A 142,733-nucleotide genomic window follows, 5' to 3' on the forward strand; every position below is an offset into this window, starting at 1 on the left:
CCGTCATACTTATAGTGGTTGCAGGAATATAAACATTTCAACTCCTATAAAGCTCGCGAGTGACAGGGGATCACTCGACTTCTACCGGTCATATTAGCTTAGCAACTAGTCGGACTTAGGTTCTAGTATTCAATACATAGGTTCCTAGGAATATGCAATTAAGGTTTCAATACAACTCCTGGAAACTTAAATGCACAAGTAGATATACATGAATATATAAATTGAAGTGTAGTAAAAAAATAGCGGTTTATGTCCGGGCTTGCCTTCGCTGGTGGGGCTGGGGTCAGAGATATCAACACTAAAAGTTTCCGAACTGGGGTTCGGGGCTTCAGTTAAATCTCCGATAACGTTCCCGAGTCCTTAGAAATATCCCCTTCTGGTTCCGGGATCAGCTGGTAGTCTCCGTCAGCGAGAGTTGTCGAGTCTATATGATATGCAAACATCACAGTTGAGGAAATGCATACACTTCCATTTCATTTCATGATAAAGTTGCAATCTAACAAATTAATTAAACTTATTTTATGGGCAGTCATTTATCGAGTATTAAATTACATTACCTAATTTCATCAGATAACCTACCTAGTTACTCTAAACAATCAAACTAATGACACTAAACATATGGAAAAGACTCTAAGCTATTCATTAAACATCATTAGTTGATTTAATTAACTAAATTATTCATTCAATAAGAGTTGGGGTTATTATTTTAATTCTTGGTCAAATAATAAAACCCTAAGTTAGGAGTGATTACTAATGCTATAAAAATTAGTACAAATAGATCTAATTGAAATAAGCTTATCATAAAATTTTTTAGAACATTTCATGCAGCATAGCAATCAAAATAATTAATTCAATCAAACAATATTTAGATCATGAACTATTTTTCTAGTTTGATCTACTGCAAACCTAAGGATAGAAATTTTACTGGAAAAAAAGTTGATCTGAATCTAAGCTACTGTGATTTTATCAAGATTTTTATCCTTTTAGCAATTATGCTATAAAATAGACAAAAACAGCATTGTGATATTAAGATCAATTTATATCAGAAATTCTACATAAGATCTTGTGCTGAAATTTGGTGAACATATTAATCTACTTAAAAGTAACACTCTAATTTAATTTCATAAATTTTCATAAACTAGAACTATTATTCATGATTTATCTTTGAATCTAAGCTTAAATTTATATCTTAGTCTAACCTATGCTACTGGTATCCAAAATGTTATCATAGATTACACATGCTGAAAGAAAGTTAGAATAAAATTTTCAGCTACAAACACTAACAGATTCACCCTTGAATAAATCCTAAAGCTTTCATCAATATAAAATGAAGACACTTAAACATCATAGCTAGGGAACAGTTCTGAGTCTACAAATTTTACATAAAGCTATACATGAGACACACATCCTAGGTTTCAAATTTCAGCAACAGCATAGCTATGGATCAAAAGATCTAATTAGCACACCCATTTCCTAGTATTTATTATAATTCAAAATATTCACTTATTCAGCTCAAGGTTATAACACCAAAGTTGTAGAGTTTATTTTAAGTATTCAAACAAAACTGGTTTGACATTTTTCTAAATTTCCTATGAATTCTTACACATTTCTAAAGATCACTGATTTGAATTGAAGGGAGGGACTGAAATCTTGCAGTCAGACCCTCAGAAAGATTTAAATCATTGCAATCGAGTCCTTGGCTCGCCGGAGAAGAAAAGCCGAGTCTTGCTAGCCAAATACCGGCGACAGTGGTCACCGGCGGCGAGGGGAAACCGGCCAGGAAGGACCAGGTGCTAGCGCGGACCTTGCTGGGGGTGATGTGATGGTCGGGGTTGACCGGAGGGGGTGGAACGACGGCGACCTGAGGCGGCGGCGAAGTGGGAGCTCGTCGGCGAGGTGGATGTGGTGCTCAAGGGCGGCGATGGAGGGGCTGGCGAGCTTCACGGGATCACGGCGAAGCTGCTGGAGGTGATTGTGTGGCTTGAGAAGGGGCGAGGCGGGCTGTCCACGGCACGGTGGTCGACGGTAGACGGCGAGTGCGGCGGTGATCAAGTGGAGAAGAAGTCGAGAAAGCGAACTGTGGCCGTGCGAGCGGATAGAAGTAGTCGAAGAGGGCTCCTGGTCATGCTGTGGGACTAAGAAAAGGCACGCGAGCCGGAGCAGCTGCTGTCGACCGGCGGAGCGACGTGGCGGCCGGGCGGTGCTCGGGCAGAGGCGGGACGGCGTGGCGTGCGCGGAAGAAGGCCAGAGGAGAAGAGCTAGGGCGGCGGCCGTCGTGGGAGCTGCCCGAGCAGGAGGTGGCACCGACAGAGCTGCAGCGACGGTGAGCGGTGGCGGCCTGCGACGGCAAGGTGGCGGCTCGGTCGGGCGGTGGAGTGGCGTGGCGCGCTCGGGGAAGGCCAGCAGGAAGGGGTTAAGGCGGTGGACGAGCTTGGGGGCGACGCGTGGAGGCCAGGAGAGGCGGGAGGGGCCTCGGGCGGCGTGGCACGGCGGCCAGCGGCGGCGCTGCTGCGTGGCAGAGGAGGAGCAGAGGAAGAAGAGGGGGGCCAGGGGCTGAGGCGTAAACTTCAAAAACTCCAGGGACCTCAATGTAAAACTAGATTTTCTCACTGTTTTATATCTCAAATGAGAAAATGGTCAAAACAAGTGTTGTAGATAGATTTTCTAAGATGGCACAATTTTTGTGGTTGTGGATAGATTTTCTAGGATGGCACAATTTATTCCATGTCATAAAACTGATGATGCTACACATGTTGCTGATTTGTTCTTTCGAGAAATTGTTCGTTTGCATGGTGTACCAAACACAATTGTTTCTGATCGTGATACCAAATTTCTTAGCCACTTTTGGAGAACTTTATGGGCACAATTGGAAACTAAGCTTCTATTTTCTACCACTTGTCATCCCCAAACTAATGGTCAAACTGAAGTTGTTAATCGAACCTTGTCTACCATGTTAAGGGCTGTTTTAAAGAAGAATATTAAGTTGTGGGAAGAATGTTTGCCTCATGTTGAGTTTGCTTATAATCGTTCCATGCATTCTATTACAAAGATTGCCCTTTTGAGATTGTTTATGGCTTGATACCTCGTGCTCCTATTGATTTAATGCCTTTGCCCACTTCTGAAAAATTGAACTTTGATGCTAAGCAACCTGCTGAACTAACATGCTGAACTGATGTTAAAACTAACATGCTGAACTGATGTTAAAACTGCATGAAACAACTAAAGAAAACATAGAGCGTATGAATTCTAAGTATAAGCTTGCGGGTGATAAAGGTAGAAAGCATTTGATTTTTGAACCTGGTGAATTGGTTTGGTTGCACTTGAGAAAGGATAGGTTTACTGCTTTGAGAAAATCTAAATTGATGCCTCGGGTTGATGGACCGTTTAAAGTGCTAGAATGAATTAATGATAATGCATATAAGCTAGACCTGCCTATGGATTTTTGGGTTAGTCCCACATTTAATATTGCAGATTTGAAGCCATATTTGGGAGAGGATGATGAGCTTGAGTCGAGGATGACTCAAATGCAAGAAAAGGAGGATGATGAGGACATCGCCACCAACGATACATCCACACCTACACCAGTATCTACTTCGACAACACCTCTTGGTCCTATTACTCGCGTTCGTGCTCGTCGGCTTACATATCAAGTAAGTTTACTCTTAAGCTCAGGTTCATCATATTTAGACAATGGAGACTCGTGCACTCTTGTTTTACTTAGGAACAATGGATTGGATCAAAAGGGAAGAGGCATCGCGCAGGCTGGATTCGAACTGCAGGACAAACACGACTTGTGATGGCTGCCACGACTTCATCCGGACTCCATTTTGGATGTTCAAGTAATTCCCAGAAAGCTTATCAAATCTACTTTCCAAAGAACCCAGAATCACCTCCATATCTATTCGGAGCCAACCGCAATTGTCGATTTATTATAGAGTCCTTTTCAGCCACGGTGCTGCGTCACCCTATTTTGGCCCAACGGGCCGTGTATCAAATTGAGTCCAATTCGGACGTGTCCTAGGGTTGGAACACGACCCCAGCACCCTTATGGTCATTCTCCCTCTTCTTTATAACCTTTAGCCGCCGTCAAGAACACTCGGATTTTGTTAGATGCAAGTTTAGCTTTTGCTACTTTCTCGTAGACACGCGTGCTGATCCAGCCGCCCGTCCACTTATTTTCAGAACCCCACCATAATTGAGATTCGGTTTGAAACCTTCAGTTACATCTTGTTCTTTCTAGTTCTTCGATTGCTTGCAGGATGAGAGCCCTAGTGGCCAGGTGTTGCGCTCCACAGGATCGCGGCAACCATAGGAGGTGGTGTATCGGTTGCTAAGGTGTAGCATCCTTGGAAGGCCGTAGTCGGACCGTGAACGTCGTCTCCTCCATTAATCAAGTTATCCCACGCCTCTTATCGAAAGATCAAGAACAAACCCTAGCGGGTTCACATCATTTTAGAGAGTTTCGCACCGTTTCGTTAGTGCACGAAAGTCGGTGCGAAACGTGTCGGTATTTTACCGGATGCCCACCGAGGGGTATACCCAAAGTGGTAAGTTTAGGTGAGGAGACGCCAAAATTAGGAACTCGAAGGTGCAAGGAACACAAGACTTTAGATAGGTTCAGGCCACGAGGCGCGTAATACCCTACATCCTGTATGGTAGTTTCTATTCCCTCGGGTGTAGAATGATCTGTTTGGAGGGGGTCCCTACCCCCCCTTATATATCCGGGAGGTCAGGGTTACATGAATCCTAACCAACACTAGCCGGGGAATCGTAACCGAATACAACTCGAGTAGATTCCTTCTGTACCAACTAGCTTTATCTCCTACTCAAACGAGTAGAAAATAACTTAAATAAGAGATAAGACAGGCTTTATCTCTTAATCCTGTTTAAACTACGTTATGAACACCGGGTCTGACAAGCCCCCTAGCCCCGGGTCTGACAAGCCCCCAAGCTCTTCGTAGCTGAGTACTGCAGGCTTCTTGAGTACTTTCGAAGTAGTCTCCGGCTTCTCCTGGAGCTCCGTCTTGAAGTTCTTCTTCGAGTACTGTCTTGGCTGCATCGAAGCTATGAGGTGCTCATGCCTCGAATTACTTCTTTGGCATGGTGTGTGATTGAAAAATCGAACTCCATATGGAGTAGCCCCCGAGCCTTAGGTTGAATCGGAGAATCAGGCTGAGGGTCGCATTAGTCTTAAATCTTCCTTACTTACTCTTCGAATAAATTCGAAAAAATAAGTAGTCGATGCCACGTATCCCGCAACCCCCGAGCCTTGAATCCAAATCTCTCAGGTTTGGAAATAAGGATCCAAAAGTCATGGCATGCAGTGTAAAAATATCCCCATGATAAATAACTGGAGTGATGGTACAAATGATGGAAGTGAGATCTAGAATTTGAAAAACCTCTTTTTTCGGGACAGTTAACCCTGAAAAATGATTAATTGAATATTTTATCTAAACAATCCACCAAATGACCCCTCATCTTCCCAATATTCCCTGAAATGACTCTTCAACTTTGAAACAGTAAAACTGTATCCAGCCGCTGGTTATTTAACCCCGCGGCAACGCCAAGTTAAAACTGTGCTTCCAATCTGCAATCCGCCAAGAACTTTCCAAAACTCCCAAACAGAGCCGCACTCCGCCTTCAGCCTCTTGGAGAGCCCCAATCCAACCAAAATCTTCCCGCCTCTTTCCCCGCAGCCCCCGTGCAACTCGCAGCGAGCGGATCTAGAGATGGCGCCCAAGAGATCTGAAAAGGATGGGAAGAAGAAGGAGGTGCAACCGCCGTCTGGGGAGTGGACACACAGTAAGTGCTCCCTCAACGACCTCAATAAGCTTGTTTCCGAGGGATTGCTCCAAGACAAGAGTCTTGTCAACTGGCGCCCCTCTTTTCGCGAACCTTTTCCCATGGAAAATGTAGACGAAATCATCACATTTTACCATTTTGCCGAACAGGGTCTGGCCCTCCCCTCTTGCTCTTTTTTCCGTGGCCTTCTTTATTTCTACGGGCTTGAGCTCCATCATCTCAACCCGTATTCCATTTGCCATATTGCAATCTTCATCCATTTCTGTGAAGCCTTCCTTGGAATCGAACCCCATTGGGATCTTTTCCGCTTCCTTTTCTGGGTAAAACCACAACCCACATCCAAAAACCTATCCATTGTAGGGGGCGCCGGCATCCAGCTTAGACAGCAAAGCCGGCGATAGGTACCTCTCCTATAAATTCCCCTCCAACATTCCTGGATGGAAGAACCACTGGTTCTACATCGAAAACCATGCCCCCCAGCTTCCTGACAAATCCAGCAAACCCCCAGTCGTGAGGCCAGAGTGGAACACCGAGCTCCCCAGAGAAGACCTGGACCAAGTCTATGAGTTGCTGGCCATCATAGCAGCTCACAAAGAAATAGGGGTGACCGGAGCATCTGTAATGTTCTCTTTCTTCAAGCGCTGGATCCAGCCACTCCAACAACGCCACACCTTAGGCTTCGAGTACATAGGCGTTGAAGATTCCTCTCGGATGTGCGCAGAAGAACTGACTGATGACACCGCACTCACCCGGGTCAGGCGAGTGCTGCTGGACGTGGATGCGGTTCCCTACGTCCCGCAGCTATTTTCTGCGCAAAATCCTCTAAAGCCAGTAATTATTCGACTACTTTTTGTTGAAAACAAGTTCTGCTGCTCTGCCACTGCTAACTAAAATCCTTCTGCAGGGACACACAGAATTGTACCGACGCTACCCTCCACAACCCGACATCCCTCGACCGGACCACCTTCTCCCAAGCGCCGTAGCCGAAGCGAAGAGGGCTCGAGTGGCCGAGACTCTACCCGGCAGCGAGTCCACTGAAGGCGGGAGCCCCTTGGCGGAAAGGGAAGCCGAGGGGGAGGTGAGAAGGGACAACTTCCCCGGACCCTCCGTGGAGTTGACCGAAACTCTGCCTTGGGTCCCGCAGGGTCGTCGGGTTGTGCACAAACAGAAAGCACAAGTAATGGAGTCCTCCAGGTATGAATATCCTGCCTTGTTGTCATATATCGGTATTGTTGCATGCTAACATTATCCTTTTGCAGTCTGCCTACTTCTCCTCCCGAGCCCGAGCGCGAAGAGGTGGGAACGGATCCATCAGCTTCTGCGATAGGAGCAGTTACCGTTGCCGTGGTGGGAACGGATCCATCAGCTTCTGTGACAGGAGCGGTTACCGTTGCCGTGGCGGGCACCACGCCACCAGCTGGTGTGACCCCGCCACCAGCAACGAGTACCGTGGTTGAGACGACCCGGGCTCTGAGAGTGAAGAAGGCTATCATGAAGAAGTCTTCGCTGTAAGTATAGATCTTTTCTTGCACAATGAACATCCTGCTCTTCTTGACTTGTGCAATAACATAACTGAGTCTACTTCATTAGGTCTGCAAGCGAGATGTGGCACAAGTCAAAACCTGCCACAGCTACCCCAGCCCCCGAGCCACTAGCCTCAGAGGAGCCCACGCCCAAGGAGCCAGCCCCCAAGGCAGACACAACACTGCCCGACCTGCCACCCCCCGAGCCCCAGCAAGCCGAAGCCAGGGCTAGTGGTGAGGAACAAGTCGAGGCCCCTGAAGCCACTCCTTCTGAAGAAGCTGTAGGGACCTCAAGGAGCCCCGGAGACCTGCTGATGGCCGGACGTGGATACCAGAACATCATCACCACAGATTTGGTGGATGATCCAATGCTAACGGACGACAACATAAAAACCTTCAAGAAGGCCTACAAAGAGTTGTACGACTTTGCCCTGGTAAGACATGATTACTCTTCTGCCAGTTTACATTGTCGAGTTGCTTGTCTTAATCCCCCTCCTCCTACACAATGTGATCAAGCACTCATAAAAGAAGACCGAGAAACTGAAAGCAGTGGTGAGTGGCCACCAGGAGCTCGCTGCCAAGGAAAAATGCCTATCCGAAGAGCGGACGAAGAACTGCTATCTTTAGAGAGAACTTGACCAGCTGAAGCAAGAGTGGACTCGAGAGACGTGGCTCCTCAAGAATGATCTGCGCAATCTCGAGGAATAACTCAAGGAACAAAAGAAGGCACACCAAGGCAAGCCCTTACTTCCCTCGAGTACTTCCACTTAACAATTTATCTTGGATTCTGAAAATATCTTCACCGTAGAGCTTAGGAAAATCTTAACATATAAAGAAGAGCTGCTTACTGACGTGAAGAATATGCTGTATCGCCGTACAGATGACGTTGAGCGGCTGCAGAAGTTCATCACCGACACCGAACAACAGTTCGCCGGCAGCCTTCAGCAGATCAAGACGCTGGGCGAAGAGAAGGAGCAGCGGAAAAAGGAGCTGGAGGACCTTAGGGGAGCCGCCAAGAAGCTTGTGGACATTGTGGACCCACAAGACGATGGCGAAGCAGGCGAGCGGCCCTTGCTAGAGTGACTTCTCATAGCACCGCAGAAGGTCGTCAAGTTCCTTACTGAAGCCCCAGTCGCGTATGTCAGCCACGCTCTTGCCTTTGTGAAATCCTTTTGGCTAGAAGCTCAACTAGAAATGTTTGCGCAGGGAGTGGCTGCGGAGTGTACTGAAGAACAATTCAACGAGTACCTCCAAGAAGCCCAACCTGTAGCAGAACAAATAGTAAAAAGTGTACTGCAGGATTAACATGTAAAAACAAGTACCCATTTCCTTGTATATATATATATATATTCTTATTTGATGTCTCTAGTTGTATGTGCCTCAACTGAATTGTCATCCAGATTTAAAGGCTAAGTAGTAGACACTACCCCGGGTGCAGCGACCCTGGAAGTAGCCGTAGCAGCTCCGGGTAGGAACCCATCCAACAAGTTAGATACAACCCGATCGAGCAGGTCTAACGAGTTAGGAAAGAACGCGAGCATCATCGCGAGACTGCTGTGCTTATGGCAAGAAAAATGAATCTACCTCGAGTGCAACGACTCTGGGTATAGTCGAAATCGCTCCTCATGTGAGCGCGTCCAACAAGTTAGGTATAAATGAATCGAACGGATCGAACTCGTTGGGAAAGAATGCGACCGTCGTCGCGTGACTGCCGTGCTTATGGCAAGAAATCGAAACTACGCCGAGTGCAACGACTCTGGGCGTAGTCGAAATAGCTCCTCGTGTGAGCCCACCCAACAAGGTAGGTATAAACCAATCGAACGGATCAAACTTGTTGGGAAAAATGCGATCATCGTCGCAAGCGACCATCAAAGGTCACGGCGAAAGTCGACTCATATAAAGCATGAACGTGGCCGAAGCCTCCATCAAAACTGGTAACATGAAGTCGATAGAACACGAACGTGGCCGCAACCTCCGTCACAACTCATGACAAGAAGTCAATTTATAAAACATGAATGTGGCCGGAGCCTCCATCTGTCGGCAGAAAAATTTACATTCCGAATTTTGGGACACGAAGCCTCCAAATTGATTCGGAAGAAACAGGCCGCCTAGGCGCCCGGAGAACAGCTATCCACGCGTGCTTCCTCATGAGTAGAACTTGCACAGGTTCTGAATGTTCCAAGAATTCAGGACATCTTGGCCCTCGGGGTATTGTAGTCGATACAACCCCGGTCTTATAACCTGCTTGACGATGAACGGACCTTCCCACCTTGAGTTGAGCTTGTGTAAGCCGAACTCGTCTTAGATGCGGCGTAGGACCAGATCGCCTATAGTGAACGATCGTTCCCTCACGTTGCGATCGTCATATCGCTAGATCCCCTGCAGGTATCGAGCTGACTGAACAAGAGCGGTGCAGCGAGCCTCTTTGACAGAATCGAGCTCTAACTGCCTTGCTTCGTCCGCCTCGCCTTCATTGTACATTTCAACCCTTGGGGATTTCCACATGATGTCGGCTAGCAAGATACCTTCAGAGCCGTAGAAAAGGAAGAATGGTGTTTGTCCTGTGGCTTTGGATGGCTGAGTCCGGAGCCCCCAGACGACATGTGGCAATTCATGTATCCACTTTCCTCCTTTCTTGCTGTTTTCGTCATAGAGTCATTTCTTGAGGCCATTGATTATCATGCTGTTCGCCCTTTCGACTTGACCATTGGCCCTTGGGTGTGCAACAGAGACATATTTGATCTCGATGCACGCATTTTCACAGAACTCCCAGAACTAGTTGGCCGTGAAGTTTGATCCCAAGTCCATGATGATGGTATTCGGGAAGCCGAAGCGATGCAAGATATCGGAGATGAAATCAACAACTCGATCTGGTGTGAGCTTGGCTATCGGCTTGTACTCGATCCACTTGGTAAACTTGTCGATAGCCACCAATACATGGGTGAAACCACCTGGCGCCGTTATGAAGGGCCCAATCATATCAAGGCTCCAGCAAGCAAACGGCCAAGATGGCGGTATGGTGATGAGGCTGTGAGCTGGGACGTGAGATTACTTGCCAAAGAATTGGCAGTTTTGGCATCTCCGCACAAGGTCCTCAGCATCAGACACTGCGGTGGGCCACCAGAAACCAGCTCTGTATGCCTTCCCCACCAGCGTTCTTGAAGCTACGTGGTTGCCGCAAACTCTCTCATGTACCTCCTGCAGTATGTCGTAGCCGTCTTCTTTCGTGACGCACTTCATGAGAACACCTGAACGTGCGCCACGCCGGTAAAGCTTGCTGTCGACTAGGACGAACCCCTTACTTCTGTGCATGATACGAGCTGCCTCTGCACTTCTTGCGTCCATCCCCATTGGTAGTCTTTGATTCCGGATCAAATCGATATAAGCCTCTCTCCAGTCCTCACCAAGCATCATAACCTCCCGATCAGGTTGTTGAAGGCCTGCATCGGCGGTTACCTGTGGTGAGGACTTGATGGATGGCTGCTTTAACTCCTGGACGAAGACTCCCGCTGGAACCTGTGCACGAGTAGACCCTAACTTGGATAGTATATCTGTGCCAACATTATGCTCCCGTACCACATGATGAACCTCCAATCCAGAAAACTTATTTTCCAGCTTGCGCACTTCTTGTACATAAGCGTCCATCGTCTCCTTGTTGCAGTCCCACTCTTTGTTGACTTGCTGAACGACTAGAAGTGAATCACCATATACAAGAAGTCGCTTGATGCCTAGTGATATCACCAAACGTAGCCCGTGAAGGAGTGCTTCATACTCGGCTTCATTATTGGATACCTCCTAAAGGATCTGGAGGACATACTTCAATTGCTCGCCTCTTGGAGAAATAAATAGAACTCCAGCACCACCGCCATCGAGCTTGAGAGACCCATCAAAGTACATGGTCCAGTGCTCTGGCTTGTCGACTGGAGTTAGGATTTGATTCTCCCTCCATTCAGCCATAAAATCGACTAGAGCTTGAGGCTTGATTGCAGTGCGTGGCTTGAAGTCGATTGACAAAGCCCCCAGTTCCACTGCCCACTTTGATATACGCCCCGTGGCATCTTGATTATGGAGAATATCCGCCAACGGAAAATCCGTAATCACAGTGATCTTGTACTCGTCGAAATAGTAGCACAACTTTCTTGATGTAATCAGAATTGTATATAAAAGTTTCTGAACTGCCAGGTATCGTATCTTGGATTCGGAGAGTACCTCGCTGACAAAGTACACAGGCCTCTGCACCCCAAATGCATGGCCTTCCTCGTTGCACTCGACTACAATAGCACTGCTGACAACATGAGTTGTTGCCGCAATGTAGAGTAGTAGATCTTCTCCCGGCAATGGTGCTGTAAGGACTAGAGGAGACTGAAGGTGATGCTTCAGGTCTTGCAAGGCTCGTTCAGCCTCCTCTGTCCACTGGAACTTGTCTTGGCGCCTCATGAGCTTGAAGAAGGGTAGTCCTCTCTCCCCAAGCTGGGAGATGAACCTGTTCAAGGCTGCCATACAGCCTGTTAGCTTCTACACATCTTTGATTGTGGTCGGAGACCCCATATCAGTGATGGTAGAAATCTTCACAGGGTTGGCTTCAATTCCCCGGTTGCTGACGATGAACCCGAGCAATTTCCCTGATGGTACTCCGAAAATGCATTTAGTTGGGTTGAGCTTCCATCAGAACCTGCATAGGCTGCTGAACATCTCTTCCAGTTCTGCAATCAGGCCATCGGGATTCCTGGTCTTGATGACCACGTCATCCACGTAGGCTTCAACGTTTCGATGCAGCTGATCGGCGAAGCACATCTGAATAGCGTGCTGATAGGTTGCTCCTACATTTTTCAAACCGAAAGATAGTTTTGTAGACGTAAGTCTCGAACGGGGTGATGAACGCGGTCTTGATTTGATCCTCCTCCTTGAGCGCAATATGGTGATATCCTGAATAACAATCAAGGAAATAAAGGAGTACACAACCCGCCGGCGAGTCGACGACTTGATCAATGCGCGGTAGCCCGAAGTGATCCTTTGGGCAATGCTTGTTGAGATCGGTGTAGTCAACACATATTCTCCATTCATTATTCTTTTTCCTTACAAGGACGGGATTAGCTACCCACTCTGGATGAATCACTTCTTTGATGAAGCCAGCCGCGAGGAGTTTAGCTATTTCCCGTTTAATTGCCTCACGCTTGTCGTGAGCAAATCTTCAAAGGCGTTGCTTTTTGGGCACAGCCTGTGGGTGTACATTCAGACTATGCTCGATCAGTTCCCTGGGCACCCCTGGCATATCCACTGGTTTCCACTCGAATATATCTCGGTTAGCCCGAAGGAAACTGATGAGCGCAAGTTCCTATTTCTCGTCCAAGCCCGCGCCAATGACGGCGGTCTTAGATGAGTCACCCTCTTGGAGCTGGATCGACTTGAGGGCCACATCGCCAGTCAACTAGATGCTCGACTTGCTGGCCTTTCTCGAAGGGATCTCCAGCCTGGCTTGAGAGAGCTGCTGTGCGGCCGCGAGTACTTCCCCTGAAGCATCTGGCACACGAGTAGTCGAAGCATACTGGATCGCCTCCTGATTGCAATCATATGACTTCTTCAAGTCACCTCGGAGAGTGAGTACTCCACTTTGTCCTGGCATCTTGAGAAGCAGATAAACATAATGCGGCACTGCCATGAATTTGGCGAGTGCCGGATGGCCCAGTATGGCATGACAAGAAGATTCAAAGTTAGCCACTTTGAATTTAACGAACTCGGTGCGGTAGTTCTCCCTCGTGCCGAAGGTGACTGAAAGAACTACAGTACCAAGTGGGTGCGCCGCATTACCTAGGACGATGCCGTAGAAAGGGGACTTGCTCGGAACCAGCTTGTCCGTGAAGTCCAGGCCCATCTTTCTTAGAGTGCTGGCGAAGATGAGGTTGAGACCGCTCCCGCCATCGATGAGCACCTTGGTGAGCCTGACTTCAGCCACCACCGGATCCAAGACCAGGGGGAACTTTCCGGGCTTCGAGAAGCTCGTGGGAAAACGAGATGGGAACCTCCGACCAACGGAGTGGTCGTGGTGCCGCCTGCTCGACGGACATGATCTCCCGGAGAAGCAATTTTTGTTCCCGCCTGGAACGGAAGTCTCCATCTCCCCCGAAGATGATGTTGACGGTCTTTGAAGCATCATGGAACTTCGTGTTGCACCCTTGGTCCTCTTGGTCGTCGTCTTCGGGTTCTTTGTCCATTGGCTTCTTGTTCTTCTTGCCACCACTGAAATTGCTGAATGTCCTCCGGAGGTGGTAACAATCGATTGCCGCGTGATTGGCACCTGGATGCCATGGGCATTTCTTCTGCAGGAGCTTCTCGAACTCCTCCTGCGTCGTTGACTTCTTGCCTCGTGAGGGATGATCCACAGCCGCGATGAGATCATCTGGCTTGCATTTTCGGGACGGACCCAAATAGTCCCGCTGGCTTTTGTCGTTGCTGTTGTCATTTGGACGCCTCAGAGTGCTGTCTTGGCGCCTCGGGAACCACTCCCGCATCTTCTCTTTCTGCTCGAACCAGTCATGCATCATGTCGTGAAGCCCCACAACAGTTTTCGGCCTGTTCCACCCGAATTCTCTGTAGATGCCTGGGTCGGTGATGCCGTTGTAGAAGCAGTCGATGATGTCTTCCTCCAAGATGTTCGCAATGGTGGCGCGGACATTGAAGAAACAACATGTGTAGGACTGTAGGAGCTCGTTACGTGCCTGTTTACATTGAGCAAGATCGTGACGAGTACCTGCGTGAGCGATTGCCCCCTGGAAATTGTCGATGAAGACCTTCTTGAGCCGCTCCCAGGAGTCGATCGAGTTTTTGCCGAGGCTCTCCAACCACGTGAGCGGTGCAGGGTCCAAGGCCATCAGGAAGTAGACGACCTTGGTGATGTTGGAACCCCCTGCGACTTCAATGGCGTTGGAGTAGCAACGTAGCCATTGCTGAGGTGCTTGCTTGCCATCGTACTTGGTGATGCCGATCGGCTTGAAGCCCTCCAGGTATTTGTAACTGCTGAACCATGCGGAGAAAGCTGGGAAACGGTCGCTGCAGTCAGTACCTTCAGTCTCGACTTCCTCGCGCACTTTGCGCCTGGAATCAATCACGGACCGCGCATCGCGGCCTTCATTGATTCGCTGGTGCAGGTCTTCTGGAGGAGGCCGGTGAATGGCCTATCGCGGGTTACCCCCTGGAGGTGGCTGCTGCCTCCCGCCAGGGGCCTGACTCCCACGAGCGTTGTCGTTGTTGCTTCGCTAAGGTCGAGGACAGCCTCCTTCCGTTCGGCGGTGATCCTGGCTTCGGCTTTCACCCACGCGCTCCTCCCTGAGGGTAGACGCCGGTTTTTGCTGATCAAGCTGGATCCAGGCTCTCTATGCATAACGAAGTGCTTGACGCATGTTCGGATCGTTACTGCGCTCGAGTATGGCCGTGACCCTGGCGATGTTGGCCACCAGAGTCCTGAAGCCCCGCTCGCTTACGGCAGCGAATTCAGTGTCAAGCTCGCAATGATGGATCGAATGCGCTCATTGACCCTCCTTTGGCGAGCTACGCGAGCGCTGTTCCGGGTCCTCCCTGCCTCACAATCGGCATCATTCTCATCGCCGGTGTTGGCTGTGGCCTCATCTTTAGAGACCGCATCAAATTCGATGATGGGCAAGTCGCCATCGTCCTCGCCTTCTTCCGTCATCAGCACCTTGCGTGAGATGAGCTCCTCAGAGCTCTCGTCGACTAGTTCAGTCGACTCCTCAACCACGGTGGCTAACGGCCTGCCCTCCTAAAAAGGCAAAGGCTCGAGGTGGGCCACAAGTCGATCCTCAGCCTCGAGTAGATCAGAAGGTTTCATGCCCTTCCAATGCATGAAATGCCCCTCTGGGGTGGAGGTGATCATCAGATCACTGGCACCAAAACAACCCGAAGCCCCCCGACGTGTGGTGGCTTCGAGCCCTCCAAGTTGGAGCAGAGAGTACAAGTCCTTCTCTAATGCGGAGAGGGACTCGGAGATGTCGGCCTCCTGGAGATTAGTGGCCAAATTGCGTAGACCGAGTCATGATTGGCTACATGAGTCCTTAGATTGGAACGAGTCCAACCCCGGAAAGTTGTTGCAGCACCGGATGAAGTCACGCCGGAAGCAGACTCCACCTCGGTCCTTGCAGCGGATGCATGGATTGACAAGTCGTCGAGATCCTCAACGAACTTGTCAAGGTCGCCGCGAGGACCCGCCATGGGAGTTTTCGGCTTCATGTCGATGACGAATTGATGGAAACTGCCCGCATCATTTGCGATGCAGACCCACAAGCCAAAAACAAATATCGTGCCCTGAGAGGGAACTGACCTGGTGAACTGGAAAGATGCCATCGAGTTCGCCGGTGGATCTTTGATGCACTCCCCTATCTAGCGCGCCAGCTGTCGGTATTTTATCGGCTGCCCACCGAGGGGTATACCCAAGGTGGTAAGTTTAGGTGAGGAGACGCCGAGATCAGGAACTCGAAGGTGCAAGGAACACAAGACTTCAGACAGGTTTGGGCCGCGAGGCGCGTAATACCCTACGTCCTGTATGGTGATTTGTATTCCCTCGGGTGTAGAATGATCTGTTTTGAGGGGGTCCCTGCCCCCCTTATATATCCGGGAGGTCAGGGTTACATGAATCCTAACCAACACTAGCCGGGAAATCGTAACCGAATACAACTCGAGTAGATTCCTTCTGTACCGACTAGCTTTATCTCCTACTCAAACGAGTAGAAAATAACTTAAATAAGAGATAAGATAGGCTTTATCTCTTAATCCTGTTTAAACTACATTATGAACACAGCCCCATAGCCCCGGGTCTGACAAAACGGGCCTTGGCAGCATTAACGCACAAGTTCGTGAAATGATATTGCGTCGGAATTTTTCACAACGAAGGCACCTGATCCACTCCATTGGACCCAAAACTCATGTTTTGGGCGTGTTTCACACCGTTTTGTAACTGCACAAAAGTCGGTGCTAAACGGGACGAACTGGTGCCATTAACACACAAGTTACGTCAGAATTTTTCGCAACAAACGCACCCGATTCACTCCACTGGACCCAAAACTCATGTTTTGGGGCGTTTCGTACCGTTTCGTTACCGCACGAAAGTCGGTGCAAAACGCGACGAACCGGTGCCATTAGCGCATAAGTTCGCTAAATGATGTCGCGTCGGAAGTTTTCTCAATGATCGCACCCGATCCACTACATTGGACCCAAAACTCATGTTTTGGGGCGTTTCGCACCGTTTCGTTACTGCATAAAAGTCGGTGCTAGACGGGACGAAGTGCTAGACGGCACCAGTTCGCTAAATGAACTTGCGTCCGAATTTTTCGCAACGAACGTACCCGATCCAATCCATTGGACCTAAAACTCATGTTTTGGGACGTTTTGCACCGTTTCGTTACTGCATGAAAGTCGACGCAAAAAGGGCCAAACTGGAGCCATTAACGCACAAGTTCGCTAAACGAACTTGTGTCGTAATTTTTTGCAACGAACGCACCTGATCCACTCCATTGGATCGAACACTCATATTTTGGGGCGTTTCGCACCGTTTCGTTACTGCACGAAAGTCATCGCAAAAAGGGTCGAACTGGTGCTATTAACGCACAAGTTCACGAAATGATGTTGCGTCAGAATTTTTCGCATCTAACGCACACGATCCACTCCATTCGACCCAAAACTCATATTTTGGGGGCGTTTCTCACCGTTTTGTTACCGCACGAAAGTCGGTGCCAAACGCGCCGAATCGGTGCCATTAACGCACCCGTTCGCTAAAGGAACTTGCATTGGAATTTTTCGCAACGAAGGCACCCGATCCAATCCATTGGACCCAAGACACTCATGTGTTGGGTGTTTCGAACCGTTTCATTACTCTATGAAAGTCGGTGCAAAACGGGCTGAACTGGTGCCATGAACGCACAAGTTCGCAAAATGATGTTGCTTTGGAATTTTTTGCAACGAACGCACCCGATCCACTCCATTGGAACCAAAACTCATGTTTTGGGACGTTTCGCACCATTTCGTTACTGCACGAAAGTCATCGCAAAAAGGGCCAAACTTGTGCCATTAACGCACAAGTTCGCTAAACGAACTTGCGCCGGAAGTTTTCACAACGAACACACCTGATCCACTCCATTTGACCCAAAACTCATGTTTTGGGGCGTTTCGCACCGTTTCGTTACTACACGAAAGTCGGTGCAAAATGGGCCGAACTGGTGCCATTAACGCACAAGTTCGCGAAATGATCCCGATCCACTCCATTGGACCCAAAACTCATATTTTGCGGGCGTTTCGCACCATTTCGTTACTGCACGAAAGTCCGTGCAAAACGCGCCGAACCGGTGCCATTAACGCACCAGTTTGCTAAAGGAACTTGCATCAAAATTTTTTGGAATGAACGCACCCGATCCACTCCATTGGACCATAACACTCATGTTTTGGGTGTTTCGCACCGTTTCGTTACTCCATGAAAGCTAGAGCAAAACGGGCCGAGCTGGTGCCATTAACGCACAAGTTCGCTAAACGATGTTGTGTCGGAATTTTTCGCAACGAACGCAGCCGATCCACTCCATTGGACCCAAAACTCATGTTTTGGTACGTTTTGCACCGTTTTGTTAGTGCACGAAAGTCGTCGCCAAAAGGGCAAAACTGGTGCCATTAACGCACAAGTTCGCTAAATGAAGTTGCGTTGGCTTTTTTCGCAACGAGCGCACCCAATCCACTCCATTAGACCCAAAACTCATGTTTCGGGGCATTTTGGGCTGTTTCGTTACTACACGAAAGTAGATGCAAAACTGGCCAAACTGGTGCCATTAGCGCACAAGTTCGCAAAATGATGTTGCGTCAGAAATTTTCTCAACGATCGCACCCGATCCAATCCATTGGACCCAAAACTCATGTTTTGGGGTGTTTCGGACCGTTTTGTTACTGCACAAAAGTTGATGCAAAACTGGCCAAACTAGCGCCATTAACGCACAAGTTCGCTAAACGAAGTTGCGTCCAAATTTTTCGCAACGAACGCAACCGACCCACTCCGTTGGACCCAAAACTCATGTTTTGGGGCGTTTCGGACCGTTTCGTTACTGCACAAAAGTCGATGCAAAACTGGCCGAACTGGTGCCATTAACGTACAAGTTCGCTAAAAAAAGTCGTGTCTGAATTTTTCGCAACGAACGCACCCGATCCACTCCATTGGACCTAAAATTCATGTTTTGGGGCGTTTCGGAATGTTTCCTTACTGCATGAAAGTCGATACAAAACTGGCCGAACTAGCGCCATTAACGCACAAGTTTGCTAAAAAAAATTACGTTGGCTTTTTTCACAACGAACGCACCTGATCCACTCCATTGGACCCAAAACTCATGTTTTGGGGTATTTCGGACCGTTTCGTTACTGCACGAAAGTCGATGCAAAACTGGTTGAACTGGTGCAATTAACGTACGAATTCACTAAATAAAGACGTGTCTGAATTTTTCGCAACGAACGCACCCGATCCACTCCATTTGACCCAAAACTCATGTTTTGGGATATTTCGGACCGTATCATTACTGCACGAAAGTCTATGCAAAACTTGCCGAACTAGCGCCATTAACGCACAAGTTCGCTAAACGTAGTTGCGTCCAAATTTTTCGCAACTAACGCAACTAACCCACTCCATTGGACGCAAAACTCATATTTTGGTGCGTTTCGGACCGTTTCGTTACTACACGAACGTCGATGCAAAACTCGCCGAACTGGTGCCATTAACGCACAAGTTCACTAAACAAAGTCGCATCTGAATTTTTCGAAACAAACGCACCTGATCCACTCCATTGGACCCAAAACTCATATTTTGGGACGTCTCGGACCGTTTCGTTACTGCATGAAAGTCGATGCAAAACTACCCGAACTAGCGCCATTAACGCCCAATTCGCTAAATCAAGTTGCGTTGGCTTTTTTCACAACGAACGCACCTTATCCACTCCATTGGACCCAAAACTCATATTTTGGGATGTCTCGGACCATTTCGTTACTGCACGAAAGTTTATGCAAAAGTTACCGATCTAGCGCCATTAACGCACAAGTTCGCTAAACGTAGTTGCGTCGAAATTTTTTGCAACGAATAAACCTGACCCACTCCATTGGACCCAAAACTCATGTTTTGGGGCGTTTCGGACCGTTTCCTTACTGCACGAAAGTCGATGCAAAACTTGCCGAACTAGTTCCATTAACCCACAAGATCGCTAAATGATGTCGCGTCTAAATTCTTCGCAATGAACGCAGCCGATCCACTCCATTGGATCCAAAACTCCTATTTTGGGGCGTTTCAGATCGTTTCGTTACTGCACGAAGGTCGATGCAAAACTTGCTGAACTAGCGCCATTAACGCACAAGTTCTCTAAATGAAGTTGCGTTGGCTTTTTTCGCAACGAACGCACCTGATTCACTCCATTGGACCCAAAACTCATATTTTGTGGCGTTTCGGATCGTTTCGTTACTGCACGAAAGTCGATGCAAAACTGGCCGAATTGGTGCCATTAACGCGCAAGTTCGCTAAACAAGGTCGATCTGAATTTTTTGCAACGAACGCAACCGATCCACTCCATTGGACCCAAAACTCATATTTTGGGACGTTTCGGACTGTTTCATTACTGCACAAAAGTCGATGCAAAACTGGCCGAACTAGTGCCACTAATGCACATGTTCGCTAAACGAAGTTGCGTCCAAATTTTTGGCAACGAACGGAACCGACCCACACCATTGGACCCAAAACTCATATTTTGGGGCGTTTCAGACCGTTTCGTTACTGCACGAAAGTCGATGCAAAACCGGCCGAACTGGTGCCATTAACGCACCAGTTCGGTGAACAAAGTCGCATCTGAATTTTTCGCAACGAACGCACCCGATCTACTCCATTGGTCCCAAAACTCATGTTTTGGGGCATTTTGGACTCTTTCGTTACTGCATGAAAGTAGATACAAAGCTGGCCGAACTAGCGCCATTAACGCACAAGTTCGTTAAACAAGGTTGCGTCCAAATTTTTCGCAACGAACGCAACCGACCCACTCCGTTGGACCCAAATCTCATGTTTTGGGGTGTTTCGGACCGTTTTGTTACTGCACAAAAGTCGATGCAAAACTGGCCGAACTGCAGCCATTAACGCACTAGTTCGCTAAACAAAGTCGCGTCTGAATTTTTCGAAACGAACGCACCCGATCCACTCCTTTGGACCCAAAACTCATGTTTTGGGGCGTTTCAGACCGTTTGATTACTGCATGAAAGTCGATGCAAAATTTGCCGAACTAGCGCCATTAAGGCCCAAGTTCGATAAATGAAGTTGTGTTGGCTTTTTTCGCAATGAACGCACCTGATCCACTCCATTGGATCCAAAACTCATGTTTTTGGGCATTTCGGACGGTTTCCTTACTGCACAAAAGTCGATGCAAAACTGGCTGAACTGGTGCAATTAACGTACAAGTTCGCTAAACAAAGTCGTGTCTGAATTTTTCACAACGAACGCACCCGATCCACTCCATTGGACCAAAAACTCATGTTTTGGGACGTCTCAGACCATTTCGTTACTGCACGAAAGTCGATGCAAAACTAGCCGAACTAGCACCATTAACACACAAGTTCGCTAAACGTAGTTGCGTCCAAATTTTTCGCAACGAACGCACCTGACCCACTCCATTGGACCCAAAACTCATGTTTTGAGGCGTTTCGGACCGTTTCATTACTGCATGAAAGTCGATGCCAAACTGGCCGAACTGGTTCCATTAACCCACAAGTTCGCTAAATAAAGTCGCGTCTAAATATTTCGCAACGAACCCAGCCGATCCACTCCATTGGACCCAAAACTCCTATTTTAGGGCGATTCGGACCGTTTCGTTACTAGATGAAAGTCGATGCAAAATTTGCTGAACTAGCGCCATTAACGCACAATTTCGCTAAATTAAGTTGCATTGGCTTTTTTTCACAACGAACACACCTGATTCACTCCTTTGGACCCAAAACTCATATTTTAGGGCGTTTCGGACCGTTTCGTTACTGCACGAAAGTCGATGCAAAACTGGCTGAACTGGAGCCATTAACGCACGAGTTCACTGAACAAAGTCGGGTCTGAATTTTTTGCAACGAACGCACCCGATCCACTCCATTGGACCCAAAACTCATGTTTTGGGGCGTTTCGGACCGTTTCGTTACTGCACAAAAGTCGATGCAAAACTGGCCGAACTAGCGCCATTAACGCACATGTTTGCTAAACGAAGTTGCGTCCAAATTTTCAGCAACAAACGCAACCGACCCACTCTGTTGGACCCAAAGCTCACGTTTTGGGCCGTTTCGGACCGTTTTGTTACTGCACGAAAGTCGATGCAAAACTGGCCGAACTGGTGCCATTAAGGCACAAGTTCGCTAAACAAAGTCGCGTCTGAATTTTTTGCAACGAACGCACCCGATCCACTGCATTGGACCCAAAGCTCATGTTTTGGGGCGTTTTGGACTGTTTCGTTACCGCACAAAAGTAGATGCAAAACTGGCCGAACTGGTGCCATTAACGCACAAGTTCGCTAAACAAAGTAGCCTTTGAATTTTTTGCAACGAACGCACCCGATCCACTCCATTTGACCCAAAACTCATGTTTTGGGGTGTTTCGTTACTGCACAAAAGACGATGCAAAACTGGCCGAACTAGCGCCATTAACGCCCAAGTTCGCTAAACGAAGTTGCGTCCAAATTTTTCGCAACGAACGCAACCGACCCACTCCGTTGGACCCAAAACTCATGTTTTGGGGCGTTTCAGACTGTTTCGTTGCTGCACAAAAGTCGATGCAAAACTGGACGAACTGGTGCCATGAACGCACGAGTTTGCTTAAAAAAGTCGCGTCTGAATTTTTCGAAATGAATGCACCCGATCCACTCCTTTGGACCCAAAACTCATATTTTGGGGCGTTTCAGACTGTTTGATTACTGCATGAAAGTCGATGCAACACTTGCCGAACTAGCGCCATTAACGCAGAAGTTCGCTAAATTAAGTTGCGTTGGCTTTTTTCGCAATGAACGCACCCGATCCACTCCATTGGAACCAAAACTCATATTTTGGGGCGTTTCAGACTGTTTGATTACTGCATGAAAGTCAATGCAACACTTGCCGAACTAGCGCCATTAACGCAGAAGTTCGCTAAACGAACTTGCGTCGGAATTTTTCACAACGAACACACCTGATCCACTCCATTGGACCCAAAACTCATGTTTTGGTGCGTTTCACACCATTTCGTTACTGATAGAGTCGGAGTGCCCGATCTTTCGGTGAGTGGAGTTAATTTCGATCTGGTGGAAGATGACCCTCACGATCCGACTACGACGAGCGAGCCCGAAGCGCCAATGCAATCGCTGAACCAACTTCCTGTGGTTACCGACCTTGTTGATGCAAGATCAGCCTGATCACGAAGATCGTTTCCTGCACGCAATCGAAGAACGAACAAGAAAAAGATGCGAGCAATCACAATATCACTCGAAGGTGGAGTTCTGAATCTCATGAGGACAGCGCGTATTTGCGCGTGTTCGAGAGTAGCTAAAGATAGATGTAAAAATAAAACTCGAGTCTGGAAAGCAATGATGCCTCTATCTAAATAGAGAAAGAGAGGGGCGCAACCCTAGGAAAGGGGCGGCCAAGGAGAGGGCGCAGCCCCTCGTGGTGGTCAGCCCTAGGCGCCCACGCAAGGGCCTCAGTTGGGCCAGCATCTATTCTTCTGGGCCTTCGTTCTTCAGTAGCATGACGAAGTTCAGTTCTCTTGCACGGGCCCGAGTGATTGGCCCAGAAGGAGGTGGCGCCTGGGGTGGAGAAGCATCTGGTGTCGCTGGAAAAGGTGCTGCTGGCGTAGACGTACTTGTGTTGTAGTTGATGTCCTCATCATCCTCCCCTTCTAGAACTGAAGTCGTCCTCGACGGCAACTCCTCATCCTCGCCCACATATGGCTTCAAATCTGCAACATTAAAACTAGTGGAAACACCAAGCTCCGCAGGCAGGTCAAGGACATAAGCATTATCATTAATCTTGGTTAGCACCTTAAAAGGACCAGCAGCACGAGGCATCAATTTAGAACGGCGTAAAGTAGGAAACCGATCCTTTCTCAAATGCAACCAAACCATATCACCAGGTTCAAAAGTAACAAGTTTTCGACCTTTACTACCAGCAACCTGATATTTAGCATTAGCAGCAGCAATGTTTTGTTGAGTCTGTTCATGCAAATTAATCATGTGTTCAACATGGGCAACAGCATCTATGTGTGGGGCGTCCGCAGCATCAAGCGAAAACAAATCAATAGGCGCCCGAGGAATATAACCATAAACAATCTGAAAAGGGCACATCTTTGTAGAAGAATGTGTTGCATGATTATAAGCAAACTCAACATGAGGCAGGCAATCTTCCCAACGTTTCAAATTTTTGTCTAAAACAGCTCTAAGCATGGTTGACAAAGTTCTATTAACCACCTCAGTTTGCCCATCAGTCTGAGGGTGACAAGTTGTGCTAAACAGCAATTTAGTTCCCATTTTATTCCAAAGTGATCTCCAAAAATGACTGAGAAACTTAGCATCACGATCAGAGACTATTGTATTCGGAATACCATGCAAACGAATAATCTCTCGAAAGAACAATTCAGCAACACTGCTAGCATCATCAGTCTTATGACATGGTATAAAATGAGCCATTTTGGAGAATCTATCAACAACCACAAAAATGCTATCCCTCCCCTTCTTAGTTCTAGGCAATCCCAAAATAAAGTCCATAGAAATATCAAGCCAAGGGGAAGTAGGGACAGGCAACGGCATATACAAACCATGGTTGTTCAGTCGTGACTTAGCTTTCTGACAAGTAGTGCAGCGGGCAACAAGGCGCTCGACATCACGGCGCATCCGGGGCCAAAAGAAGTGGGCGGCCAGCACCTCATGCGTCTTGTAGATGCCAAAGTGTCCCATGAGACCGCCTCCGTGTGCTTCCTGTAACAACAAAAGACGTACCGAGCTTGCTGGAACACACAGCTTGTTAGCGCGAAACAGGAACCCATCCTGCATGTGAAATTTGCCCCATGGTTTGCCATCCATACAATGAGCTAAGATATCTTTAAAATCAGCATCATCAACATATTGATCTTTCATAGTTTGCAAGCCAAAGATTTTAAAATCTAATTGGGACAGCATGGTATATCGACGAGACAAAGCATCAGCAATGACATTTTCCTTCCCATTCTTGTGTTTAATAATGTAAGGAAAAGACTCAATGAATTCTACCCAATTAGCATGACGACGGTTCAGATTTGTTTGGGTACGAATATATTTCAAAGCCTCATGATCAGAATGGATGATAAACTCGCGATGCCAAAGATAGTGCTGCCATGTTTGCAAAGTGCGAACTAAAGCATAAAGCTCCTTATCATAAGTAGAATATCTCAGGCTAGCACCGCTAAATTTCTCACTAAAATAAGCAACCGGTTTTCCTTCTTGTAATAAAACAGCACCTAGCCCAATACCGCTAGCATCACATTCAAGCTCAAACACTTTATTAAAATCAGGCAATTGCAAGAGGGGAGCATGTGTTAACTTATCTTTCAAAGTGTTGAACGCTACCTCCTGCGAGTCACCCCAAGCAAATGGCGCACCTTTCTTTGTAAGCTCGTGCAAAGGGGCTGCAATGGAACTGAAATCACGGACGAACCGACGGTAGAATCCTGCAAGTCCAAGGAAGCTCCGAATCTGTGTAACCGTCGTCGGTGTAGGCCATTCCCGAATGGCATCAATCTTGCTGCTGTCCACCTCAATGCCCTGCGGAGTCACAACATAACCAAGAAACGAAACACGTTGCGTGCAAAAGATGCATTTTTCCACGTTAGCAAATAAGCGAACTGCACGCAACGCATCAAAAACAGCACTCAAATGTTCTAAATGCGCTTCCATAGTCTTGCTGTAAATAAGGATATCATCAAAATAGACAACAACAAACAATCCTATGAAGGGCCTTAGAACTTCGTTCATCAAACGCATAAACGTGCTGGGAGCATTAGTCAAACCAAACGGCATAACCAACCATTCATATAACCCAAATTTCGTTTTAAAAGCCGTTTTCCATTCATCACCCAGTTTCATCCGAATCTGATGGTAACCACTACGCAAATCAATTTTAGTGAAAAGAGTGGCGCCACTAAGCTCATCTAGCATATCATCAAGGCGTGGTATAGGGTAGCGATAACGGATGGTGATGTTATTAATAGCGCGACAGTCTACACACATACGCCATGAGCCATCTTTCTTTGGAACAAGTAACACAGGAACTGAGCAAGGGCTAAGAGACTCACGAATGTAACCCTTGTCAAGCAACGCCTGCACCTGGCGCTGGATCTCCTTCGTCTCATCTGGATTTGTACGGTATGGTGCGCGGTTCGGAAGCTGTGCGCCGGGAATGAGATCGATCTGATGCTCAATTCCACGGAGTGGGGGAAGACCCGGTGGCAAGTCTTTGGGAAAGACATCAGCGTACTCCTGCAAAAGGTTAGCAACCGCAGGAGGAATATCCAAAGACGGTGCATCATCAAGTGAAACGAGCATTGTAGAGCATACAAGTGCATAGCAGGGCAAGTGAGCATCACGGAGATCATCAAAATCAGCACGTTGAGCAAGTAAAACAGGAGCATTCAACTTGATTTCAGAATTAGAAGTCGATGGTGATGGTTCAAGTTGTTTAGCATTCCTAGCAGCTCGAGCACGATCATCTTTAACAATTTGTTCAGGTGTCATTGGATGTATAATTATTGTCTGACCCTTAAACATGAAAGAATAATGATTCGAACGACCATGATGCAAGCTATCAGTATCATATTGCCAAGGTCTACCAAGTAACAAAGAGCATGCTTCCATGGGAATAACATCACAATCGACAAAATCAGAATAAGCACCCATGGAGAAAGGGACACGCACTGACCGTGTTACTCTAATTTTTCCACCATCATTAAGCCACTGAATGTGATATGGATTCGGATGCTTACGAGTGGGTAATGACAACTTCTCGACCAGCAAGGTACTCGCCAAGTTGTTGCAGCTGCCGCTGTCGATGATGATGCGAATCGACCGCTCGTGCACAACACCCTTTGTATGGAACAGAGTGTGTCGTTGATTCTTCTCGGGCGGAGCGACCTGTGTACTAAGAACACGCTGCGCAACAAGACTTTCATACCTATCGGCGTCGCCCGGGTTGACATGTACCTCCGCCTTAGCTGCATGGTTAGTGGCAAGCATAGTATGATGAGTGTCCTCAGAATCACTAGCGGACGAGTACTCACCATTGTCACGTATGAGCAAGGTACGCTTGTTGGGGCAGTCCCGAATCACGTGCCCAAATCCTTTGCAACGATGGCACTGAATATCCCGTGTACGTCCTGTGGAAGAAGCAGCGCTTGTGGACGGGGGTGCTGCAGGTTTGGCCGGCCTCTCGCGCGGTGTAGTGCTGGTCGTGGATGGCGCATGCAGGGCAGGCGCTGAGCTGGTTGCCGGGCTTCTTCCTGCAAAAGAGTTAGAAAATGTCTTCGAGCGGCGACCCTGCACTTCACGTTCAGCTTTGCAAGCATATGCAAACAATGTGGTCATATCATTATATTCCTTATAATCAAGTATGTCCTGAATTTCGCGGTTTAAACCACCGCGAAAACGTGCCATAGCAGCGTCGTCTGTCTCAAACAAACCACAACGAATCATACCTTTTTGTAGCTCCTGATAGTAGTCCTCAACAGATTGTTGACCTTGTCGAAAGCACTGCATTTTTTCAAGCAAATCTCGTGCATAATATGAAGGGACAAATCTGTGTCGCATGGCAGCTTTTAATTGAGTCCAGGTGGTGGGAGGGGGATGTTTTTGCTTATATTCACGCCACCAAATTAAAGCAAAATCAGTAAATTCACTAATAGCAGCTTTAACTTGAGAACTAGCAGGAATATCATGGCATGAAAATTTCTGGTCGACCTCTAGTTCCCAATCAAGATATGCAGCAGGATCATATTTGCCATTAAAAGATGGGATTTTAAATTTAATCTTAGCAAATGGGTCATTATGTTGATGACGTACCACACGGCGGGCACGACCACGGCGAGCTCCCTCTTCCGGCTCCGTGTCACCGCCATAATCCTGCTGCAACTCTGTGATCGTTGCGTTCAATGCGTCTAGCCGTGCCACGATGGTGTCGAGAGTGGTCCTAGCGGCCGTCTGAGCGAGGTCGAGCTGATCGAACCTCTCGGTCGATGACGTGATCGTCGAGTCAAGCCGTTCATGCATCGTCTTGATGTCCGCAGCAAGTCCGTCAACTTGTGTCCGCATGTCCTGCAGCTGTTCATCCGCTGTGCCTTCGTCGCCTGCCATGGTTAGCGCAAACACAAAAACAAATCCTACGACTAGAAGGGTGTAATGCGCTCACAAAAGTGCTATTATCAAATTCTTATCCGTTCTTACCACACACACAGGGGCGAACTGCAACCAACTGGTGGAACTCACGAAAGAATGGAGGAGCGATTGCCTGGAGAAACAAAAACTGCTCGTCGTAGAAATATGTGGAGTTCTGGGTAGGCTGCACTCAAAGCAAGGATTAGCACAATCAAACAATAGATGCAAAGTTGAATTATAGTGCTAACACACGTACAAAAGCTGCTGGAAACAAGTGAAACCGAAAGGACAGATGCAAGGAAGGTGGCAAAGATGGAGAAGGCACAACAAAAAGAGCTGTTTTTCGGTTTTTCTTTTTTTTTGTTTGCTGTTCTCTTTTTTTTTTTGCCAGGAGTCCTCAAAACCGATAATATGAACAAAGAGGATCTAAAACAGCAAGTTACGGCACACACTTTTTCCGAAAGTACAGGGGTATTCCGGTAAAAAGAAGAGAGATACGGATATGAAAACTGGCACGGCGTGGGAAGGGGGGGGGGAAATAACCTGGGCAGGTGACCGAGTTGGTCACGGCGCGTTTGTGGAGGTGGAGTGGGGGGAAGGGGCGATCGAGTCTGAATCGGTCCCGACGTGCGTAGAGGGATTTGCGGCCGTCCTGTGCCCGGACTCCTTTCCCGTTCCTCTTTTTTTTCTTTTTTTTTTGACTTTCCTTTTTTTTTCGGTTGCTTTCTTTCCCTTTTTTTTTTTACTTTCCTTTCACACAGGCGTGCGGGAGGACGAACAGGGCCGGCGGCGCGACGGCACGTGTGACCAGGGCGCGATCAGGGGAAAAGGGTGCGGCGTGTGTGGTAGGGTTGCGGCGTGCGTGGGGCAAAAAGGAAGGTGAACAGCAAGATGGAAGGGCGGCGCACTAGGTGTGAAGAGATAGGAACAAGGCGATGAGAAAAACAAAAACACAAGTAACCAGCAACAATTGAAGTGTACAGCACACAAATTCAACAACGCAAGTATTGAAAGAATGCGCGAGGCTAAAAAGGTTGCTGGGACAAGATCTAACCTGAAAATAAATTTTTGTTTTGGTTTTTGTGGACTGTAGGAAGGAAAAAAAAACACTCGATAAACTCACCGATCAACCTGGAAAGCTGATACCACTTGATAGAGTCGGAGTGCCCGATCTTTCGGTGAGTGGAGTTAATTTCGATCTGGTGGAAGATGACCCTCACGATCCGACTACGACGAGCGAGCCCGAAGCGCCAATGCAATCGCTGAACCAACTTCCTGTGGTTACCGACCTTGTTGATGCAAGATCAGCCTGATCACGAAGATCGTTTCCTGCACGCAATCGAAGAACGAACAAGAAAAAGATGCGAGCAATCACAATATCACTCGAAGGTGGAGTTCTGAATCTCACGAGGACAGCGCGTATTTGCGCGTGTTCGAGAGTAGCTAAAGCTAGATGTAAAAACAAAACTCGAGTCTGGAAAGCAATGATGCCTCTATCTAAATAGAGAAAGAGAGGGGCGCAACCCTAGGAAAGGGCGGCCAAGGAGAGGGCGCAGCCCCTCGTGGTGGTCAGCCCTAGGCGCCCACGCAAGGGCCTCAGTTGGGCCAGCATCTATTCTTCTGGGCCTTCGTTCTTCAGTAGCATGACGAAGTTCAGTTCTCTTGCACGGGCCCGAGTGATTGGCCCAGAAGAAGGTGGCGCCTGGGGTGGAGAAGCATCTGGTGTCGCTGGAAAAGGTGCTGCTGGCGTAGACGTACTTGTGTTGTAGTTGATGTCCTCATCAGCTGGGCTTGGGAAGGCGGAGGGCTGGGCGTGCGTTGGCGGTCGTGGGGGTGCCGGGGTGCCCCTCGGCCCTATTTATAGGCGCTCGAGGCGGTGGAGGGGCGGGGCCGTGCGGTGGCCGGCCACCGAGCTGGCGGACGCCATTAATGGCGTTCGGCCGCTCGCGGCTGTCGTGGTGCGGCAGTGGCGAGGGCGCCGAGGTGTCGTACGTGGGGGCTGTGCTGGCACAGAGGTAGAGAAGCGACGGCGCGCGCGGTGGGGCGGAGTGCCAGCGGCGGGCGGCGCGGCACGCGCGGAACAGAGCGCGCGCGTGGGCGCTCGGTGCGGCGAGGCGCGGGCCAGGGCGAGGCGCGAGCGACGGACGGCGCGGCGCGGCGCACGGCCACGCGTTGTGCGTGCGCGTGCGTCGCGGCACGGCCGGGCAGAGCAGGCGCACGGCCGGCCAGTGTTCTGGCGCGCGGCAGAGGAAAGAAAGGAGAGGGAGAAGGGAAGAGGGGGAAAGAAGAAAGAAGGGAAGAAAAAGGGAAAAAAAGGGAAGAGAGGAAAAGAAAGAAAGAAAGAGAAAGAGAGATTGGGAAAAAAGAAAAGAAAAGAAATGGGAAAAAGGAAAAGAAGAAGGAGAGGGAGAGAGGGGGCGCGTCGGCGCCGATCGCGGCGGCGACCGCGGCCGGTCGGCCACGCGCGCGACATTCGCGCGCTGCACGAGGAGAAAGGGATTGCGTCGGCGCTGATTGCGGAAAGCGGTCGCGCGCGGTCGTCGGACCGCCGAGTGGTGCGGGGTGAGACAGTGGTCAAGCTCGGTGTCGGTCGGAAGGGGTTAGGGCTAAGGTTTTGACGATGAACGGTTTTGAAACACTCTAGCACGCAATTTAATTTGGTGAATTTTCAGGGCGTCACAGAGTGCGAGTTTCATCGTACCCCATATAAAAAAAGACTTAAAAACTACTCGGGGCTTGAGCACCTCACAGTCTCGATGCAGCCAAGGAAGTACTCGAAAGATACCTTCAAGACGGAGTTCGGGAGAACTCGAAAACACCTTCAAAAGTATTCGGAAGCCTGCAGTACTCGACTACGAAGAGCTTGGGGGCTTGTCAGACCCGGAGCCACGGGACTGCGCACATGGCGTACATATTCTAGGATAAGAGATGGGACATGGCCCACGCCCTACACCAGTTGTAACTACCTGTACAGAAGTAGGACTAGTCGGAATAGAAGGAAACTACCTGAATAGTACTCAGGTAGGACTCCTAAGCTATTATCGGGCTAGAATTTTCATGTAACCCTGCCTCCCCCTCCCCCGACTATATAAGGGCGGGTAGGGACCCCCTCCAAATGAATCCACGTCTAAGATAATACAAACCACCACACAGGGCATAGGAAATTGCACATACTACGGCCTGAGCCTGTCTAAAGTTCCGTGTTCCTTGCACCTTCGAGTTCCAAATCTCGGCGACACCTTACTTACAATCTACCTCCTCAGGGGTATCTCTCGGTGGGCTTGAAGGTTAAACACCGACACCGAGGATTATTTTTCTTCCAACTTGAGACTACATACATGATAAGCTTGCAAAAAAGGTTAGTCTCAAAATCACAAACCACAAGATAGATCCCCCTAAATGTATGCATACAAGTATTCGAATTACTTGTCGGAGACATGTACTAGTCAATGACGATATTGGGAAGTTGTTTTATGACTTGGATTTGGCACATAAGATAAAAACAAATAAAAGCTAGTGCCATTTTCCTACAACTAATAAACCATGTAGGTTGCTAATGGGTTAGAGAGAAACACAAGCAACCTACCATAAGAAAGATTACTCTAGGCAATGCAAAGGAATTTAAATATGCTCATGCAATCCTAGACAAGTATATGAACTAGATGCTAATTGAAATTGCATGAAAGTACATCTACTTACCTAAGTTACCTATGGAGGATTTGGGTATTGGATGGATCAAGAATTTTGCAATTTGCTTCAATTCTTGATAAACTTGGCATAGGTATGAACAACTTCTTCTTTTGTAGCCAAGTCTCCAAATCCTCCTGAGTCCCATAGACTCTAAGTCGCCTTTGGAACCCAAACCTTCCTGGAGCCCTTCATGGTAGAAATGATTTCCTTGGGCACCCAAATAGGTTGGTTCCACCCCTTGCCTTGCTTGCTGATCATGTGAGCCACCACCTTGTTTTCTTTCTTCTTGAGGAGATAGGGTGTGATCCTTTTCTTGTCAACATTCAAGTAAGACTTGGTGTTGTAGTGGACTTTCTTCATGTTTTCTTCCCCAGTCTTTTTATTCTTGCACTCATAGGACTTGTGGCCTTCTTGATGACATAAGTAGCAAGTCACGGTTGCTCCCTTCTCAAGCTTCTTCACCATCTTCGGACGGTTATCTTGAGAAGGTTGTTTCTTGCACTTATAACAACTTTTATTTTCCTTTAGCATTGACAAGCCATTTATGATCCTTGTCACTTCTTGCTTGAGCTCGTCATTTTCTTGGGCAAATGAGATCATCACAAGTTTCTACAACAACATTCTTAACACAAATCTCATTGCAAGAGGGTGAGTTAGATTCATCAATCAAATCAATACAAGAAGTAGAGGCATTCTTTTTAGACTCAAAGATAGATTTGGATGCCTTTTTAGAGGTAGTTTTAGTTTGTTCAAGAATCTCAATTTTCTTGGTTAGCTCATCATTTTGATCAATAATCATATCAAAATTTTCAGCCGATTCTTTATAATTGGATGACGAGCTAGCCAATTTTCCTTTGTTTTCGTTGTTTTTAGAAAAAAGTTTTGTTATTGCTACCTCTTGAGTGCAAACAAGATCCACAAGTTCATGAATTGAAGTACAAGCTTATCATCACTTACATCGCTATCACTCATACCTTTGGCCATAAGGCAAATATGCGATGAGCTTGATGAATGCAAGAAGGTACATGGCTTGTGGTGGCTTTCTTCATCACTTGAGCTTGTCATATCAAATCCAACCTTTGCAATGCTAGTGAAATCCTTATTGCTTGCCTTTCTTTCCTTCTTCTTTTGCTTGCGTCTTGCTTTCATGAGGGGACAATATTCTATGTAGTGTCCCTTTTTGCCACAACCAAGACATTCCTTTTTCTTGTTCTTCTTTCTTTGGTTGTAGCTCACTAATTGTTCAATGGTAGTCGGGACACCCTTTGAGTTGACCTTCTTGAGTAGCTTGTTGACTCCTTTGATAAGTTGCTTGATTTCTTCACTATCATCGAAGGAGCTACAACTTGATCATCATCATCTTCCTCCTCTTCATCATCACTACTCACATTTTCACTTGAGCTTGATTCTTGCTCTTGAGCTTTCTTTCTGATGTGGAAGATTCTTGTTTATCTTCAATTTTTTTCTCTTTTTCTTCTTTGCTTCATGTACCAACATCTTGACTTGAAGAACAAGGTTCTTTGTCAATCTTTATAGATAGCTCATGAGCGATGATCTTGCTTAATACTTGAGTTGGTTTCATCTTCCTCAAATTCTCAAACACGTGGAAGTAGGTGACGATGGCGGAGTATTGGTCCTTAGGAAGTACTTGGATGATCTTTCTTGATATGTCCTCATCACTCAACTTGGTCAAACCTATTTCACTTAGCTCATTGACAATAACATTTAAATGTGAGTACATGTCATTAGCTAATTCATTAGGTATCATTTTAAAAGAATTAAAAGCTTCTTTGACCAAGAGATATTTTTGCTCCCTAACATCTTTCGTGCCTTTATGGAGCTCCTCGACCGTGTTCCAAATTTTGTGATTATACACTCTATTGAACACTTCCATGCTAAGGAATTCTAGAAGAGAATTCCGAGCAATGGCATTGAGATGTATCTCTTTTTCATCGGCATTAGTGGGGTTTGTTGGCTAGGTTAGGGGTTTTATTCCTTCATTTGTCACTCTCCAAACACCTAAACCTTTTGCTTCTAGAAAGCATGACATACGAACATACCAATAGGGGTAGTTTGTGCCATCAAAGTGTGGAGGCCTACCGAGACACTCCTAACATCTTCGGATGTCATTTTGCTCAATGGCGGTGAAGCCAAAGGTCCAAAAATGAGCACCGACTCTGATAAAAATTGAAAGGACCGTGACACCCTAAGGGGGGTGAATTAGGTGTTCTAAAAACTAAGACTCTAAGCACATATAAAAACCTATATCAAAATCTATCTAGATGTGCATTAGATTTTTCTATGTCTTGTTATCCCTACCGTACAAAAATTTTGCACCCTAGGTATCCTACAAACTACACATGGCAATTCTAGGAAAGATAAACGCGGAATGTAAGTGCAAAGTAAGTGCGGAAGGAAATAGGGTAGGGAAGGCAAACTCCCGGCGTGGCGACATGGCAATTTTTACCGAGATATCGGAAAGCAACGCTTTCCACTAGTCCTCGTTGTTGGAGCTCCTCTCAAGGAAATACCCACGCAAAGAGCATAAACTTCCCGGTCGAATAACTCCGTAGGATAGCCAATGGACCTTCCCACACGCAAGTGGGTCTCCGCTTAGCCTCTCCCGGATGCTCCCCGCCGTCTTCACTAGGTAGAGCTTCGGCAAAATACTAAGGGCCTCTCCTCCCTCTCACAACTATTGGCGGCCACTCCACAAACGCGGTTGGAGAGTCTCGCAAGACTTTTAAGCCCTGGATTTACAACTCTTGGTGCGCGCAAGCACCGATACAATGGAGGTGTGCAAACTCGCCTAACTCTAGGCTAAACCCTAAAGCAATACGCTAAAAGGGCTAAACTAGCACTAATCAAGCTCTAAGACTTATGCTAATTCCCTTAATCTTCTCACGAGCTCTTTGGTGGATTGAGCGCTAAAATATATGTGGAACACAAGCCAATATCTTTCCTGAGCTCAAACACTCACCAAATGAATGGAGCATGGAGTATATATAGCCCAAACCAAAGGAATTAGTTGTTGCAACTCACAACAGCAACTCTGTGTATCACCGACTAAATCATTGAGCACATGAGAATCACTGCCGAATTAACCGGTAGTCTCCACCCCAGCTTGCCGTTGATAGCTATTGCGTCGCTGGCTTCTTGACCCCACTTGCATCACCGACTAAATCGGTGAGTACTTTTTGGCATGACTGAATAAATTGGTCAAACCAAAGCCGATCTTATTCTTCACAGCATCACCGACTAACTCGCTGCTTCCTTGATCAGCCTAATCGAATGAATCAATCAAAGCAGAGCCAATCTTCATCTTGCAGCGTCACCGACCAATTCGCCGACTATTTTTGACAACATTAGGAACGCCTTTAATCCGTTCACAGTTCACCGAACGCAGCCGCCAGCAGAACCCTATCCTCGGGCCCGCGTTGTCCGTCCGTCGCGGTGAACAACTGGCCCCTCTCCCACTGCGGCTAGCCGCCGGTGCAACCAGATTAGTTCTGTTCGGCCGGCCGTCCGTTCCCGGAAACTCCAGCAGACCCATCCGGCCCGGAGTAATGGAGGCTCTGCGGGCATGGAGGGCCTCCAATCTCCTCGGCTTCGCGGCCTCCCGCGCCGTCACCGCCGCCTCCGCGGCGAGGCCACTCCGCCTCCGTTGCTGCTCTGCGGCTGCCCCCACGACGAACCAGAAGCAGCCGCCGCCGCCGCCGCTGCCTCAGGACCGTCGTCGCCGCAGTACCTCCACCTCCACCTCCGACCGCGACTCCATCCGCGCCATCCGCCTCAAAAAGGTCAGGTTTGCCTTGCTGTGCGTATTCAGTTCTGCATTGTTTGGTGCGAGCGTTCTGTTACCCCCAATTCTTGGTCGGTGCTTCTACTGATATGCTTGGGGTCGTTCGTCTGTCTGGTTGCTAGGTTGAGGAGCTAAGAGGAAAGGGTTATGAGCCATATGCGTACAAGTGGGATAGGACTCACACGACTAAGGAGCTTCAGGAAGAGTACACCCATCTTGAAAATGGTGAAGTCTGTGAGGAGGCAGCGGTCTCCATTGCCGGCAGGATTGTTGCCCGAAGGGCATTTGGAAAGCTTGTTTTCATGACTGTAAGAGATGATACTGGGACTATTCAGGTAGGTCCTTGGCTTCTTGCAACTGACTTGCTTTATTTCGTCAGCCAACTTGATTTTCAGTCAGCTTAATGTTTGCAGTCAACACTCATATAATGCGATCTTGTCTAGCATTCTCTTGTGCTTTGCTAACTTATCATGGTTACCATTTCACCTTGGAATTTCATATAAAGTGGATATGCTACTTGATAGTGTTGCACTTTTAAGCCATTTGTACATAGCACACTCTTGTGAGTTCATCCGGGTTGATGTGGTGTGCATTCAGGAGACAAAAATGACAGAGGTCTCTCATGGAACTATCCTATCCACACTTGGTTCAAATTTCGATAATTACGTAGCGCTACCATCAGATGGCGCATCGGTAGGAATCCTTGTCGCTTGGCGGCATTGCATTGGGCCTGCTAGCACATAAAGAGTTGATTCTTTTAGCACCGTCCAATTCCATCCCAACACCCAAGATTGGTGGCTCACAATTGTGTATGGGCCTCAAAGCAACGAGGAGAAGCTGCTGTTCCTACAGGAACTAAGAGATATCTGTGATGCTTGTCAAGGACCTTGGATTGTGATGGGTGATTTCAACCTTATTTATAAGGAGGACACAAGACAATAGCAACCTGAACTGGGCTATGATGGGAAGGTTTAGGAGATTAATTAATGATTTGGCTCTGGATGGTATCCCTCTCCATGGTTGCAAGTTTACCTGTGGTCAAATGGTCCAGACTCCAACTTTGGTCAGGCTGGACAGGATGCTGTTCTATCAGGTGGGAACGGCTCTTCCCAAATTGCCATTTCCAAAGTGCTTCCACTGATGGCTCGGATCACTGTCCACTATTATTGGTTTTGCATGATAATAGACTGGGTGAAATGAGGTTTCATTGAGTTTTTCTGGACTAACATTGATGGTTTCCTGGATGTGGTGACAAATGCTTGATCTTCTGTACCAGTGAGTGATCGCCCTTTTGACACCCTTACTAAAAAATTCAGAGCCACCACCGAAGAGTTAGAAAGCTGGAGTTAGAACTCAGAAGTGTGTTGGGAATGTTAAATTGCAGCTCAGCTTGGCTAGGGAGATTCTTCGCCAGTTTGAAATCGCGCAAATGTCTCGCTTGCTATCAGAGGAGACTTAGCTGCGTAATACTCTGAAAAAACACTCCCTCTCTTTGTCATCTCTCAAGTGGACCATTCAAAGGAACCATTCCAGAATATGGTGTCATAGTGAAGGTGACGCCAACACTGCTTTATTTCAGGCCCATGCTAGGCATCGCAAATGTAGAAACTTCATTGTTAAGCTTGTTTGAGGGAGATCAAGTGCTCACCTGGCCATGATGAGAAGTGCTGTACACAATTTTTTATAGTTCTCTTCTGGAATGAGTTTGGACAGAGAGTATACAGTTAATTTGAATGAACTGGACATCAATTCTTATGATTTGGCAGCACTTGTGGCCCCCTCCTCCGAGGAGGAAGTTTGGAAGACAATCTGCCAGTTATCATCGGACAAGGCCCCGGGACCCGATGGGTTTACTGGGAACTTCTACAAGGCTTGCTGGCCGATCATAAAGAATGACATTATGGCTGCAATTCCTGCGGTATGGAGCAGAATTGTGTAACGTGGGGCTCCTCAATTCAGCATATATATCATCCTCCTTCCCAAGAAATATTATGCACTGCATATCAAGGATTTCCGTCCAATCAGTTTGGTTCACAGTTTTACAAAACTGATCACCAAGATCCTTGCGAGTCAACTGGCTAGCTGGCTCCATCAAATGGTAACTCCTAATCATAGTTCGCCAGTATCGAGGAAGCAGCTGTCGTCTATGCCGAGAGGTTCAGGATCTGTGCCTAACGAAGTGTGTCCTCTGTGACCGAGTCACAGGATGGTACTGCACGGGGGCGGTTGGGAGGGGGTGCCGGTGGATGAGCAGCAGCTGCTGGCACAGGTGCTGCAGGAGCCGCTGGAGCCGTCTCGGCAGCTGCAGGAGCCTTGTCCAGGTGTCCGTGGTCGGCGGCTGTAGGGGCAGCAACGTGGCGCCCAGGAGCAGGTGCAGGCCTTGCCGTAGGTTCTGGGCGGTGTCCAGGAGTGGGCCGGGTAGGTCGAATGAGCGGCCCGTGGAGCAGAATGGTGGGATCGTCATCAGGGTCGTTGACCTATGGTGGCACCGTTGTAGAGCGCAGCTGCTAAACGCCCTTTGGATGGAGCGACCGTGCAGGAGGGTGGCAAGTGCTCTACGTCCATGGATGGAGCGCTTGCAGGGGACCTGTCGACAAGGAAATCGAATGTGGAAGTAGGTGGAGCTGTTGGTAGTGCACCGAATGGGAAGCTTCCCTCATCGAAGACAACATGGCGTGAAATGATGACGTGATGAGTGGTGAGGTCTAGACACCTATAGCCCTTATGTGAACTGGGGTGCCCAAGAAAGAGACACGGTAGAGCTAGTGGCTAGTTTGTGCGGAGCGGTGGCGCTAAGGTTGAGATAGCAAAGACACCTGAAGACACGAAGATATGTGTAGTCAGGAGGAAGACCAAAGAGCAGCACATAAGGGATACCATTCTGGACAACCGAGGAAGGGTGCATATTTCTCTTGCGCTGCCTCCCTCCGTCATTACCACGTTTCGGCTCGGTGGTGCGGTCGCCCGAACCCGCTTGGGCAACATTGGAGGAGGGAGCGTGGCACCCGCCCAGGCTGTCGCACGGCGAGGCGGGTGTCCCGGATGTGGCAAGCAGAGTGGTGCCGGCGGCGACCTACTGCTCGTTGGCAAGGCGCAACTCCTTCAGCGCCAGCAAGTCGCGCGTCCTGGCAAGGGGTGTGTGCGTTGGGGAGGGGGGTCGGTTGAGTTGGCGATGTCGTCGGCCGTGTTGGTGTAGCGACGGTTGATGCTACGAATCCAAAATGCCCGACGTCGCGGAGCGCGTTGGCTACTGTCTTCATATGCTGACAATATTCGGAGATGGAGGAGTCACCTTGGGTCATGGAATGTAATTCATGACTGAGGAAGATGGCCCTTGGTTCCTTGTTAGCGCAAAGAGGGCTTTGATGGCCACCCACAAGGTGCGGGCGGTCTGCTCATCGCTGGTCATGGTGAGGTCAAGGATGGAGTCGTCAGCGGAGCCGAATATCCAGCTGCAGACGCAACAGTCAGCCTGATCCCAATTGGGATCGGTGGGGTGAGCACCGTGTAGGTACAGAGCCGTCAATGTGTGATTTGAGCCCGAATTTTCGCACACGACACCGACTTGGAGTAGTTGGTGTTCTTCATATGGATGACGGCGGGGACATGCGAGCGCACGGTCACGGTGGCGTAGGGTGGAGATGCACTGGTGGCGTGGCGTTCTGCAGCTAGGGTGAGACGGTGCCGCCAGCCAGTGGATCAGTGCCGGCGCCGGTCATGGGCATGGTGCCAGACATGGTGACAGCACGGGAAGGGGAGAGCCTGTCGGTAAGGTGGACGTGTGATGAGCAGGAGCGCTGCAGCGCGGGCGCCTTCAATCGGCGACGGGTAGAGGAGGAGCGCGGCCAGGAGATGGGGCGGCGCTGAGAAGAGAATGTAGCGGAAAGGAAAGGTACATGATTGGATATCCGGTTTGTGATACCATGTAGAGGGGCTGAATCACCTCACACCCATTTAGGGTGGGTGGCTTTCATATAAATAGCCAATATGGATGAGTATACAAGGATACAATCAAGGATACACGGAAAGCTATAATCAGGGGCTATACACACCTAATACTGTGAGGGGTTTAGTTTGTCAAGGTCTTAATTCCATCGTCATTCTGGGACCTTGGTCCATTTTGAATCACTGTAATCGTTGTCTTTGATGGTGGGTCGCATTCTGCTCTTGACCATTTGAAGATTTGAGGCTATGGGGTCTTGCTAGGGCCAAAGGTATCTCATAGCTGACGGCACTACCACTGGATATCAGTTAATTTTGGGTCGGGTCGTGATAGCTTTCATATTTAGCACAGCATTTGTGGTCTTGGGTGTGCTGTAAGAGTTCTCTACCCTTTTTCTTCTTAATATAAAGATACAGAGCTCTCCTGCATGTCCGAGAAAAAAACAATAGGCACCAAAGGTCCATAGCTATTAGGTAATGACATAATCTTCATTATGCCAGCATGCATCTTTTTTCTCAAGTGCACTATGTAAATGTGGTAGATCATGCTCTGCAGTTTTAATTGAATTTATTGTTATTAGTAGCTAGACAAATATGATAACTTGTATGGTACTGATTGCGTGTTTCTGAGCATTTCTTTCTTTTGGCTATTGATAGCTTTACTGCGAGAAAGACAACCTTACAGAGGAACAATTTGAGCAACTGAAGGCATTTATTGATATTGGTGATATCTTAGGTGCAAGTGGATCCATAAAGAAGACAGAGAAAGGTTCAGTAGCTAAATATTTAATTTCTCTATGGCTTTGCTGGTCAGTATTCATCTCAATTTTGAAGCACAGCATGTCAATTGCGTGAAGTATATTTCTACAGTACTTTGCTCAAAGTTGCCAGTATTATTCTTATATGGCCGAGCAAACATTGAAACTTCAAGTTTGCTCTTTAGTCTCCCTTTTTTCAGCATTATGCTGCTTAAACTTTAAATTTGTGGAGGAGAACTTGTTTTGTGTTGATTGGGTTCCTAGTATTACCACCTGATTGTAAACGAAATTTGAATTATGAAAAGTTATAGCTAAGCTTAGCTGCTTCACTTAGCAGACAGAATAAGTAAAACAGCTAAATAACAGACTGAGCAATTAATCAACCTGGGCTTCTAGAGTCCAGGGCTATACTCCTGGTTATAGTGCTTGATTTCAGTATTTAATCTTAGATATCATAATATTGATTTACTGCTTATCATCATTTCGTTGTTTACCTATTGTTTGTATTCTTGACATGTTGGGTCTCACTGCAGGGGAACTATCTCTTTATATGAAAAATTTTGAGATCCTCACAAAATCCTTACTCCCACTCCCAGACAAGTATCATGGGTTAACTGATGTCGACAAACGTTATCGTCAAAGGTTGGCTTTGACCTTGCTTCATCTACCTGCCAAGTTAGATTTTCTTCTGTTTGTAACCAGTAGCCATTTAATACTCTAATATATGCCCCCCTCCCCCTTCAGAATTCTCGTTTTAGCATCTTTATTTCTATTTCTTTGGTCCTGGTTCAAACAATTGCATGGAAATTGAATGTTCATCTGTGCCATCTTTGATTCATGATAGGTATGTTGACATGATCGCAAATCCTGAGGTTGCTGATGTATTCCGAACTAGAGCAAAGGTATTGACTACATGGAGTGCTGAACTTTCATTCGGAAACTTGTGAACTAGATGTGAAGTAAAAGCGAAAATGTTATCTGTTGACTGATGGGTTATTAACTAGAACTATTATTATTTAATTTGGACCTATATCATCCAAATATTATGGGTCACGAGAACCACATGTTTCTTTAGATGTTAAAGTGAGGTAATGGGATGGACAAAGAAATTAATGTATATGTTATCATATTGTAAGAACACGTCCTTAGGTCCTGCTAGAATAGCTAATTCATGACAACTTCTTTTACGATTAACTTGGATATATTTACATTATTGACAGGTGGTTTCTGAAATCCGCAAGACAATGGAATCATTTGGTTTCATTGAAGTTGAAACTCCAGTTCTACAGGTGTATACTGAAATTCTCTGGGTAGTGTTTTTTATGTTTATTCCAATGGAAATTCTTAGAGGTGCAACTCTACTCTTTTGCAAGACCCAATCAGAGTAATGTATAGGTGTAGGTACATATGCAGAAAAATCCCCTCTACTAGGTAGTAATAGCACAACGAGATATATATTCTTGTGGGTGGGGTGGGGTGGGGGGGGTGGTGGGGGGGGGAGGGGGTGTTTGCAGTACATATATAGAGGCCATGTGTAGCTGAGCCATATTATTGTTCAAAGATAAAGTCTTGTTTAAATTATAGTGTTAAGACCCTCCTTGGATCCACATGTTGTTGCCGCTCCTCAGATTGACGTGGCGTCGCCGGGAGTTGGCTCGATCTCCTCCTCGGATGGATGCGCCGCCGGCGTTGCCGCTCCTCTTCCCATCTGTTCCTTTTCCTTCTCCATGTTCGATCTCCCATCCCTTTTTTTCTCTTTGTCCAATGTCCATCCATCAACCTATCCTTCTCAGTAGTCGTCATGTGTGGATCTTGAATGCTTCTTCCTTTTTTAGTTAGGACTTCCATCGGTTAGTGGATTTGAAAACGTAGGACACACTTCCTTCCAGCACCTTCCCCTTCCTGGGGCATGCTCCTCCCCTGCAAGTCCACCTCACTCGCGGCCATCTCTCCCCAGGCGCCACCATGTCTGGCACCTAACCTATGACCGGCGCAGACACAGACCCGCAAAAGGGCGGCGGCTTCGTGCTTGAGCTGAACAACGCTATGCCGTCGGTCCTTGTCCACCCCTACGCCATAATGACCGTGCGTTCGCACGTCCCCATCATCCTACATATGAAGAACTCCAACTACTCCATGTGGGCATCGTTCTTCAAGTCCATGTGTGGCAAATTTGGCCTCAAGTCACACATCGACAACTCCATTCCTCCCCGCCCCACCGATCCCAATTGGGATCAGGCTGACTGCTGCATTCGTAGCTGGATTTTCGGCTCCGTCAATGACTTTGTTCTCAACCTCGGCATGTCCGGTGACGTACAGACTGCTCGTGCCTTGTGATTCCTCCATTTCGGACTATTGTCAGTGCATGAAGATGGTGGGCGATGCGCTTCGGACGTTGGGCACGGCGTACAAGAGTCGTAGCTTGTTCTCAACTATCTTCGTGGTGTCAACCTGCGTTTCACCAACATGGTTGACGACATCGCCATTTCCTTCGTCCTCCTTGAATTCGCTAGGGCGCGCCACATGCTGACGCTTTAGCAGTCGTGCCTTGCCAACGACTCAAAGGTCGCTGTCGGCACCATCTTGCTCGGCCACTTTGGGGTCCACACCATGTAGCTCCCCGGGCAGGTGACATGCCCTGTTGACCAACGTCGCGCAGGCTGGATCGGGCTATCGCTGTCTCGATCTAAAACACAGCCACGGTGGCAGCAGCTGCCGCTCATCCAACCAGCAGCACCAACAGGCCGGTCTGCACCAGGCCGGCCTGCGGCAGCAGGTATTCCGCCCTATGGGCCCGTGGATCTGCCAGAATCCATGTGCACCTTAGGCCTCCGTGGCCCAGTACAGCATAGGAGGCGGTGGGCCTTGGCGCGCCCTCGAGGTCCTAGGTACCGCTCCCCAGGCGCACACAGCCTTTGCTCCGCTCCAAGTCTCACCTATGGCCTAAGGTTGGGACTAGGGCTGGATAACAAGCCGGCTCGGCTTGTGCTGGCTCGTTAAGATACCGAGCTGGCTCGGCTCGTTAAGCAAATGAGCAAAAAGTCTAGCTTGACTCGACTCGTAAAAAGCTCGAGCTAGCTCGTTGCAGCTCGCGAGCTCGAGTATGAAGTGGTTCAATGGAGGTCCAAGAATTGGCGGCGCGGTGGCCGGCGGCCTGTTGCTGCCTTTCTTGGTTGTAAAAGAAGAAGTAGATAAGGAAGATGAACAGCTAGTGCTGCCGTGCTGATTTGGAGAAAGAAGAAGTATAAAGTTAGTGCTTGCTTGCATCTTGATTGGATAGAGAATAATTGTAGGAATTGCTTGCCTGTTCACTGGGGGCACATAGGTGAGGCCACGAAAGGAGGACAAGCATCCGACGAGTATGCGAGGCCGCTGGACGGTGAATCTGTGATGGGCATGGCACACACGCCGACGCCCGTGCCACGGAGTCGGAAGGACGGGGTCGACGGACTACGGAGTGCGGTGACGCCGGCGAAACAAAATCGTGACTTAATCCGCGGCTCCCAGTGGTCTCTAGGCGGCGCGAGATGAGACGGGCTCCATCTTCTGCTCGCGGAGGTAGCGCCGGTCGGGAGAGGGAGGCGACAATAGCTAGCTGCCGATGTGGACATAGTGTTGCGATTGGATAAGACTAGTTTTTTTTTTAATCTTTTAAGTGGAAGATGGGCTTGGACATTCCGTTGACTCGGAGTTGAATTGAAGCTGCTAGGCTGTTTGCCTGGGATCGACGGGCTCATCGCTTTGTCCACGCTCGGAGGCCTGTGTTGGTTACATGGCTGGCTTGATGGACTCATTAGCTCGTTTGGCTCGAGAGCTGCTTGAGCTAGCTCGTTAAATCTAACGAGCAAAATGCTAGCTCAGCTCGTTAGCAAAATACAATGAGCCGAGCCAAGCTAGCTCCGAGCCGAGCGAGCTAACGAGCTACGAGCATTTTGTCCAGCCCTAGTTGGGACTAGGCGGCCTGATTGCATCACTCAATCAGAGTGGCTCTACAGAACCCTGCTCCTTGGGTAATGGACAGCGGCACCTCCACCCGTATGTCATTGACAAATGGTAAACTCATGTCCCGCCTCCCTCCCACTCACCCCTACATTACAGTTGAAAATGGTCACACTATTCCTATCCCATGTCAGGGCAATTCCATTCTACCCACTAGTGCGTCTCATTTCACTCTGAACAATTTCCTTGTTGTCGCTTCCTTAGTGTCTAATCTTTTATCCATTCGTTAGTTTACGCGAGACACCTATTGTTTGATAGGATTGGACGCTCATGGTTTCTCTATCATTGATCCTTAGACTAGGTGAATGATGCTTTGTTGCAATAGTGACGACGATCTATACACCCACCCACACATCACCGACTCCACCATCCCATCCCGCATGCCAGGCTTGCCGTCTCCTCCATATTGTGGCACCATTGCCTTGATCATCCCGGTCCTACCGTCATCGACACTCTTAGGAATAATTCATCCATCGTCTATAATAAAGTAGCTCATACTTTATGTCATTCCTGCCAATTGGGCAAACATGTGCGGCTACCATTTAGTAGTTCTACTTCTAGAACCACTATACCTTTTGAACTAGTACATTGTGATGTTTGGACATCTCCTGCTGGTATTTCTGGGTTTCACTATTATTTGGCTATCCTTGATCACTTCACCTACTATTGTTGGACCCATCCCCTTACTAGCAAATTCGATGTTCTTGATCATCTGGTTGCTTCCTGCTCCTACACTGTCACTCAATTCGGCCTACCAGTCAAAAGCATCCAAGCCGACAACAATGCTGAGTTTGTTAATTGTGACCTACAGACATTCCTTACTTCACAAGGGATGCATTTGCACCTCTCCTATCCTTACACCTCTCCGCACAATGGGAAAGCCGAGCACTCTCTGCGCACACTTAACAACATTTGTCGTGCTCTCTTGATTCATGCTCACATGCCCCTACTAGCTGACATACAGCCGACGTTCGTGCTCGCCTCGACGAGGCTCTTACGACCCCTGTGTCAGCTCCAATTCCCGCACCAGCAACCCCTGTGCTTGCACTAGTACCTACTCCCAGGTCGGCTCCCATCCAGCACCGCCCGTGCCTCGTTTGCAGACCGATACTCTTCGTCAAGCTCAGATCATGAACCTTTCCGCATCAACACCACTCACAACAAACTACCGCAGTGGGTTGGCCAACCCAAATTGGCATGCCGCCATGGTTGAGGAGTTTCAGGCGCTCGTCGACAACAACACCTAGCACCTTGTTCCTGGCCCCTGATGCAGACATTGTGACGGGAAAGTGGATCTTCAAACATAAGTACCACTCCGACGGCATTCTTGCTTGTCACAAGTCACATTGGGTAGTCCGCGACTTCTCCCAACGCCATGGCATCAACTACGATGAGACCCTTAGCCCTATCGTCAAGCCCGCAACAAGCCCGCAATGATCCGAGTCATCCTCAGCATCACCGCCTCGTGCACATAGCCCATTCACCAGCTGGATAGCCAACTGGATGAGACCGTCTACTGCTAGCAACCACCAGGCTTCGTTGACCCTACTGCCCCTGACCATGCCTATCTGTTGCAGAGATCTCATTATGATATGAAGAAGGCACCCAGAGCGTGGTACCAGCGGTTCGCTACCTACCTTTGCCACCTTAGGTTCATTGCTTCAACCTTCGACATCATACTCGCCGCTTCGTGATAGTGTAGCCTATCTGCTGCTCTACGTGACACCATACTCACTACTTCGTCGACGGCTCTACTCCAGCGCATTACCGAGTGGCTCCATTTCAAGTTCACCATGACAGACCTCGACGACCTCCACCACTTGGGCATCGTCGTCGCACGCTTCTCTAACGGCCTGTTCTTTTCCCAGCGACAGTATGCCCTCGACGATGACACCTGTTGACACTCGGGCCAAGCTCTCGACTTCTGATGGCACTCCTATTGCCAACCCGTCCAAGTACAGGAGTCTTGATGGAGTACCTGACGCTCACTCAACCCGATTTGGCATATGCAATTCGCAGGTGTGCCACTTCATGCATGATCCTCGCGAGCGTCAACTTGCGCTGATCAAGCGCATCCTACGCTATGTGAAGGGAAGCACCATTTCCACCGGGCTTGACATCGGCACCGAGCCCACTTAGTCCCTCACTGCGTACTCCAATGCGGAATGGGCTGGCTGGCCTGACTCCAAAAGCTCCACGTCAGGCTATTGCGTCTACCTCGGCGACAATCTGGTCTCTTGGTCATCCAAATGGCAGACCACTGTCTCATGCTCCGTGCTAAAACGCCAATGCAGCTGCGATGCAACCTTGCATAATAAGATTATAAAAGAATTAGGTCCTTTTTTATCTGTATGCTTGAATTGTTACTACTGTGTTTTCTGATCCCCATTTTTTTACAATATTACACATCAAAATGGTAAAAACAGGGAGCAGCAGGTGGTGCTGAAGCTAGACCTTTCATAACCTACCATAACTCACTTCAAAGAGATCTTTACTTGAGGATTGCAACAGAGCTGCATTTGAAAAGGATGTTGGTGAGGTTACAGTTTAGGTTTTTGTTCTTTAGTTTTCGGTAACTACATAGTTGATTCTCAAACCAGTCCATGACAATATCGTTTTATGTGATACAATTTCTTTCCTGTACATTGATAAGACTATTACTAGGAAATGCTGCATGTAGTATCTTCATAAATTTAGGGGAGTCATATATAACAGACACCATGGTATTCTGTTAATTTCAGTTTGGTCTTAATTTAGCATGTTAACACAACTATTAATCAATAAGATTTGTAGTTTTTCCAGATTAGCTACATGTGTCTCTACTGGTTGATATCAATTATTTTTTAAAAAAATACTAAATTGGACATTTTGGGGCATATTATGTTTCTTCTTAAGTGGAATTTATCATTTGAGATTTTATGCTATAGCACTGGTGTATCACACCCTTTTTTTCCTGTTCTTAAGCATTTGATGGGTGCCAATGAGACCATGCACTGGGCCAAGGTTCCATTGAGTTGTACAACTAGTTTGCCTCAGCACCCTTCATTTTCTTATTTTCAATGTTATGAGTACCATTGACAAAGTGCAGGTTGGAGGGCTTGAGAGGGTATACGAGATTGGAAGAATTTTCCGGAATGAAGGCATCTCTACTCGTCATAATCCTGAATTTACCACCATTGAGGTAGGAGCCACATCCCTCTCCAAATATGCATGTCATTAATGAAATGTGCTACTTTAAATTGGACCTGACTTGTTGATTTGTATTTGCAAACTAGATATATGAAGCATATTCAGACTACGAAAGCATGATGAATATGGCTGAAGAAATTGTTGTTCGATGTGCGATGGCTACTCATGGCAAGCTTAAGGTTGATTATCAGGTAATCCGTCTTTATCCTGACATTTGTTCTGAGCTTATATTGTTACCGTGAATGAAGATAGCGATTCATGGTGAAGTCAGGAGCCTTGGTGTGTATATGTACAGAGAGGAATATGGGCCATGGGTCTAAAGTAGACATGCTGCTTAACACCCCCCCACAAAATCAAGGCGGAGGTGGAGGATCCGAAGCATTGAGTTTGAGCATATGTAACCGATGTTGCTCTCGAGTTTGTGCTTTAGTAAAGAAATCTGCCACTTGCAGTTCGGAAGGCACATACTGAAGAGCAATCGTGTTTTGGTGACAGTGAGACCGAGTGAAGAAAGCATCAACACCAATATGCTTTGTAAGTTCATGCTTCACAGGGTCTTTGGCAATCTGTATGGCTCCAGTATTATCACATAGAAGAGGTGTGGGAGCATCACAAGAAACGCCAAAATCAGCCAATAGCCATCGAAGCCATATAATCTCAGAAGTGATGGTAGCAAAGGCCCGAAGTTCTGCCTCGGTACTAGACCGAGAGACAGCTGACTGCTTCTTGGACTTCCATGCTAGAGGAGATGATCCAAGAAAAATACAATAACCAGTGACAGAACGGCGATCAGTTGGATCACTCGCCCAAGTGGCATCGGAATAGGCATGAAGACAAAGCTGGCTATTATGAGCATAGAATAAACACTGAGATGATGTCCCCCTCAAGTATCTTAGCACACGAAGCAAATGTCCAAAGTGAACTGAAGTTGGAGCATTCACAAACTGGCTTAAGATATGTACGGCATGAGCAATGTCAGGTCTGGTGATAGTGAGATAAACAAGACTGCCCACAATATGCCTATATCGAGAGGGATCCTCAAGAGGAGCACCCTCTGTAGGACGAAGCTGCAAGTGAAGGTCCATGGGTGTGGCAACTGTTCGACTGTCAGTAATGCCAGAGCGTGCAATAAGGTCTCGTATATACTTGGATTGAGAGAGATAATAGCCCTTGGAAGAATGCAAGACCTCAATTCCTAGGAAATAACTGAGAGGGCCAAGTCAGACATCTGAAATTGCTCGCCAAGTTGTTGCTTCACATGAATAATATGATCAACATCATCTCCAGTAATTAGCATATCATCAACATATAGAAGCAGCAAAGTGCGACCACGTGGAGAGAGATGAACAAATAAGGCAGGATCATGTGCACTTTGTGAAAAACCAGCAGCTCTTATCACCGATACAAAGCGTTCAAACCAAGCACGGGGAGCCTGTTTAAGACCATATAAGGCACGACGAAGACGGCAAACATATCCTGGAGGTGCATTAACACCTGGCGGTGGCTGCATATAAACTGCCTCATGTAAATCACCATGAAGAAAGGCATTCTTAACATCCATCTGAGAGATATCCTAGGACTTAGAAGCAGCCACGGCAATCAGAGTACGAACCGTGGTCATGTGAGCAACAGGAGCAAAAGTCTCATCATAATCACAGCCTTGAGTCTGCTGAAAACCTCGGGCAACCAGACGAGCTTTATATCGCTCAATAGAACCATCAGATTTGGTTTTAACTTTGAAGACCCATTTGCATGTGATAGGGACTGTATGAGGTGGTAATGGAACAATATCCCAAGTACCTGTGCGCTCAAGTGCAGCGAGCTCCTCAGACATAGCAGCCTGCCATTCCGGAATGATAGAAGCCTCATGATAAGTGGATGGCTCATCAAGAATAGCACTTGCACATGGAAATCCCAATTTATCAGGTGGCTGAATATTGGCGCGATCACGCAGATTGTAGCTAGGCCCAACCTGTAACTCATCAGGAGCATTAGAATCAACCAAAATAGGAGCATCGGGACTGGCCGAGGAAGATGGACTAGATGGAGGCTGTAGATGAGTGGTAGAGCGACGCGTGTAAACACGTGTTATGGGTGGTTTACATGGTGGAGATGGGATTGGTGGAGGGTCATTAGGAGGTGGTGGAGTGTCATCAAGAGGAGCTGGTGTAGACGAAGGTGGATCATCACTAGATAAAATAGGAGGAAGGTAAAGAAAAGATGTAGATTCTGTAGAAGAAGATGATGAATGGGTAGAAGGGTTATAAAAGAAAGGATGATCCTCAACAAATGTCACATCACGAGAGATACGCATGCGACGAGTGGAAGGATCATAACAACGATAACCCTTATGCTCAGGACTATATCCTAAAAAAACACATTCAGCCGACTGAGCTGTCAACTTAGTTCGCTCACGAGATGGAAGCAAAACATAGCAGGTACATCCAAACACTCGAAGATGATCACAGCAAGGAGGAGTGCCAAAAAGAACTTCACCAGGACACTTACCAGATAGTTTGGATGACGGTTGTCTATTAATAAGATAAACAGATGTTGAGACCGCTTCCCCCCAAAAGTGAGAGAGGAACAAAGGAGGCAATTAGAAGAGTCCTAGCAGTTTCAATGATATGACGATGTTTGCCCTGGAGCCCATCCTCAAAATGGCTAAGTTGTTGTACACCATTTTGAGGATGGGCTCCAGGGTATGAGAGCTGAGGAAGAGTACCTTCAGAGACCAGAAACTGGCGAAAAAGGTCAGACAAATATTCTCCACCAGAGTCAGAACGAAAGATTTTAATAGAGGTGGAAAATTGAGTATGAACCATACGAGTAAAAGACTGATAAATAGAATATAATTGGGACCGGTGTTTCATAAAGTAGAGCCAAGTGTATCGAGAGTGATCATCAACGAAGATAACATAATATTTATGGCCACCTTTAGTAGCAAAAGGAGTTGGGCCCCATACATCTGAGTGAATAAGATCAAAGGGTTTAGCAGAGTGAGAGACACTAGAAGGATAGGGAAGTTGAATCTGTTTTCCAAGCTTACAACCTTTACAATGAAAGTTAGACTCGACAGGTGTATGACCTAAATAGCCCTGATGTACTAATGTGGACAAGCGAGACCCGCAAAGGTGACCAAGTCGATGATGCCACTTTGTGAAGGATGATGGAGATGATGATGAAACAGATGACACACGAGCATCGGAAGAAGGAAGACGCAAGGTGTCCAAAATGTAGAGGCTAGAAGCACCTCTACGGCGATGGCCAGTCCCAATCACAATCCCGCTTTGACGATCCTGAATAAAACAAGATGAGTCATCAAATCCAATAAAACAATTATGATCAGCAATTTGGCCCACTGAAAGAAGATTCATGGACAACTTAGGTACAAAAGAGACATCAGGGACAGAAAATTTGGTATTACAAAGAGAACCCCGATGAGTGATATAACAGGATGTACCATCAGCTGTCTGAATAGAGGCACCGTCAGTGATTGGCTTGCAAGTAACCAACTGAGACTGATCAGATGTCACGTGAAAGGAGGCCCCGGAATCAAGAACCCAAGCCGGCTGAGAGGCATCAACAGATGAAGCAGCAGCAACAGAGACAGAACCATCTCGAGCAGTAGAAGAGGTACCACGGCCACGAGGAGCACGAGAAGCTCGACGGGCACGATACTCAGCTAGCTTCTCAGGATATGCAGAAAAACAATTTGCCGATAGATGAGTAGTTTTGCCACAATGCTTACATGGCTCTGAAGATGTACCTCTAGGTACAGTGATCCACTGAGAGGCTGCCAGCACACTATGGGGCATTGTCACAGTGGATAAAGAAGACATAGACTGCAGGCATGTCTCTTCAGCAAGTAATTCAGCCAAGGCTTGGTCCATGGTTAAAGTAGATGAATTATGAAGTAGCCGAGTACGAATGGAATCAAATTCTGGCTTCACTCCCATGACAAAACGATATGTCAGAAATCTTTCAATGAATTTGTGGGCTGGGCAGTCAGCTGCTGTGCACTCATTCACCATGGAAGTCAATGAACCCATCAAACGGTCATAAGCAGAATAATAGTCATCAATAGACATATCACCTTGCTCAATGACATGAATTTGCTGCATGAGATTATGGAGAAGAGCACCACTGTCCTGAACATAGCGCTGCTGTAGAGCAGACCATATTTGCTTAGCTGTTTTAAACTTTCTGAGACTCATAATCATGGACTGTTTAATGCTATTAACCATGGCAGCCATCACCTTCCCATCATTTATTTGCCATGTGGTGATAATACTAGCATTATTGCCATCAGACTTAGGTGGATCATCTGTGAGGTGGGAGTAAAGACCATGACCTCTCAGAGTAGTTTCAACACAAAAAGACCACTTCGGATAATTGGAACCATCAAGAGTGATATTAATAGCAATAGCATTAGGCTGGGACATGATGATGACAAATAATGACAGCAATAAACACCAAGCAGCCGATGTACCCCTGCAGCAGCTGATGAAGGTCCCAAGCAGGCTAATAGCAACACCAGACAGCAATATGCGGCCAACAGAGCAGATGAGGGAGACAAAACCGATGGTGGCCTGATGAAGCAGTCCGTAGCAGACTGAAGAATCAGCGCGGAGGACGTGGGGAAGTCCGGCCGCTTGCACTGCTCAGTGGCGAGGGCTGCACCACGAACAGGGCGACGACGCAGCGATGGGTAGGAGAACAGGACGGCCGCGACAGGTGGATCCACGGACAGGCGGACGGCGGCAGTTGACGAGCGGACGGCCGCGCAGGCCCACGCACGGACGGCGCAGACAGGGGCGCGACGGATCCGCGGACGGGTGGAAGGCCGCTGGCGAGCGGCGGACAGACGAAGCGCGGACGGCGCTGGCCGCTGCAGACGCGGGACGGATGGGGGAAAAAAAACGGATCTCGGGTGGATGCGGAGGTGACGCTCCTCACCCTAACCCTACCTGCTCTGATTCCATGTTACCGTGAATGAAGATAGCGATTCATGGTGAAGTCAGGAGCCTTGGTGTGTATATGTACAAAGAGGAATATGGGCCATGGGCCTAAAGTAGACATGCTGCTTAACATATATCACATGTTCTTTTTATTTAGAATTGTGTGGACATGCATGCTTTATCACGGAAAAATCATGCCGTAATTTGTTGCTTATATACCAATTTGCCACATTGCCTCAAAACTGTTTTTATTGTGCCATTTCACCAATTTACTATTGAATTTCCGTTTCCTGACCTTTTAGTACAGATATTGATGGAAATTAGGCACCAACATCATGGGCAGTTTGGCTGGGCCAACGCTAGGCCTATTGGGCCTCCATTAGGGTTAAAGTTAGAGATAGAATTGGATATATTACTTGAGGGTCAAGTAAGCCTCTCTATACAAAGAGAGGAGATGTATCAATTAAAGATAACCAAGGAAGAATTATCAGGAGAGATCCTCATCTAATCCCGGGCCTTGAGATTCGCGCAGCCACCGTCGGCGTGCCCGATCTCAAGTGTCCGGTTCAGCGCCTATTTACCCTTTCAATCCCCAATCCCCTCACTCTGCACGGCTCCCCGATCAGAGCCGTGACAGATACACAGCTTTATTTTCTGCCTTTATACCCATTATTAGTTAACATAGTTCTGTTTAATAAAACGCAGGGAACTGAAATTTCTCTCGAAAGACCATGGAGGAGGGAGACCATGCATTCTCTTGTCAAAGAAGCAACTGGAATCGACTTCAACAGCTTCGGCCAAGATGTTGAATCTGCTAAAAGTGCTGCAAGAGGACTGCCAGGGATCAAAGTAGGAAGCAGTGAAAGTACTTCACTGCAATCCTGTTCATCTGTTGGACATGTTCTTAACAAGGTATCTTGAGGGTCTTTTTGTACACTATTTTAGTTTTCAATAAAGGTAATGAGTCATCCCTTGGTTATTTAACAAGTGGGATTAGATAGCTTTCCTACAAACAGAAGGTGAAGTTTTTATTTATCTATACAGAAGACAGCAAAAGGCAGTAAAAATATTCTGTTAACTGTTGCCTTGCCATCACCCATCAGTAGAAGGCTGAAGCCGAGAACTGCAGGTAGCATGAATGTTTGATGCACTGGTTAGAGTTTGGCGAACCTAAATGCCAGTTTTTATATAGGTGAGGTTATAGATTCTAATTTTTATGGAAAACATTAGGAAGGATCCTACTATATGCAAAGATGGTAAAAATAGGTCAAGACAAAGAAAAGGAACAAACAATAAGAAGGGAGAGAACATGCAAGACCTTTTGATACCAACTCCAAAGACCTCTGATGGAATCCGGCAGCCAATATAGCTCTCAATCTCATATTTTGTTGGTGGTTCCATCTAACATGCTTCCTGGTTATGGGAACCAGAGGCAGTAGTGTGTTGAGAAAACATGCTATTAGTTAATGTGTGTCGCTGCTTTCTATGTTTAAGGATTATCTCCTTACTTTCTTATAAATATGAATATGTTGTTGCAAATTTAAAAATGGATATGGATGGCATGTTGAAACCTTGTCTAGAATATTTCTAATAATTTACGCACAAGGAGTTTACCAATGAAGTTTACAGATTGTGTAGTTTAATGAATATGCACACCTAAGATTACTGTGAGAATTGTACTTTCTTGGTTTACCTTTCCTGTTAATTGTAACAAGCTATGTGCCTTAAGTTCAAGCTGTAATTGTAGGAGTGAATTGTGCAACACCACACACCAATGAGGTGGGGTGACATTTCTATTATATAGCCAATAGGCTTTTATACAAGGAAGGTAATCAGCGTATACATGGAAAGCATAATTACAGCTATATATCTAATACCCGCCCGCAGTCGCAGTGGGAGGATCCCGGATGCAAAGACTGGACCTAAATTTAGTGAACAACTGTACAGGCAAGCCCTTTGTCATGATGTCCGCGAACTGGTGGGAGGAAGGAACATGAAGCGCCTGAACCTGCCCTAGAGAAACCTTTTCGCAGACGAAGTGGATGTCGATCTTGATGTGCTTCGTGCAGCGGTGATGGACGGGGTTGGCCGTCATGTAGACGGCACTGACGTTTTCACAATAGACGACCATCGCCGAAGCAAGGGGAACATGGAGTTCCTGCAGCAGCTAACGAAGCCAATAGCACTCGAGGACTGCTTGGGCCAAGGCACAATACTCGGCCTCCATTGGAACTCGAGACCATCGTTTGGTGCTTGGAGGACCAGGAGACCAGGTTGTCGCTGAGGAAGACGCAGTAGCCGGAGGTAGACCGCCGAGAGTCGGGACACCCAGCCCAATCTGCGTCGGAGTAAGCGGACAAGGACCGGATGGAGCCAGTGCCGATGTGGAGGCCGGACGAGTGTGCCGTTCACGTAGCGCAGGATGCGCTTGATCAGCGCGAGGTGAGGCTCGGGGGGATCATGCATTAAGAGGCACACCTGCTGAACTGCGTACGCCAGATCATGGCGGGTCAGCGTTAGGTACTGGAGAGCTCCGGCGAGGCTCCTGTACTCGGAGGGGTCGGTGACCGGGGCGCCATTGGTGGTCGAGAGCTTGGCACGAGTGTCAACCGGTGTTGATGTGGAGTGACACTCGGCCATGCCGGCACGCTGGAGGAGGTCAAGGGCGTACTATCGCTGGGACAGGTAGAGGTCGTCCGAAGAGCGTGTGATGGAGATCCCCAGGAAGTGATGGAGATCGCCGAGGTCCGTCATGGCAAACTCGGAGTAAAGACGCTCGGTGATGCGTTGCAGTAAAGGTGTCGATGAGGCGGTGAGGATGATGTCTTCGATGTACAGCAGGGTGTACAGCAGGGGGTAGGTGACGTTGGTTCCCTCTTTGTAAACAAAGAGAGAAGTGTCGGATATCGAGGCGATGAAATCGAGCTGCTAAATGTAGGTAGCGAAGCACTGGTACCACGCTCGGGGTGCCTGCTTCAGGCCATAAAGTGATTTCTGCAACAAGCATACATGGTCACCAGCGGCGGGGTCAACGAAGCCGGGTGGCTGCTGGCAGTAGACGGTCTTGTCGAGGTCGCCATGAAGAAACGTATTCTTCATGTCCAGCTGGTGAATCGGCCACGAGCAGGAGGCAACAATGCTAAGGACGACGCGAATCGTGGCTGGTTTGACAAACGGACTGAAGGTCTCGTCGTAGTCAATCCTGAAGTGCTAGGAGAAGCTGCGGACCACCCAACGCGCCTTGTGTCGAGCAAGGGTGCCGTCGGAGTGGAACTTGTGCTTGAAGATCCTCTTGCCCGTCACGACGTTGGTGCCTGGGGGTCGTGGGACGAGTCGCAGGTACCGTTGTCGATGAGGGCTCGGAACTCGTTGTTTATGGCCGCCCGCCAATTTGCATCCACGAGGCCGCTGCGGTAGTTTGTCGATAGAGGCGAAATTGCGTCCGCCATAACGTCCCTGTCTCTGAGTGTCACAGGCCGATAGAGGCGAAATCGCGGCATGAGTCGATAAGAGGTTCAGGAACTGCGTCCGCCATAACGTCCCTGTCTCTGAGTGTGTCACAGGCCGATGTGGAGGCAGTGGAGCTGATGAGGACATCGCCACCAATGATACATCCACACCTACACCAGTTTTGGTCGTTCAAGTACTTCCTGGAAAGCTTATCAAATTTACTTTTCAACGGATCCGGAATCACCTCCATATCTGTTCGGAGTCAACCGCAGTCGTCGATTTACTACAGAGTCCTTTTCAGCCACGGTGCTGCGTCACCCTATTTTGGCCCAATGGGCCGTGTATCAAATTGAGTCCAATTCGGACGTGTCCTAGGGTTGGGATACGACCCCAGCACCCTTGTGGTCGTTCTCCCACTTCCTTATAATCTTTAGCTGCCGCTAAGAACACTCGGGTTTTGTTAGATGCAAGTTTAGCTTTTGCTACTTCCTTGTAGGTGCGCATGCTGATCCAGCCGCCCGTCTACTTATTTTTGGAACCCCACCATATTTGAGATTCAGTTTGAGACCTTCAATTACATCTTGTATTTTCAGTACTTGTTTTACTTGTCCTTGCTAGTTTTTCGATTGCTTGCAGTACGAATGCTCAAGTGGCCGGGTGTCGCGCTCCACAAGATCGCGGCAACCATAGGAGGTGGTGTATCGGTTGCTAAGGCACAGCATCCTTTGAAGGCTGTAGTCCGGCCGTGAACGTCGTCTCCTCCATCAATCGAGTTATCCCACGTTTCTCATCGAAAGATAGAACAAACCCTAGAGGGTTCATATCAGTTGGTAATCAGAGCAAGATTGTTCGGTGAGAGACGTCCAATCCTTTGTTTTCTTTAATTTCCTACAGTCCAGAAAAAGCCAAAAATAGTAGAAATTTTTTTCCCTCCACCGCAATCCTATAGACCCTTTTGAGCCTTTACTAGTACTGCTTAGTTTGGGCTCGTCGAGTTTTCGGTTGCATCGGTTGTGTCGAGTTGCTGGTATTAGTTGTAGTCCTTTAGAGTTTCGAGTTCTTGTCACGATTGGTCACGTATGCTACCTTTTTAATCACTGTTTTGGCCGAATCAGAATACACTTTGGCTGTCAAGTTCGATTTGGAATCGGATAAGCGCGTGTTGGCCAAGACCGACTTGAATTCGGGTAGCCTTTTCATCTCTCGATAGACCGAATCTGAGTGCCTCCTTGTTATCAAGTCCGAGTTGGAATCGGTGTTGGTTGAATCTGAGTCCGAACTGAACTGTGCAATAGAGGCAATAACACTTCACATATATATTTAGGTGTTCGGCTTACTCCAGAGAGAGAGTATCTTTTAATTATCTTTAGCCGCCGCTAAGAACACTCGGGTTTTGTTAGATGCAAGTTTAGCTTTTGCTACTTCCTTGTAGGTGCGCGTGCTGATCCAGCCGCCCGTCTACTTATTTTCGGAACCCCACCATATTTGAGATTCAGTTTGAGACCTTCAATTACATCTCGTATTTTCAGTACTTGTTCTACTTGTCCTTGCTAGTTCTTCGATTGCTTGCAGGACAAGTGCCCTAGTGGCCGGGTGTCGCGCTCCACAAGATCGCAGCAACTATAGGAGGTGGTGTATCGGTTACTAAGGCGCAGCATCCTTGGAAGGCTGTAGTCGGGCCATGAACGTCGTCTCCTCCATCAATCGAGTTATCCCACGCCTCTCATCGAAAGATCATGAACAAACCCTAACGGGTTCACATCAGGAGCGGCTGATGGTGGAGCTGCAGGCGCTGGGGCACCCAAGGCCGCCTGCGCAGGTGCAGACCCCCTGCGGTGGCGCTGGTGCAGGTGCTGGGCACCAGCGTCTGTCCGGTCGTGTGGGCGTTGGTGGTAGACGAAGCGGTACTCGCGTTCGCCAGACCCTGCGTATTGGCACCAGGGGCGCCAGTAGAGGGCCCAATCGCGCCAAGGACTGGGCACTGAGCGCTAGGCGCGCCAGCAGTGGGCCAGGAGCGCCGGGGGCCTGTACAGAGAGTATATGTCCATGATAGAGAATCGACGGGTCCTCGTGGTCATCGTGCAGCGAGGGCGGCTACTCGACGTTGGCAAGCGACGGAGCGGCCGCTGTAGAAGGTCCTGCAGTTGCAACAGGGGGTGAAGAAATAGGACAATCGGCTAAGAGGAAGTCTAGACCGGAGGCGGCGGTCTGAAGGGGAAGGATGACTCGTCAAACACCACATGGTGAGAGATTATGATGCGGTGAATCGTTAAGTCAAGACATTGATATCCCTTATGAGAAGATGGGTAGTTGTGGAAGACGCAGCTGTCGAACGAGGAGTGAGCTTGTGTTTGGAAGTGGGTGAGGTTTGGGTAGCAAAGGCAACCGAAAGCGCGGAGGTGAGCGTAATAAGGTGGTTTGTTGTAGAGAAGCTCACAAGGAATGGCATGTCAGATTGCCGAGCATGGCCCCCTACTGAGGAGGTAGGTGTTGGTAGTGAGGGCTTCAGCCCAATAGGGAGCTGGCATGTGGGCGTGGAGTAGTAGTGTGCGGCTGATGTTGTTCAAAGTGCGAAGAAGACATTGGGCTTTCCCGTTTTGAGGATAGGTGTACGGACAAGATAACCTTAAGTGTGCTGCGAGAGGACAGAAAGGACTTGAGGTTGTGGTTCGCGAACTCCGTGCCATTATCAGCCTGGATGTTTCTAACAGGGAGGCCAAATTGTGTTTGGACGAAAGCACAAAAATTGGCCATGTGTTTGTGGACTTCTGACTTATGCGTGAGTGGGAAAGTCCAACAAAAATGAGAGAAATCATCCAACATGACTAGGTAATAACGAAAGCCCGAAATGCTAGGAACCGGGGAGGTCCAAACATCACAATGAACAACATCAATGGGAACATTACTGTGGGAACTAGAAGTATCGAAAGGAAGCCGCACATGCTTTCCTAACTGGCAGGAGTGACATAAAGTATGAGCTCCTTTATTACAAATGATAGATGAATTATTTCTAAGGTTGTCAAGGATGGCAGAGCCTGGATGACCAAGATGATGGTGCCACACTGTGCAGGAGACGACGAGGCCGGCATGTGGAGGGGTGGTGGTGGTGGCTGGAGGAATGGTGTATAGGTCCCCGTCGCTATTGCAGCGAAGAATCACGCGTCTGATCTGGATATCCTTGACAGAGAAACCAAGAGCGTCAAATTCTATGGAACAGTTGTTGTCTCGTGTAAATTAACGAATGGATATCAAGTTACAGATAAGGGATGGGACAACAAGAACATTACGTAAAGTGAAATGTGATGCGCTAGTGGGTAAAATGGAGTTGCCTCGACAAGATACGGGAATGGTGTTGCCATTTCCGACAGTGATGAAATGGTAAGAGGGTGGGGATCGGGAGAGGAGTATACCATCTGTAGACGACATGTGAGTAGAAGCATCGGAGTCCATCACCCACCCCGTGACGGAGGTGTCGCCCTGCTGCATGGACTGGAATTCATGGGAGAGGAAGATGGCGCGGGGCTCTTTGTTCGCGCGGAAGAGGGCTTCGATGGCAAGCCAGAGAGCCCTGGCGCTTTGTCGCCCTCCATGGTGAGGTTGAGGACGGAGTCGTCGATGGAGCCGAACAGCCAGCTGCGAACGCGGCAAGCGGCGTGGTCCCAGGCCGGATCGGTGGGGCGCGCTGCCATGGAGCTGTCGATGTGCGAGCGAAGTCTGAACTTGCCGCACATGGACTTGAAGAAGGATGCTCACTTGGTGTAGTTGGGGCCGCCATCGTCAAGGTCACAGGTACGTGCAACTTGACGGAGATCGTTGCATACGCAACGACAGGGGGTGTGCCATTGGCCATGGTGTTGGTCTCGGTAGTGAAGTCCATCGCGGGCGAGAAGCCGTTGCCCTGAATGGGCACGGTGCCGGACATGAAGTCCAGCTGGTGGATCTCCCTGGCGGCGACTGGTGTGGTGGATGCGCAGTGAGGGACACACGGCGTATTTTTGGAAGGGGAGAAATGGAGGGAGGAAGGAGATGAGCAGCGGAAGGAAGGACCAGGATTCTGGTCGCCTGATACCATATAGGAGTGAATTGTGCAACACCACACACCAATGAGGTGGAGTGACATTTCTATTATATAGCCAATAGGCTTTTGTATACAAGGAAGGTAATCAGTGTATACATGGAAAGCATAATTACAGCTGTATCTAATAGTAATATTGCAGGAGTGTTTCGTCATTGTTTAAATAGCATACTGTAATCAAACATAACACCCGATCCGCGAAACTGCAAGATTTCAATGTGTCTTAGCACTTTATATATCATTGCTGTAAAGAGGCTCATTTAACAATTCTACTTCTCATACCAGGTTTTTGAGACTTTTGTTGAATCTACTCTTGTACAACCAACATTTGTCCTTGACTACCCAGTTGAGATATCTCCATTGGCAAAACCACATCGGAGGTAAATACTCCCCCTGTTTCAGTTTACATGGTGCCCACATATTTTGAGGGTCAAATACTGTAAGGCTTATGTTTCAACATTTATAAGTTTAGTGACACAATTCTTACTAATCTTACTGTTTGGTTCCTTATGACCATTGTTTGTGGTAATTGCTAACATAACATAAAACAAATTAACTGACAGTTTCATTTTGGGGCATTAAAAGTCAAAAATAACTTATATTTCACTATTTCAATATGGAGAGGTATTTTTCTGGTTAAGCCCTTTTTAGGGGCTTTTGAAAGATACGCAACTCCATGAAAAAATCTCATTATGGAAAATTGTGTACACAAATACATAATAGTTATGTAAACTATGTATTATGCCCAGTTAGACTCATTGTGTTGTAGACACATTTGTGGGCAGACAATATATGCGCAGGAAAGGAATCAGCTTTAGATAGAGACAGATTTAGTCGGTTTGTTTGGATATTGCTTAGGAGAGTTGTTCTGCTTGTTAGGTTTGGTTTGTTAGAGATAGACATGGAGATGAGCTGTAAGCTTATGGGATTGTAATTTTGCCGACCCCATATATTGAAGGGGAATTTGAACAGAAAACGTAAGCAAGAAGATAAACCTAAATATGTCAGAGCCTCCATCATGAAGGCGAGTGTGTTTATCTCTTGTGCCGAATTAGCCTACCTGTCTTCCAAATCCAGACTCCCATATCATGTGGTATCAGCACTGTTCGCCTACACAGCTGTTTAGCCCGTTTACACGCCATATAAATGCTACACGGTGGCTTATCGTGTCCATTTGATCTCCCATTTCAGCCATTTAATGACCGTTTAGCCCTTTAAATGGCTGTTTAGCCCGAATAAAGAGCTCAGTGGTAGGTGACCGACTGTTTAGCATTTAGCATTTAGGATAACACTGATTATCGGAGATCCTTTTGATCCTGTGCTATCAGACATCATCAATCCCAGCCACCAGAGCCCACCCATCCTTTTCTTCACCGCTCTGTGCTCCATCCGACAATGTGCGACGCCATGCCAAGGATGACCTCAAGGTTCTCAGTGAGACTTGACAAGTTTCTGACGGTGGTTGTTGGGATAACACACCACCGAAGATACACACTAACACACTAGTTTCACACAGAAACACACTAGTTGCCGCAGCAACCTACTTGGAACTGGTCCACTTGATCAGCTCCTCCCTAAGTACCTAAAGTTGCCTCCGGTCAGCCTGTAAGCATCCGGCTTGGGCAACTCCTACTCTGCAGCCCAGGCAGTCCTTTACGGCAACCTGCCAGCAGCCACACACACTCCTCTTGTGAAGAGAACAACCAGACCACTCTCCTTTGGTGCTGCTTGAACTCTTGAGGGAGCTAGGCCCTCTCGTCTCTATTTATAGCACTAGATACTCATTACTACACAGCCATAGTGGCTTACAAGCCAAGGCAAAGACTTGACTTGACTCAACTTGGTCCCTAAGACAAAGACTTGGATCCTAAGGCAAAGACTAGACTTGACTAGACTTGGACCCTAAGTAACTTACATGTACCTACTGCACTACTAGTCAAGATTATTGCTAACAGTTGTCGAGGCCAACACCGTCAGGGTTCTCAGATCCTTGCATGGCACATGGCACAGTAACATGGAGGCGTCCAAATGACATAGCAGTGTGCCTTATTCTACAACCTTCATGCCAGTCGCCTGGTCCCTGATTTTGTTCACGGTTGTGCAGTTTGCCAGCAGAACAAGATTGAGCATCTTCATCCCGCGGGACTCCTTCAACCTTGGGGCGTGCCAAGTTCGGTTTGGGTGGACACCACAATGGATTGTTAAGGGTTTTCCCAAAGTCGGAGGCAAGTCAATGGTGTCGGTCAATTCTCCAATATGCACATTTCACTGCCATCTTGATTGCTCTGGTGTTCTTCGACAACATTATTCATCTCCATTCTGTACATTGCTCAATTGTCAGTGATTGTGATCCAGTCTTCATCAGGCACCCGCGCCTTTTGGAAGGAGCTCTTCTCTCTCAAGAGCACCATGCTTTGCCTCAGTACGGCATTTTATCCTCAGACCCACGGTCAATCTGAGGTTGCCAATAGGATTTTGGGTGTCTATTTGCGTTGTCTTGCCGAGGATCGACCCAATAGCTCTTCGTTGGTTGCCATGGGCGAGTACTGCTACAGTACGATTTCTATCAAACTTCATTGCAAGCGACGCCCTTCCAGGTTGTTTACGGGTTTGAGCCTCCTTCTCCGATGTCATACCAGCCAGATTTGTCCAAGGTGCCGGCGGTGGACAAACATCTGATGACTGAGATATGAAATTGCCTTCTTCATGCTCAGGAGGTCCAATATGGTGGCTTTCATCGAGACGTTTAGTTTGATGCCTGAGATTGGATTTGGCTGTGTCTTCACCATCTCCAAGGCGCTGCTATTACTGACAAGGTGGCCGGCAAGTTGGCACCAAGGTTCTACAGTCCGTTTCAGGTTGAAGCTCCTATGGGTTCTGTGGCATACAGGTTGGCATTGCCAGCTAAGGCCCTAAATTCGCAATGTCTTTCATGTGGTGTTTCTCAAGAAATTTGTGGGCACCCCTCGAGTTGCACCAGTTCAGCTGGTAGTGATCAAGCATGGAAGATGTGATGGAGGTGGGTGATTAGAGGAGGGTGACGTAAGGCGTAATCGTGATTGGTAGATGGACGTGCCCTGGACCTTAGGGGCGCAGCTTGGACGCCAGCGATCGTGAGACGCAACCAAGTGGTAGGAATTGGGAGAATCAAATCAATCTATTGCTTGTTGTTCCTGGTTATAAGGTCTTTATATTTATAGGCCATACTCTTGCCCCTCATACAAGTTTATCTCTACGAGCTGAACAACTAAACCAAATATCTAAGGTAGCGTTTGGTCCCGGAGCGGATGGGGACGGAGCCATCCTGTCCCATGTTTGGTTCACGAGCGCAAGAATGGAGCCATTTTGGAGAGCGAATATTCGCTTTAGATTCGGGATGGACTCGTCCGCAGAAAAAAGCCAAACACGCTCGTCCCACTTGAACGGTGTCAGGCCCGTTAGCACGCACACGATGGAAGAGACAGGGGCGCACTGCGCGGAGGCGGATGGCGTGCGAGCTCCACAAGGCGGGGTGGAGCCGGAGGTGGCCAGCGGGCGGTGGGCGAGCTCCATCGATGCCCGTAGCGAGGGCGGATGTGGTGCCCCTGTGGTGGCTGCGATCGAAGAAGGGCGGCGGAGATCGAAGGAGGGTGATGACAGCTCGCGGGCGGTGGCTTCAGGGTTCAAATCTGGCGGCTGCAGTAGAGAAGCGGAGAAGGAAAGGAAGATGGGCTTGCAATCAGCCGCTGCAGGGTTGGCAACTCCGGCCATACCCCGATGGAGCTCGAGGGCGGGCGGCGGCTACAGCAGGCGAGCGGTGGGAGGAACGGAGGAAATTGCAGGCAGCGGTTGTGGGATTCAATTTGCTGGCTCCAACTCGAATTCCAGCGAGGCCACGCTCGCCCAGGCGGCGGCCAGCAGTGCGGTCTGCACGGAGAAGGGGACGGTGGGCGGCGGCATTGCGCATCGTAGGAGATGAGTTCCGCGGAAGGGAACGGATGCTGTTGTTTACACGGGCAGGTGGGTCCCATGTTAATGTGGGTTAACAGACATTAGACGGTTTCGTCCTCGTTCCTCCAACCAAACAAGAAATAGAGCCATTCCATCCCTCCAACCAAACATAGAGTATGGAACCATCCTATCCCTAAAATCTAGAATGGAACCTTTCCATCCTATCTCGCTCTCCAACCAAACGCACCCTAAACTACTCTCCTTGATCTGCAACTAACCAATTGGCGTATGATGGCGCCGTACTAACTGAACGGACTCTCCTGTTGCTGCTGCTTCTTCCCACATCACTCATACTTGGGGCCCCACATGACAGAAGAGTTGTGCCCTGAGTCTGCAAGAGTCATTCATGCCATCTTTGTCGTGGAGTGTGGGAAGTCTTGGTCCATTGGATCGGCCGAATGCAGAAGATGCTACCTGGAAACCTTTGCTGGAGTTCGCTGACCATTTATCCTAAATTTCAGCTTGAGGATAAGCTGTTTCGGAAGGTGTGGGGTAAGTGTTGTGGACGCATTTCTAGGCAGGCAATATATGCGCAGGAAGGAGACAATTTGAGATAGAGATAGAGTTAGTCGGTTTGTTTAGATATTGTTTGCAAGAGTTGTTCGGCTTGAAGATTGTTAGGCTTGGTTTATTACAGATAGACTTGGAGATGAGTTTTAAGCTTATGCGATTGTAATTGTACAGACCCTATAAATTGAGCGTGAGGTTGATCAGGAAAAGTAAGCAAGTATAAACCTAAATAGCTCAGAGCCTGCATCGTGAGGGCGAGTTTGTTTATCTGTTGTGTCAAATCAGCCTACCTGTATTGAAGTGTCCTCCAAATCACATCGGCACCTGTTTGCGCTCATCATTCTAGAAACAGTTGACTGCTGCTGCAATCTGTGCTAAAGGCCACAGCATTAATAGGTTATGTGCTCATTTAACTTTAAAAACTCTCTTTTTCACATGTGCACAGTTCCAGATTATATAATGTTCTTTACTGGATGCTAGTGACATTTCGGTACAAATTAATTGTGTTGTTTATTTAGTTATCTGAATAGAGAGTTTGAGTATGTATCATGAACTTTTGTGTTCACTAAAATAGTTTGTTTCTCTTCCTGTAGTTATGCTGGCCTTACTGAACGATTTGAACTTTTTATATGTGGTCGTGAAATTGGCAATGCATTTTCTGAGCTCACAGACCCAATTGATCAGGTAAGAATGTGCCACTTTCAAACTGCATACTTAAGTGCCATCATTTGAAGCATTCTTTGTGAAGTTCGGTAAGGACATTGAAAAGAAGTTTGCATGTTCCATGATCATATGCAAATATTTATAATTTTTTTGCAGTTGACACGCTGTATGATCATATGCAAATATTTGTAATTTTTTTGCAGTTGAAAAGCTGTAAAACTACATGTGGTACGGAATGTTCTAGTAGTATGAACATTATTTTTCATCAAAATCTCTTTGTCCCACTGACCTCTGACCTAGCTTGGGTCCATGTGCAAGAACCCCAAAACCTTGGGTTAAACTAAAACTAGCTGAACACTCAGAATACCTAATCTACAACAAACAGTTTGTGGGCATTGACACGGTTTGTTATTGTATTAGTGTGGGCCCATACTTGAAAGGTTTGTAAATTAGACAGCAAGGCCAAACCAAGGTTTCTTATCAACTTCCAATAGTCTGCCGGTGACGTACCACCTTACAGCTTAAAATAGATATCAAAGTTCCCCGCAAAAGCACCTACCTGGAAAATAGGGAGAGAAAAAAAGATACAGTTCATTCCCTGAATGATAGGACGTTTTCTAATGATTGTTAAGATAGCTGGAAATTACATACATGCTTTTTAGATCCATGTCTTGAATTCTATCTCAAGTTATCATCACTATAAATCATTTTAGTTTCAAAGGAACACTTTATCTTTGATTGCAGAGGAGCCGTTTTGAAAATCAAATAAAACAGCACAATGCTAAACGTGCTGCAAGGGCTAAGGTCAAATCTACTGAGGATCAAGGAGATGAGGATGATTATTCCTATGAAGTTTGTTTAGATGAAGACTTCTTAACTTCATTAGAATATGGAATGCCACCAGCATCAGGAATGGTATGGCTGATCAACTGCTTGCAAATAGTGTATTATAGTGATTGCTAATTTGCTATTGTTCTTAGAACTATTCATTTAATTATTTATCAAGAACATGTTGCTTCTTTAACTAACTTTTTTGGAACTTTACCTTCTTAGGGCCTGGGTATCGACCGGTTAGTAATGCTTTTGACGAACTCTGCCAGCATAAGGGATGTTATTGCCTTTCCTGTCTTGAAGATTCAGCAATAGATCGATCCTTCATTTGAGGTAAGAAGAGATACACTGTTGGGAGAAGTGTGGTTGTCAAAGCAATCAGCAGCAGCCTTCATTTTGCGCTTGTTTTATTCATGCAGATTTTACATTTGTTAACCTTTTAGCTGATAGATATGGCCACTGATCAATCGATAAATCGCAATGTACTATGGTTGAGTGCCAGACAATATTTATACCAAAAACAGCTGATAGATTTGTCAACACTTGAATCAATAATGGATTCCACATATTTCGTGGGATGCAATGAATACGATACAAAACAGCAGGAAACTCCGACTCACCTATTCATAATACCTTGAATTATCATTTAATAAATTGTTTGATATATGGACTCTTGAATGTATTGCTTAATATCTGATACCTAATGATTGAGTGCAGTGTCGTGTGATTCTAAGATTCATTGAGTGCCTGTGCAATGTAGTCCATGTTTGATCTAGAATTTCAGCTTAATTTATAGGAGCAGTTTGCTTGCAGCAAGTCAGACCTGCTCCAATCATTTTTTTTTAATGTTTTAACCCTTATACACACACCATCTCTGTATAGATGCTGGATTCAATTTTCAAAGTCAGACCTGCTCCAATCATTTTTTTTTAATGTTTTAACCCTTATACACACACCATGTCTGTATAGATGCTGGATTCAATTTTCCGATTCCTATTCATGTTTTCTAACTTAAGTCATCTCCTATCTATGTTTTGGAGTTTAAGATATATTATCTGCAATATACCTGGCCAATCTCTCTCAAAAGCGATCTGTTATTTCTGGTGGGTTCAATCTCCATGCTGCAGATTGGGTGTAAGGTTAGATACTGTCACGTTACTAATGCGAAATTAGTTTTTGGTAATTCTGCTACTTCAAGCACTATTTGCACTTTAAGGCATGCAGGTCGGCTTGGTTTTTCCGCACAAATGCACGCGTTTGTTTAGTTTGCTGATTTGGGGCGAGCTGGGTTGGTCTATGCTGGTTTTTATCATGTGGCCGTGGATTACTTCTACTCAGGATTGGTGAGGTTATCTACGATATGGACATGAAGAAAGGTGGCAAAGTTTCAGTAGCTAGTAACATTGCAATCCGGACAATAACGAAGCGGACGCGGATGTGGGATGGGTATCCATGCTGGATTCGGAGCTGCCAATGATTGATTTCGATGTCCATGTTCTACGCCATGTTTTTCGATCTGCCTGCTTTCCGCTGCTCTCTTGCTCCCCCTCCGACTAACTCCAATCCGTGCTATGCATACCTGTGAGGCAATGGGCCAGATGCATAGCTGAGGCATTTTGGCGGCCCAGCTTGCATGGGCTGGTTTCCAACGCGCACAGGCAAATTGCCTTGCTGGCCCAGCCAAAAACTTTTGGTGCCAACAAGCTGATGATTCCCTCCACCAGCCCGTGTCTTTTTGTTTCGCGGCGCGTGTAGGGCACCGCGACGCCGGCGATTGCGACCTGCAGCCGGCAGCGCACTTGCACCCCCCCCCCCCCTCCCCCCCATCCCGCACTTCCCCACTCAAGCGATGTGGCAAGCAAGGTATTCCCTCGTCGCTCCTTTGCCGGCGTCAAGTCCGTTTTTGCACTAGTTGATTTGCATGGTGTCTATACAGCTAGGATCTCCCCCCAATCCCCCACCATGTCGGCGTTCAGATTACTTTCAATTTCGCGCAAGAGGAGGGTACGCCTTGAAGCTGAAGCTACTCATGCAGCTGTACTGGCGATGACACGACGTGTGGTTGCTCCTAGATGGGATGGTTGTGTCCCCATGCACCGTGTAATTCGGAGAGACAGGGATGGTGCCTGGGCGGAGCTTGTGAGGCGTTACTTCGCGCCGGAGCCTTTGTTCGATGACGCCACATTCAGCCGCCGGTAATGTTAGCTAGATGCACCTATTGTCCACAAAATTGTAGTCCAACATGTGAACAAAGTCATGCTAATTAGATTTCCTCGATGTCATGCAGTTTTAGGATGAAAATAAGCTTGTTCGACATGATCTTTGAGAGACTTGCTGAGAAGAGTGAGTATTTTCATCAGAAAGCCGATGGTTTAGGACGTATGGGATTCCATGGAAAGCATAAGTGCGTTGTGGCCATGCGGATGCTTGCGTATGGAAGTATAGCCGACGCACTTGATGATGGTTATGCCATGGCCGAGAGCACCGTTTTGGAGTGCGTCAAGGAGTTTGCAAGCACTGTTATTTCCGTGTTTGAGGAAGACTATTTGCGACCACCTAATCAGGCCGAGTTGAATAGGATTTTAATGGAGAATGAAGCTAGAGGTTTTCCCGGGATGATCGGAAGTATCGATTGCATGCATTGGGAGTGGGGAGCTTGTCCGGTTGGTTGGCAGGGTCAGTTCACTGGACGGAAGGGGCGACCGACTGTTGTTCTTGAAGCTGTTGCAACTAAAGATCTCAGAATTTGGCATGCATTCTTTGGAATGCCAGGCTCATGCAACGACCTCAATATTTTGGACCGTTCAACTGTGTTTGATGACCTTGCCAATGGAAGAACTCCTCAAGTTGAATTCTTTGTCAATGGCAACAGGTATGACATGGCATACTACCTAGCTGACAAGATATATCTTAAGTGGGCGACGCTGGTGAAAACAAAGAGTGAGCCTGTGAATCCAAAAGACAGTACCTTTGCCGATGCTCAAGAATCTGCCAGAAAGGATGTTGAGCGTTGTTTCGGTGTCCTTCGGTCTAGGTTTCGTATCATACAGCAAGCTGGTAGATTGTGGAGACCGCATGACATGAACACAATTATGCGGGCTTGTATCATTCTTCACAATATGATCATCTAGTCCGAGCGGGACATGGTGCTGGATGAGAACGAGTTTCGTGAGCCCACTGATCAGCCAATTCCAAGAGACAGGAACATTGCCGAGATCAATGCTTTGATGGCTGCATACCACAAGATCCAGGACAAGCCTACATCCCAGCGCCTCCAACAGAATCTCATCGAACATCATTGGATGTTGAAAGGGAATGAACAAGGACCATATGCACGCCGGGCACGTAAGTAATTGTTTGAAAGCCGGGCTTTTGTTTGGAAGCCGAGTAGCTGATGGCTTGTGCTTGAAAGCCAAGTAGGTGATTGCTTTTGTACTTTGCCGTCTAGGTGATGGCTTCTGTTTGAAAGCGCACTAGCTTTTGTTTAAAGTCGAGTTTCTCCTTTTGTATGGTACTATGGTCCTGCATAGCGGTTGGTAGAACGTCCCTGAATTCAGGAACAATGTGAACCTAATATTATGTCCGGATGAGTATTGCCATTATGTGCAACGTGGGCATTTTGAAATTAAACATTATGAACATTGGGAATCATACAAATAGTGCCATACAAATATCAGGATCATAGTGCAATCACAGTACCAAGTTCATCTCATAATACACGGTTTAGAAATACATGACACAAAGAAACGTTCATCTCAAACTTACAGGTTGAATTCAAAGTACATGGTAATAAAAGGAAATGCTTAAAATGGCAAAGTACATGGGAACCAAACAACAGCAGCACCCTAATTGTTTCCCGAGGGGCGGTCGTTCTGGGTACCAGCAGATGAGGACTCTACCTCATCCAGGTTTATACCTTCCCTTATCAAAATATCCCTCTGCTTCTTGACCATCCAGTAACCAATAGAAGGGTGCAAGGCATTTAGATCAGTGAACATTATTTTGGCTTCCGTCCGGAACTGATTTGTTTCCATGATCTCCCTTTGCAGCTGAAGCTTTTTGTCACCCTGTTCAATCTTCGCGAGCACTGCTCGCTGTTGCAGGTCAAACTTGGCCCGTTCAATAGCTACCAGCTCCTCCTTCTGCTTTGCTTCCTGCTCGTCCATCTGCCGTCCTCTGGTATGAATTTTTTGTAACATTTCCAGAGCAACACTAGATGCTGAGTCCTCCACGGTTGAACAGCATCTCTTCACACTGTCCCGTCCTGCAGGCCTTTCAATCGGTGCAGTAGGCATAGTTGCATTAGCAGGGGTGGCTGGTGGTGCAGCTGTCTGTTTGTCGTTGACTTGCTTTGGCTTGCTACACGCCAGTAAGTAGTCATTCCATTTTGGTTCACTCCTCAAAATCTCCCAACAATGTGCGAACTGCCATGGCTTTTTCTCCTCATAAGCTCTGATAGCATCATTAATCTGAACCCAGGAAAACAAAGGGTTCGTTCACAGTTCTGATAATGAACATGTAAATCAATCAGAAATTACCTTGTCCTGGTCGGTCTTGCCACTCTCATTCGTTCTCTGAATAGCAGACAGGATCCCTTGGAACTTGTTAACTGCCTTTCGAATGGCAGTCCATCGATTTTGAATGGAGACTTGGCTCCTCTGGCTTTGCATGTCCCAATTCTCAAGGAAATAACGATGCAGCCGAGCATAGAAGGCATTTGCGGTCTGGGATGCACCTGCAATGAAAAACAATTTTTTGTCACCTTAGCAACCATCTAGGATCATGAGTGCAAAGACATGTAAATCAAACCTGTGCTTGCATCTTTAGAAATGTTCAGCCACCCGGACACTATAACCCTGTCCTCTTGTGGTAAGAATGACTTTCCACGATGTGAATTTCCTTTCTTGTTGGCAGTGCCATCGGCAAACTGCTCACCATCTATCTCCTCGACGTCCTCATCATTTCCCTCTGGAGGTGGCATCACAGATGAACTCGTCATAAAGTTCTGGCCACACACCGGTTCGTTGCCCACGTCCACTGGGAGGCCCTCAGCAAGGCTCCTCAGATCCGTGCTGGCTGGAAGCATGCAATCAATGGCGAACTCAAGGGTCTGCTCGGGGTGGCTCATCTGCAACCGCAAGGGGAGGGAAACAAGTTAAGCTAGACAAACTGCTCATCCCCTTCTTCGCTACACGGATCCGGCCATTCCCAACCAGCGGTGCGGTAGATCTACCGCACTGCTGCCATGGACGACCGCCGGCATCAGAAAACACCAATTCCCACCCGACTAACCTCGAACCATACCGAATCCCGCTGGGATGTGTCGGAATCGAATCGATCTATGCGGCCGAACAACAACAGTACAACAAATCGAGGTTGGGGACGGTCGACAAGCTCACCTTGCACACCGGGTGGATGCCTCTGTCGCAGCCTTCGTCGCTTGCCTGCTCTTCCGCCGCGAGAGGAGTCCTAGATCCAAAACGCGACGGCGGAGGACTCTCTTCTCTCTCCCGGGAAAACTCTTCGGTGCACTGACCGTTTGTACGGGAGTAATTTGCATCGCCGTAGGGAGCCTGCATTTTGCACCGTCTCTCTCCTCGGAGTCATTTTGCATGACCCGTATGCATGCTCGGTTGGAGTTGGATGCCTGCTGCTACAGTGCGCAATGGAAGGCAATATGCATTTGCCTCGCATTTTGGCTCTTGGATTGGAGTTAGTCTCGGACGCTCTGTACACAGCAACTTATGCTGCACTGCAAATTAGTCTGTAGATCGAATCGACCGGTAGTGCAAATTAGTTTGTAGCTCAGCTAAGTGCCGATTCAACTTGGGATTTTGATTTGATTCATTTTGGAATTTCAATTCGATCTTTTTTTTTGATATAGTCAATTCCATGGCCGTCAAGCTCCCGAGGCCTGCGGCGGGTTCCACGATTGGTTGAGGGATGCTCACATTCTTAATCCATGCTCTTATTGCTTGTGTGATATGTTTGTGTAAATTTTCTTGTACAACAGTTTTCTATTTTATAAAATTCATCACTCACGAAACGGTGGGGAATACCACCCCCCCCCCTCCCCCCCAACTTTTACACCCGGTTTAGAATCGGGAGTGATTCCCATGCGGATATGCAGTCCCGTGCAGGCCTCAGGGCCTAGAAGTGAACGAGTGATGCCCCTTTAGTGGTGGCAATGGGGTTGGGGCGTGAGGGAGAAACGACTATATATGTACACGTGCACGTAAAATTCTGTCAGTTCCTCGGAATACATGACTACATGAGTTTAGAGAACTACAAGTATAACCAAGGTCTTGTTTAGATCCCTTCAAAATTCCAACTTTTTACACTCTCTCTCCATCACATCAATTTTGGGACACATGCATGGAGCAGTAAATGTATGTAAAAAAAATAACTAATTGCACAGTTTAATTGTACATCACGAGACGAATCTTTTAAGCCTAGTTAGTCCATGATTAGATAAAATTTATCAAATACAAACGAAAGCGCTACAGTACCAAAAAGTGCCAAAAGTTATAAAAATTTAGAATCTAAACAGGCCCCAAGTTGGGGAAGTTATCAGCCAATGTATGTTCTGAGCTAAATGGCAGCAATGAGAGGAGATATGAAACGTAGAACCCTAGACTGGCTAAAATCACCATCCTCTGACCTCAGTCGACTATATTGCCAGCATGTACATTGCTAAATACAAGGATACACTGGCTAAAATCACCATCCTCTGACCTCAGTCGACTATATTGCCAGCATGTACATTGCTAAATACAAGGATACACGAATAATGTAATTGCTGGAGTGCTGGACTTTCCCAACTATGGTGAACCTTTTCCTTCCACCTTGGATCTGTATGTACATTATACAAATCTATTGATTTCAAAGCTCTACTTCACAAATTTCTCTACTTCTCTAGTGTCAAGAAACTCATTCACTCCACTTGCCAACAAAAACCTGGAATTAAGAAACACAGATGAAATAATTTGCGAAAAGTTAAGACAATTAGGATTTGCTAAGAATTATGTACCTTTCGTGAAGATCCTTTGCCATGGATTTGCAACCACCAGGAAGATAGGATTGCATATTCAGTGCTATATTGGGATTATGAACGCTTTGACGAACATGGACCATGCCCAATGGTCTCTTATTCTCGTCGTAAAGTTTTGCTCTGCTTTCACAAAGTATAGTAGAGTAAGCACCGTTGCTGCCTGACAGCCATTGTGGCGGCAATGCATGGTTATTTGTTTAAGGAAAACGTCTAGATTATTCCCTTCAAGTATCGGCAAAGTCCAGATAATCTCATAAGTTATTTCTTAGTTCAATTTACCTCTAAACTATATCGTTTGGTCCAATTTAACCCTTAATAAGATTTACCTTTTTTTAGTTATCTTGCACAAGCAAAGTATTGAGTTAAAATTTTGTAGGATGATAGCGGACATCATAACATATTTTAGAAAAAATATGTCAAGAATTTTTCATCATTATTTTGATAGAGTAAAAATAATGATGACAAATTCATAATATATTTTTTTAGACATACATTAGATGCTCACTACAACCCTTCAAAATCTTAAATTAAGATTCTACTTATATATGGAGAAATAGAAAAGACAAATTTTATTAGGATGTGAATTGAACCAAATGACATAGTTTAATGGTCAAATTGAATCAAGAGATAGTTAAGGGGTTATCTGGACTTTGGTCATACTTGAGGGGACTAATTTGGACTTTTTTCTTTATTTTAACATCTTAGTCCATGGACTAAGGACGTGTGGAATATAATGTTTTAGTTCTAAGAAATGACCTATTGTGGAATTGATAGTAACTAAAATTTCTGAAAACTCGATTGTGTTGTCTTTTGTCAAATTGGTTGTAGCAGATACTACTAGAAAACCCCTCGTCCATCCACCACCCAGTACTAAAGTTAGATAAAACCAACCGGTATATTTATGGTGGATGGATAGCAATGGAAATCTTAAGTATCTGGTGTAAACAGTCATCCATAGGTTAATTCAAAAGGAAACATCTTTCTTCCAGTCGGATCTGCTACGTAAGCAAGATGGTAAGTTCCGTGCGAAGCAAGAGGTTCATGGTTCAAATCCTAGGCACTGCCCGCACACATATTTCGTGTCACTTGACTTGTTACTTCACGTGTGCACAAACCTCCTTCCAGTTTTGAAATAGAATAGGTCTGCTATCTTGAATAACATTGTGACAAGAAGTTTAGGTAAAAAGGAAAATCGTGTGACTTGTAACTTCGCACGGGCGCAAACCTCCTCCTAGTTTTGAAATAGAATAGGCCTACTATCATGAATAACATTGTGAAAAGAAGCTTAGGTAAAAAGAAAAACCTATACCTGTACATGTATGCATCAACATCGATAGGATGATCATTTGTGTCCACGAGGCATCCCTCGCTAACTGAGCAATCCCCGCAATCATCGAGCACCCAACCGGAAAGTTTGTCCTCCTAAATAAAATGAACCAGAACAACAACGAAGAGTTCAATAAGATCGTGCAACGACTGCCGGATTAGTTAGATTCGTGTGAAAAATATATATACGCGTATCCGAATCTACAAATAATAGCACGCATAAACAAACAAGAGTTTCAACAATTCTCTCCTGCTTAAATCAAGGTAAAAAAAATTTAGATTTACCTGGATGTAATTCTTGAAAGCCTCCACGGCCATTGTACCCCTTTGTTTTGCATGCTTGGGTTCACCTAGTATGTTCATCCTCAACAAAACTGACTCGGCAGGCTCCTCGAGATCCATGATGAGGCTCCCTACGCCTCCCTCCAATCCTGCCAGTTTCATCCGGACCATCTCGATGACAATCTTCACCACCATGTACGCACCTTCACGGCAAGAAGAGCAGAGAGACAATGGAACGAAATAAGATCGAGTCATCATCTTTTGATATGTCATACTGTCATTAGGAGAGCTCAAGGCCGTGTAAGGGATTTCACCCACCATCATCGAGGAAGTAGTTCTCCTTGAGCGCGCCGTGGCCGGTGGTCTCCATCATCAGGTGCGTTTCTACGCCGTCGATGTTGAGCTGGACGCCCTTGTCGATGACGTTGCGGTAGCCCACGCGGTACAGGCAGTGGTGGCCTCCCCTGGAGGCGATGAACCGCGTGAGCCCGTCGCTGGCGCGCGCGTCGGTGACAACCGTCGTGCCCGGGTGCTCGTCCAGCACGATGGCCGACATGAGTGCGATGAGCCTATCTCCGTTAATGGCCGCGCCAGTGTCGTCAACCACGCCGCTGCGGTCCACGTCGGTGTCGAAGACAACGCCCAGGTCCGCGCCGTGGGCCAGCACGGCGTCGCGGGTGAGCGACATGGTGGTGGCATCCTCCGGGTTAGGCATGTGGTTGGGGAACGTGCCGTCGGGCTCCAGGTGCAGGCTACCTGTTGTGTCGGCGCCGAGCTTCTCCAAGACGTCCCACGTGAAGAAGCCACCGCAGCCGTTGCCGGCGTTCACGATGACCTTGAAGCCCTTCAGTGGGGTGTCGTAGTGCGTCGGGTGCGCGACGCGCTGCTTGATGATGTCGCGGAGGTGCTGAGAGTAGGCACTCATGAGGTCGACGCGCATTACCACAGGCGGCGTGCCCCTGCCGCCGAGGCCCATCTTCCGGGCCACGTACTTCTGCGCCGCGCGATCACAGATCTTCTCGACATCCCCGGAGGTCAATCCGCCGTGTTTGGTGAAAAACTTGAGGCCGTTGCGGGTGTAAGGAAGGTGTGACGCCGTCATCTGAAACAGTAAACGCCAGCTAACCGTTAGGATCACTTCCCTTGCTCTGAAGTCTCGCAAAAACACCCATATCAAATCACCTTCGCAACAACTACTAAATTACTGCTCACTCCATCCCAGAATATAGCTGTTGGAATATTTGGGCCTAATAGTGCAAAGACCCACCATATAAATTCAAATAATTCCAATAAAATCTTAAAGTCTCATTAGTGCAAAGGTATATGGCAACAAGTTAGTCCCACCTTGCTAGTGGAGGTAGAGAAAATCCAACTTAAATAGTTGGATGCTCTCCATGCTCTTGCAAGTGTGGGTGAGAGGAAGAAGGAAGAACACACGCGCGCTCGCTCGTCTCGCTGGGCACGGCTTCGGGCGAAGGGCGCGCACGCGACGTGCGCGTGAATGGTCCGCCAAAATCTGGTCCAATCCTTGAGGGAACGCGGCTTCCTTTTGCAGATTTGTTTTGTCACTTTGAATCTGTTACGGATTTCACGCGCGGAATTTTTGGGACTCATAACCAACTTACTTTTTAGGACGCCAAAAACCCTAGCGGTTCCTTCTTATAAATACGCACGGGTGCCGGCTAAAAACAGAACACAACAGAAGACGCACAACACGCCTCGATCTGCCTGCTGCGCCGCCGCGTACGCTACTTCATCCCGTTCGTTGGCGTGCACCGGCGATCGGGAGAGCAGGTCTTCGGAACCTCATCCTCAGCGATCCTGCACTAGGAGAGGGCGAATAAGGTTTTTAGGAAGCGCTTTGTGCAACTGCTCGAACGCTTCCACATCGCCGTCCTCTACGTCCTCGTCACCACGGCTCGTCTTCCTCCTTGTCAGTGGGGCGCGACTCGGTGTCGTCAAGCGCGCGGAGGTGCTGATCGTCGCTGTCGTCTTCTTTACCCAGTTATTCCGGTCAGCCTAGAGACGTACGATTTTTTGTCCCTAACTATATCTTTTATACCTAGTATGATCTGGTTAGGGTTGATCTTGCTGCTGCAATATTTTATCTTAAATCACTTGTTCAGCATGTTTACATATGCTCGTTTTCTGTACGCAATTTTCGTCATGGTCATGATTTATCTTTGGATTAATTTAAAACTGAAACTCTTATTTTTTTCCATCAATAGCTACATTCGATTTAGAATAAAAATACAAATATTTAACTTAGGACAACCATAAATGTTGCTATGTTTTAATACGGGCAATATGTCTTAATAAATATACGTAATCACTAAAACTTCAATAAATTATACCAACCATACAACAATCTAGTAGGTGGGTGCATATTGATCCAACAACTTATAAACAACTCAATTTTAGTGAAATATCTTGGAAAATTATTGCACGTACAATCCAATAGTATAGCAAAATACATATTAACCTGTTAGAATCTAGAGTTGATGTTTTTGCCATACGTGCATTACGCGTGAAATAGTGGGCAGTTTAAGGGTAGTCCTAATGCTATGATTAGGATAGTTTTTATAGCATTTAATATACTGCTATGTAGAATATTTTACTAATTTGGCAATGCAATTAAAGCGGAGAGGGAGGAAAAGATCAAAAAATTAGGTCTCATGCAAGAAATGGTTATTAGAAAAATAGAATTTAAGAAACTATATGAAACCTATTTGTAACACCCTAGGTGTTTGAAGTGCTAAAACTAGATCATGCATATAGTATCATGCATAATGACCAAAAATAATTCAAATAATTGAATTCTTATATGTATATATATGCATGTGCACGTATGTGTGTATATGGGGCTTTTCCATTTCTGTGTTTGAAATCTTCATGCTCAATTTGACACTACAAAATGTAGCATATAACACACACTCAAATTTCAGTGCCTAGCCAGTTTACCTAAAGGACCAATGGCTAATTCAAATTCAAAGTTTGACATATGAAATGACTAGAAATTTAAATCCTAGTAGTCTTAAATTGAAAATAACTTTTCAAACGTGGCTCAAATGAACTTTTGCCTGAAACAAAAGTTGTATATTTTGAAATTCTCTACAACTTTTATATTGATCATTTTTCAAGTTCCTACAAAATTTATGAGAAATTTGCAGTTAAACTGCTGTTGACCAGCCCCCTTTCTCCCTCCGCGCCCCCCCCCCCCCCCCCCTTCCCCTCTGCTGCGTCCGACCATGGCCGACCTTGACGGCCACCTGGGCAAAGACGCCTGGCCAGTGCTAGGCGACAAGGGGCTGCGCCCCCGACAGGCCATCGACCGGCCCGCGGCCACGCGATTTCCCCCTCCCCAAAGCAATCGCGCTCGCCGAACTCGAGCTCGCCAGCCGGAGAAGCCCGACGCCGTGCCTACCGCCCCGCCCTTGCCGCGAGCCTGCCGCAACCCTGTCCTGGCTGCGCCTCCCTCCCTTGTGCCGCGCCCAGCCTCGGCTCCTCTCCCTCGCGCGCCTATAAAAGCCAGCCCAGCACCCCTGCTCGCGCGACCGAGCCTCCACCACCCCTCGCCATTGCCGCACCGAGCTCGAGCTCGCCACCGAGCTACCCCTCCCAGCCATCCTCCGCCCAGCCTGAGCCTCTGAATCGGCTCCCCTCAGTCCCCTGAAGCTCCCCGACCTCACCCCGCCGGCCCCTCGCCGCAATCGCTGCCACGCCCTCACCGAAGCTCCTGCTCCCGCTGCGCCCCCTACTCCGATCGCTTCCAGGCCCGACCAAGGCCACCGGCAGGTATCCCTCGGCCTCCCCATGCTCCTCCCCCACCTTGACCTTGCCGTCGGCGAGCAAGCTCACCTGAATTTGGCCGGCCGAACCCTCCCCCGCCGTAAGCTGCGCCCAGGGGCCACATTGCAGCAATCTAATTCTTTCTAGGGTGTTTCCTACAAGAATCAAGGACTATCTGCGAGAACTCGAGTTAACTTTTGTTTTCAAAAGGCTGTCACTTGTAAAATCCATCTAAAATTATAGAAAAATCATAAAATAGTAAATAAGGACTTTTTGGAATCCTTGTGAATGGATCTACACTCTAGAACCATAATATTACATGCTTTAGTTTAAAGTTTTACTATAATAATAGATATATACTTAACAGGGTTTAAATGCTAGTTGAATTTGTCTTTTTCATAACTGCAGTTTAAAGCTCTCAAATGACATGAAATTTTTATGGTAGCCTATACATGTGATGCTGGTGTTTGTGTAGAAATTTCAAGGCTAGTAGCCCTAGAAGAAGTTCTTGATAAACCTTGTTTGGGCAATAAATTGCTAGACGTGCTTATTCATGATGTTATAATATAGATCCTTATGTGGAACTTTTACAGTAGATTCAACTTGTTTCATGAAGGCTAGTGTAAAATTTTGAGGCTCATTGCTACTGCTTGTATAAGTATCTTAAATCATAATAAATAGTTCTCTACTTAGAAAAGCATGAGAATTTGACCAGAGCACATACTTGAGTAGTGGGTCATGCTAGAAAAATTTAGAGTATAGATGCTCAGTAGAACAACCCATACAAATGAATCTTGAATGATGTAGATTTGGTTTGTTATTTTTTTTATGCCATGTCACTTGCACAATAAAATCTGAAATTTCACAATAGGGTCACTATAGGTTTATGAGTACTCAATAAAATTTTGAGCATCAGTGCTGGTATGGTTTGTTCTGAAAATATAGATCTAAGTTTCAACAGTAGGTTAGTCTTTTATTTTTCATGATTAATGTACAGCATGAACGAGTTGAAAATTTAACTGTAACTTGGCCACTAGGAGAGGTGCTGTGTGTAAAAATGTCACTGTCAAAAATTATTCCTAGCTTCAGATATGAAAATCACATTGATACCTTAGTTTATTCTTGAAAAAGGTGAAATCACGCAAGTCGTAATATAAGAAAAACCCCACTTGCTTAATGAATTTAGTAAAACTTGATTACTACTCAATTAATGATTGCCTAAGTAAACTTAGTTAAGTTCTTTCATAAAATAACTTGACTTTGTTGAATTACAACTTTACAGTGAATTGTCTGAATTTATTTGCCCATCAACACAACTCATGCATATGTATTTCATGTAGACCCGACTTCTCTCGTCGATGGAACGTACAAGTTGGTGCCCGTGTCCGAGAGTGAGCAGCGTGAAGCTAATCTTAATTTAACTGAAGTTATTGAAGACCCGAACCAAAGTTGAGAAGAGCCCAAGGCTAGTTTTGCTCAAGAAGGCAAGCCCGGAAGCATGAACCCTATTTTCGATCTATGCAATGTTATTACTTCTATGTATTTATGCATTTAAGTTTATAAGAGTTTATTGAAACCTTAGCTGCATGATCCTAGTACCTATGCTTGAACACTAGTATGTATATGACGCTAGATTGCTATGCTAATAGGGTTTTGGTAAAAGATGAGTGATTGCCTGTCATTCGCGAGATATATGAGTTGCTTGTTTAATTATGTTGGAATCATAAGGTCGACGGGCAGGGCTGGTTACAATATTCATATTGATGATTGAGGCCCTGTGTAGCAAAATTTGGCTAAGGTTGAAGTGTGTGGTAGCAATGTGGTCAAATTTTTGAACGTAATAACCACATTCCGAGAATATGGTGATCGGTAAGTTTAAGGACCTGTTTGAACCGAGGCATGGAACATAACTCCCCACCGTCTTGACTTTGTTCCCATGCGGCCTCATGGTGGGTGCAAAGCGGAGCTTTGTACTTGAGGGCGGTGGGCCTGTTCCGTGAAACGGGAATAAAGGAGAAAAATTGCACGTGTGACTCTAGGAGTAACCACGTGTTCCCATGCGGCCTCATGGTGGGTGCAAAGCGGCGCTTTGTACTTGAGGGCGGTAGGCCTGTTCCGTGAAATGGGAATAAAGAGGAAAAATTGCATGTGTGACTCTAGAGGTAACCACGTGACGTATGTTTAGGTTAGCTTTGCAAGGTTAAGAAATTCGATTCGAACCGTCCATTTCTCACGGCCATTGAGACTGCTTACCCTTATACCACATAGAGTAAGAAGAGAAACAATGATGGTAAATAATATTGTTGGATGCTTAAAATAATTCTTTCCACGAATGTTGGATAGTTGCAAACCTAGAATGGTTAATCAAACTAGAACTTGAGGCTAAAACTCGAAAGCATGAACTCACTCTTAGTTGCTTTATGGCAAAAACAAACCCCTCAGCCAAGAGCCTTGTATATTTAGGAGTCGGCTAAGTATATTCCACTAGTCGGATAAGCCTTGCTGAGTATTAGTATACTCAGCCTTACCTGTGGCTTTATTTTCAGGTGAGATTTTTGAAGACATGGTTGCTAGTTTGACTTGGCCATATACTCTTCCTCCTGGTTGGTCCGTGGAATGGGATCTTCTATTCCCCGCCAATGATGATAACACTGAGTGATGTCATGTATGGGCTTCATCGTGACATCTTGTATCGTTGTTAGACTTATCGTTTATTTTTTCGTTGCATCGTTAAACTCTGAGTACTTATTTATGAATTCGAACTTGGTTTGTAATAATAATTCATGTTAGACTCTATGATGTAAAATTTATTGATTGTTGTAATCTCTAGGCTCACCTTTGTGTGGGTAGTATGTATGCTTTGTTTCGATCGAAATTTCAGTGGTTGCATCAGGATATTACTCGACAGGCTGTCGAGTTACTCCGGTTGAAGTGCGAGTTAGCCGTGATTGCTCTTGTGGTGATGGTTAGCGCACTTGAGCCGGATTAATTCGGATGGTTCTGCCCCATTATTAAGTAGGGGTTCCGTAGGGAAAGAAGAATGGTCATCAGAGGAATTTATTTTATAGCCATAATTACGAATTATTCATTGGAAACTATAGTTTTATTTGCACATACCCTAAGGTTCCACTCAGTGCAACTGAAAACATTGTCCTCTCTCTGAGGCCATTCTCAATGGTAGTATCTTGAACAATAAATAAGCTGCTATGTAGGCAATTGTGATGATATAGCACATTATTTATGAGGTGAGAGAAGAAACTAGTTTTATAGGGATGGAACTTTGTGTACACTATTTCCAAGATAGTTTTTATCTTGCATTTAGCCATGAAAACAACAAAAGATAAAACAATGCATTGTGTGAGCTATTTCATCCATGAACTAAATGCACCATTGCTTACGTGGTACTCTTGGAAGCATAAATATAAAACTTTGCATCGAGAATGGCCTAAGACGATGCAGCCCAGGAGGATTCTAGAACCTACAGTGCGGATATCACGGAGTATCTGCTCCCACCATGATCCTTCTTATTCAAGAGAACCCAATGCCACTCCCCTGATTGTAGTTAGTGACCACTGTTTTTGGCCTTAACCCTCTGTTATATATAATCACGCAAGGCTGGTGTGTTGATGGGAGCATGATGGCTGGTTTACGTAAGTAACCTAGTGTGCTAGTATTAATTGATGAATTTGTGGGATTGAGGGAACGTTGTTCCCGATTTTCGCTGTAATTACTATATTCTTGGTCTTTGTTATGATCGTGCCAACTTTGAGTTTTCACAGAAGGATGATGGAAGATTTGTGGTTGGATACCGGAGGGGTAGCATTTGGTGTTGATAGATTCGTATATGGATGAAAAGATCGAAAAGTTTAGCCCAGAATGAAAGATTTAATGTGACACGGAGTAGGGAGGTCGAAGTGTATGGTTACCCAGAGGATTGAATATTGTTTCCACTTCTACTTTTTAAATTAAAGTGAAATTAAAGGGTATTCAAGAGGTATTTCTTTTATTTTCACCGTAGTTTTATTTTGAATCTAATTTCAAGTTTGATTAGAAGGATAGAAAGACGATAAGAATGTGTTAGCGCTAGAGAAGACAAGGTAATCTTTGTAGTAATATCAAGCTCGTAAAGACTCCAATAGATATATCGAGCTTGAAGCATAATACCACCCGGCAGATATATGTCCGGCTTCATGTATTTCATAATGTAAGACCGAGATAAATATACATTTATCAAATGATCCTCGATCCCTTTGGATGAATACCAACCCTCTATGTACTCTTCCCTTGACAGCTCGCCATCCAGCATAGTTAAATACATCACCATGTCTACATTTGGGCGGTAGATCCACTAATTTGACGTATTTTTACACTGTATTGAACAATTTATAAGTTGTTGGACCAATCTATACCTACTTGTCTAGATGTTAATTTACTCTTAAAACTTCTTCCCCAACGCTACTCTCCTACCCTGTAACTGGAACCCAACAAGCTGAACAACTTTTGTTTATTGGTGTCTGTCGTTGGCATTTTTGATAAACTGAGTCGACACTAGTACGCATGTTGCTTTTCTTGCCAGCATCCTTACACCGTACGGTAACACTGATGTGTCCCCTCTTGCTCATGCGTTTGCAGCAACCTAGCTAAACTTCTACTGCGTGTCCACTATTGGTAGCACCTTTAATTTGCCCATCATCTTTGGCAGAGAGCCCGCTAATAACAATTGCACCTAATTTAGACCATCTCTCGCAGAAGACTCATCCCTCTACCCATCCTTTGGTGATTGTTTATTGATTATGAAGAGAGAGAGTATTTTAGTATGAAATATGAGTAATCTGTTGGAGATGTTGACTTCCCATAATTCCATATTAGTTACTTCACGCTCATCCTCGTTATCCGTGTTAGGGAGACACATAATTAGACTTGGTAATTATACTGAGTTTACCATATTTGTGATGTTCCTTCTCTTTTATGGCATGCAACCTGTTTTAAATTTTATTTTAGTTTTTACAAAAAATATGGTCGCCACATCATTGAAGGGTCATCCCCTCCTAAACTTCTTGCATTGTGTTACCTCCTGGCCGACCTCTTTTTTGCTCATTTTTCTCCATCAGCAATCGATACCTACCACGGTCCTCCTTTCTTGTTTCAACTAATGTATTCTTCTACTAAGACTCATTGCACATAGTAAACTCAAAGGTATGAAGATCCTACTTGGCAAAGAGAACTTTCAGATCCAAGTCCTAAGATTTATTTAAAATTGTAAAATTTTCAAGAACCGTCCTTCTCTTCCAAATAAGCCCTAGATGGATGGCTGGAACATCGAAGAGACCCATGAATTTCAAACAACTCCGAACGGTAGAAACTCTACTGTTTTTTCGCGTCGGCACTAGCCGAGAATCTCAAATGGATGTAACAAGTAAGAAGTAAAACGAATGACACTGCACTAGACAGAAGAGTTACCATAATAGACGCGTCATAGTTGAACCGAGACAGTATGGTGCTCATGAAGCACGCGGGCGTGGTGGCGAGCCCCATGTCGAACACGGAGCACCCCGCCCTCGCGAGCCCCGCGAAGAGCGCAGCGCTGAGCCTCGCGCCCGACAGCCGTGGGTCGCGGCCGACGGAGACCCGCAGCTCCTCGCCCTCCGGCCGCTGGAGCTCCTCACGCAGCCACTCCCCGAAGCTCTCCGCGATAACCTCGACCGCCAGAGGCGTGAGGTCCACTAGCCGACCCTTCTCCCCCTCCAGCGCCACGCCTCGCACGTCCGGCCCGTTCTGCAGCCTCCGGATACTGTCGCCCTCCTCCCCCGCCTCCGCGGCGACGCCAACGGGTGCCTCTACCCGGCCGCCCGTCGCCGAGGGCTGCCCTTGGGAGCTCGCCGTGTCTTTTGTCGTCACCTGGCCGAAGCTCCTCCTCCTCCTCCTCCACGGGAGAGGAGGGCAGTACCGCACCACGCCGTGGCTCGCGTGCCTGCATGACTGCAGAGTGGCCGGCGAAGAAGAAGTGGTGACGGTGGCCATAGCAGCTAGTGACGAGCGAGGAGAAACGGCACACGATGCCCACTATGCCAGTGCATGAGTACTTCTCGGAGACGGGAGATGATATACGCGTCCGCCTGGGGAGATATCTCAGCGGGAGATATTAGCAGGTCGCGTGCGGAGGGCGGCTGGTCGCCGGCGGAGGGATATTTTCAGGCTAGGATTTCGTCGGGATGCGGCGGGTGCTACCTGGACTTGACTTGATAGAGCGTGTGGGGTGGAGGCACTGCTGTGATAGTTCTGTGGTGCTGAGAGCTAGCTGAATTTTTTATCAAAAAAAAGCTAGCTGCATTAGATCATCTCTCGCAGTTTCTTAATAAATCTTTGCTAATCAATCAATGAAATATCCTAATAATAATTTTTCATAGTTATTAGGAGAGTTGTTTTTCAATTCCCCCAATAATTTTATCTCAAACCAGGTGCCATATTAGAAGAGTTTTTTAATAGTTATTGGAAGGGTTGCTTTTGCAGTTCTCCAATAATCTCATTCCAAGCCAACTAAGTTTCAACTTTCCCTCTATTTGAAAGTTATTGCTTTGTCCAAAAAATTATTAGAAAAAAATAATAGTTAGATTGGAGAATAGAAATCCGCCGGAGATGCTCTTAAAATGGCCAAGCGCCACGCGCCACGGTGCCACGCGCAACGAAAGGGATCCAAAGTGCCACGCGCAGCGAAAGGGACCACGGGAGTATACCTCTAGACTTTAGTTGGCAAGAGCTGTATGTACATGTGTCATTTGTGAACTAAAAAACCTTCCAGCTCATACCGAACAAAACGCACCTAGTTGTTACTCCTGCAGTGAGAAGGATACGAAGATTTCTTATGAATCACTTTCAGTACTTCGATAATTTGGCAAAACTTACAGGGAAAAAGATTATGGAGGAATGCTTCATTTCCTTCCATTATTTCAATTTTCAAGTGCTTTTGACAGGCATAAGGTAGTAACATTTTCGTAACGAGCATGAAGGAACTAGCGAGAACAAAACTGAATACAAGAACAAAATGGAATACAGGAACGTTGTACTGGAAACTGCCTAGCCTTATTGTCAGTCATGCACTAATGACGAATACATGCTAACGCCGCCCCCCCCCCCCCCCCCCCCCCACAAAAAAAACTGCAGCAATGGTCACCGGCATCAGTCACCTTCAGTACCATCATCATCTTCACTATTTTCGATGACATGCGCAAGGGAATTAGCTTGCAGCTTCTTAAAATGGCTTATAAAGTCAGTTGCTTCCGAGATGAGAGCATTTTTGGCAGCCTTCAGATCACCAGCTTTCTGCTCAGAATGAGCCTTCACTGAGTCAGCAGCTTTAGAACCTGGAGTCTTTCTGCGAGGCCTTCTTGTGCCTTCCCTGCGAGACAACTGGTCAATGTACTTCTCATGCAAGATAACATTCTTCACAGGCTTCAAAACTCCTGGGCTTGGTTCATCTGGCTTAGTTTTCAACCGTGAAAATGGTTTCTTTTGTCCTGAAGAACTTGCGCTGAACCTGAGCAAAGAACCTGAATTCATACAACTGTGAGGAGTCCCTGGAAAATCCTCAAAAGAAATGTTCAATTGTAAGGCACTTGGTGAGGATTCAAATATTGAGAAGTGATCAGCCTCATGAGCATGATCAATGAGGCAATGCTTTTGCAGCAAGTGTCTCACTGTCTTTTGTGCTGCTAGGCTCTTTTGTTTAGAAGTCCTTTGCATCCCGACTGCAGGTTCCAAGAGATTTGGAAGTTCAGGATCAGATAATGAAAAATTTGCTAGAGGAGAAAACTTTGCTTTGCATGTCCTAGTCCGAGGGGCAATACGAGTAGGTGTTGAGAGATCAGCATGGATTCTGTTGAAGCACTCTTCAGCAGATCTCCCTGGCACCTGCAAATAAATAGAATAACTAAGGTTTGCCTTAAAATGTCAAAAGTCAAAACAATAGTGGAAATTAACTATCAGCAACGCTAATAACTGGCACCAACAAAAGTACTTAGACAATAAATTCTAACAACACTCACTAATGTTCTTCTGAGTTGGTGTCAGAAAATACCGGAGAAGACAGGAAACAATAGCTTTCTTGTAAATGCTATTGTTCATAATGTATGGCATGTGTTACTAGTTAGCATCTACGAAGTATTTAGATACCATTGCCTATTTTTAATCTACTAATATGTCAGGAATTACACATTTAGAGAGGAAAGTAGCCCTATGTGCATATGTTTCATAAACAAACAGGCAGCATTTGGTTCACAAGTACTGCTTTCCTGTGTAATTTGCACAGGTGGGTAAGGATCTGATGACCAAGGGTAGGGCATTCATCCTTGACACGCCAGCAGAGAGTTGTTATCCCATGCTGTTGGCCAAGGCTCCAAGACCAGTTGGAAAGGAGATATTAGATGGGCGGCTGGGCATCTGCCTTTAGCAGGCGGGCCAGGAGCTCTTCTTCCATGCCATCAGCCAAGACTTGAAGACATTGAGACGGAGACTAGAGAACTTATTTGGACTACTCTTGCTTGAGAATAGAAATTACAATAGGCCTACTTATAAAGAGGACTTTCTAACAAGTAACAATTATGAATGAATAATACTATATAAGAACCGACCTAACTAATATAAAAGTCAAAAAGCTAACTGTGAACACTGAACAGTTTTGGGAAATAGACGTTCGGAAAAATGAGACCATCTCAATCTTTGGAGTGGAGCATTCTCTTTTCCCGTTATAGTTGAACCTTACATCTTGCAACTACTCATCCCGTTTTACTAATTATTATTCAGCTTATGTTGGAGTTGGACTATGACAAAATTGTGGACAACTGCCTAGCCTTGCACTTTACTGTTTCTGTTGTGCATCGTTCATTAGGGGAATACCAACTAAGACACAGAGTAGCACAAAAACCCATGAACAATCCACGCTCGCTGAGGGATTTCCTAAATACATGTAAAATCATTTCAGACCACAATTGTCATGTGGGGCTTGACCTACAGCCGGCCGCCAAGCAGCAGCACAGCCAGGACGGGGGCGTGCAGGATTGAGTTAGAGATAAGTTATTTTGAGATTTGGTTTGTTAGCTTGCGGAATAAGTTGGTTAGGAGTTTGTTCTCGGGCTCGGCATCATATAAGCCGTGATCTGAGTTTGTTCTGTTAGGCATTAGATTGTATTCATCTTCTTCCTTGTTCCCTGCCTCTCCAGTGCGTTGTCGAGCTCATCACGGCTCCACCGCACCGGCGAGGTCCAGGGCCGCGTCCTGTAACCAGTTTCAAATACAATCTTCCCCATATTCCTTCCACAACGTATCCATCCGTGACAACAATACATTAACTGCATCATTCTTGTTCTATTTTTATGATGAAATAAGACAAGATATCGATATAGAATAATGGTTCTTGGGGTAGCTGTTGCTATTATGAAAAAATGATGAAAACACTAAAGCAAATAACATAAGGACTGGAATTACCTACCAGTTTGGAAACTCTCTTCCAGAAATGCGGGGAAGGTCGGGCACTGAAGTATGCCTTGCGCAATGCGACATCCTGCTCTTCTGTCCAATCATCTGAACCATGAAAATTTTGTTTTCTTTCTCTTTCAGTCCAAGTTGGATCTTCATTATTTTCCTCAGTGTTCATCAGTCTATCATCCCCAATTTTGGGCTGCACCACCAAAGCCAAATCCTTTTTATTTTTACCTTTTTGGTGTCTGACTTTTCTGGTTTCATTGCTAGTTGCAATTTCTTGGCTACCTGGAGGCAGTGATTGGAGGTCCTGGTAATTTTGTCTCTTTGGTGAGGATCTGCCTTCAGTGCCTCTCTTCCTCTTTCTAGTTAGCACCTCACAATGGTTGGAGTTTAGCTGTTTCTTCTCTTTCTTTTTGCAAGATAGATCTGCAATCTGTTGCCTGATAGGAATATCCGGGGAATTCGAACACAGTGGCTGCGGCTCCTTGTCATTTTTTGTCCTTGGCAAAGCCTTTGCTGCAGCATTTCTCTGGCTACTCCTAAGGTTAGTTATATTCTTATCTTTCCCTGAAGCATTTGGAGTCTTTCGGTTATGAGTAACTTCAGGGGGACTCTGAGGCAGCAGTTGTTTGCCCAAACCATTACCAGCTGGATGGAACCGTGGGGATCTGCGCAGTGGTGTGATTGTTGATTGATTATCCCTGACCTCACATTCCTACAAGGGTGAGCCGAAATTATAATGCCACGTCTTACAATCTACAAATCCAATGTGATCTGACTGGAGATCTCAAACTAATGAACATGCTAGTATTAGGATGGGATAAACATGAACAAGATCAAAATGATATTAAGATATAGATATCAAGAAACAGCTTATGAACTATTACTCGTGAGCAGTGGGATAAAATAATTTTAGATGGCAACAGATAAGACAGAACAAGATTTTTCTTGACAGCCATGACATCCTTTGTATTGCGTTACTACTTACTATCCAATCGTATTTAAAAGAGAGCCTAAATCAGGGGCCAAATCATAGAACTTTTTCCCCTCTAATTCTTAAAAAGCAGGAACCAATCAAGAAAATAACGCATATCGTACCCCTAACCGAACCCATTCCCCAACGATCGAGAACGCACCCCCCCCCCCCACCCACCCACCCACCTTGATTCCTTCGTCTATCACAATCGGGTGCTCCAGATCCCTGCCGGCGAGGCGCGGCGAGCGGCGAGGGGGCGCTCTCGGCACCCGCGCAGCCTCGGCATCCTCAGCACGGCAGCCGCCGCATCTCCGCGTGTTCTTGGGGGCGGCCGGCTTCTTGGCAGTCTGGGGCTCCTCCGCCTCGCCCCGGTTCTTGGCACAGGATGGGAGCCTCCGCGAGAACAAGCTTTGAGGGGTCGCGTGGTGCGAGCGTAGTCGCCTCTTCCATGGCGTCCCGCCGGCTGCCGGGGTTGATGGCTCCTTGTGCCTGGCCATGCTTCTTGGACAGCTTGGCGTACCCAGAAATTGAAACTAGTGCAGTTCTGGTAAAAAAAAATTTCAAAGCGCAATCCGGTATAATCTAACAGTACTTCAGCATTGGTATATAATAATTAAACTTACAATAATATAAGTAAACAAATTTCATAATACATTCAATTCAATAAATTAGTTGATCGAATAGTTTACAATATAAAAAGTTGCACCATCAATAAAATCTTACATAAATAGAATATTACAATTCTATTCTAGTCTAATGCTTTCGCTTTACACCTCCTCATGGCCATAAAAGTATGAATTATGTTTCCATTAAGTGAGATTGAGATGAAATCACAAAATCGTTTCATGTTTCTAAAAAAAAGTACCGACCAGTGAGGGGATTGCAAGTGGAAAATGGAGCTGGTCAGCTAGCTGCCTAGCTGCTGCAACCGGGCGCCGACTCGGACAGTCGGGGCGGCGGGCGGCCCGCGGGTGCGCGTGAGGCGGCGGGCGCAGGCGCGCCGGGTTTGCCGCTGCCACGTGTCCACGCACGGCGCCTGCGGGAGGCGCGGCCGCGTGGGTGGCGGCGGCTGGCGGAGCCCTCGGGGAAGCCGAGGTGGCAGGGAGGGTGGGAGACGGCTAGACGTGGGGTTTGGGCTGAGGGAGAGGTCAGTTCTTGGACTGAGGAATTGTTGGGCCATTTCTCAAGTCTGGACTTTAATTTTGAAGTATAGAACTTTTTGGGCTGAAATTTAGAGTACCCGAACCTACCGGATTAATCTTTAGGTCCGCCACTGGCTTCTTTTTTTTTCCCCCTCCGGCAAGGAGAATGGGAAACGGCAGTTCTGTTTTGGTCTTTTGGGACTTTCGGCGTCTAATCTGAAACTAGTAATCTGAAAGCTCGATTAGGGAGACGGCAGACGCGAGGACCCACAATTGTTTCTTGTATTGTTACACATTTTATTTGGGGGAATGTCTCCTGGAGTATTCGGGTATTTTACCTAATCCTGATACCCAGTTTTTTACGCTTAAATAATTAATCAACGGTTCTGATGGTTGCCAAACGAAAATATCGGTGTCAGGTATCAGAATCACACTCAAGTCCTTTGATCTTGACAGAAGCTAATGAATTTGGGTATTTTTCCCTTAGCCTGACACGCTGACACCCGAATTTTCACTCTGTCCCTCACAGCCCGTGTAAGATCTGATTTGAATTGTTGTTGACGTGTAAAACCTGAAGTACCTAATAAGCAACCTAGACGGACTCTACATGGGCTCATAGAAATAAAAAATATTGGCTATCTTTGAGTAAGGCACAATTAATTTCATACAAACACCAAAAAAAACATTTCAAATGTTTATGTTTGCTGGACTTCGAGCCGAAAAACAAAATAGTTTCTTGTAGCCTTGTAGGAAAAAAATCTCAACATCAACACAAAGTCAGATGACCACAGATAGAAATACCGATACCTAAATCCTAGACTGTTTCAAAAAAGATCCTAGAGACAAAGTAATCGGTACATACCTTCCAAGAACAGATACTCCATGATATGGCCAGGGATGAATCTTATTTAGATGCAAAACGAGGAAAGTACATAGGGCAGCTTGAGCTAGATCCCCTCCACCGAGGAGATCTGTTCTCAATTCTTTCCTGTCCATCCTTTACAGGAGCTGGCTTATATGATGCCGAGCCCAACTACCAAATCTAGAGACCCTAACAACTACTAACAAACTATCCCTTGGCCAACTAACTAAACTCCTTGCTGCCTACGCCTGCTGATCTGATGATGATGTAGATGCTACGGCCTCTTTCCTCTTGCGACGCTGCCGATGATAAGTCTGGCCCACATAAGCGTCCATAACACTCCATATCACCACATAGGCCAGCGGTGAAGGTAGAGGTTAAATTTAGAGGGAGCTAGTTTCTTCTGCCTCCTCCATCTCCACCATTCCATCCTTCTTTTTCTTATTTTTCCATCTTCTCTTCATATTCTTTCTTTACTTTTGATGGAGGTACTCAACAGTAGGGGGGCTCCACCCCTAAATCCACCCCTGCACATTCTTTCTATCGATGCTATAAATAAAGACTCAATGCCGAGTTCCCAGAAAACAAATTTACCAGCACCCCAGTCCAATAGCTACTTTCCTGTAGGCTCATCTATGAAAAGAATAGTAGATATATAAAACATCATGCAACTATTGCTAACAAAGGACTAGAGCAGAAAAACTATCAAAACAAAAATTGTATAACTATGTCAGTGTATGTGTGCCAGTAAATACGACATGAATCCCAAAAAAATCTTTATTTGCCATGCCATTGTATAAACTATGATGGTAACAAGTTAACTGGAATATTAATTTGGATACAATGTATGCATGAGGAAGTTTCTCTACATACACGTATGTACATATATGAGATAAAGATATTTGAAGGAAAAGAGACATATATAAATACCTTGGATACAGCAGGCTCCAAACTTACCCCGTCTTTTATCTGAATAAAAATGAAATCCGGGAGCATGCCATAGAGCGCAGGCTTAAGATCAAATATGTTCCTTCTTATCGCCGAAGAAAACGGAAGCCTCCAGACCATCAAGTACTGTGGTGAGTAAAAAATTTCTAAATGCGAGTAGAAAAGGAACTACCGTGTGTGATACGTCAATTGCTACACGGTACGTTATCTGTGACCGCGTCTGCCTCGTGCGGTGGGAAAACAGAGAGCCCATCATGTGACGGTATGTCCTCCTTGCCTCGCAAACAAATTGACAACACCATGGCTCCACTTCGTTGTTGCCTCTCTCCCCGGTGGCGCTCCACCTTGCGACCCCACTCCGCTAGCCGTGAAGGATTGACCGGTGGCATCGTCGGCGACAGTTTTAACCTCCCCTCATCAGTTTCCCTCTCTTCCTTCTCATTCCAAATCCGGTCTTGCTACTGACATAACAAGGACAGTTCCGAAAACCAATGATGGTGCGTGAGTGGATGTGCCTCCTCCTTTGCTGGATCTGGTTTCATTTACATGCAGTAATTTTTTTCTAATTGCGCAGCTTTACTTCAAAATCAGCATTAAACGGTTAGTTTTTAGTATCATCGGCGCTGAGCATCTCGTGGTGCTGCCGCCACCGCTGCCCAGAGCAGCGCCGGTGCTGACAAAGGTTCAAAACTGCCAACTCCTCAAGGCCTGTTAGAAGTGCCAACCTTTACAACTTCATGAGGTCATACCCCTGGTGCTGGGCAACCTCGCACCTCGGTGGCAAAGTGCACGCCACCGTCAATGGGAGGCATCTCAGGAGCTCCACCGAGTTGCAGGCTAGCTGCCGAGGATCAAATACTCAAGAAAATGTGTTAGGACTTAGGAAGCAGGCTTCAATTCCTTTTCTTTTAATTGCGCTATAAAGCCCAGATATAAGTGCAGTTTTGTAATTGCTCTATTTTTGTCGTACCATCAGAATTATCTGACATTATGTTTGATTCAAATTTGACAATATTGTTGTGTTCACTGCCATACTGGTCTCCTATGAAATTACTTTGTGTGCTGGATACACAAGTCACACAAATATTGTTTGTCTCATTTGCATCAAGAACAGGAAGCAACGACTGAAAAATCTAATCCTCACACTGCATATGATTGCATTATATGTCTTTCCCTGGAATTGACACGCTTACATTCCATATTTCCATATGGCCATATTCTATATACTCCTTCCTTCCATGTATTTATTTCAACAATTATACATTTCATCCTCATTAATCCTCATTAAGTTATTGATTCCACATGTGGGACAAAGGAACATCTGCGTCACACCATCTCAGATGCTCCATCCTACCGGCGCGGCGTAGCGCGCATGTCTCCCTAGTATTTCTACCATCCTGACACCCCGAATTTCGTCAGGCTCGGGACCATCCTGACACCCCGAATTGCATGGAATAGACAAAAACACTCACTACAAAAGAAGGTAGCACATGGGCTTTTAAACAGAGATTTAATAGCCTCCATTACTAGATACATCACAAATTGAGTTTGTACTTAACTCTGAAAAATTAATATATATACATATAACAGCATACTAGCTAATATAAGAAAAGCACCTATTCAAAAGACAAAAAGGACCGATGACACAGTATCATGTGGCCCTGAGCAACTATCAAACATGCGTGCCTGTTAGACAGTGCAGTATACGAAATAGGTCTATCTAGTGTTGAAGTCTAGACAACTCCAGTAAAAGTATTTCTACCAAAAACGTTCCTTCAGATGCAGTAACGTTGACTTAACACTCTGGATGACACCACGACCCCAAGCCACAACAAACACTCTTGAGGACATGGCTCAATGCCAAGTTTCCAGAGAAAAAATTGCTCACAGAAAAGACACTCCTCTCATCCTCTCATAGTAAATTATCTACAAAGTTAACAACTTGAATAAAAGTAATTTGAATATAACCTGTTTCGCAACTGGATATGCCGTATCACAAACTGTATCTGACAATGCATCAATTTTCTAATAAAGTTGCTTCAATAATTAGTGCATCTAAACTGAATATAAAAATATGCATTTGCAACTGTCATTAGTGCAGCAATAATAGTTGTGACTTGGTAGGATAGAAGATGGAACCAAAAGTGTATATAACATTGCACTACATAATGATTTCAGTAGCAACACATTCCATATTTTCATTAACTAGTAAAGTGCACGTGCGGCACGTACATGTTAAAATATTACTATTGAGTACATGTTTTATATCCATACAACACACAATAGTTGCCAAAGAAGTCAAAATGTTGCAATACTTAACTTTTATTGAATCTAGATTTCTTTTATTTCAGAAGCAAGAAATATCAGTAAAAAATTAGAATTGCATCATAGTTGATTCAATGGCTGCCATAAGTCCACTTGTAATGAGTTAGGAAGTCTTCACAACCTGAATGCATTCAGAAGAGAGAATAATCAATTTCCAGCTAATCCTCAAAAATAAAAACAAATGAAATTGGTTTTGATCCCTGCCTGATAGGCATTAAGTATCGTACGTACCGATAAACCTCAAAAAAAAAAAGGTATCCTCTTCTTTGGAAATGTAAAATGGAATTGGGAATTGAGCTATATAATATTCATAACATTCTTTTCGTTTTATCTTTTCTGAAACTATGATGCCCATGCAGCCTGAGGATGCCAAAGTGGATCACGATCACGACCTTAGAGCACAGAAATTGCCACGCGCTGCCATCCTTGTTAGCACAGGATGCGGCTTCGGAGCGCGTCCACTCACTCAAACGGGGATCCATGGTAGCTGCACAACTGCACAGGTAGAAATCAAACTCAATATCTTAACAAATCTGTAAAGCCGCTATGGTTAGAATCAAAATAAAACAGTTTAAGGACATCCTGATTAGACAAGATAGCCTATCCTAGAAGAAAAAAAGCTAATGCACTCAACAAAATACATCATTTTCTTTTCCGCGTAGGCTTTTCTGATCTATGAACATGATGATTTCAAAAACATTAACCTCAATTAACAACTGAATAATCTTCTTGTCCTATGTCGCATAGCACTTAGCGTCTCGCTGGCATTCTCGGGCTGCCCTAGTAGCATGGTGTATGTTGTTAGCAAGGCACATATGCGTGTGTGTAGGCCCAACGCCCAGGCATGTATAGCCGGCCAGCCGTGGTATAGTTGGTTGGAGAGGTACAAGGAGATCTCTTTTGGTGTTATTTCTATAAACCTCAAGATCTCCTCACCCTATATATATATTGTACACCTATGTCTCAATCAATTCAATCCAATATTCCATGCGACCCTAATTGCTTTCATATGACCTACAAATTATTTGCAATCCTAAACGAGTAAACCAAATGAAAACTCCGGTAAAGTATGACAACTCAACTAAAACTTTGCAAACAAGTGTAAGTAATTTTCAGAAATTAGCATATTCATTTGTTATCAGCTTGAGCAATCTTTCAATTGCAGTTCACATAATTTATTATTAATAAAAATGCTAATCCTTTATATTAAGGCAACAGATCAATAATGGGAATAAAGGACTTCAAAATGCAAAACAATAAAACATGGCAGGAGAGTGCATGCTGCACGCATATTACCTCATGTTGTTGATGCAAGTTTACAACTCTAAATCATGACGTGGACGACCACGGCGTCAACCATGTATGGAACATCCTCTCTCTCTCTCTCTCTCCATTAGATCTCTAGCATCCCCTATTTCAAGAAAACCTCATTAGCAAGCTAGCAGCCATCTCAGCACCAAGAAATAAAGTTAGGTACACCTTCACCTCTCCGATATGATTAGCTGCATTCAGGACACAGAAGCTGCTAGTAGCACAAGCAGTACAGATTGAGTAATTTCATCTTTTACTACCTTGAGACCTATTATAGTGCTGAATAAACTGAGTGTATGTGTTGGCATTCATAGCATATATTATTTGTATGCTGCATTGCAAGAGCCATTTAGTTTAATGAATTTACTGCAAGGATACCTGATGAGGAAGCAGTAGCACGTTTCCTCTCTTGAAGTTTTCTTACACTTCCAATTGCCAAGAAATACATACCATTCCTAGGTAAGCAGGATGAAAGAGAGAAAAAATAGTGATGATCTCTGCACAGGAAAGCAGGACCTGTTTAATTTCCTCCAGAAAAGGCACTGCAATGCTTTAGGAACAATGTAAATTAGGTTATAGCTTATACTTACTAAATAACAGCAGTTTTTCAAACATGCTTGTATTGTTCTGAAAACCTACGAACTTTCCAATATGTTGAAACTGAAATTATGAGTTTTGGTGACCTGGGTCTTGATATTCCATCTGCTATATCTCCTTCTCCTTCCAAATTTCAAATATTGTATTGTCTGATTTGCCTGATGAGAAAATAAGGCATCAACAGCATGCCATTTGAAAGATGTTATGGTGGGGAATGTCTACCAGAGGAGGAAGCAAGGCAGTGGCTAGGACGCCGACGTGACGCGGGCGCGACAACATCGGACCCTCGGCAACCAGGATCCGGCTTGTTAGGATTGGATTGTTAGGCTCCTTTCGGTTTGTTTGAGTTTGTTAGTGATTTGTGGAACGATTGCTATATGTACTGAACAATTAAGTTGAATGAAGGTTAGCTGGAGATTGATCTAATCTCTTCCACTCTCTCGCTCACACGCACGCTCGAGACGCCAGGCGACCAGCACGGCGTCTCAACCTCGCCGCCGCCGGGAACCCAAGCCCCGGCCTCCCACATCCCATGAGTACTTCCTACGAGGTACCAGCAATCTCAACAAAAGATCAAGCTCATCATATGTCACTTAAACCGACTTATTGCAATAGTTCCTAAAATTTATTACCAACTATTTCCCATATATTCCAGACATTCCAAACAAATATGGAAGAATAATCAAATTCCTAGATAGGATACCAGCAAAGAAGCACTGAACTTTCAGTTTTCAGAAAAATCTGCATGATAAATAACTGGAGTTTCAATTTGTAGAAACACTGAAGTTCCAATTTTCAGAAAAGCTGCATGATATCATGAAATATTATCATGCTAGTATTCGGAGGTATTTTAAAGGAGGAAGCATGCAATTCAGATTTCAAAGGAGCTAACAAAAAAGGCAGTGCGAGAAGCACTTTAAATCTAGTAAACCTGGTAAATAGAGATTTTCAAAGGGGATGAGGATTTGGGAATCAGGAAATAATCATTGGAAAGATAAAATGAATAGGGTGGGCATTCTCAATATCATACCTGAAATTTGCCCAACAGTAGACCTTGTCAACCAGTGCTGAATACACTGCATGCGCCCTGATGACAATGCTGACAAACAACAACAACAACAACAACAATTTAGCCTTTTGTCACAAGCAAGTTGCGGTAGGCTAGAGATGAAACCCACGGAAAATAAGAATAAGAAACACAAAAAGGGCACAAGCCAAAGGAAGAGTTAGGGGTTAAACAAAAAGTAACAAAGGTCACGGTTCAGGTACGTTAATTGCTAATCTCCAAGCGCTCCTATCCATAGCTAATTCCTTAGCGATATTCCACTCCTTAAGGTCTCTCTTAACCGTTTTGTCCCAAGTTAGTCTAGGTCTACCTCTACCTCTCTTTACATTATCGCCCCGCTTTAAAACTCCACTACGCACCGGCGCCTCGGGAGGCCTCCGTTGTACATGTCCAAACCATCTCAACCGATGTTGAATCAACTTCTCCTCGATAGGTGCCACCCTGACCCTATCTCGAATCTCTTCGTTCCGGACTCTATCCCTTTTTGTATGCCCGCAGAACCAACGCAGCATACGCATCTCTGCTACACTCAGTTGCTGGACATGTCGCCTTTTTGTAGGCCAACATTCAGCACCGTATAACATCGCCGGACGAATCGCCGTCCTATAGAACTTACCTTTTAGCCTCTGTGGCACCTTCTTGTCACAGAGGACGCCCGAAGCCTGCCGCCACTTCAACCAACCAGCTGAAATTCTATGTCTAACATCTTCATCAATGTCTCCATCTTTCTGAAGTATTGATCCTAGATACCGGAAAATATCCTTCTTGGCCACCACTTGACCTTCGAGGCTAACGTCCCCATCCTCATGCCTAGTCGGGCTAAAGTCGCACATCATATACTCGGTCTTGATCCTACTCAGTTTGAACCCCTCGACTCTAACGTGTGTCTCCACAGCTCTAACTTTATTAACCCCTACCCTACTCTCATCAACTAGCACCACATCATCAGCAAAGAGCATACACCAAGGGATATCACCCTGTATGTCCCTTGTGACCTCATCCATCACCAAAGCAAATAGATAAGGGCTCAATGTTGACCCCTGATGTAGTCCTATTTTAATTGGAAAGTCACTGGTATCGCCATCACATGTTCGAACACAAGTCATCGCATCCTTGTACATATCCTTGATGAGGGTAATATACTTAGTTGGGATGTTGTGTTTTTTCAAGGCCCACCACATGACGTCTCTCGATACTTTGTCATACGCCTTCTCTAGGTCAATAAAGACCATATGTAAATCCTTCTTCTCCTCTCTATATCTCTCCATCAACTGTCGTACTAAGAAAATCGCCTCCATGGTCGACCTCCCAGGCATGAACCCAAACTGGTTTTGGGTCACCCTTGTCAATCTTCTTAGGCGATGCTCGATAATCCTCTCCCAAAGCTTCATCGTATGGCTCATCAGCTTAATCCCCCGGTAGTTAGTACAACTTTGAACATCTCACTTGTTCTTGAAGATCGGTACTAATATACTTCTCCATTCCTCCGGCATCTTGTTTGACCGGAAAATTAGGTTAAAAAGCTTAGTTAACCATACTACCGCCCTCTCGCCCAGGCATCTCCACACCTCAATGGGGATGCCATCGGGACCCATTGCTTTACCTCCCTTCATCCTCTTCAGAGCCTCCCCGATCTTTGCCTCCTGAATCCTCCTCACAAAGCGTCTGTTGGTATCATCAAATGAGTCGTCCAACTCGAAGGTAGGACCCTCATATTCCCCATTAAACAACTTGTCGAAGTATTCTCGCCATCTGTCCTTGATCTCCTCATCCTTCACCAGAAGTCGATCTGTCCCATCCTTGATGCATTTGATTTGGTTTATGTCCCTTGTCTTCCTCTCGCGGGCCCTAGCTATCCTATAAATGTCCTTATCTCCTTTCTTCGTACCTAGCCGTTGATAAAGGTTATCAAAAGCCTGACCTTTCGCTACACTTACAGCTCGCTTTGCAGACCTCTTCGCTAATCTATAGCCCTCGATGTTGGTTGCGCTCTTGTCGAGGTGAAGGCGTTTGAAACACTCCTTCTCCTTAATAGCCCTTTGCACCTCGTCATTCCACCACCAAGTCTCTTTCACTTCTTGCTTGCCTCCCCTACTCACACCAAACACTTCTGAGGCCACCTTCCGAACATATGTCGCCATCTTTAGCCACATATCATCTACATATGCTCCTTCTTCCCAAGGCCCCTCGCCTAGCATCCTCTCCTTAAACGTTTGTGCCTCTTCCCCTCTAAGCTTCCACCACTTCGTTCTCGCAATCTTGGCACGTTTGTCCCGGTGGGCACGTACCCAAAAACGAAAATCCGCCACCACAAGCTTGTGTTGGGGGACAACACACTCCCCAGGTATCACCTTACAATCTAAGCAGGCACGTCTATCCTCTCTCCTAGCAAGGATAAAATCGATTTGGCTCAAGTATTGTCCACTATGGAAGGTCACTAGATGGGACTCTCTTTCTAAAGAGAGTATTCGCTAACAGCAGGTCGTAGGCCAACGCAAAATTCAAAACATCCTCCCCCCCCTCGTTCCTACTACCATACCCGAAACCCCCGTGTACTCGCTCATATCCTACATTAGTCGCACCCACATGGCCATTGAGGTCTCCTCCTATGAAGAGCTTCTCACTGATAGACACGGTACTAACCATGCTATCGAGGTCTTCCCAGAACTGACTCTTGGAGCTCTCACTAAGACCTACCTGAGGGGCATAGGCACTGATCACATTCAGAACCAAATCTCCAATGACCAACCGCACTAGGATAATCCGGTCGCCCTGCCTCCTAACATCTACAACTCCATCCTTAAGGCTCTTATCGATCAAGATGCCTACACCATTCCTACCCGAAGTTATCCCCATGTACCAAAGCTTGAAGCCAGAACCCTCCACCTCCTTCGCCTTCTGGCCCTTCCATTTAGTCTTCGCCTTCTACACCATTCCTGATGACAATGCTGACACTGCCCAAAAAACACACGGAACCTGAGTTGCTTTGATGGCGTAAGGTAGCCAAGATCCATAGAGGGCATGAATTACAAGAATTAAGTGGCATAAATTAACATGTTTACTGTAGCATCTTTCAAAGATCATTTTATTCAGTGGTGGGTAGTTGTTCAGTGACTAATTTGATAATACTAGGTCTGTGCCCGTGCGTTGCTACGGGAATAAAAAAAATTTCAACGCAATAAAAAGAGCACGAAGAAACATTATTTTTGAGTTCTCACTAGACACCAAACGGATTTGGGTAAATCACCTGGGCTATTATGTAAACAAATAACTTAAGCAATCCATCCTAGACACCAAAAAAATTGAGATCACAAAGATAGTAAAGAAAGAATCTTTAAATTTCCTTGAATGTACTTTTTGTAAACAATCCTTGGATATTACAATTATGAACCGTTTCTATATTGCAACTAATAGATGCTTACATTTTCACAGCAAGGAGGTACATGTCTGGGTGTGTACGTGACATCCAGATATCTTTGTAAAGAGTAAAAGAATACTATTAGATTGAGATTGGAGCTCTGACTATACCTGGACAAATGCAGATTGTCTATCTTACCATACTCACAACCAGGATTCCAGGAGTCATATTTCAAGTGGTGCAGATTAGGACATGTGAATCTTCAAGAAACCCATGAGCCATGAGAAACCATCTTCAGTTCAGTTCGTTACACCCATCATATCTAATAGCTGAGCAGACAGCTAAGATATCCATATAAAAGAAAGGCACAATGTTTAGTCTTACAAGAACAAAACTAATCAAGTTGCAGGGAAACAAAGCCTGAACATTTTTCATTTTTGACATACTGTAACACTCTCATTGGGAAGTAGTAGAACGGATTTGACACACATACATGCTGTGTTAACAAAATGCTGGTCCCAGGAAAAAAGTAAATGCAATGGGAAAATATTACATAACCGAAATGATCTCTGTGCAAACTGAACAGTTTCTCTCACGAGCTACGGCAGTTTCAACTACAATATCATCAACTTCAGTCGGGTTCAACTCAATTTTACCTGCCAGAATCCTATGATTCTGCCAGAATCCTATGATTTATAAACAAAACATGAGAGGACCAAGGACATCGATAAGGAAGCAATTAGTTTCTGGACAAATTAGAAACAATGGTATTCAATCTACTTGACAGATAGTCAGAGACTCAGAGCCATGCTCTGTACTTCGATTGGTCATACAGTTCACTGATGTTCAACAGGCCAATATAAATAACTTCTGTACCAACGGATATTACAATTGTCTCATGTAGCTCTGTTTCCACATTTTCAGGCAATAACTAAAGAAAGAGCTTAAGGCAAATGATAATAAAAAATAGGGTTGTGCTAACACAAGTTAAACTCGGGGAAACCAAGGTTAGCTGCATAGCAAGCTTTTGAATATCGGATAAGAACTTCTAAGCATCTTCTTGCCTGCAGAATGCTACTCATTTCTTTACACAAGAAGGGAATTATATCTTTCTAGATAAGAACTCCTGAGAATGTTATGGCCTGCAGAAAGCATAAGTGCATATCATGACAAACTGAACCAAAAGCTTCATTATAAGGGAGAGGATTGTCCAATATGGAGAGTGTTTTAGATAATATACAAGTCCCACAAAAAGGTCAATTTTTTTGGTGGAAACAGTCCGATGATGGACTGGCTACAAAAGGAAAAGATCCATGGCTCCAATTGGATTTGGTGCATGTGAAATTTGTGGAGTTGAAGATGAGATGGTCACTCACGCGGTGATCATGTATCTGCAATCAAGGACACTGAGGGATGTCATGAGTCAGCGTTGGGAGTTGCTGGATGTTGAACAATTACAGAGCGTGGATCCAACGACTCTTCCTTCTAATCTGTGAGCTCAATGTGGACATGGCAATATAGCATGCTCGGAATAACATAACTCATGAAGAGGGTCAAGACCCTTTACAACATTTACTTATTTTCTGGTCATGTATTGGGAAGAATTGTGTGCTGTTACCTATTAGGCACAATGACAGCTACTCTGATACTAAAGGAAATCCAGCCATTCGCGACTCTTTGGTGGTTAAACTGGAAGTTAAATTGTTAGACAGCATAATAGCCATGATTTTAGACATGAGAAAATAATAATCTGCTATATATCTATTTTTCCTTTTAATTATAATATTAGCATTATACCTTCACCTTCCCTTTCACAATATCTTTGATAGGTAGTACCAGGCCAACAAAATCTATATGGACCTCAATAAAACCTGTTGGTAGCTAGAATGTGATCACCAATCAGCCAATGCATAGTATTAAAACTTACAGGACATTGCTATAATGTCTACCGCAGCAGGGGAACCATCCAAGGTATTTCGTACCTGACAAAACCGCTTCATGAGTCTATCAGCACTGATGAATTCTTGAGCTAAAATGCGAGAACTCAGCAAATCATCTAGGTAGACTTGCTCACTGCAATGCACAAATCAGCCAATTAGTGTCAGTTTGTGCATATATTCTTTCTATTAGGCATTTCAACAAACAGATCTTACGCAGTGGTGATAGGATAACAGCAGGAAATTAACATGATGCTCTTACCCAGTGAAGTCAAGGCCGACGACTGGAGACAGAAGCGTGGAGGTTGCGTGCATCGCTGCAGAGGGAGTGGTTGCCCTGCCGTTATCTGCCATACCACCTCTTCTTTGCGATGCCAACGGTCCACGAGTACTGACATGAGGATGGGGATTGGACTGGAAGCAGATGAGGACATTCTTGTGGACACTCGCTGGCGGTCGAAGAACAAGACCTCAACCCCACCACTGTTTATTTCTCTGATCTCACCAGTGCGTATGGAGGGCGAATGGATGGGCCCTCCAGCATGGCGCCGGCGGGCGGCCGAGGGACCGGAGTCGTGCGCGCGGGGGATGGCGTTGTCCCGCGCGACGTCGAGCCCGAGGAGGGCCGCGCAGAGCTCCTGACGCGGCTGGGATGGCGGCGTTGAGCCGAGGCGGGCCGCGCGCCGATCCGGACGCGGCTGGGCCAGTGGCCTCGACCCAAGGAGGGCCACCGGCGATTTGGATGCAGGGGGAATGGCGGCTGCGTCCCGAGGCGTCGACGGGCGGCTCTCCGGGCGCTGCAGGAATGGTGGCGTGGAGGCGAAGCGAGGCGCGCGGTGGGCCTGCAGACGTGGGACGGCGGCCTTGCGCGAGGGGGCGGGCAGCGAGGCGGAGCGAGGGGAGGGCGTCGGGAGGCGGGGAACGCGGTGGCGGGGTACTTGCTCGGCTCGAGGTTCGCTCCGACGACGACCTCCTCTACTCCGGCATCTGCCTGCCTCCGCCGGTCCGGAGTGAGATGCAGACGCCGGGATAGGGGGCCCAGCGGAGGAGCGCTTGCGGTTGGGGACAGAAGGGGGCAAGCGCGAGGGAGGGAGCGAGTGGGGCCCACCAGTCGGCCGAACCGTCCGTGGTTCTGCCAGCAGAGACACGGGCGGGCGACGAGGAATTGTATATACTCCTCCGTATAGGATTTAGAAGTCACTTAGGACATGACTGCGCATACCAAAGAGTGATTAATTAGAGATTAGTTTTCTCATATTAAATAGGGTGACGGGGGCATTCTAGCTATCAAAACGTAGGCAGCTTGATTGGTTTGTGCTGCTTCTCCTAAGGCGAGAGGGCGCTGGTTTCTCTGCTCAAGCGTTTTGCCGTGCGCCTATTTATTTGCGACCACTGGTTTCCCCTCCTCGAGCGTTTTGCTGTGCGCCTATTTATAAAATTTTGGTACTACTGAAACATGCTGATTTATAATGAATGTTTTTTTAAATAGAACATGTTGTGGAGGCTAATGTTGAAGTGAACCAACGAAGGAAAGAAGTGTCAGAAGATCTTAGAAAGCAGGTTTACCAGGTTTTGTTGGCTAGAAGTAAGAATGGGAAACTAGGGAAGAAAGATACTCAAATTGTTGCTGATCAATTTGGTCTCCACGTTCGGTCAGTTCAGCATTTATGGAAACGAGGTAAAATACAACTTGCACACTTTGTTCCAGTTGTGGTTTCTAGTCTAAAGAAGGGTAGAGTTGGCCGTAAAGCAATCCCTGTTGATTTGAAAGCATTGTGCAACATTCATCTAAAGAAAAGAATAACTATAGAGGATGTTTGTAACAAACTGGGCATGAGCAAGTGGAAGATTCAAAAGTATTTGAAAAAAGATTTGCTTAGGCGCCACTCTAGTAGCATCAAATCTTATCTCACCGAAACTAACAAGAACTCTAGATAGTGGTGTGTTGATATGATTAATAGGGATTTGCTTGCTGATCCAAGGTTTAAGGATTTGTTTTTGTGTTCATTGATGAAAAATGGTTCTACCTCTCTCAAAAATCTGAAAAATATTATTTGCTACCCGAAGAAGACGATCCCTATCGGACTTGTAAGAACAAGAATTACATCCCTAGACTCATGTTCTTGTGTGTTTGTGCTCGGCCAAGGTTTAAAGATGGGAATTGTATTTTTGATGGTAGAATTGATTGTTTTCCACTTGTTACTTATGAACCAGCAATAAGAGGTAATAGGAGAACCGGCCGTGTCCGTGGAGACTTAGTTATGAAGCCCATAACATCGATCATAAGAGACTTTATTAGAAATTTCATGATCAACAAAGTGTTGCCTGCCATTCGAGCTAAATGGCCAAGATAAGATGTGGGCAAACCAATCTTCATTCAACAAGATAATGCACCTTCCCATTTAAAATTGGATGATCCAGTTTTTTTGAGGCTACTAAGCAAGAAGGATTCGATATTCGCCTAATTTGTCAACCACCTAATTCTCCCGATTTCAACATTCTTGACTTGGATTTTTTTTCAAGCAATTCAATATAAGAAGAATGCAAGAACAATAGAAGCTCTAGTTCCAGCAGTGCAAGAGGTAAATTATTCACATATGTTTCATTGTTTCTTCAACAACAAATTTGATCATTGATTAATTTCTTGCACACTTGTTTTGTAGGCATTTATAGAGTATTCGGCACACAAAGCAAATCAAATGTTTGTAACACTACAAAGTGTTTTGATGGAACCTATGAAGGTGAAAGGATGCAACAAGTTCAAGATTCCTCGCATGAAAAAAAACATTAGAAAAAGAAGATCGGCTGCCAACTTCTATCCCTTGTGAACCATCTTTGCTACATGAAGCCGAGGCTATTCTTGCTGCATCAAACAATTAGAATGATGCTAATTAGCTTAATTAGTGGAGACATCTATCCTTGTAATAATTAATTAGAACTAAAGCTAGTTATCTTACCGAGCGTATTCTAGTGGAGTATCTTGAGCACTTGTGGAGGTAACATGAGAGTATTGCCATCCATCACGACATTGTCAAGATCGGGAATGAAAAGCTCGCAGTCGAACTCGTCGAGGCCGTGAAGCATGGCGCCGAGTCTGTACTCCGCGTGGATGAGACTGCAGCGAGAGCATGGCCACAATCGCGAGTGCGCACGATTCCATGCTTGGCGATCTCATGGCTCTCGTGCAACTCCGTCGTGATGGAGTCCGACGCGAGCTCCAACAACTCCGACGTGGCGACCTCCTCCGGCTCCTGCGACTCCGGCACGATGAGCTCCTGCCACTCTGGCATAATCTCCTCCGACTCCAGTGCGACCTCCTCCGGCTCCTGCAATTCCGGCGTGACGAGCTCCTACCACTCCGGCGCGATCTCCTCCGACTCCCACAGCGACTTGTCCGTCGCCGGCGGGAGCTCCTCTGGTGTGCTCTCCATGTGCGCGGCTCTCTGGTGGGTGGACGATCGATGATGGCAGCGTGCGAGCCCGAGCGAGGCGGCGGTATTAGGGTCCGTTTGGTTGGAGAGCCAACTTAGATGGAACGGCTCCATTCCAATTTCTAAGAATGGAGCCGTTCCGTTCTACGTTTGGCATGCAGAAGGGAGCCGCTCCATTTTTTGTTTGGTTGGAGAGTGCAGTGGAGCAGAACCATTCCATCCCATGCTTGGTTGGAGAACCATTCCGCTCTAGGCCGCCGCGGGGGGGGGGGGGGTGGAATCGCCGGCGGGCGCCAGCGCCTGGGCTCTGTTCCCGCCCGCGCCTAGGCATCGGGCATCCTCCTCCGGGGCGGGCGGCCTCCGGCGGGCGCTGCATCCTCGGCGCGGGGGGGGGGGGGGGGGGGATCGCCGGCGGGCGCCGGCGCCTGGGCTCTGTTCCGCCCGTGCCTGGGCACCGGGCATCCTCCTCCGGGGCGGGCGGCCTCCGGCGGGCGCTGCATCCTCGGCCGGGGGGGGGTGGAGCCGCCGGCGGGCGCCAGCGCCTAGGCTCTGTTCCGCCTGCGCCTGGGGGGTGCGCGGCATCCTCGGTGGGGGGGGGGCGGGGCGGGCGCGGAAACGGGAGCGCTCGCGTCCGGCCGATTTGGGCGAGCGGTCCCATTCCGCATCTCGTAGGAATATTGGCATCTTGAGCCACTCCGCTCCTAGCCAGTTTGTAACGCCCTAAGAATTTCAAGCCTAAGCTACGCGTTAAAGGTTCCGATTAAAAACGGATTCACCGTAACACCCTGACCCCCTTTGCACACGTGCGCGTTACGTCCCCCGCCCTGTGACACACAACGCACGGCTTCCCCCACGCGCACCGCCTCGACCCTCGCCATCGTGTCACGACGATCACGCGCGACCGCTGCCGCAATTAGCGCCGGCGCTCCTCGCGCAGCGCGCGAATCCAGTGCGCGCGTGGCCGACCGGCCGCGGCTGCCGCCGCGATTGGCGCCGCCGCGTTTTCCCTCCACCCCCTCGCTGTTCTCCTTGCGCGTGCGCCGCGCGCGCGAATCCCGCCGACACGCGTCGCCTTTCCTCCCCTCCCCATTTTTCTTTTCTTTTCTTCTTTCCCCTTTTCTTTTCCCCCATTTCCTTTTTTTTCTTCTCTTTCCCTTTCTCCCCTTTTCTCTCCTTTTCCCTCTTCTCCTCTCCTCCTCTTCTCCCTGTTTCCCTGCTCCCGAGCGCTGCACGGCCGGCCCTGTGCGCCGCGCCCGCGCCCTGCCTGGCCCTGCAACGCGCCCACGCGCGCGCGCACGCGCCGCGCGTGGCCGTGCGTCGCGCCGCGCCGCCCGTCGCCGCGCCCTCGCCCCTGGCCCGCGCCGTGCCGCGCCGCGCGCGCACGCGCGCACGGACGCCGCGCCGCCAGTCGTCACTCGCCGCTGCTCCCCTGCCGCGCTGCCCTGTGCTCGCACAGCACCCCCCCACGTGCCCTCGGCGCCTGCGCCCCGCCGCCACGCCGTGTCGCGACGGCCGCGAGCGGCCAAACTCCATTAATGGCCGCCCGCGACCGCCGCCGGCCGAGCCCACCGGCCTCCACCGCCCCTCCACCGCGGCTGCCTATAAATAGGCCCCTTCGGCACCTCCGGCACCCCCACAACCCGCCACGCCGCCTAGCCCTTCCTCTCCCCACGCCTAGCGCCGCCCCTCCGAGCTCCCGCGGCCACCTCCGCCGGCCTCCGTCGCCCGACCCCCTCGCTCCACCTCGGCTCAAGGTGAGCGGGGGAATCAATTCCCCTTGGCCCCCTCTTCCTTTCCCCCCCACGCGCCCGAGCCGCCCCGGGCCCCGGCCGCCGGATTGAGGCCGGCGCCGAGCTCCCTCCTCCCCCTCTGTTTTTCCTCTGGCAAAAGGAGGAAGAAAGGGGGGCTTTTGCCCAAAGCCCCCTCCCCTCTTCCTGTTTTTCCAAAGAGCCCCCCCCCCCACTCTAACACCCCTATTCACTCCTTTTTACAAAAGGAACCCCGCTCCTTTTAATATTTCAAACCAAGCCCCCCCACCACGTAAACTTAATTACACTCGACACCCATTAGCATGCCCTAAATACCCCTAGTATTCGCAAATGAGCCCCTACCCTCTTTAGGTAATTGTGAATAGGCCCCTGGACCCCCGTTTAAGCCCTGAAACCCTCTTTAGCGCGTCATTTTATGTGTGAAACGACCTCCGATCGACCCGAAACTTTACCACGCCCTTTCTAGTATAGTTCTAGCCATGCCATTAAGAAACCACCCAGAGATATTGCCCCGACCTTCGTAACTAAATTATTTCCGATTCAAACTCGACGATAAAAGCTTTTACTTCTTGTGCTTGATTGTGTGCCTGTTTGATTGCGTCGTAGGACACGGAGTGAACGAGGAAGGACCCGAGCGTGACCAAGCAAACGAGGATCAGTACTGCGACCCCGAACCCAAGGGACAGTGCTTCGACCAGGACTTCTCGCAAGAGTTTGACGATGGCAAGTTCAATCCCGCCCTTTGATGCATGTTTCTGTCCTAGTTTTTATAAACACAACCCAGTGGCCTGTTTTATGAAATTGCATGGTTTTGCGTGTTGAAAACATGGTAGGATAGCCACCCTTGCTTGAGACAACCATACTTTGACCACCTGATTTTATAAAGAAAATGTGTGTGTGTGGGAAGGGATAAAATGTGGTTTTGAAAAGCGAGTTAGACGGGATGGATGGCATTTCTGTGTGAAACGCCGTTGGTGTGCTCGTACCTGTGTGGTTGAGCGAGGAAGGGAGATATCCATCTTGTCACCCCTAAGGACCGAGTTGATGTGACATCTCACCTAGCTTCTTGTCGTGCGAACCACTTGACCGTTGTATGGGCAACGGCTTAGCATAAACCCCACTAGTTAGCCTGATAGCCATCAGGAGAGCTGAGAGCAACGGGTGATCGAGGAAAAGGGATAAGATCTGTGTGACTTATGCCCTGGTTAAACCTCAGAGATAGGTTGAGTGACCCCTTGATGGATCCCGTGATGGCTAGTCAGGTCTAGCTAAGGTGGGTAATGGCTTTGTTGGGATCTGCACCGGCACTAAGGTGTTCGTGCTGTGGTACCCCACCTGTGGGTAAAGTTGCACACCTCTGCAGAGTTAAAATCTATTCGAATAGCCGTGCCCACGGTATTGGGCAAGTTATGGTGTGGTCACATAACTAGTGATTCTTTCTGGGAATGAATGGGCTGGCGTGAGTTGTTTGGAAAGTGTCCGGCAGTTGTGCCGTGTGCTACGGCGGACGGGGAGTCCGGTAGCAGTTTAAAACTTGGATCCTGTGTGGATCAAAATCGTGTGCCAGAAAACTCGTTTTGGAAATCATTTTTAAACGAACCCTTGCATACAGTTGAGTTTTTCACAAATGAACCATAACCTATCCTTGGATTGTCCTGTGCATATGATTACTGTTATACCCCCCTCCGTGGGTGTGATTGGACTTGCTGAGTACGTTTGTACTCACCCCTCTCTTACTTTTACAGTGGAAGACCCAGACTACATCCCCGAAGACAACGAGTAGGGTTTCGTCCTGCACCCAGTCTTGCCTGTGGTTGAGGCCACCGTTGGATTCCGCATGGCGCAAGACTCTGATGATCCTTTATTCGTCGCTAGTGTAGTTGTGTGGGTTCTGGTTGTAATCCTCGCGATAGTGGCGCTTCACTGCCCATTACCGCGTAGAGTTGTACGGTGATGTACCATCTGATGTAATAAAAGTGTTATCAGCCTCCTGGGACTGATAAACCAACACTTTTAAGTCTTCCCTGATGGGGGGACGCTTCAGGTGGTATCAGAGCCGAAGGCTGGCCATAGGACGTGACCCTAGGAGCGAGACCCCCTTTTCAGACCCTAGAACTTATCCTGGCCTAGAAACTTTCTGCACAAACACTCACCACTGGTCTTTGCCTTGTTCCAGATGGCTGGCAATGGATGGGTTAGCGGAATCTGCCACGCAGAGCCCGGCCTCCCCAAGTTGCTGTTGCTCAGCCTGGAACGCGTCGGGGTTATGGAACCGCCGGAGTATGCCTACCGTGAGTACCTCGCCGGAGGCACCCTTCGGTGCGACATGATGGTTTTTGTGGAGAGAAGCACCCGCTACCCCGATATGGACCCTTGGTTCATCTCCACTGCTGGTTTCCGTTTCCCCGACACCTATCGAAAGGCCGCTCGTAAAGCCCTGCGACGGCTGCGTGTACTCTACAGGCACCACCTTCAGTGGACTCCTATGGGATTTTTCCCACCCGCTGAGGGAAGAGGGCGCACTTGGATTGCCCGGATGAGGGGACTTGGACAAGAAGAAGAACCCATGGAAACCCATTGGGATAAGGGTACTCAGACCGAAAACGAGATGGATCGGTTCCTCCCAATAAAGAAGCGCTCTATCAGGACCGAGGAAGAATCACCATGATAGGACTAGCACCCCTAGCAAAAACCCTACCCTAATGACCACGAAAACTGTACCACCCTTGTTGTAATAATATCATCTACTCGCTTTTGCACCTGTACCAGGTTGTTTACCCTACTTCTGTTTCAGATGGCTGAGGAAGGATGGACCCAGGGCGATTGCCAAGCTGCACCTGGATTCCCCAGCCTCTTGATCAACACACTGGAAGACCTTGGCGTTACGAAGCGCCCAAGGTACTACAGCCGAGAGTACGAGCACCATGGTACCCTCCGCTGCAGGGTGATCCTGGTCATCGCCAGGAGCAACCGCTACCCCGACATCCAGCCCTGGCGCGCGACCGCCACAGGGTTTAGGCACCAAGACACCTACCCCTTGGCCATCAGAAAAGCACTCCGTTACTTGTGCCGGATTTTTGAAGAACACCTCGCCCCCACGCCAGCGAAGTTCTTCCCGCCGGCCATCAGAACCCCAGTCTGGGAGGCGCGCATGAGAAACCTAGAACGACGTCGCCACGAAGAAGGCCCCCTGTACCAAGTGGCTACTTACCTAGCCGCCCTGGACCAACTTTTCGATGAGCAAGCCAATCTTCTAAGGGAGCAGACCCATCGAGCCGAGCAAGCAGAGCTCGCGGTGAGGATACAGCAGATCCGAGCCGCCCATGCCGAGGCGAGAGCCGCAGCCGCGGTCAGTAGTGAAGCTGTCGCCCAAGAAAGCCTTAGACAGGCCCGAGACCGGCGTATGCAAGATTGGACCCAAAGTGGAACACCAGTCCCGGCGATAGGGGAAGACCACGTTCTACTCGGGACACCCGTCATAGGGTGGGGATCACTCTTCGGGAGCGCACGAGCCCCACCCGAGAACCCTGAAAGCTCTGCTGCTGCCGACGAAGGGGATGCTGCGATGCAACCCCTGACCGATGGGAACCCAGAAGACGGCGAGCAAGAACCTCTCACCCTGTCCGTCCCGGGAGAAGACACACCGCGCGAGTAGAGTGACCGACGCCATCCCAGTGATGCCCCTCCCCAGCCTTTCTGTTTACGCCGTACCCTTAAGATGAGACCCTGGCCGAGTAGCACGAGACCTAGTCGTACCCCCGAGTTGTACCCCCCCTTGCAATAATAAAAAGGATTGTGTATGTTTGCGATTGTGTGCTAGCTTGTTGTGTGCTGCTTGTTTATATAAATACCGGCAGAAGGTGAATTCTGCCCTATATACGAATTAAACAACTTAAACATCACATAATCGTAACCCCGATTTACCCAATCAACAGGTGACCCCCCGGAACGTCGCGAGGGCCTCCCGTGGCCGGAACCCCGTAGCCGCTAGTGTCGGAGCACACCCCGTTGAACAAGACCTTCCCCAAGGAGAGCAAGAAGTAAGCCAGAACCGAGGGGGAAGTCAAGAAGGAGAACAACTACCACCACCCCACCCCTCGGAGACCTGGCACAAATCATCCATAACCAGACCCTCATACTGGAGACTCTGGCGAACGCCCTCATTAACCGGCAGCCACGAGGGCAGACTATGAACGACAAGCTGACGGCCTTCTTAAGGACCAAGCCACCTACCTTCGCCGGATCCTGCAACCCGTTGGATGCTGACGACTGGTTGCGAGTAATTCAGAGGAAGCTCGAACCATTCGAATGCCAGGACCGGGATAAAGTCCTACTGGCAGCCCACCAGCTCACCGGAACAGCATTATCCTGGTGGGAAAACTATTGTGCTGCAGTCGAAGATGCCTCTACCATCACCTGGGGAGAATTCGTAAGGGAGTTCCGCCGCTACCATATCCCTTCGGCCACTATGAAGCGCAAGGCGGATGAATTCCGCGCACTACAACAAGGAAACATGTCGGTGGAAGAATACACCCACCGGTTCATAGAATTGGCCCGGTACGCGCCGGAAGAAGTGAACGACGACGATAAGAAGCAGGACATGTTCAAGAAGGGGTTAAGCCCGGAGCTACGGACCTTGCTTACTCCCCAGATCTATCCGGACTTCAATACCCTAATGAACAAGGCCATCCTCACGGAAAGGGCCAAGGCCGAAGAAAGAAAGGACAACAAACGCAAGTTCTTCGAAAGTAAGGCTCGCCAACAAGACCGTTTCCAGAAGCCGAGAAATTCCAGCTATACTGCACCAGGAACTCAGGCCCCGATGCAGTATAGAACTCAGTCCCAGGTGACAGGATCACAGGCCCCGCCTAGAAGCCAGAATACCTCGAGGGCCCCACAAAGCAATGCAAGTCAGACCACCCCCGACAACAACAATGTCAGGGCCTGTTTTAACTGCCGCGAAGTAGGGCATTACATTGCCAATTGCCCTTATGCCAAGAATAAGCCGGCCACGTCAGCCTTCTCCAACACAGTGAATGGATCCAGACCAGCCCTGACCGGTGCCAACCGAGTGCCCGTCCGCAACAATGACAACAGTCAGCAGACGAAACAGCCCCAGCAATCGTTTGGACGAGCCCGCGTCAACCACATTGATGCGCAGGAGGCTCAAGAAGCTCAGGGAGTAGTGCTCGGTGAGTACCTAGTCAACTCAGCTCTGGCAACAGTACTATTTGATTCTGGAGCATCGCACTCATTCATATCCTCGAGCTTTGTGGAAAAACACAAAATACCCACGGTACTACTAAAACACCCCTATTAACCCGGACGCCTGGAGGCGACATCAATTGTCAATTAGGCTGTCTACGGGTAAGAATCAATTTAAGTGGGGTAGAATTTCTAGCGGACTTGGTAGTACTTAAGTCAGGGGGAATAGACGTAATCCTTGGAATGGACTGGTTAAGTCGACACAATGGCCTCATAGGCTGTACTGACAAAGTGGTACATCTAACAAACCCTGAAGGAGTACAAGTGATCTGCCATACCCGGGATAGTAAATTTGACCCAATGGTGTTTAACATGGAAGCCCAGCCCTTAGAAGGAGTCCCGGTGGTGAACGAATACCCAGATGTTTTTCCCGAGGAACTTCCCGGTATGCCACCAGACAGGGATATAGAGTTCGTCATTGACCTTATCCCTGGAACCTCCCCTATAGCCAAAAGACCCTATAGGATGGCGGCATCTGAGTTGACGGAATTAAAGAAACAACTAGAAGAACTGCAACGCATTGGTTTCATCAGACCAAGCTCGTCGCCGTGGGGAGCCCCGGTTCTGTTTGTCAAAAAGAAAGATGGGAGCATGAGGATGTGTGTAGATTACCGGGCACTGAATGAAGTTACCATTAAGAATAAGTACCCCCTCCCCAGGATTGATGACCTGTTCGATCAGCTAAAAGGAGCCAAGTACTTTTCCAAGATCAATCTAAGGTCAGGATATTTTCAGCTCAAGATTAGAGAAAGTGACATCCCTAAGACAGCTTTTGTCACCCGCTACGGGCAGTTCGAGTTCACCGTAATGTCCTTCGGACTAACCAATGCCCCTGCTTACTTTATGAACCTCATGAACAAAGTATTTATGGACGAGCTGGATAAGTTTGTTGTAGTCTTTATCGACGACATACTTATCTACTCCAAGAGTATTCAGGAACATGAGCAACATCTGCGGGTAGTATTGGAAAAGCTGAGGGCACATAGGTTATATGCCAAGTTCAGCAAGTGCGACTTCTGGCTGGAGAGAGTAGCTTTTCTTGGTCACATTCTGACTGCGGAAGGCGTAGCAGTGGACCCAGAGAAGGTCGAAGCTGTTTCCAATTGGCAGCGACCAACTAACGTCAGTGAAATCAGGAGCTTCCTTGGGTTAGCCGGGTACTATCGGAGATTTATCGATGGATTCTCTAAGATAGCTCGACCCATGACAGAACTCCTTAAAAAGGAGAAGAAGTTCGCTTGGATGGAATCTTGTGAGAAAAGCTTTCAGGAACTAAAGCAAAAGTTGACAACCGCCCCAGTGTTAACCCTACCGGACATTCATCGGGATTTTGTCATTTACTGTGACGCGTCCCGACAAGGATTAGGATGTGTGCTGATGCAAGACGGGAAAGTCGTTGCTTATGCCTCCCGCCAACTCAGGACTCACGAGCAGAATTATCCGACCCATGACTTGGAATTAGCAGCCGTAGTGCATGCCCTCAAAATTTGGAGGCATTACTTGATTGGGAATAAGTGTGAGATTTACACTGACCATAAGAGTCTGAAGTATATTTTCACCCAGTCAGATTTGAACCTAAGACAAAGAAGGTGGTTAGAGCTAGTCAAGGACTATAATTTGGAAATCCGTTACCACCCCGGAAAAGCGAATGTGGTGGCCGATGCCCTGAGCAGGAAGACTTATGGACCCAAGGATGATAACCTACGCGAGGAAATGGCACGATTAAATGTGCACATTGTTCCTCGAGGTTCGAGCCATGTGCTGAGCGTTCAATCAACCCTAGAGGATAGAATTAGAGAGGCTCAAAGCTCGGATCAAGAGTTAATGAAGATCTGCAAACAAACTGGAGAAAACAAAGCGCCGGGCTTCAGGGTAGACGATAAAGGAACGTTATGGTACGAGAATAGGATTTGCGTACCCCAGAATGGAGATTTCCAGAAATTGATCATGGACGAAGCCCACAACTCGGCCTACTCTATCCACCCGGGATCCACCAAAATGTATATGGACATAAAGCAAAAATATTGGTGGAACGGAATGAAGGCGGATATTGCAAGATTCGTGGCTCATTGTGACACTTGTCAAAGGATAAAGGCCGAGCATCAAAAGCCGGCAGGATTATTGCAACCCTTACCTATTCCGGTGTGGAAGTGGGATGAGATAGGGATGGACTTTGTAGTAGGACTGCCCCGAACACAGAAGGGACACGATTCCATATGGGTAATTGTGGATCGACTCACTAAATCGGCACATTTCATACCCGTAAGGACCACTTATGGCGGAGAAAAGCTGGCAAAACTTTACGTGGAAAACATAGTGAAGTTACACGGAGTGCCTAGCAGAATTGTCTCAGATAGAGGGACCCAATTTACCTCTAGGTTCTGGAAAAGCTTGCATCAAGCCATGGGCACCAAGTTAGATTTCAGTTCCGCATATCATCCACAGACTGACGGTCAAACCGAGAGGGTAAATCAAATTATGGAAGATATGCTGAGAGCATGTGTCCTGACTTATGGAAATGATTGGGAACAGAGTCTGCCCTATGCGGAATTCTCGTACAACAATAGTTACCAAGCCAGCCTGGGCATGTCGCCATTCGAAGCTCTCTATGGGAGAAAGTGCAAAACTCCCTTAATGTGGTCGGAAGTTGGAGAACGTGCGCTAGTAGGGCCCGCACTCATAAAAGAAGCAGAGGAGAAAGTAGCGGAAATCCGCGAGAAATTGAAAGCGGCTCAGTCCCGACAAAAGAGCTACGCAGACAAGAAGAGACGGGAAATAAGTTTCAATCCGGGAGATTTTGTCTATCTCAAAGTCTCACCCATTCGAGGGACACGAAGATTTCAGGTACAAGGAAAATTAGCCCCTCGATACATTGGGCCGTATCGAGTTCTAAAGAAAGTCGGAACCGTGGCGTACCGACTGGAGTTACCAGAAGAAATGTCGGATATACACCCAGTATTTCATGTCTCGCAATTAAGAAGGTGTCTGAGAGTACCCGAGGGAGAACACGTGCCGGTGGAAACAATAGATCTGCAACCGGATCTGCGGTACCAAGAAGTGCCGGTTAAAATTCTGGACACTGTCACTAGGAGGACAAGAAACTCTGAGGTGCGGATATGCAGGGTTCAATGGAGCAGACACGGAGTAAAGGAAGCAACCTGGGAGCGCGAGGAGGCCCTAAAGAAAGAATTTCCCCATCTATTTAGAAGCCAGCCGAATCTCGAGGACGAGATTCATTTAAGTGGGGTAGGTTTGTAACGCCCTAAGAATTTCAAGCCTAAGCTACGCGTTAAAGGTTCCGATTAAAAACGGATTCACCGTAACACCCTGACCCCCTTTGCACACGTGCGCGTTACGTCCCCCGCCCTGTGACACACAACGCACGGCTTCCCCCACGCGCACCGCCTCGACCCTCGCCATCGTGTCACGACGATCACGCGCGACCGCTGCCGCAATTAGCGCCGGCGCTCCTCGCACAGCGCGCGAATCCAGTGCGCGCGTGGCCGACCGGCCGCGGCTGCCGCCGCGATTGGCGCCGCCGCGTTTTCCCTCCACCCCCTCGCTGTTCTCCTTGCGCGTGCGCCGCGCGCGCGAATCCCGCCGACACGCGTCGCCTTTCCTCCCCTCCCCATTTTTCTTTTCTTTTCTTCTTTCCCCTTTTCTTTTCCCCCATTTCCTTTTTTTTCTTCTCTTTCCCTTTCTCCCCTTTTCTCTCCTTTTCCCTCTTCTCCTCTCCTCCTCTTCTCCCTGTTTCCCTGCTCCCGAGCGCTGCACGGCCGGCCCTGTGCGCCGCGCCCGCGCCCTGCCTGGCCCTGCAACGCGCCCACGCGCGCGCGCACGCGCCGCGCGTGGCCGTGCGTCGCGCCGCGCCGCCCGTCGCCGCGCCCTCGCCCCTGGCCCGCGCCGTGCCGCGCCGCGCGCGCACGCGCGCATGGACGCCGCGCCGCCAGTCGTCACTCGCCGCTGCTCCCCTGCCGCGCTGCCCTGTGCTCGCACAGCACCCCCCCACGTGCCCTCGGCGCCTGCGCCCCGCCGCCACGCCGTGTCGCGACGGCCGCGAGCGGCCAAACTCCATTAATGGCCGACCGCGACCGCCGCCGGCCGAGCCCACCGGCCTCCACCGCCCCTCCACCGCGGCTGCCTATAAATAGGCCCCTCCGGCACCTCCGGCACCCCCACAACCCGCCACGCCGCCTAGCCCTTCCTCTCCCCACGCCTAGCGCCGCCCCTCCGAGCTCCCGCGGCCACCTCCGCCGGCCTCCGTCGCCCGACCCCCTCGCTCCACCTCGGCTCAAGGTGAGCGGGGGAATCAATTCCCCTTGGCCCCCTCTTCCTTTCCCCCCCACGCGCCCGAGCCGCCCCGGGCCCCGGCCGCCGGATTGAGGCCGGCGCCGAGCTCCCTCCTCCCCCTCTATTTTTCCTCTGGCAAAAGGAGGAAGAAAGGGGGGCTTTTGCCCAAAGCCCCCTCCCCTCTTCCTGTTTTTCCAAAGAGCCCCCCCCCCACTCTAACACCCCTATTCACTCCTTTTTACAAAAGGAACCCCGCTCCTTTTAATATTTCAAACCAAGCCCCCCACCACGTAAACTTAATTACACTCGACACCCGTTAGCATGCCCTAAATACCCCTAGTATTCGCAAATGAGCCCCTACCCTCTTTAGGTAATTGTGAATAGGCCCCTGGACCCCCGTTTAAGCCCTGAAACCCTCTTTAGCGCGTCATTTTATGTGTGAAACGACCTCCGATCGACCCGAAACTTTACCACGCCCTTTCTAGTATAGTTCTAGCCATGCCATTAAGAAACCACCCAGAGATATTGCCCCGACCTTCGTAACTAAATTATTTCCGATTCAAACTCGACGATAAAAGCTTTTACTTCTTGTGCTTGATTGTGTGCCTGTTTGATTGCGTCGTAGGACACGGAGTGAACGAGGAAGGACCCGAGCGTGACCAAGCAAACGAGGATCAGTACTGCGACCCCGAACCCAAGGGACAGTGCTTCGACCAGGACTTCTCGCAAGAGTTTGACGATGGCAAGTTCAATCCCGCCCTTTGATGCATGTTTCTGTCCTAGTTTTTATAAACACAACCCAGTGGCCTGTTTTATGAAATTGCATGGTTTTGCGTGTTGAAAACATGGTAGGATAGCCACCCTTGCTTGAGACAACCATACTTTGACCACCTGATTTTATAAAGAAAATGTGTGTGTGTGGGAAGGGATAAAATGTGGTTTTGAAAAGCGAGTTAGACGGGATGGATGGCATTTCTGTGTGAAACGCCGTTGGTGTGCTCGTACCTGTGTGGTTGAGCGAGGAAGGGAGATATCCATCTTGTCACCCCTAAGGACCGAGTTGATGTGACATCTCACCTAGCTTCTTGTCGTGCGAACCACTTGACCGTTGTATGGGCAACGGCTTAGCATAAACCCCACTAGTTAGCCTGATAGCCATCAGGAGAGCTGAGAGCAACGGGTGATCGAGGAAAAGGGATAAGATCTGTGTGACTTATGCCCTGGTTAAACCTCAGAGATAGGTTGAGTGACCCCTTGATGGATCCCGTGATGGCTAGTCAGGTCTAGCTAAGGTGGGTAATGGCTTTGTTGGGATCTGCACCGGCACTAAGGTGTTCGTGCTGTGGTACCCCACCTGTGGGTAAAGTTGCACACCTCTGCAGAGTTAAAATCTATTCGAATAGCCGTGCCCACGGTATTGGGCAAGTTATGGTGTGGTCACATAACTAGTGATTCTTTCTGGGAATGAATGGGCTGGCGTGAGTTGTTTGGAAAGTGTCCGGCAGTTGTGCCGTGTGCTACGGCGGACGGGGAGTCCGGTAGCAGTTTAAAACTTGGATCCTGTGTGGATCAAAATCGTGTGCCAGAAAACTCGTTTTGGAAATCATTTTTAAACGAACCCTTGCATACAGTTGAGTTTTTCACAAATGAACCATAACCTATCCTTGGATTGTCCTGTGCATATGATTACTGTTATACCCCCCTCCGTGGGTGTGATTGGACTTGCTGAGTACGTTTGTACTCACCCCTCTCTTACTTTTACAGTGGAAGACCCAGACTACATCCCCGAAGACAACGAGTAGGGTTTCGTCCTGCACCCAGTCTTGCCTGTGGTTGAGGCCACCGTTGGATTCCGCATGGCGCAAGACTCTGATGATCCTTTATTCGTCGCTAGTGTAGTTGTGTGGGTTCTGGTTGTAATCCTCGCGATAGTGGCGCTTCACTGCCCATTACCGCGTAGAGTTGTACGGTGATGTACCATCTGATGTAATAAAAGTGTTATCAGCCTCCTGGGACTGATAAACCAACACTTTTAAGTCTTCCCTGATGGGGGGACGCTTCACAGTTGCAACCAAACACGGGGAAAAGGGGTGCGGAGCGGCTCCGTTCCGATCCGCTCCCTAACCAAACACACGCTTAAAACGCGGCGCGGGAGCCCAAGCAGGGCGGCTGTATTAACTAGGCGCGAGAGCCGGAGCACGCGTGCAAGGGCAGCGGCGTCCAAAAGAGCCCTACGTCCACACGACATCTTCTTTTTCTCAACCTGCCGACGGCGCCAGGACGTCTTCCTTTTCCTATATGGAAGGAGTACGCTATAAAGAATCAAAACATTTGATTCTACCCTTTTACTTAAAACTTTTCCACCCAACTCTCTCACTGGCCCCACTGATTCTATCAACACTATATCTACACTATATCTATATCTATATCTACACTATAAAGAATCAAAATAATTGAAATACCATTTTACCTAAAACTTTTTCACCCACTTATCAGAACAGTTTTCGTTGATCAAATGCACGATAGGATTGGCCAGCGGGAAAACCTACGATTCTAAAACGTATTCTAAAATGTTTCTGCCTCTCCTGTTTCTTTCACCGGCGCAAAAACTTACCCGCCCATGCGCACACGCTCTTGTTGCGCTTCCATTTTTATTCCTTCCGTCGCATGCGCAGTCCCCGGCCCTCCGCCATGCAGGTTTATTTGTTTCCATACAAGTGAATCACGGATCACGGATGCATGCAAGTTTCCTTCGCATTAGTCACGGATCATGCATGCAAGTTTCCCACGAAGGCAATGAATTAACTAGGCAATGATTGTTTCCTTCTTTTTAGGCACTGAATTAGCTTTGCAAGGATTGCAATTTCTTTTTACTCCTTTTTACTGTTCCGGTCATCTACATCACATGTCCTCCTGCCTGCGATTGGATGGTGCTACATCCGAATCCCCGACGTAGCCCGCGAGTGCCAACGGCTCCCAGTTCACCACGTGGTGCGCCGCCTGGAGGAGGTGGCCGCCGTGCGGGAGGGCGCCTCGGCGAGGAAGACAGTCTCCGGGACCCTGCAGTTCGCGCTCTGGGACGGCTTCCGCGCCGCCAAGTGCGGCGTCGTTCTCTTCGTCCAGAGCGCCACGCTGGAGGTGCTCGCGTCCAGCACTTCGACCTCCCCGACAATGTCTGAGTGAGGCTCCGAGCGGCTGCGACGACGCTTGCATTGGTCGTCGTGCGGCGGTCCTTTGACTGCTAAGTCAGGGACTGCTGTTCCTCGCCGGCGATGGATCATCGCGATCGGTTGTCAAATGTCATCCAGCGTGACACAACCCAATTAATCCAGATCGAGTGCCCTAACTATCATCTATAAAGACGAACCGGCTACTATGCACTTCAAACGAAGTAATCCGACAGTCTATCGGGTAAATCTCGATGCGACCGCTTCGATCGAAGCAAAACGTACGCTTAACTTGCACGAAGGTAAGTCCAGAAGTTACAGCATTTCACAGCTTTTACCTCACAAGTCTAACAATTATTTATTACAAACCGAGTTCATCAAACTAGTACTTCAGAGTTCAACATAAAAACTTTATTAAGAGTTTAAAAGCAGCGGAAGGAAAATATGTTCATCTATCGTCGATTCGGATACCACGATGAAGCCCATACGTGGCATCACTTGGCAGAGTCATTGTTGGCGGAGACGGATCCCATTTCACGGACCAACCAGGTGGCAAGGTACGCGGCCAAGTCAAATCAGGTAGCATTTCTTCAAAGACACACCTGAAAACAATACCACAAGCAAGACTGAGCATACTAATACTCAGCAAAGCTTACCCGACTAGTGATATGTAAATACCGACTACTAAGTATGCATGGCTCTAAGGCTCTAGGTTTTCTTTTTCCTGAAAAGCAACAAAAAGTAAGTTTTTAATTTTATATTTTAGCTTTCAATATTCTAGTTCATTTAACCATTCTAAGTGAGCGTCTATCTCTAACCAATCATGGTGGAAAATAATTAATCATCCAACAAGTTTCATCATAGCCACAGTTCTTCTCGTTACTCTATGTAGCAGAAGTATTTAGCCATCTCAATTACCGCGAGAAACGGACGATTCGAATCGAATTTCTTAACCTTGCAAGGCAAACCTAACACACACGTCTGGAGCATGGAAGAGTCACCCCAAGTAACTTTTCCCCTTTCTTTCCGGGTCGTGGATTAAGGTCACCTTACCCGACTAGAGAGCCTCGCACTGCACTCGCATGTGTATACGCATCTGAACTTCGTTCAAGTAGGGTGAGAGTAAATGTGACACCTTAGGTATCCAAAAGATTAAACAAATCTTGAAATCAGTCATAAAAGAGCAAGAGAAGTATTAAACAACCTATCAAATCTACCTTTCAAGCAAATGAATATGTGTATATGTATATGTGCATAAACATTGAACTCTTGCAAACAAACTCTTATAACTTTCAAAGTTGATCACAACTAACTCTAAAAGAATTTAATGGCACATCTTTCATATCAAGAGCAACAAAAGTCTAGTTGAACTCAAAGGCTAACAGTGCAAAAATTCACATGAAATGACATGTCATTTAAATACTTATTTTCGGAATTCAAAATACTTTGTATACATTGCTCAAATGGACATAGTCATAAAAGAGAAAATATTTTTCCTAAAAAGTTGAACAAAATTGGTATTCAAATATTTTTTATTTGACCTTGGGAAGAATGAGTTTTAGTTATTTTTTCACCTAGGCCCCCGCTATTTTTCTTTCTTGCACATAAGTCCCATCATCTTCTCCCTCCTCTCTCCTCTTGTGCCTGTCCCATCGCTAGCAGGCCAGCTACAAGGGCGCTCCATGGCGCAGCTATGGCCACCCAGGCATGTGGGCCTGCCAGTGCATTGAAAATCTTCCACGGTCCGACAAAATCTCGCGCTACCCTCTCAGGAAGCCTCGGCGGCATTTCTCTGCCGCGGGCGATGCTGGCGCCAGCAAGGTGGCTGCGCCCCCGGTTTTGCCCCTGGTCGAGCCTTTCCCAGCGGCTCTAGCCCAAGCCACTACCCCTCTCCTCGCGCCTATAAAAACCCCACCAGAGACCCCTAAGCTCGTTGCCCCCAACACCAACTCCGGCAAGCAGTCACCTGCGCGTGAACACACCACTGCACCCCCATATTGTCCAAACCAACCTTCCCACCACCTTCCCCGCCTCACCCCGAGGCTGCACAGCCGGTCCCCGTGCCATCTTCCTCGCCGGACCGTCGCCACCACCATCCGCACCCGCCGCCGTCTCTGTGCCACCATCGCCAAGCCGTCTCAGTCCACCCCTTCCCCACGCAAGACCTCAAACAGGTGCGGTTTCTTCCCCTCTTGCCTCTCCCACTTCACCCCTCACCACCAGCAACCCTAGTCACCGGATTTTTGCCAGCAATCGCTATTTCCCTGTGCAAAGGATCCAATTGCTTCGATTTCAATCTTTCCAAGAAGCTTTCTGTAAAATCTCAGGGACTCATCTATAAACCAGAAATAAGAACTTTGAAAACCAATGTATTAGCTTTGTAGATCCAAAACAACTCACAGAAAAACCATAAGAATAAAAACTAAGATGTTCTAGACTCCTTAAGTTAAGATCTACAACTTGATAAAAGGATCTTGAACTGTTTCCATATAATCTTAGTTGTAGATTTAAATCAAGTTTAAATATCTTTTATTTGTTCCAAGACTTTCAAGAAAGAACTGCTCATGAATTTTGAATGGTAGCTTCAGTGCTAGGAGTAAAGTCTTTCACAAAATTTTCATGCTCTGAATCCAAGCATAGCTAGGTGTTTCGAGTACTTTTGTTATAGGCTAGATCCTTTTTAAACTAAAATGTTAGCCTCTGTTCTTGCATAAGAAAAATCTGTAAAAGTTTGCAGTAAACTACTCATGCGAGTAGGTTTGTTCAGTAAAAAATTGAGCACCAGTTCTTGCATGGTTTGTTCTGTGTAGATAGATCTTGATCCTAGCAGTAGCCGTTTAATAAACTTTTCATGATTAACATGCTGAATAAAAATGGCTAAAACTTTTACAGTGAGTTTATACTTAAGTAACAAGCTCTGCATAAAAATCTCAACCCAAAAACTAAGTCTACGAGTAGTTCTGCATAAAAATCTCAACTCAGAAACTACCTCTACAAGTAGTTTTGCAACCCAGAAACTACCTCTATGAGTAGTTTTGGTTAACCAATGCTTCCTGTGGGAGATGACCATTTACAATATGCCAATCCACTCGCTCACTTAATGAAGTCAGTTAATCCAAAAAATTACTCGATAAATGACTTCCAGGGAAAAGAAAATAAAGTACTCGACTACTTAACTTGAGCTTTGACTACTTTATAGTGCAATAATTATTATCTTGTACCAGTAAAACCACTCATACATGTGCATTCATATAGACTCGACTACTCTCGCTGACGGAACCTACAATCTGGTGCCCGAGTCCGAGAGTGAGCAGCGCGAAGCTTAGGTGAATCTAACAGAAGTCGCTGAAGATCCGAACCAACATTCAGAAGAACCCCCGACTAGTTTTGCTCAAGAAGGCAAGCCCCAGTGCATGATCCCAGTATTTAATTTATGCAACTATTGTTCCTTTTTACCTGTGCATTTAAGTTTATAGGAGTTAATTGGAACCCTAGCTGCATGATCCTAGGCACCAATGTATTGAATACTAGAACAGAGAGTTCGAGTAGTTGCTCTGCTAATAGGTACGATAAAAGTCGAGTGGTTTCCTACCACTCGCGAGAATTATAGGAGTTGAATGTTTTACTGCATACTGCAATTATAAGGTCGATGGGCGGGACTGTGGTAAAGTACTCATGGTTGAGGTCCCGTCCGAGTAGAGAAAAATGCTAAGATCGCAATGTGTGGTAGTGTTCGTTAAGCGTTTGAATATACTAACCCTATGCTGAGAATATGGTAATCGGTAAGCTTAAGTACCCGATTGAACCGGTGCGTGGATAGATTCCACCGTCTTGACGCTGTTCCCATGAGCCCAATGGTGAGTGCAGGAGCAGCCATGGCCCATTGTCATCCGTGGTTCATGGACCTCTTGTACTCGAGGACGGTGGCTGTAACACCCTAATTTTCAAACTAGGAGTTTAAACAAACTTTGCTAGGTTTTATTTAGAATTCATAAGGTTTCATTCAAATTCTTTTGATTTTAGAACATTTACCTTCACTTAATAGTATTTATTTTATCTATAAAAAAAGAAATATAAGGAAACATAGGATTTGTGCATTTCATGCCTCATTGCATTGTTTTATTGGTTGTTTTGCTATTTGAATTTAAATTTCAAATTCAAATTCAAAAACATTTGAATTGCATTCCTTTTTCTCTCTTTCTCACTTTCTCTATTGGGCCACCCCATCTCCCTTTCTTCGTTTTCTCTTCCTTTTCTCCCCTTGCGGCCCGACCCACGGCATTCCCTTCTTCTCCCTCCCTCCCTCTCTCTCGCTCTCTCTCCCTCTCTCCCGCGCACGGCCCATCAGCCGCTCGCCCCGGCACAACCAGCCCGCGTGCGCCCCCTTCCTCTTTCCCTCTCTCACGCTGACAGGCGGGGCCTGCCTGTCAGGCTCATCTTCCTCCTCCCCGAGCCGGACTCGGACTGAGTCCGAGTCCAGTCTGCCCGCGCCGTTCCGAGCCGCGCAGCCTCGGGCCCGCACGCCTAGGCCGGCCACTGCCCCTATTTAAGGCGCCGACTCGAGCCCTAGCAGCCTTAACCCGTAGCCGCCGCCTCCGCACGCAAAACCCTAGCCTCGGGAGCTCGGGCCGCTGCCGCCGCCACTGTGCCTCGGGCGTCCGCCGCTCCGCGCTCCTCGCCGTCGCCCGTGAGCCCTAGAAGCTTTGCCGTGGGGTAAGAAAGCTTCCCGGCCGGTTAAACTCTCTCTCCCCGGTTTCCCCATGCGCCAGCATGCTAGCCGTCGCTCCGCACCGCTGCTCGCTGCCAGCCACCGCCTACGGCCCCCGACGCTCCTTCTCAACCCCCCAATTGGGTTCCCCATCACATGCGCTATCTTCTGGGCCAAACCCGAGCCAAACCCGAGGCCGGAATCGCGTGAACGCGTTCCTCCGGCGAAGCTCCGCCGCCCGCCGTCGCTCTGGCCTCGCCGCCGACGCCCCCATGCCGACGCCCGCACCGCCAGCCATATCCCCACCCTTAGACCCAGATCCGACGGTCCAAATCAGTTCCAACCCGAGTCAAACAGATCTATTACTGGTCTGTCGGTGTTTAACTTGTCAGACCCGGGGTCACGGGGCTGTGTACATCAAGGAGTCCGTATTGGGCTAGGGGATAGGACGTGTCCTGTACCTTATTTATGTTGTATTCTACCCGCATGCGGAGTAGAACTAGTCGATACAGAAGGAAACTACTCGAGTTGTACTTGAGTACGATTCCTAAGCTAGTATCAGGCTAGGATTCATGTAAACCTGTCCCCCCGGATATATAAGGGCGGGCAGGGACCCCCTCAAAGCAGAGATCACCAGATCAACATCAAGGCAATACAAACCATCATACAGGACGTAGGGCATTACGCATATTGCGGCCTGAACCTGTCTAAATCTTGTGTTGTCTGCACCTTCGAGTTCCTGATCTCGGCGCACCCCAACCCAAAACGTACCACCTTGGGTGTCCGGCTACCCACCGAGGGATATACCCAAGGTGGTAAGTTTTGGGTGAGGGGTCACCGAGATCAAGAACTCGAAGGTGCAAGGAACATAAAGCTTAGACAGGTTCGGGCCGCAAAGCGCGTAATACCCTACGTCCTGTATGGTGGTTTGTATTGCCTTTGGTGTAGAATGACTTAGAGATCCTGTTTCGAGAGGGGTCCCTGTCCTCCCTTATATATCCGAGAGGCCAGGGTTACAAAGATACTAACCAACACCAGCTGGGGAATCGTACTAGAACATATCTCGAGTAGATTCCATCTGTATCGGTTAGCTCTATTTCCTATTTAAGTGGGATAAATAAGAGATAAACGAGATGAATAAGAGATAAGACGGACCTAATCTCTTAGACCTCCTTAAACTACGTTACGTACCCAGTCCCATGGCCCCGGGTCTGACATGGTCAACCTCTGGTCTTTTTGTGGTTTAGCTCTTAAGTTTTCTGGAAATCAACCTGCAGTCCATGTTAGTTCAAAAGTATTCACGGATAGATCCTTTTTCTTCTGATTAGGCCCCTAACTTTTTCAAATATAGAACCCGCAGTCCTAGATCTTTCTATTTTACAATTTAACCCCTTGATCTAAGTTTAATTATGATCTAGCCCTTGGTTTCTTCTGTCAGAGCCCTTTTAGTTTGAAATCTTCTACAACTAGGCCCCTAGGAACATGTTTTAACCCTAATTTCTCCGTTTTAACTCCGTTTTCGTCGATTCTTACGCTCACGCGATCCTCATGACATATGCAGCAGCTTTATTACATTATTTTGGTTCTATTTATGTTGATTGGTGTACTATTTCTTATTTATTATATTTGTTTGCTTGTATGTATTTGTGTGCTATGATAGACGATACGTAGTTCGAGGGTCCACAAGAGCCGAGCTTTGAAGACATTCCCGAGCAGCAACAGTTCGTTATCGAAGGCAAGTGGTCCTTGATCATACTCCAGTCCCAATAATATTATAAATATACACTTTTACTTTATATGCATGCATGAGTCTAGAATATGATGGATCCCAAGTTAAGGATATGCCTAGTTTTATTTGAACTTCCTTGATTAAACCTGGGTTATTATATTTATGTTATAGCTATGCTAGTTGCTTGTACTTAGATTTTGGTTGTGTAACTTGAAAATTATGCTACACTAGTTTAAACCATGTTCTGAAATATTTTATTGGTGATAAATAAGATTATTGAATTAATTGGAACATGGAGAACCACCCAGAAAAATAGTGCAACCACAATACTACATGGCTCTGGTCTTGGCTAATTAATTAGAAACTCTATCTTATGATGATCTTACCGAAAGGGCAAGAGGGGTTGCATCGTCGGGGTATAGCTCGGTCCTCTTGAGGGTGTGATATGGTCCTGGGTAAGGCGTCTGCCTCATTAGGGAGAGTTATGACCGCTTTGACTTGAAACTTTAGCAGATTGTCATAAGTTAGAGAATCTTTGTAAAGGTCTCATAGTGAATCCCTACCACTTACCTTGGAAGTGTTTAAGGGCTTTCCAAACCCAGGCATCAAGGGACACACGAATTGTGGGTAAAGTGTACAACCTCTGTAGAGTGAAAACTGATATATCAGCCGTGCTCACGGTTAGGAGCGGCTTGAACACTCATATGATAATTAAACTTAAAGATGATCTAAATCGATGTTCCTTATTTATTTATTTACTTATTTATATTGTGGATTACTTTACCTCAGATATTTTATTTAAGGGTAGGTATATAATTACACTTAGCTAATGCTTGCCTAATTAAAACTTGACTAACTAAAAATGCTTATCGCAGTCAAACCATATCAGCTTTTCCTTGATTATAAGCCTTGCATGTCATATAACTATTGTCGGTCAAAACCCGCCGGTGAGCAGTGACAGGCAACTTGAGGAGCCGGGAGGCTTCCGGGACTGCTGGTGGGCCCCGGTGCCTTGGTCAACGGCCCAGTAATCCGGCGCTCATCCTGGTTTGGAGTTGCTAGGCGTGCCACCTGACCTTGTACCTGATCAGGAAGGTGCGATGTATTAAATTCCTGTATGCACAAACACGTATAAAGGTTAGTCCGAGCCGTGATCGGCTCATCACTTCCTCCCCGGCATCGGCTGTGAAGAGCTGATTGCATTAATACCGGATCGGATCTATAAGTAGGCAACATATGTACTTAATGGCAATATAAATCCTGCTTCATAAATATTAATTTAATCCAATCTACGATAACTAAGCCCTCACTACATGATCGGAACATCTTACACGTGATTGAGCCTAACAGATACCAAAATCATCGGAACAATCAACCTAATCAGAGGCCTAAAAACTAGCCGAAGAGCCGATTCCCGGAACAATCTCTTTTCAAGCTACGATCCGATACTAATCATACTGCCGGAACTTTCAACTCGTTTGCAAGGCCTAATCATGCACATATCGAACTAAATCTCTGATAAACAGAAACTAATCACAACATATTGGATCTACTAATAAAGATAAAGCAAGACGTGGCCATTGCATCCAAAATCGGACACGAGCAAGCCATGATCGGAATATGAAGAAAACAACATTACTCTATGCGTGCTAAGATAACTAGTGCTACTCGCCATCTACAAAGCTTCAGAACGAGAAACGCATAAAGCAAACGGGCATGGGTGATGCTACCCCGATCACGCAGAGCGTAATCGGGGCTGCATGGCACTTACCCGAGAAAACCCTAGAACAGGGGAAGCGATACGCCGAGAGTTGTTGATGAATGATTCTGTTTCTTGTTTATTCATGGTACATATTTATAGTCCGTAGACTTATCTTTCTTGACCAACCCTAACCAAACACGACATGAATCTTAACTACCTATATCTATATCTATACAGCCTCTCTGGCCCCAAGACATCCGCACAAGGTCCAATTCGCAAGCCCATCATAGTTATCCTCTAAGCCCATCTTGCTCCATGGCCCACTTCCGGCCCATCCAGATTATGGCGATAACACATGCCCCCCTGGTTTCGGCAATAATAATTCCGAAATCAATCCTTTTTTAAATCGCCTCGACCCTTCGACTTCCAACCCGTACAATCATGCCTCTTCAGCTTCCGGAGGATGTGACCGCTCTGCTTCAGTCTCCTTGGGAACCGTTAGGGTGCCGGTTCACTTCACTTCTTCCTTTGCCTTTATAAACTTACCCCCGCCATCTTCCTTAGTCGCCTCTTCTCACAGCCATTGTCAATCGCATCCGAACCACCCTCTCTTCCTTTTGCAATGGCTTCCTCTTCCTCTACCTCTTCTGTTATTTCTTTTGAATCTGAATCTTCCTGAGATCCCACTCCAGAATATGATCCGATAGCTGCTTATGAGATCCTTGCCCCCCTGCATTGGGATGCAGAGGAGTGGGATGTCACACCCAATTTATAAGAACATAAATCGAGCAATCATATATGCGCCAGGATCAAGTCACGCATATATACAACAGAATCATCAAGATATCACAACACGTATCTCGAAATAAAAATGTATAAATTAATAATGAATATCTTTATTACAACTGAATCAAGAATCAGTTCAAGGAATGCGGAAGCGTAAAATGAATACATGAAAAGCAGGGCGCCACAGGGACATCGGCTGGGAGACAACGCCTAGAAATTGTCGAGTCCGCTGATGTAGTTATCCACGTCGCCTGGTACTGAGCAGCAGTCGAAGATATCCCCGAAAGAACAGAAGAGTAGAGAAGGCAAGTGTGAGTACACAACTTGTACTCAACAAGTATAACACGAATTATGAGGCTCTAAGGTTAGCTGACTCAACTGCATTAGCTTTTGAGCTTGGCAAATTTTATTGAAGCTAATTACTACAAGTGGATGAATTAACATATCCCAAGTTACATAATAATTAATCAAGATTAAGCATAAGACTACTAAGAAACCAAGCCAAACCACCAAGGATAAACCCCACTAATCAGACGGAGGATCTGGGCCGCTCATGACTGTGAGCACAGCTGATATATCAGTTTTACACTCTTAAGAGGTTGCACAACTTTACGCACAAGTCGTGAGCTACGCTAGTTGTTCATCACACTTAGGTGAGATGGCTAACAAACACACTACGAGACCGTTACAAAGGATCACGTTAGTAAGGTGTAACCGCTAAGGATTCTGGATCAGCAATGATGGGGCCCACCTCACGGGGGTACAAGCACACAGCACAGACCAAGCTAGAGGAGCGGGGACCATTGAAGCTTACCACCCCTCTTGCCCCGCTGGTAAGTTACTCCCGAACCAAAATGACCTAATTAGTAAGTCAAGACCGTCCCATTCTAGTCTTGTGGTTGTGCGGTTATCCCAGGTTGTCGCTCTATGAACCGGTCCTTATGGAGAGTGGCCAACCAAGCACTAAGCACCGTGCTGGCCCCCTAAACCATGTTTCTATAAAAACATCTTTTAACGAGACGTGAGCCGCTCAAGCACACAACACAGAGGGCCACTCTCAGAATTAAGTTGCATATAACCATTAATCAAATTAATTAAAAAGGACCGAGGGGTGTGAGAGCGCTGCACCTAGCACAACTAACCAAAATGCAACCCAAGGTATTTATATAAAGGATAAGGTGGCTAGGAAGTCCTTATAGGCATACAATATTAAAATGCAGTATGAAATTATATTTAAAAGTGATAGGATGTTCATGTTATACTTGCCTTCCTCAAAGTTCTCCTGCTGCTGCTCAAACTGCTCAGAAAATGGGGGCTCCTGGTACTCGTCCAAAGGCTCAGCGTCTACTCACGATCGCAATGCCAAAACATGGTCCAGCACATACACATACATGCAAGCAAGGACAAAAGATAAGAAACAGTACAACATTACATAAAAACAGCACACAAAACTACGATAAAACTATTCTACACGTTACAACGATCACGAGAGCGCAAAACCAACTAAAACGGAGCTAAGACGCGAAATCTAGGGCTAAAACAAGGCCTAGGGGCCTTTCTGCAAGAAAACAGGAAGTTCTAAGGGGTTCTGCGCAAAAACCGAGGGTCTAAACGTAATTAAAGGCTAGATCTGGGGTCTAACTTGCTAAAACTCACGGCTAGGGTAGCGGGCACTAACTCCAGGAAGCTCAGGGGTCTAAAAGATAAAAATAGGACCCATCTGCAAATATTCTTGAACTACAGGTGGATCGCGGGTTGATTTCTCAGAAGGGCAGGGACTCTTTAGCAAAAGGTTCGGGCTGAAGCGGTACGTTCTGTTTAGGAGCGTTGGATCGCGACCGGGTGGCTCAGGAGCAAAGGGCGCGGGCTGGCGGCGCTGTGACGCCGGCGTCGGATTCCGCGACAGCGCGGCTCGGGGCTCGCCGGAGCTCGACGTTCCCGTTGCTCCGGTGGCCCAACCTTCACGACTTCAAGTCAGGGAGAGACACGGCGGCTTAGGGAATCGATCTAGGGCTACGGCTGGGCCTGGAGGGGCTCGGGCTTCGCGACCCACGGCTCGGGGCGGTGGACATCGCCGGCGAGCGGCGTTCCAGGGGCTAGGACGCGTATTGGGCTACGACATCTAGCGCATAAGCTTTGGGGGGTTGATGCGATGCTCACCAAAGGCTTGCAGTGGCTGGAGCTGCAGCGAAAGATGGCCGGCGGCGAGATCCTGCGGCGGAGACAGGTCGGTGTTCGTGGGGAGGGGTGTTGCCGTGGCTCTCCGGGATCCTGGTCACCGTGGATCGACGCGTGGGGGTCCTGCGAAGGCGCCAGGGGGATTAGGGGAGTCCGGGGATCATCGGCGACGAAGAATTGCGGGGGCGGAGTGGGATACCGGCGGCGGTCCTCGGCTCGATTCCCGCACGGCAGGGCTCGGGGTTGAGGGGGAAAGACTCGAGGAGCTTCCTGGCGGGGCGGCGAAGCTGCTGCGAGCCTCGGCCGGGGCTGGGATGCACCGGAGCGGCCGACCCACGGCGGAGCAGAGTCGCTGCACGGCGGAGCAAGCGAGCGGCGGCGCTAGGGCTTCGGTGGCGGCTATAGCGGCGAGGGTTGGAGGCAGAGGGAGTTGGGGATCCTACTTGTAGGGAGGCGGAGCACCCTTGGCGTGCGGGCCCAGCGCGGAAGCCTCACCGGAGATCTTGGGTGGCAGGTGCGCGTCGGGGAAGAAAGGAAGAAGGGAGAGGGAAGGGAGGGCGCTGATGCGTGGGACCGGCCTGGCAGAGGGAGAAAGGAAGAGAGGGCGCTCGGGCTGGGGACACAGGGAGACTGAGCCGAGCGTGGCCCACGCGGGGAGAGAAGGGGGAGAGGGGAAATGGGCTGCCAGGGGAGAGGGCCGGCCCAGGAGGGAGGAGGGGAAGGAGAGCAGACCGGGCTGCTGGGTTGGGCTGCCTTCCTTTCTTTCTTCTCCTTTCCTTTTTCTTTTCTACACTCAAACTATTCAAACAATTCTATTTGAATTCAAATAAATTTGAATTCAAACCCTATACACTCAACACAAATAAACAATGCTCCAGCATGAATGCACAAACAAGTTGGTCCTATAATAAATTTTATTTTCTTGTGTTATAAAATTACTTTAAATGCAAGATAAATTAGAGAAAGCTCTGTAAATTTTATTTAAGCCAAAATAAATTCATTAAAATTGAGGAAAATTACATTAGGGAGGAAAATTACATTAGGGTGTTACATGGGACTTCCAAACTCAGTCAGAGGATGACAAATCCCTAACTGATGATGAGGATCTCACACTTCTTCTTGGAGCCGAGCTGGAGGAGGATGACAAAGACGATGCATCTTGGGGAGAAGAACTTTCCTCCTCGGAGGAAAGAGCCGATTCCTTTTCCACCGAAGAAGATTCAGTAGCAGGTGACTTCCTTTTTGATAGGTCATCGGACGAAGCTTCTGACAGCATCGCAGAAGCCGAAGACGATGGTGGCTTCATCAGCAACAGCAGCAGCGATGATAGTGGTACTAGCATTGCCCCGCTGACCAAGCGTCGCAAGACTTCTAGCGCATACTGGTGGTAGGCTGTAGCACCACTATTAGATCGGCTCTAGGAGCAATCGGCTCCTCTTTTGTACTCGCTTCCTTGTTGTAAATAAAATCTTCTTTTCACATCAGTGAGTTTTTGCTCACAACAACCTGCTCAAGAGCCGATGGCAACGCATCGGTATGAGAATATACTGATCTGGATCCAAAATAACTTTCCAATTCGTTTTTCTTTCCGCCGGAACTCAAATCCTTCTCCAAGATAGATCTCTGAAGATTCCGGAAATCTAGGTTAACTTCCAAAAACCCCTTTTCTCATAAACCCTAGCCGCGGAATCCCTCTTCGAGCTTCAAAACACACATTCGATCTTGCGCCGCCAACTCTAGATCTATTCTCCAAGTTCTCGATTCATCAAGGTTCCCGATGGCGGAATCTTCGAATACTGCCGCTACTATCTTTGGTCTGAAGGTAAAACTTCGACCCTTGTTACTTTAATGCAGTAGTCGCGAAATTTATTGCGCTATTAATTGACTCCTTCTTCGTCTATTTTGTCTTTCTTGGGGTTTTTTCAGTCTTCCGATATCTTCTTACCGCATCCTTCTTCCCCCAATTCTTTCTGTCTCGGGCCTCGTTCTTACGAGAAGCCCATAGATCTAATTTCTTCCAAGGCTAATCGAATCCCCTTCGTGAGCCAGGAAATAGATCTAGAATCTTGGTCAGACAATCTTCGCGCTTGGCCAAATCCTCCAGAGGGTTGGATAATTTGGTATAACAGAATGGCGGACGCCTATCAGCCTTTATGGAAGTCCATTGGGATAGCTGATGCTCTGTCTCTATCCCTTTCTCCTCTTGAAAAGGATGAGAACCTCTTTGGGCTCTTCTAGTCTGATGCCTTGAACTATTTCCTCTTTGGGCATGGTCCGATGACCCCGACCCTCCTGGATGTTATGATGATCACTGGCTTAGACATCTCATCGACTTGTCCCTCTGCTTATAGGCTTTCTGTAGTCCCCTTCAAACTATCCTCCAAAGCAGAGTGCACTAACTGGAGCACATACCTAAGCCAACATCAGAAAACAAAGGGTCCTCTGACAGAAAAAGAACACACAGCCTTTCTGAATTTATGGCTAGAACACTTCCTCTTCTGTGGCCCTTCACTTGCTCCCACCAAAAATTACCTTCCTCTGGCTTATGAGCTGGCCAAGGGTCAGACTATTGGCCTTGGTAAACTATTTCTTGGGGAAATTTACAGATACCTTCATCTGATGTCCTTAAGCCTTCTTTCACAGAAAAAACTCAGAACTGGTGGTCCCTGGTGGTTTATCCAATTATGGGCTCACCTTTACTTCCAACGCTCCATCCCAAATTTCCCTTCTCTAGTTAGCAATTCTTTTCCTGATCTAAGTGGGAGACAGATCAGATGCACTAGCTTCGGGCAGGCCTTATACAGTCTTCCTGGTGGGAAACTAAATCCCCCAGATGCCTCCCGTTGGTTTAGGATTTTTTACAAAAGCCTAGATAACCCAAACTTCCTCCCATATGCCGATTCTGAACTTTTTGAGAACCCAGCCACGTTCCGGCTAGCCAATTTTGCCTATGACGCTGATGCTAGGCGCCTGTATTCCATCATGGTTCGGCCCTGCCTTCTTCCAGTTGGCATGAGTACTTGTAATCAGATCATCAAGCCAGGATATGAGTTTTACCAGCCGATCGTAGCAGCCCGGCAGTTTGGTCTTGGGCAAGTGCCTCCACATTTCCTTCTTCATTTCCTAACATCAAATAGAGTGGATCTCCCTGATGCTGTCACCACCTAGAGGTGCTACAGTCTGTTTTCAGACCTCTCCATCTCGGTCCCTGCCGATCTTGTCTTTACTTCTTCGACTGTTGACTTCGAGGGGTGGTGGTCAATGTGGAAAACTCATGTTTTCCGAAGAGCTTTGGGGCCGATGCTGCAATAGATTCACTCTGAATATGAAATCCCTGACGGAGAGGTATTGCTTCTTATCCAATGTCCCTCTTTTCGACTTTACTGAACCCTTTCTGATTTCATTTTCTGTTTCTGCAGCAGGAGGATGGCCCAGAGCCGACGAATGATGATGGATCGCCCTTCTGTTTCTTGCCAATTGCCCCTGTGGTTCTTTTCGGCAAAAACGCGCCTCCTCCTTCGAAGAGCATCATGCAGATCCGGCCTAGTACCGCAAAGCTGACCCCCAAGCAGAAGCAATCTTCTGAGGCTATTGCCACCCGAGCTCGTGCCAAAACGAGAAAAATCCTTGTCAGAAAGATCCGGAAAGAAGTTGCGCCATCTTCCCCTGGCCCAGAAATTCCAGTCGTCAACCAGGGTTGGATCGCCTTCCCTCTTTCATAATATGTCTTCTGTTCATGCCCATTTTCTTTAATCATGCTCTCTCCCCCTGCAGCCCGTCGTTGTGGACGTCTCCAGTGGAGAGGAACCCCCACGCCAGAAGGATTCAGCTTCAGAAGTTCCAGAGGATGTGGACGCGCCCGTTAGAGCTCTGATCACTCTTCGTGATCCTGACGCGACGGTCCTGGAGAGCCCCTCTACGCTGGTTGATGTCCCGGTCACTTCGTCAGATTCGTGAGAGCCGATCGTGGCCACCTCAATTACCAGTTCCCCTCTGGAGGGACCATCTACTGTCTTGACCACTACCGATCTTTCTGCACGAGAGACACTCCTACCAGAGCCGACTGTTGTCTCATCGGCTATCGCCCCCTCTTCTAAAGAAGTGACTCCTCCGGACTCTTCTCCCATTGTTAACGTTCCACCTTCAGAAGGGACGCGCCTGCAGGAGCCGACTGCCTCTTCATCGGCTATGGCCGCCTCTCTCTCAAGACAGGTATGCTGTCGGTGTTTAACCGGCTGCCCACCGAGGGATATACCCAAGGTGGTAAGTTTTGGGTGAGGGAACGCCGAGATCAGGAACTCGAAGGTGCAAAGAACACAAGACTTTAGACAGGTTCGGGCCGCACGGAGCGTAACACCCTACGTCCTGTATGGTGGTTTGTATTCTCTTTGATGTAGATTGACCTAATGATCTTCTTTTTTGAGGGGGGTCCCTGACCTCCCTTATATATCCGAGGGGTCAGAGTTACAAAGATGCTAACCAACCCCCTCCGAGGGATCACACCAGAACTGGTCTCGAATAGATCCTCTCCGTGTTGGTTAGCTCTATCTCCTATTTAAACGGGATAAACAAGAGATAAACAAAATGAATAAGAGATAAGACGGGCTTAATCTCTTAAACTCCGTAACATGCCCAGCCCGGTGGCCCCGGGTCTGACAAGCCCCCGAGCTCTTCGTAGCTGAGTACTGCAGGCTTATCGAGTACTATTCGAAGCAGTCTTCGACTTCCTCTGATGATTCGTCTTGAAGCCCTTCTTTGAGTACTCCTTTGGCTGCATCGAAGCTATGAGGTGCTCATGCCCCGAATTTCATTCCTGCTATGGTGCGCTATTGCAAAATCGCACTCCATATGGAGTAGCCCCCGAGCCTTAGGTTGAATCGGAGAATCAGGCTGAGGGTCCCTTCAATCTATAACCCTCCTTATCCTTCAAAGAAATTTGAAAAATAAGTAGTCGATGTCACGTACCCCGCAGCCCCCGAGCCTTGAATCCAAATCCCACAAAATTGGAGATAAGGGTCCAAAAATCGTGGCATACGGGCTGAACAGTGATACGTTAAGGGGTGACCAAAGTGATGGTACAAATGATGTAATTGGACCAAAGATTCGAAAAACCCCTTTTTTCGGGCTAATTAGCCCTGAAAAAATGATTAATTGAATATTTAATCCAATCAGACCACCAAACGACCCCTCACCTTCGGAATATTCCACAAAACGACTCTTGAACTTTAGAACAGTAACTTTTCCCCATCCCGCTGGTTACATAACCCCGCGGCAGTAGGAGGGAAAATTGCACTTTCAGTCCGCATTCCGCCAAAAACCCCAATCCGAGCCAAACGCCGCCGCCTTCCCCCAAGAAAGACTCCCACTCCGACCTCCCCGCCCCTCTCCCCGCAGCCCTCGAGCATCTCGTGGCCGGTGCATCGGAGATGACATCCAAGAAGTCAGAGATCGAGGGAATGAAGAAGGATGCGGAACCAACAACCGTGGAGTGGACACACAGTAAGTGCTCCCTCAACAATCTGAAAAAACTTGTTTCCGAGGGGTTGCTGCAAGAGAAAAATCTCGTCAACTGGTGCCCCTCTTTCCGTGAACCTTTCCCCATGGAGAATGTCGACGAAATCGTCACATTCTACCATTTTGCCGAACGGGGATTGGCCCTCCCCACTTGTTCTTTCTTCCGCGGCCTTCTTTACTACTACGGGCTTGAGCTCCATCACCTCAACCCGAATTCCATCTGCCACATCTCCATTTTCATCCACTTTTGCGAAGCATTTCTCGGAATTGAACCTCACTGGGATCTATTCCGCTTCCTCTTCCGCGTGAAACCCCAGCCAACCACGAAAAAACTCGCTGTAGTGGGGGGCGCCGGCATCCAACTGCGACAGCAGGCCGGCGAAAAATACCTTTCATATAAATTCCCCTCCAACCTTCCTGGGTGGAAAAACCTCTGGTTTTACATTGAGAACCATGCCCCCCTGCCGACGAAGTCGAGCAATCCGCCAGTGGTGAGGGGGGGATGGAACCTCGAACCCTCCGGCATGGAAATGATACAAGTCAAGGAGCTGCTGGAGGCCATCGAGGCACTGAAGAAGGAGAGGGTGACCGGCGCCTCCGTCATGTTCTCATTTTACAAGCGCCGCGTCCAACCCATCCAACAGAGATGTTGCCTGGGCTTCGAGTACACCGGCCCCGCTGACCCTTCTCGCATGTGCACAGAGGAGGTGCCAGATGAAGTCGCGCTCCAGCGGGTTCAGCGGGTGCTGCTGGACGTGAACACCGTGCCGTACGTGCCCACATTGTACTCCGCGCAACATCCGCCCCCACCGGTAAGTATTCGACTTCTTTTGCCGAAGAGATCGGCTACTACACCGATACTGAACTGAAGGACTTTCTGCAGGGACACTCGGAGCTATACTGCAACTACCCGCCGCAGCAGGACCTCCCCCGAGCATATCACCTCCTTCCTTCTGCAGCCACGGCGGCCAAGAAGGCTCGCCTTGCTGCGACCCAAAGCCGCAACGAGTCCGCCGAATGCGTGGACTTGCCGGCGAGGGAAGAAGCCGAGGGGGGTCTGCGCCCAGCTGCCGCCGTTGCCACCAAGGCGGCTCGCCTTGCTGCGGTTCAAGGCAGCAGTGACTCCACCGAATGCGCGAGCTCGCAGGCGAGTGAAGGTGTGACACTCAGGTAATTAGCATGGTCACATCCTAAAGTCTTGATGTGTTTTTATGTGCAAAGTTTAGCAAAAGGTGTGTTTAATATGTGCAAGGTTATAGAAAAAGTGATGTTTATGTAATTAATTTTAACTAGTGGTCCTTTTATGCAAAATGGGTGGAAATAGAGGGAAAAGTTTAAAAGTAAGAGGGTTGCTTTGCAAAAAGTGGTATCTGTGGTTAAATTGCAAAAATATGTAGAATTACCATTGGGTATATATGTAAAAGTATTTTTACCCATGGGATTTACATAAAATATGAGATTTTTACTAAGTCTAAAATATCTTCAAAACTGTTGCTCAAATGCAGATGAACCTTAAAGAGAAGTTGTAGAGTTTGAAAAACCATGCACTTTTGCTTTTTGGACCATCTTCATTTGAGCACTGGTTTAAAAGTTGCAAGTCCTTTTCAGTGAGGACCCTGCTTTTCTCTGAAATTGCAAATCAGTCCTCAGCTCAGTTCCTCCCCCTTCTTCCTCCTGGCGCCACTGCCTCCTCTGCTCTGTTTCCCCTCTGCTCCGTCGCCGGTGCAGCTCCCCCGGCCGCCGTTCTGCGCCCTTCTGCGCCCCGCTCCACGTGTCGAGCTACTCTTCCTCCCACCGCCCTTGGCGCCCGCGCTGGCCATCTCCCCCTTCCTCCACGTCGGGCAGAGGCCCCGAACGGCCGCCACGCCGCTCTGGCCGACCCGCCGGCGCCGCCCCCCCACCTTTCTGTGCCCGGCCGTGTGCTCTTCTTTTCTCCCTTATCCTTCTTCCAGTGGAGCCGTGTTTGCCCTATAAGACCCAGCCGTGCTCCTCCCTCTGTTGCTTTTCCCTTTCCTCCTCCCGGCGACCCACGGCACCAAAGCGCCGCCGCTCTGTTGCCGCCAGAAATTCTCCCCACCCACACAACCCCACTCCGATTCCACCGGCCTAGAGCCTCCCCACCTCCTCCCCTTGCCCCACAACTTGATCCCGTCCAGCCCCGGCCATCCTCTTCGCCGGATTTGCTCCACCCCGAGCCGCCCCTCCATTGGCGCCGTCGTAATCGACCTCGCCGTCGACAGCCTGCATCGCCACCTCTCCGGTCGAGCCACGTACGGAAATCGACTCCCCACACCTTGTTGGTGCTCGTGCGCGCGCTATTTCCCCCGCGTTCGCCGGCCCTTCGCCGGGAACGACGGCGTGTTGCCACGGCCGCCGCACCTCTCTGTCGGTCTCTCGGTTCCCCTGTTGTCCACTGTACGTGTGCACCCTCATAGCTTTCCTCGAGTCCCATAGACCCTGCTCGACCGGCTCCTCCCCGCCGGCGACCTCACCGCCGGCGAGAACGCGCCGGAGGTTGAGCAGCCGGTGATGTCCAGACGGGCAGGGGCCTGTTCATGAGAAGAAAACTTCTTTTAGGGACCCAAGTGCAAAATATCCAAACCCCCCCCTAGTGTAGCTGTTATTTCATGTGTGTGTGATTTCTGCCTTGCAAAATTCGTAACAATTCACATAAAAATCCAAAAATGGCAAAACTTGTTTTGTTAGAAACTAGATTTCAAACTCTAAAACTTTTGCTAATGGAGTTTAGTCTGAAACAAAATACTTTTACCTCTATTTTAAACCTAAGATTAAGGGGTAATTTATGCTTAACCTCGATATTTTATGCTTTATTGCTTATGAAATTTGGCATGAATGTGTTATAAGCTCTAGGTAACTTTGTGCAAAGTTTCAAATTCAAATTTGATTTAAGCTTTACTTCTTTTAATTTGAACTTTCAAATTTGAAATATTAACTAAACCTATTGTATAACCTTTCTAATTAAGATCTATTATCATTTTCTAATGTGTTATTATTTGATGCTTAATGTATAAACAAATGTCCAAAATCTTTACTCTTTTATTTAAAAAGTTTTGAACTTAAATTTTGGTTCATCTTAAATTTAATTTAAATGTTTTAGTTTTTCTTTGCAACAAACCCTACAATATCTTTATGATTTCTTTGTAAATAGTGTTTGAAACCTAAACTCTCTCTTGATTATGTGAATTCTTGTGTGTTGTTTGGATGAGTTATAACATTAGATCTTAAATTTAAATTTTCACCTTATTTATTTTATTGCATCTCATATAGAATCAACGACGCTCGACGACGGGACTACGAACTGGTCTTAGGACAAGACCAAGGCTTTCCAGAAGACCCAACCCAAATCGTCGAGGGACTAACTGAAGCCCCGAACCTAAGTTCGGAAGCCTCTGACTCTCCTGCCCCCAACCCCACTCAAGAAGGCAAGCCCCGGACATATCCCATTACTTTATTTACACTGCAATCTATATCTATTTATCTAAACTTATGCATTAAGTCTAGGAGTTGGAGTGAAACCCTAGATGCATGAATCCTAGGAATCCAATGTGATGCTTCTGAGTCTTTATCGGATAGACGCTCCGCTAATAGGGCCGGTAGAATTCGAGTGATTTCCTGTCACTCGCGCGATATAGGAGTTACATGTTTACATTACCGCAACCACTATAAGGATGACGAACAGGGTCATGTGCTGTATCCTGACCTGGAAGTTTACCCTGTCTGTTTCGTTAAAAATGGATAAGGTCGATATGTGTGGTAGTGGTGGTTAAGCGTTTGAACAGTACTAGCCACATGCCGCGAAATATGGTAAAGCGGTAAGCCTAGCAACCAATCGGCCCGGTAAGTGGACATACTCCCACCACTCGATCTTTATGTTATGTTCACACACACCGACCTGTGGGAGTATGTTCTGCATGGCAGACAGGAATACGGGTTTTGTAGTCGCGCTACAGACGTATGTCCTGCATGAGTGATGTGCGTACGGTCCTGCAAGTTGCTTGTGGTGGCCTGTCCACGAGTCGGAATGAAAGGTAAACGGTTGCTTCGGAACAACTTGTGGATGTTCCAAGCGTGTGTGTTAGGTTTACCTTGCAAGGTTGAATCTCGATTCAGGAATCGTCCGCCTCTCACGATGCATGAGACTGCTTATCCCTTCTGCCACATTGAGTAAAAAGTATAACTGTTGATGAGATAATCTTGGTGAATGATAATATCCATCATGCTTGTTTAGTATAGGTGCTAACCTAGAATGGCTAATCAAGCTAGAATCTGAAAGCTAAAACTTGAAAATAGTTTATACTCTCTGTTGCTTTTCAGCTGAAAATAAACCCAGAGCCTTTACAATTCCTTCATGAGTCTAGTTACGGGCTGAAGTATACCCAACCCCGGGTAAGCCTTGCTGAGTATTAGAATACTCAGCCTTGCCAATATCTGTTTCAGGTATGACCTTCAAAAATCCCACAGACAACCTTGTGTGGCCAACGTCCGTTCCTTTTGGCTGGTCCGTGGAGTGGGACCCGTCTCCGGCCGGCACTGACCCTCCGGAGTGACACCAGGCCCTGGGCTAAGCTTGGTGTTCGCCTTCGCGACGTGTGTAGTCGCGTAAAAACTTTTTCTTCCGCTGTGAGTTTGGACAAGCTGTTATGCTTGTCAGTTGAACATGGTTTGTATAAGTTTACTTATCTTTGAACTCGGTTTGTAATAATGTATGTATGACTGTAAATTAAAGGTTGATGAGCTATTCTGGGATGTGAACTCGCCTTCGTGCGAGGTAAACCTGCTTCGATCCTGCTGAACCGTGGTTGCATCGGGCGGAGACCCGACAGACCAAAGGATTGTTCCGTTTGAAGTGCGTTGGGCTGATTGCAGTTGTACGGCAATCAATAGCGCACTTGAGCCGGAAAAATTCGAGCGGTTCTGCCACAGAAGGAACCGGAGGGGAGCCGCGCGGGGACAACTCCTCCGACCGGAGCGTGGAGTTGGCCGGCGCTCTGCCACCGGTGCCGAAGGGCCAGCGCCAGGTGCGCAAACGCAAGGCACAAGAAGTCGAGTCCTCCAGTTACATAATTGCTGTTTTGGCCAGTTCCAAGGTTTCCATGATGCTGAGTACTGACAGCGTCCCTTTGCAGTCTCCCCGCTCCGCCGCCCGGGACTGAACCCGAAAGGGTGGAGGCAGGCCCCTCTGCCGCCGCGACGGTGACAATCGCCGTGGTGGGGACCCCTCCATCGGCCGACCAGACTCCGCCATCCGCAACGAGCGTCCCCCGACGGGCCTGGCGGGTGAAGAAGGCTGCCAAGAAGAAGTCGACGCTGTGAGTTTCCTTTTAATCGCTAGAAGATCCTGCTCGTGCCCGCTCGGATAACAATGTTGTCGATGTCACCAGGGCTGCGAGCGCCGTCAAACTCCAGATTGAACCAGGCACGGCTGCGGCGCCTGCCTCGGCTGCTGCAGCCCCCGAGCCCCCGGCGCCTGAGGGGCCAGTACCCGCGGAGGTGGCCCCTGAAGCGGATGCGGCGCTCCCTGACTTGCCGCCTCCCGAGCCCCGACTAGAGGAAACCGGACCCAGTGGCGGGGAACAAGTCGAGGCCCCTGACGCCGCCCGTACTGATGGCACAGGTATGCACTTACCCGCCCGCGTCTGGCTGCCGGGGTCTGGGCATAATGTGTTTACCATTTCGTATGCCTGCAGGTGTCCAGCCGCCGCCGCCAGGGGATGCCGCCGAGCCCTCCAGGAGTCCCCGTGAGGTGTTGAGGGCCGGGTCCGGGCACCAGAACGTCATCACCACCGACCTGGTGGATGACCTTCTGCTGTCGGCGGAGAACCTGAAGACCTTCAAGAGTATCTTCAAGGAGTTGTACGACTTCTCCATGGTAAGACTCGGGTGATGGTCCCGATGTGCGCCTTGGTGAGTTGTTTACGACTCACTCTCCTCCTTTTGTGCAGCATGTAATCACCAAATCCCAGAAGAAGTCGGAGAAACTCCGCGCGGTCGTGAGCGACGCGCGGGAGTTAGCTGCTCTGGACAAGCACGTCTCCGAGGAGATTATCAAGAATTGCTATCTGCAGCGGGAGCTTAATATGCTGAAGCAGGAAAGGACTCGAGAGGCCTGGCTGCTCAAGAATGACATGAAAAA

The 142,733-nt window shown here is 47.4% G+C and overlaps 6 protein-coding genes across 47 annotated transcripts; 2 read left to right on the forward strand and 4 right to left on the reverse strand.

Moving 5' to 3' along the window:
• The first annotated feature begins 34,752 nt into the window (after window positions 1–34,752).
• On the forward strand, window positions 34,753–80,933 carry LOC112890921 (lysine--tRNA ligase, chloroplastic/mitochondrial). 9 transcript variants are annotated; one of them, XR_003228358.1, is made up of 16 exons: window positions 34,753–35,223; window positions 35,348–35,560; window positions 39,825–39,936; window positions 40,459–40,567; window positions 40,770–40,827; window positions 41,146–41,214; window positions 46,351–46,458; window positions 47,013–47,105; window positions 47,200–47,304; window positions 52,780–52,986; window positions 59,885–59,979; window positions 64,693–64,783; window positions 65,507–65,677; window positions 65,816–65,926; window positions 66,634–66,732; window positions 79,382–79,754. XR_003228358.1 is itself a non-coding variant. In XM_025957807.1 (15 exons), the coding sequence occupies exons 1-14, from the start codon at window positions 34,990–34,992 to the stop codon at window positions 65,906–65,908; spliced, it is 1,758 nt and encodes a 585-aa protein (XP_025813592.1). In that variant the 5' UTR covers window positions 34,753–34,989; the 3' UTR covers window positions 65,909–65,926; window positions 80,588–80,933. The 9 variants fall into 9 exon arrangements, 4 of the variants coding, with proteins under 4 accessions (XP_025813592.1, XP_025813590.1, XP_025813591.1 ...); XR_003228360.1 differs by lacking the exon at window positions 79,382–79,754 and adding an exon at window positions 71,478–71,576; XR_003228361.1 differs by lacking the exon at window positions 79,382–79,754 and adding an exon at window positions 71,478–71,576 and having other exon boundaries at window positions 66,640–66,732.
• Window positions 67,556–68,724, forward strand: LOC112890436 (putative nuclease HARBI1). Its single transcript, XM_025957327.1, has 2 exons — window positions 67,556–67,788; window positions 67,881–68,724. Exons 1-2 carry the CDS (start codon window positions 67,556–67,558, stop codon window positions 68,722–68,724), a joined length of 1,077 nt encoding a protein of 358 aa, XP_025813112.1.
• On the reverse strand, window positions 69,439–71,172 carry LOC112890437 (glutathione S-transferase T3-like). The gene is made up of 4 exons (XM_025957328.1): window positions 70,993–71,172; window positions 70,403–70,721; window positions 70,132–70,328; window positions 69,439–70,062 (listed from the first exon to the last, which is right to left on the reverse strand). The coding sequence occupies exons 1-4, from the start codon at window positions 71,170–71,172 to the stop codon at window positions 69,439–69,441; spliced, it is 1,320 nt and encodes a 439-aa protein (XP_025813113.1).
• On the reverse strand, window positions 72,033–84,161 carry LOC112890920 (phosphomannomutase/phosphoglucomutase). 3 transcript variants are annotated; one of them, XR_003228356.1, is made up of 7 exons: window positions 83,502–84,062; window positions 74,571–75,354; window positions 74,256–74,455; window positions 73,954–74,066; window positions 72,624–72,764; window positions 72,329–72,550; window positions 72,038–72,254 (listed from the first exon to the last, which is right to left on the reverse strand). XR_003228356.1 is itself a non-coding variant. In XM_025957801.1 (6 exons), exons 1-6 carry the CDS (start codon window positions 84,060–84,062, stop codon window positions 72,484–72,486), a joined length of 1,866 nt encoding a protein of 621 aa, XP_025813586.1. In that variant the 5' UTR covers window positions 84,063–84,153; the 3' UTR covers window positions 72,033–72,483. The 3 variants fall into 3 exon arrangements, 2 of the variants coding, with proteins under 2 accessions (XP_025813586.1, XP_025813587.1); XM_025957801.1 differs by having other exon boundaries at window positions 72,033–72,550; window positions 83,502–84,153; XM_025957802.1 differs by lacking the exons at window positions 72,038–72,254; window positions 72,329–72,550; window positions 72,624–72,764 and adding an exon at window positions 72,775–73,875 and having other exon boundaries at window positions 83,502–84,161.
• Window positions 84,162–84,945: 784 nt separating this feature from the next.
• On the reverse strand, window positions 84,946–89,562 carry LOC112891070. Its single transcript, XM_025957971.1, has 4 exons — window positions 89,364–89,562; window positions 88,680–89,038; window positions 87,526–88,233; window positions 84,946–85,949 (listed from the first exon to the last, which is right to left on the reverse strand). The coding sequence occupies exons 2-4, from the start codon at window positions 88,989–88,991 to the stop codon at window positions 85,218–85,220; spliced, it is 1,752 nt and encodes a 583-aa protein (XP_025813756.1). The 5' UTR covers window positions 88,992–89,038; window positions 89,364–89,562; the 3' UTR covers window positions 84,946–85,217.
• A 4,012-nt stretch (window positions 89,563–93,574) lies between these two features.
• On the reverse strand, window positions 93,575–103,157 carry LOC112889113. Of its 32 annotated transcripts, XR_003228004.1 has the most exons (11): window positions 102,303–103,156; window positions 102,086–102,176; window positions 100,274–101,974; window positions 99,606–99,699; window positions 96,710–96,778; window positions 95,673–95,837; window positions 95,461–95,579; window positions 95,257–95,350; window positions 95,068–95,182; window positions 94,164–94,266; window positions 93,575–93,892 (listed from the first exon to the last, which is right to left on the reverse strand). XR_003228004.1 is itself a non-coding variant. In XM_025955604.1 (4 exons), the coding sequence occupies exons 1-4, from the start codon at window positions 102,392–102,394 to the stop codon at window positions 101,360–101,362; spliced, it is 402 nt and encodes a 133-aa protein (XP_025811389.1). In that variant the 5' UTR covers window positions 102,395–103,148; the 3' UTR covers window positions 101,266–101,359. The 32 variants fall into 32 exon arrangements, 1 of the variants encoding a protein (XP_025811389.1); XR_003228020.1 differs by having other exon boundaries at window positions 95,068–95,579; window positions 100,274–101,245; window positions 101,480–101,494; window positions 102,303–103,157; XR_003228021.1 differs by having other exon boundaries at window positions 95,068–95,579; window positions 100,274–101,245; window positions 101,480–101,509; window positions 102,303–103,157.
• Between the last annotated feature and the right edge of the window lie 39,576 nt (window positions 103,158–142,733).

This window comes from Panicum hallii, chromosome 4, assembly GCF_002211085.1.
Source record: "Panicum hallii strain FIL2 chromosome 4, PHallii_v3.1, whole genome shotgun sequence".
NCBI lineage: Eukaryota > Viridiplantae > Streptophyta > Magnoliopsida > Poales > Poaceae > Panicum > Panicum hallii.

Coding starts and splice junctions, on each gene's coding strand:
- LOC112890920 (XM_025957801.1), bottom strand. CDS start 84,062: ATGGCCACCGTCACCACTTCTTCTTCGCCGGCCACTCTGCAGTCATGC. Junction 74,456..74,570: donor GAACTACTTCCTCGATGATG/GTGGGTGAAATC, acceptor CTTGCCGTGAAG/GTGCGTACATGGTGGTGAAG. Junction 72,551..72,623: donor GCAAAGGATCTTCACGAAAG/GTACATAATTCT, acceptor TCTTAATTCCAG/GTTTTTGTTGGCAAGTGGAG.
- LOC112890436 (XM_025957327.1), top strand. CDS start 67,556: ATGTCGGCGTTCAGATTACTTTCAATTTCGCGCAAGAGGAGGGTACGC. Junction 67,789..67,880: donor GACGCCACATTCAGCCGCCG/GTAATGTTAGCT, acceptor GATGTCATGCAG/TTTTAGGATGAAAATAAGCT.
- LOC112890437 (XM_025957328.1), bottom strand. CDS start 71,172: ATGCAGGCTCCCTACGGCGATGCAAATTACTCCCGTACAAACGGTCAG. Junction 70,722..70,992: donor GCATCCACCCGGTGTGCAAG/GTGAGCTTGTCG, acceptor TTGCGGTTGCAG/ATGAGCCACCCCGAGCAGAC. Junction 70,329..70,402: donor TTCTAAAGATGCAAGCACAG/GTTTGATTTACA, acceptor TTTTCATTGCAG/GTGCATCCCAGACCGCAAAT.
- LOC112889113 (XM_025955604.1), bottom strand. CDS start 102,394: ATGGCAGATAACGGCAGGGCAACCACTCCCTCTGCAGCGATGCACGCA. Junction 102,177..102,302: donor GTCGGCCTTGACTTCACTGG/GTAAGAGCATCA, acceptor TGTGCATTGCAG/TGAGCAAGTCTACCTAGATG. Junction 101,495..101,900: donor TTGTGAAAGGGAAGGTGAAG/GTATAATGCTAA, acceptor CCTTGATTGCAG/ATACATGATCACCGCGTGAG.
- LOC112891070 (XM_025957971.1), bottom strand. CDS start 88,991: ATGGCCAGGCACAAGGAGCCATCAACCCCGGCAGCCGGCGGGACGCCA. Junction 88,234..88,679: donor TGATAGACGAAGGAATCAAG/GTGGGTGGGTGG, acceptor TCACCCTTGTAG/GAATGTGAGGTCAGGGATAA. Junction 85,950..87,525: donor GGAAGAGAGTTTCCAAACTG/GTAGGTAATTCC, acceptor ATTTATTTGCAG/GTGCCAGGGAGATCTGCTGA.
- LOC112890921 (XM_025957807.1), top strand. CDS start 34,990: ATGGAGGCTCTGCGGGCATGGAGGGCCTCCAATCTCCTCGGCTTCGCG. Junction 39,937..40,458: donor CATAAAGAAGACAGAGAAAG/GTTCAGTAGCTA, acceptor GTCTCACTGCAG/GGGAACTATCTCTTTATATG. Junction 52,987..59,884: donor TTGGACATGTTCTTAACAAG/GTATCTTGAGGG, acceptor TTCTCATACCAG/GTTTTTGAGACTTTTGTTGA.